Source organism: Thunnus albacares, chromosome 18 (assembly GCF_914725855.1).
Source record: "Thunnus albacares chromosome 18, fThuAlb1.1, whole genome shotgun sequence".
Lineage (NCBI taxonomy): Eukaryota > Metazoa > Chordata > Actinopteri > Scombriformes > Scombridae > Thunnus > Thunnus albacares.
Genome location: NC_058123.1, coordinates 7913069 through 8055185, shown reverse-complemented (window position 1 = coordinate 8055185; position 142117 = coordinate 7913069). Strand labels below are relative to the sequence as shown.

The following is a 142117-nucleotide window of genomic DNA, read 5'->3' as shown; positions in this document are numbered from 1 at the left end:
ATATTGCTCCCTGTGCCTGCACCGCCCAGTACATCTCTCTTGAGTGAATCTGCTCTCTGTCATCTATAAGCGCTACAGCAGTCTCTGCCTGGCAGGCGCACTGAGCAGACACGCAGGGTTTAACATAGGGATGAGAGTGCGCAGCTTTGCTCTATGAGTGGAATTTCTGTCAAACGGATATACAACGCCTGTACGGAGAGAAGATAGGAATACAAGTCAGATACTGTTTCCTGAAAGGTAAGAAAGTATCTAGAGTTATTTGTGAAATTTGAATATTTATAAACTAGATAATCCACTGTACTTCTGTATCAAACTGTCATTTCCCATCTCATCACCTGGGCTAATTTATTAGGAATGTACTGTATTATTTACTTTTGTTGTTACATGAATCAATTGCAAATCAACAGAGATATTAAAGCTGTATGATTGCACATGGATGACAAATCAAGACAGACTTTGACAGATAAAGATGTACTTTTTAATCACTTATATTGAACTGTTATTACTCAGGCAGTGTAAGGGCTGATACCCACCAGGCATGACTTTTGAAAGTGTAGTAGGTACAATAACTTAAGTCCTTGGATCATAAAGTGATAAAACTGTCTGATTCTGTATATCATAGGAATATTGAAGCTCAGTCAGGCTACAGATCTGCAGGAATAATGATTTTCTCTTTAATCCCAGATATACTGCATGTATGACATTTTGGAAATGAGCTCAAACTCAAAAAATCTTCTCAGTCATCCATTTAATTGTTAAAAGAACAATAGGGCAAAGGGTTTCAAGGAAAACAATCCAGATAGATTAAAAACAAATTTTAAATGTTTGAATTGTAGGTGTTTGCTACTCATAGATTATGTTAATTAATTATTTGTTGATGCATGCAGTTGGTAGCAAGATTAATTTTATTTTATAGGCAAGGAACTATAACTAGCTGTGCAGCTATAATCTCTGATCACCCTTTTCAAGAGTTAAACTGTCATAGTGGTGCTGTTCAGTCAGTTTTGGAAATAATTCAAACTGAAAATTTACTCAGGAGGTTGACAGAACAAAAAGTATCTTTTAACAGCTCATTTTTGAGGAAAAATGTATTATCATTTATTAGATACAATTACAGGTTTTCAAAATACTGTTTGTGATTAAGTGTGAAAATGAAATTATTTAGACTGCATGATTTCATATGTAATTACTTATTAACATGCTAATAATTGATTCATCACATACCATCAATTAAATATTCATCACTGAATAAACCTGGCCTACTTTTTTTTGTTTGTCCCACTGAAAACCATTTTCACATGAGAAAGACTGCACTTTATAAACAGTTGTACAGCAGATGTTCAGCTGCAAGAAATTAATACATGAAATAGCCTAACAATTTTCCTGCCTTAACAATGCCTGGACAATAAAGTTTATTCTATCCTATTCTATGAAAATAGGACTTTGATTAATCTTAATATTCTGCAGTATTGCAGGTTCTGCAGAAGGCATGAGCCTAACCTTGCAGAAGATGTAAAGGTCCCAAAATACATTAAGATGTGTCAAATTTAAGTGTCATAAATAATTTGAAGTCAATAGTAACCTAATTCCTTCCCCACAGTGCTGCATTCACATGATTGATGTAACTAATCGGCAAGCTATCAAGCGCACCTCCCCACTGCTCTCAGAATAGATTGGTCACTTTGGTATTGATATTAGAGTGTGTGAGAGAGCATGTACTTGACTGGATCAACCAACCCACAATAATCAAAAGAGGCAAAAATTGGACTATTGATTTCTGGAGAGGTTCTATTGTTTGTAATTACCAATTGATCTATAGGATTGTACTGGGAGGATGTGTGTAATGTTGTTCTGGTTTATAATAAGCTGATTTTGTTAAAGGAGAATAATGGATACACATGCACCAACATGCCAAGCACATAATAAGTTATCCATGTATTACACCTCTGCCTTTCTTTCTCTGTTACTCTCAGATATCACCATGACCCAGAATCTAATTCTCAACACCACCAGGGAGGACATGAACCCTTTCAATTCCTCAAGTTTGCAGGAAAACCCTTTGACTCGCCAGAATATCACCTATGTTGATTTCTACCTCCACAAGCCTTCTGTTGCTGCAATCTTCACCGTATCCTACCTGCTCATTTTCCTGGTGTGCATGTTGGGCAACGGGGTGGTGTGTTTCGTCGTGCTGCGCAGCAAGAATATGCGCACGGTCACTAACCTGTTCATTCTCAACCTCGCCATCAGTGATTTGCTGGTTGGCATCTTTTGCATGCCAACCACGCTGGTGGACAACATCATAACAGGTCAGGATATAACGTATTTTGCTTGTTCTACTTGTTCTAAATTTAAATTTGGAGGTATTTACCGTCCACCTGTTTCAATGATGTACTTGCTGCTGCTTTGGATTTATTAATGATGAAGAAAAACTGTCAGTCTTTTCAAAAGTGAAAATCACTCTCCCACAGCTGATTTTTCAAATGTATTGTATTCATCCTGCTTTTACCCTCTCATATACAAACCAACTAGAGTGACAAATAAAACGGCCACCTTAATTGACAGTATTTTAACAAATTCTTTTGATTGTGTATCCAACTCAGGGATACTGTGCACAGACATTTCAGACCACTTCCCTGTATTAACTTCAGCAACTGATGTTATACATGTGTGTAAATGCATGCTTTTGTAGGTTTAGGGAAGGGAATATAGGATGCTTCAAATCCATGATTGAGGATGTTCCATAGGATAATATTTATACTCAACAGGATGCTGAATTGGCATACCAATCCTTTTCACAAATATTCAACTCTACATATCAATAAATGCTTTCCTTTAGTTGCTAGTAAATCGTGGTTCTGTTTGGGATTATTGAAGTCCTCTATAAAGAAAAATAAACTATATAAAAGATTTCTGCTAAATCCACCTCCCCACAACTTTGATACATACAAATACAATGCCAATATTTTCCCGCATTGTGTAGATTTAAACCCCCTGTCAATCTCAATCACCCTGCAGGAGGTCATGATGAAATCAAGGCAAAGCTTTTAAAAGAAGTAATCTTTTAGCATCTTCAATAAGTGAGCCACTAACTCATGTCCTCTCAGTCTCTTTAAAATTTGGTTGTCCCAAAAGACCTGAGAGTTGCAAAGATCATACGTTGGATCCTAGCCTTTTCACCAATTACCGGCCAATTTCTATTTTAACTTACTTCTCCAAAATTTTGGAAAAGCTAGTCTTTGCAAGAGAGTTAAAACACCTCAATGATAACAATATCCTGTATAAACACCAATATGGATTTCAACAAAATCACTCAACATGCATAGCTCTCTTGCAACTTATAGAAAAATCTCTACAGCTTTAGACAATAATATGTTCACAACTGATATATTCTTGGATTTATTGAAGGCTTTTACAGTTGATCATAAAATTCTCATTTCTGAACTTCACTGCTATAGCTTTCAGGATGTTATCTATTGGCTTAGTGACTACCTTAATCATAGAGATAAATAAGTATCTATAAACGATGGTATTTCTAACGGAATCAAGCTTTATTGTGGAGTGCTCCTAGGATCTATTCTTAGGCCACTTCTATTTCTCATCTATGTAAATGACTTGGTTTGGATGTCTGAATCTGCATTACCCATTCTGTTTGCCGATGATACCAGTATTGTCATATCAGAAGTTAACTTTGGTTCCTTGATCAGAGAGGCCAATGATATTCTATCATATACTGCAAAGTGGTTCCAGATGAACAAACTTTCCCCAAATGTCAAAAAATCCTATTTTATCATTTTCAGAAATAAAAATAAATGTTATACAAAGGAAGATGCTAAATTGTTTGTTAATAATACTGAAATCAACCAAGTCACTGCTGCAAATTTTTTAGGTGTATTAATAGATGAATAGATAGTTTAATGTATCCTGTTTGGGCCAGTACATACCCCTCTTCAATTCAAAAAATTATTTTAATCCAAAAGAAATTTTTAATATTGGCAACTGCGACAAATCGCCATGAACCATCACAGCCCCTGTTTAAGAAATTAAATGTTATCCATTCCCAACATTAATATTTATCAAACATGTATCTTTATGTATAAATGTATGTTTCAAAAGTATAGCTTACCTAAAGTATTTCACAACTTATTTTTAATTAACTCTGATCTCCATTCATATCCAACTAGACAAGCAAAGGATATTCCTCTTCCCTATTATCACACAACTCATGGACAATATGCTATAAAAATACAGGAGCCCATCATTTTGGAATATGAAACCTGTCCATCATTGTCAGTATTTAAGTCTAATATGAAAAAACACCTGTGCCATATTTATTCATATTTATTTTTGAATTTTCTTACCTCTGCTGCACAATCCCTGCTATGTTTGTGTTTATATACTTTTGCTTTTATTACTTCCTTTGTGCTAATAAATTAAAATAAATCAATCTGTGAACAGAGACTGTGTTATAAAATGACAGCATTATCAATTCATCATTTATATACCACAAGCTTCTGTGTTAGCTTTGATTCAGAAATGGTGAAATATTCATTACTAGAAAGCGTCTGATACTTTCTGCCCATTAGGAGTAATCCTAGCATTTAAATTATTCATGTTGTCTCCCTTTCTTTATGTTTTTACACTTGCACATTTAACAGTTTTTCTTTTTTCTGCAGGATGGCCATTCGGTAGCGTAGTGTGTAAGCTAAGTGGTATGGTTCAAGGCATATCTGTGTCAGCATCTGTCTTCACTCTAGTGGCAATAGCTGTTGACAGGTGAGGGTTGTAATTGTACAGTATGACTGGTTATCATCTGCTTGTGTGCGTGTTTTTTTTCTTCATGCATGTCCTTCAATCCCCTTTGTGTTAGGTTCCGGTGCATCGTCTACCCTTTCAAGCAGAAGCTGACCATCAACACCTCAAAGTTAATTATCGTTATCATATGGGTCCTGGCTGTGTCCATCATGTTTCCCTCTGGGGTGATGCTGCAGGTCACCAAGGAGCAGAGGGTGCGAATAGTCCTTGGCCACAACAACAACACCCGCCCCTTCTACTGGTGCCGGGAAAACTGGCCCAATCAGGAGATGCGGAAAATCTACACCACTGTCCTCTTTGCGAACATCTACCTCGCCCCTCTCAGCCTTATCGTCATCATGTACGCTCGTATTGGCCTCACCCTCTTCAAGACCACTGTTCCCCCATTAAGAGGCAGTGGAATTGTGTCTGGAGAGGGCAGTGGCAACAACAAACCGAGCATGGAGGGTCGTCACACAATTTCACGGAAGAAGAAGAGGGTGATAATGATGCTGCTGGTGGTGGCTCTGCTCTTCATCTTATCCTGGTTGCCGCTGTGGACGCTGATGATGCTGAGTGACTATGCCAGCCTGACAGAGCACCAGTATCGTGTCATTAATATCTACGTCTATCCCTTAGCTCACTGGTTGGCCTTCTTCAACAGCAGCGTCAACCCCATCATCTACGGGTTCTTTAACGAGAACTTCCGTAGAGGCTTTCAGGCGGCATTCAAATTCCAGCTGTGCTCCGCTGACATTGAACGCCAGAAGACCTACTCGCATCGGATCCGAGCAAACGCTGTGCTTCCGGTCCAGCCAGCCATCCTAAGTAGATCAGGCTCAGAACTCGGATCAGTGATGGTGAGGAACGGTAAGTGCTCATGTCAGGAAGCAGAGTGCTTGGCAGGTAGAGGTGACATCAAAGAGCAGGATCTGATCATGGAGGACCTCGAAAAGGTGTCCCAGATTTAGACAGACTGTGCAGCGCAAAGACACTTTCAAAGGTTCTGGGGCATCTGGAGAATCATGTATTGCATTTTAAGGGCAAATGAGAAACATGCTTCAGAAATACATGATTAAACTCCATGTATGTTTGTTAAAAGTGAATGTACATGCAAGCTTGCTTGAATAATTTTGAATATCTCTTGTGAATGTTTTTTTCAAAGTATATATAGCAAATAATATAAACAGAGTTTAAAATACGAATCTGAATGTCCATTATCGCAGTGTAAAGAAATGAATCAGATGACATGAGATTACTGTGTTCATTGCTTCAATTGTGTTTTTGTTGCTCACATATTGTAAAATTAGCCAACCGTATTGACTCTGTGTACAAATTTTCTTTGCAGGTGATGTAATACCTGTGAGATTCAATGAATGGCACAGTGGCACAGTTCAATCGGGCTTTTATACAATGTGTAATGCGCTGAACATTACCACTTTACAGCTTACTCCTGGAAGGTTTTATGTTCCAGGAAGATTATAGGCCTATCTAGACATCTTTGGCAATTGAAGATATTGAGATTAGAATAGCACTGCTCTCAAGGGTGAAGCACAAGGCAGTGTGAGCAGAATTGTGTCAGCTTCCTTCAGTCAAAGTGCATGTTTTAGTGCCCTAAGGCAGTTGGTGTTGGGCTGGCGGCCGTGACATGCAGCAGCAGGAGAAGAAGATCGTGGGCTCATTTGGAAAGCCTCCATGTGCCCTCCCGTTCTCTGCTTTCCTTCCTCGGAGGATTTGGATATTTAAAACAATGTAAAAGGGAAGAAAGTTACATTTATTAGCAGTAGTAAGATTCGGGAAAAGAATAAGTGTGCGTAGTGAATAAAGCAGAGCAGATAACACTGAATGCATGAGCACATATGCATAATGTGGTTATTTACATAAAAAGGGTACGCTCAACATAAACGGGTAGTGGAGATTCACTGTCTGTCGAAGCCTGAATCAAATATGGAAACAAAGCTTATAGATATATAATACTTAATAGCCATTTTTGCTCTGATCTTTTTTCAGAACCATTTCAACTGCTTTTTTTTTTTTTTTTTTTTTTTTTTTTTTTTTTAACTGTACATAAGGTTTTTAAATCCCAGGAAAACCACCAGGTCTCACTGTTATGACCTGGCTCAAGTGGCCACAACTAAGAGGAGACACATAAAAGTTTATTAAACAGAGTAACCCAGATTAACCAAATTAAAATTGCAGCTAAATACATACAGTATGGGGTGTGGAGATTGATATGAGATGCGTGATGCATGAATGGAGAGTGTGTGTGTGTGTGTCAGGTGAATGAAAGCAAAGTAAATAACTAAGACAGCATAACTAAACCAAACTAGTAGAGAGCTGCAAGCAGCAGCAACAAGCAGTCAGGAGGGAGAGAGATTACTGCAGATGCACCCCAGACTTCAATAATCTGGCAATCCCATGGGCCCCCAGGTGTCGCCAGTTGTCCTATTGAGCATGTGCAGAGAGAGAGTAGACAGGTTAATCACAATGCCAAACAAAAATGACACCAGGGGTCACCAGGTCTCAATCTTTTTGTGCCTCTTCACAGTCTATGATCAAATGCCCAAATGGCTGGCTAACGGCTGGAATGGGACAAGACAGAGCAGGCTCAACAACCTGACTTGCTTCCCCAGCCAGCGCGATATATGGCATGTCTTGACTTATTTGGATAAATCATGCTTTAACCAAGGCCAAGAGAAACAGCACAGGACAAGTTGATATGTTTTCTTTATCCCCAAATGTCCACAGTTATCTTGCGCTGCTTGTAACCACACCACATCACGGAAGTTACTTGGCGCAACAACCTGAAAACTCACTTCCCACTTCCTCACCAGCAAATCGTCCTGGAAAAAAAGTATCCATGTGCAGCATCTTTCTTTTTCAACTGGCAAAGCCTCTTTCCATAAGTCAGACAGATGAATCAACCCTTTGGCTCTTGCCCCATTGCTCCCTCCAAAACAGCTGGAGGAAGATCAGGCAGCGAAACCACATGTTCTGCACTCACCATACCTTCACTACAGGCGTTCCTGGATCAGACATATTACAGCTCTGTGCGTGCGTCACAGAACTATAATATGGAAAAATCTTTGGATCAGGCAGGTCTTGGGCAAACACATCAGGGCCCTGTGCACACGCCACGGTGCAGGCTGGAAAAACCCCTGGATCACTCCGACCACTCTCATCCGGCTCCCCAGACGCTAGTGGTTTGGAAATAATCACAGGAGACTCCGGCACATTGGCCCACACAGCACCACAAGCCACGTCGCTGCCCGAAATCATAACCACATCGTCAAGTGGCAACACAGGGCTCATGCCAACAGGAACAATGCCCTGTACCAACTTACAATTCAGCACCATAAAATGATGGGGCACAGCAATCAAGCCCATCTCCATACCGTGCATCAGGACGAAATCCCCCATTTCTGTCTCAGGTAAAAAAAGGCAACATCAATTCCACAATAAATGAGTATTGAGCACCTGTGTCACGCAACAGCTTAATCGGAACATGCTTCTCACTATCAACCAAAGATACAAAAGCATTGGCTAATGAATGGCTCAAAACCAGAACCAGTTTTGGAATCAGGCCAGAACCAGAACTTAAAACCACACACACACACACACACAGTGGCCTCTGCCCCTAAACTGTAGAGCATAGCATAGCTGGCGAACAACGCGACGGAGAATGATGCAGAGGCGGTGGTGAATGATGGTCTCTTAGATTCAACAGTGGATCCAAGAGCTAAGCGTCGCCCCGTACATGCAGCCCTGTACATGCAGCCCTATGTGAGGGACGAGGCAAAAGTTTTGCACCACCGCAGGAATTACCTCAATTATCTTTTCCACTTCTCCAATCACTGCGGTGACTCAAGACATACCGATCTGCTAACGCAGCTGCCTCACCAACTGTACCTGTTGCTCTGTTATATATGTGGCAATACAGCTGGGAACTGCATTTCTGAACTGTTCCAAAACAATAAGATCACACAAATCATCAAAAGTTTACACATCAGAAGCTGTGTGCCAACAATTAAAAGTATTCAGCAAATTGTGTGAAAACTCAAGGACTGTTTATCTTCCTTTCTACCGTTCCTAAACTGCTGGCGATAAACATCGGGAACTTTCTCATAGACCTTAAGACTAGTGGCTTTCACTGATACATAACTCAAGCTATCTGTCACAGAAAAAGCTGCATATGCCTCCTACGCCTTCCTGTCAGTACACACTGCAACATGATTGTGCGTCTGGCGTCCGTCACTCTTTCAAACAGAAAAAAAATGTTTCAGGGTCCCTCTCATTGAACCTTGGAACAAGCTCCAAACTACCCACCGGATTAAAAATTGAGGAGAAGCAGTTACCGGATCAGAAACTATCTCCACCTTGCCCTTGACCAGCTTCCAGGCTCAACCTAACCTCTCTGATCAAACTTAATTTTTCATGCTCCAAAGTAATCCCAGCCTGTTCTGTGTCACACTTCATTTTTTCCAAACCCAATTCTCTATCAAGTTGACATTTACTATTTATTTATTTTTCCTCAGTTTCAACCTGATGCTTTAACTTTTCATGTTCCATTTGCAACAACAGTAACTCCCTCTGCTGTTTAAAGGACAAACCAGTACTGTGACCTAATGGCGAAGACAAACCAGTAGCATCCTCAACTACACTTCCCGCTGCACCTTGCAACACATAAAAGTTAGCTTTAAAATAGATTTAATCGTGTCCTTGAGACTTTTGTCACTGATTTCAACCTTATAGTGATCCACAGTGTTCAACTGCTCTTTTGTGCAGCCATTCAAAAATGCTTCCTTTAGCTGCCTAAAAAAACTCTGATAAGGAAGCCAAACACTTGAGGCAATACTTAATCCTCACATAGACTTTCCCCCTAACTATCTAACCAAAACTTACTAACAACTCACCCGGTCTTCATGTGGTTTGCGGCAGGTATTTACAGACTGCAAACCAGCAGACTTGTAAAGCGACCTGTCAGCAGGCAACCCCACAAAATCACGTGGATGTGCCTCTGAGACAGTTGTCCGAAAACAACTGACACTAACCATGTTACTAAACACACACACACATAAACAAATGGGCAACCCAAAGGGGAAACTCCAGTACAGCCCAAAGGGGAAATCTCTGTACACAGCGCATCAGGACAGTAATACTTACCTTCTGAACAGTACTCGACAATCCAAAACTGGGTCGGAAACCAATGTTTCCATAGAGAGAGAAAAAAAACACATGGTGTACCTCCCAAAAACCAGAAACCAGAGCAAAACCAGAGCTAAACCAGAGCTGCTCTGGCAAACAAAGCATGCAGCCAAAACCAGCAAACAGCTGGACCAAATCAACTGATCAGTGTGCGCAATCAACACCATGTGTCCGCTGCTACGCGAGGCACAAACAAACTTTCTTAGCAAAACAACGTAAATGGACGAGCCCCCGATTGTTATGACCTGGCCCCAGTGACCACAACAAAGAGGAGACGCACCCTGTTAAAGAGTTAACAAAAGATAAATTTGTTTATCAAAGTAACCCAGATTAAACCAAATTCGGTCAAATTAAAGGTATTAAATATATACAGTACGGGGTGTACAGGGTGTGGAGATCCGTGATATCAGTGTGAGTTGCGTGATGCATGAATGGAGAGTGTGTATGTGTGGGTGTTGTCAGGTGCCTGAAAGCAAATTAAATAACTGAGGCAGCATAACTCAACCAAACCAGAACATGTGCCTGAAGAGAGAAGCAGAGAGAAGCAGAGAGCTGCAAGTAGCAGCAGCAAGCAGTCAGAGGTAGAAAGACTGCTGCAGATGCAGTCCGGACTTTAATAACCTGGCAACCTGGTGGGCCCCCAGGTGTCGCCAGTTGCCCTAATGAGCACCTGCAGAGACAGAGCAGACAGGTAAATCACAAGGCCAAACAAAGAAGACACCAGGGGTCATCACATCACGAATATACCTACACTGACAGTGTTTTCCCAAGAAAAATGACAGGCAATCTACTGTTTGTGATAAATGACAGAGCCCTCTGGCTGTAATAGTTTTAACAGAGACAAGAAAGGTGATGTTACTGTGTAACTAAGTCCGCATAGGAAAGAGGTCTGTGTGGATGGGAGAGTCAACAAAATGTCTAACTTTAAAGGATATGGTTGAAAGTCTTCTGTATTCTTCTTATTGTTAACAAATCTCACACATGTGCAGAGCCATGTGTGTATCCAAAGCCTGATGTTTCTCTTCTTCCTTATTTCTCCATGCTGAAGACCTCCATTGTTGTTCAGAAACTATTAAAGCACATCAATGAGCCACACCGTTGCACTGGGTAACATGCACTTTCACCACAAAGATTGCAGTCACATTAGTTTGTTTAGCAACAGCAACCACTTGACTTTGTACTGAAGTGCTTTGAGAAATTAAAAATGTATTGGACAAAGTCAAGAGGGTGTGAGATGTATCATAACAAGCTAGCGAAGTTCTGAGTTGTGCATGCACAGTGGCGTCTGCCTTACACAGTACTACTCTGTAGAGATTGAAAACGTGATTTCTGTTATTAATCTTTGGAGCCATTTTAAAACAAACTTACATGACTAATCTTTGTGGTGAAGGAACATGTCATGTAGCGCAATGGTGTTTTTTATATGGCTCAGAGGAATAAGATATATCAGGCTTTGGATACACACACACTACATGTAAGTGATCAATTCATTGTTGGTTTGACTCAACATATGATATTTGTTGACAATAATAAAAATATAAAAAAATTCGCCAGCCTTATCCTTTAAAATGGGAGACTGCAGTTTGTTTCTCATTTCCAACTGCAAATCAACATCATTTTTTTCAAGCTATGACAATGATCGTCTCCTAACCTTAACCAAGTGATTATTATTGTAACCATGACGATCAAAGTCCCCTTAAGGAAGTAGTAATTCCAACCCAAACCATGACCTTTCCCTAAATATCAAACATCTTTTTTTGCTTAATCCTACATCGACTTTAACTATAGTCTTGTTGCATAATAAAATGTTTATTTTTCAAAAGTGATTTGTAGTATTTTTGGAAAGCATTGATAAATGCTGTCGTCCTGCCGATAACTGCTGATAACTGCCAATAGGGGCTTCAGGTTAGAAAACATTTTGATATGTCAGTCTGGAGTGGATGGACCGACAACAAATTCATTTTGGAGGACACGTTGCCCGTATGTCAACTATATGTTCTGATATGGTGAGAGCCTGATCTCATAGCTGAAAGTAGGCCAAGCATTCTCAAATAATGATAGTGTTATTATGCTATTGCCACAAAGGTAATAGCTGTCTGAAGAATGTACAGCATTGATGTAAAATGAGTTATTTTCTGGAAAGTATGGGGTTTGTGCCCTATTTCCAAATGCAATTATATTTTAAATGGTTGCCTCAACATGTGATTGTGTTATTACACAGTGCTGATGCTGACACCAGTGCATAAATGTGTACAGTTAAGAGTGCATACAGTATATTCAATAGATATTTATTATGATTGTAAAAAAAAAAAAATAATTTAATGGAAATCCTTATATTAACTTATTATGGGATTCTTTCATTTTTGTGTATATTTGTAATAACTTTGTACAATTATGTTTAAAATAATTGCCATTTTATTTCATTTTTTGTGATCAATATTTGGCAAGCTACAATACATAATGTGTTTATGCCAAAATCTTAAAGGTACCTAGTGGAGTTTTTAACCACTGGTAGCAGTCTGGAGCAATGTTTTTGAGATGGTTTTTTTTTTAAAAGTTTGTTTATATCAGGAAAATGTGATACACAATCCTGACATTAATGATTCAATTATTAATTAAGGATTAATATATATATAGTATATATTTGATTTTATGAAGAAGGAAATACATTCAACAAGTTTGTTTAACCTCAAAGATGCACACAGTGTGTTTTGGTGAGTATTACTTTTGTTTGTTTACAAGACAACACCACAGGGCACATTTAAGGTCTTTAATAATTTACAAATCATAAAAATGATAATGATATGTATAGTCCTTTCTTTCTGCAGCTACATAATTACTATTATTATTATTACTGTTATTGGTGGTCTGATTTTTGTGTGCTGTGCATCTTAAGTGTACTTGTGCATGCTTTTCCTTTATTACGGTGTGTTAGCAAAGATTCTTCATCATGTGTCTAAAAGCAACTCTTTTTTTTTTTTTTAACAACAGCTCTGTATAAAAAGTTCTACATATGTGATGATTATGAAAGCACTCTCAATGACACTATCTAGAGCAGCCAAACAAAACAGCCTCAGGGATTGAAGGAAAAGAAGAATAGTTAATGGATAGAACCATGAAGTGAATGCAATGTTCAGTTCGTGGTTCCAAGCTAATCTGCACATAGATTGTACTAAACAGGCTTGTTTATCAATCACCAAAAGACCAATGTAATGAAATAAGAAAAAAATGTTCCTCAGAAAGGGGTCTGAAAGGTGTACGAATGTATTCACACGATCTGTTTTCATAAACATATACAGTATATGTTTATAATATGTATTTCAACCACCCTCTTTTGGCTTATTACACATTTTAATATTTATATTTGAAAAAAATATGGATAAACACACTGCCAATGATCTTTGCTGCTTGTTTGCGAAATATAAAAGGCAATTTTCAGACAGTTTGCTAATGAAATTCCAGCTTCTCTGTGGTTCTCAGGCTCAAACACACTGGTTCCTACTGAAGACGTAAATGGGTCATAAATATACACTTTCATTTCGAAATGTTAGACAGCTAGGCACTGGAGTTTTTAGCAAACTTTAGAAACTGTGTATTTGTTGGGGGATATTTTCAATGGTGGGTTAATGCACATTTGGAGCTTACTGATGTATGTGGGATTGTCTCAGAATAAACTACAGTGCCCATGTCCATTGTAATGAAGAAGAATGTGAAGAAGTGCAACGGTGTGGCTCACTGATATGTTTTTTAACGGTTATTGGACAACAATGGAAGTATATGGTTCAGAGAAATAAACTACATCAGACTGGATACACAGACAATACCTGTTGGAGGATCAATTCACTGTTGGTTTTGGTCTTAAATTACCAGATTTATCCTTTAATCACTTATATTAGAGGATGAGAAAGCAGCATTGAACATGCAGCACTGGATTAATTGCCAGTTTTTGGAAATTACGTGTGCTAATTATTCACTATTTCACCATGTAATAATAACATGAAATCAGTCTTTAGTCACTGTGAACATTGCAAACAGAATAACCCTCAGAATAGCCTTTGATTTGGTACACTTAAAGGGGACATATCATGCACATTTACAGGTCTATATTTATATTCTGGTGCTTTACTGGAATATCTTTGCATAATTTACAGTTAAAAAAAACTCCTTATTTATACTGGCCCTTAATTCAGCCTCTGTCTGAAACAGACTGCTTTTAGCTCCTGTCTCTTTAAGGCCCCCACCCAGTGAGCCCACTCTGTTCTGATTGGTTAGTTTCCAGAAGCTGCACCTCGGCCAACTTCTGGCAGTTCATGAGGCTACGTCAATAAACTATGACAGTCTGATATCACTTTATTTTTCTTCCAGGGAGCATTTTTCCAGATGTTCACCCAATGTTTTGGAATTGTGACCATGTTTAACACAGACATCCACCATCATAACAGTATAAAATAACAGAAAATCACAAAAAGCATATGTCCCCTTTAAAGTTCATATGTTTTGCATTATACTGACAGTACAAAGGTAATGCACCATCTGGTACTGTTGTCTGCTGATTTGTGTGGCACTTGCATATACAACTGCAGTTCATTTCAGTCGCACTTCAAGATGATAAGAATGGAGTGATCTACAACACAACCTCCCAACCCCCACCACTAACAGAAAACTGTATAATAGCTTTAATGAGCTGGCTATTATAGATTGAAGGGGTTGGATATCTATTGTATTGCTTCTGCTGGCAACAGGGACGACTATGAGAAATTGATTTTGAAAGAAAATCTTTAACACGTACAGATGACCTCATCTAGAAACCAGTTGCCTGAATCTTATAGTTAAATACTTATAGTCCCATCACCTGATGTACGGACCATAATTAGCTCTGAGGTTGCCAACTGCCAACAGACAGATTGTTAGTTTCCTTGAATTAATTTGAATTAATGCATAATAGTGACTATTATTAATCTTAAGATGCAATTTAATAACAGAATCCTGATTTTAGTGTGTATTCAACCTTAAAGGTATACTGTGCAGGATTTGTCAGGTTGGTGTTTGTATTTAAAGTTGGCTCCTCCTCCCCGGCTCAACCAAAGCAAGCTGAGAGCAGAGAGAGAAAGAGAGCAGCGGTGGTCGTGTGAGCTAGGGTGTGAATGAAGACAGCGAGCAGCACTGGGTGAGAACAAAGCTGTGAATCAGATAAATAAAATGTTATTTTTATTCTGATTGCTTCACAGAGGTTAGTTCTAAAGCACAAATAAACACTCCCACACCTCTACACAAACCTGCGGGAAGGTTCCGCATTGCCAGATTTTGTGTGAATGCAGAACTTCATCCCGCCCGCTGGGGCCCCTCTGCTCTGCATGTGTGTGTAGCTCAGCCCTAACCTTGGTCAAGCAGACACACAGACCTGCAGGTCTTTATACATCCATGACACAAAGACAGAGAGTAGAGCGGAGCAGAGGAGAGAGACGGAGACAGACATGTAGCCTGGTCCCGACCTCACACCAGTGCGTTGTTATTGGCTGGAGGCTACACACTCACAGTCCAAAGGTAAACGCCCAGAAGGGTCCCGAACACAGCTAAATAATAATAAAAAATAAGAAAATACAGGCAGAGGGCAGAGTTTATGTAGATACACACACCCCCCACATGGTTCAAATGGGTCATAAGTGATTATTGAGAGGGATTACTTTTGTATGAGTCTATACATAGGTTTTTTTAGGAAAATCTTACATAGTATACCTTTAAATGTATACAGAAAACTAAGTACTATTTATTCAAGCCAATATTACACCTAGCACAGTTATCAGTCTGTTTTTTTTTTTTTTTTGTGCCAGAAATGCCACATTAAGTCCCAAAAATCGAAATTTAAATAAATTGCAGCTGATATAGATTCACCAAAATAGCTTATAGGATTTTCCTCAATTTGACTAAACTGCAGACATCAGGGAGTTTTTAGAATGACTCTCTAACAATCAATGCAAGATGTCAGATATTTTATAGAAATGCTCCTGAAAACAAGACTCCCTATAAGGACTTCCGAATCAAAAATGACCCCTAACGTCCTGGCAGCTAATTTCATATTGCTTGCACACTTTTTCAGAATTTCCCATATTTCCATATTGCAGATAGCCAGATAGCATGTGTTCAGCCAAATATTCTGTGACAGCCTCTTATTTGTCATCATTACACCGGAAAACTGTTTGAGATATTCAGCTGTTTAATATCAGCAAGGCAGTCCATTTAGTGTATCAGCGGCCTTTGTTTCACTGGGTTTAACCAGCAGAAACAGATGGGAATCATAAACTGGATGATCAAAACACTTGGATTATACATTCAACTGGGATCAAAGGGATAAAGACACAACTTGTTGGGTTTGGAACGTCGTGGCTCTGTCCAATACTGACAAAGTAATCATCACATCTTTTAAACAGATCAACTTTGAAATCGCATCCAGTTCTAAAAAAAAAAGCGGCTGTCAGAATGAGATTTCCGCTTCCACTTGTTTGCTCATCTCAGACAAGACTTTAATAAAGAGTTTAATACATTTAAACTTTTATTAAGCTTTTACTAAATCTGGGATAAGCAGAGATATTTCCTAATGCCGGAAATCTGCTACCGGGTAAGCAACCATGACAGGGTTGGAGAAACACATCTTTGTCTCCCCCCCGGGGATATTACACTTCTCACTCTGCTTTCATTTTCACGCTTTAATATGCACCCACGCTAATACACTATATTAAATCTCTGAAGGAAAAACCTCTCAGCGAACCACAGCATCACTTAAGCCATCTACAAATAATAAATGAAGATGTATATTCCTGTTTGTGTGCATCTTTTTATTGGCTTAGAATTGTAAAAAAAATTAATATCACTGATCCTCAAAATGTGGTGTTAAGAGATCTTTTCTGTGGCTGGTCCATTGCTAAATAGAAGAGTCGTTTATTGGGACCCGGCTCATTGGCCACAACAAAAAGGGAGACACAGCGTGTAGTTTTAACAAAAGATAAGTTTATTTTACAAAGTAAGCCAGATAAAAGGATGGAAGTATTTACAATATGGAAATCAGTGGTATCAGTCGTGTATGTGATGCATGAGTGGAGAGAGTATGTGTGTTGTACGCTGCATGAAGGCAAAAACAAGGAACTAAAGCAATATAACCTAAACAAACAGGTGCCTGTAGGGAGAAGGGAAAGAGAGCTGCAGCAGCAAGGCAGCCAAGTAGCAGAGAGAGACAGCTGTCTGCTGCAGCCAGGCTTAAATAACCTGGAAACATTGCGGGCCCTCAGGTGTTCCAGGTTGCGCTAACAATCACCTGCAGAGACAGAGCAGACAGACAGGTGAATCGCACAGCAAAAGCAAAGATGACAACAGGGGTCATCACAGGGAGATCAATCAGGAAGCACAGCTTGTTCAAAGCAACAATGAGATTGAAAGTAAAAAAGGATTTGTTTAGCAGGCTGTTATCATGCTTTTGCAGCCACAATGCAGCCATGGAAGTTGAAATCTGATACTGACAAGTACAAAGATATACCTGCCCTGCAGCTGGGCTGATTGGACTTGAATGACAGATGAGTTACAAGGGATCAGATAGGGCTCATCCACTGGAAAAGTCTAATGAAGAGTGAAAGTGAATACGCAGAGCTTCCTCTGGTTCCTTCAGGGTGTGTGGTTTTGAAGGTAAGTTACATCATTATGTAATGTTAGTGGATTTGTTAATTCGGATGATACCATTAAAAGCCTGTGAAACAATCCCCGAACTGAGATTCAAGATGGGGACAAACTATATAATTTACATTCCTGACTGAACATAGGTATGAATATATTATCAGAATCTTGTTGGGTTTTAACAAAACAAGCCTTATAGTGGCTTCAGCTGAACTTTGGAATATATTTTTTACCCAAGAAGAAGTCTGTGGATTTTGTCCTCCATCGCTTACACTGAAATCACATTAGGACCAGATCTCTTGTGGCCAGTGTGGTATCCTTTAAGCTTTTGATTGCTTCTAGTTTTTGGTGTTTTCAAGGGGGAATTTGATAAAGCGGCTATAATCAATATTTTCATATTAATAATGGATCACATGATTACTTGTATGTAACAGGTGTCGCCTGTAGTGATGCAGTTGCCCTCAGCTCCATGAGTTTAATCTCATGTCATTTTATGTCATCTAAGTTTTTGTCATCTCATTTTATATCAGCTCATGTCATGTCATGTCATTTCATCTCATAAAGATGCGTACATTTAAATAAAAGTTCAACCAAAAAAAAAAAAAAAAAATCTATCATCACTTTTCTAACTTCAATGTCATACAAAATACCAGGGGAGTTGGTGTGTTCAACAACACAGCATGTTGACAAGCACAGATGCATATAAGCCTTTTTCAAAACACCTAAATTGGCTGGAAATTAATTAACAGATCCCAAAGGGGCAAAAATGACAGTTATCCCAGCATACCTTAAACAATAAGCTGACAGCACCAACCAATATAATTAAACTTGAAAGTTACTACTTCAGACTTCAGAGTATCTTGTCTCCACAAAATGCATCCACTGAAAAACAAACTATACACAGTTTAAGACTTGTACCAAAGCACAATGTGAAGTCAAGTTGTCTTTAAGATCATTTATAGGTACACTGGATGTACTCAGTGAAGTAGAAAACAGTAACGCCAGCAGAGGGAAAAACAACAATTGAATTATTGACTTTTGCGTTCAAGTCATTATTCCTCCAGCTACTGTATCCAGTAATGCTGTAATGTTTCCTTGATCCAGCAGTTCTGTCACACAAATTGTATGTTTACTGCGACAGAAGACGGCTGATGTGTTTTAATGTTATGTGTAGGCTAAATCAATTTGTCAGCACTTTGACAGTCTGGGTCAGTGGCATGGAAACTTGCTGTAGCACTAGTTGGGACTCTTGTGACAAAGTAAAATATGTGACCAACTCAGTCTATGTTTTAAAAAAATATTCTAGCTGTCTTCCACAGGGAGGGGCTACTTGAAAAAAGCAAAATAAATGCAAAAAAAAAAGTCTTTAAATGCTGAGAAATTTAAATTACCCAATTAAATTAAATTACTTATCTGACAAATAAAGCATAAAATCAAAGATAAATGTTGGTGCTGACATTTTCCTACCAATACTGACAGAGCAATTAGATCAAATGTGATCAACTGATATTACAGGCGATTAGTGAAGGCCATAACAAATGTGGACCACACTAACTATATTAAATCTGTGTCCTATGGGTAAAGAGAAATGGATTGTCTTCTCCTTCTGGACCCATTAATCTCCAAAAGCCATTAGAGTGTCTACCTTCAGCAATATCTCTATCCCTCCTCCTCCATTAGGTTTACGTGTCATTTTATGTGAGATTTTCATCAAGACGACATACGTGCCACTTTGTTTCCCAGAGCTATTTACTGTAAGAGCCCACGCCTTTTAGCTGCCCCACACTAAGGACGCTGTTAATCTCAAATGAGGAGCTTTTTACTTCTGACACTTCATCGAACATTAAGGAACATATCTCAATACTGTAAACTGATTTATTTAGTTTTCATTATCTTTTTCTACCTGGGGAACACTGCAGAAAAATGTACTTCGACTGAACAAGATGAGACGTGTTGATGAGTGATATACTAATGAGCTTTCTTGTAATTGATGTGGGATTTGAATGTAGATATACAGAAAACAACTGGGTAGTAATTCAGATAAAAAATAGAATCACAGAGCAAAAACAAAGACTCTGTTCATTGTTTTTTGGGTAGCCTAGTTTTGAGGGTACTATTGTGGCTAAATCTTCCGCACTCAGAATTCAGACATTCATAGCGGATGGTAAATATAGTACGCTATATAGTAAATAGGAAGTGATTTCGGACACAGCCTGAGTCTACAGCCATGCAAGTGGCTCTGTGTAGTTGATACCTTTAGGTACCATAGTGCTTTTAGCTAAATGCTAAAATGCTAATGCAATCAGAATGCTAACTTGCTCACAATGACAAACAAACTCACAATTACAATTCTAACATGCTAATGTTTAGCACATGTAATGTTTACTATAGGTCAGCAGTTTAGCTCATTAGCATGCTAATGTTTGCTCATTAGCACTTAGCACACAGTGCAGCTGAGGCTACGGTTTAACCAAAAATATTGGAAATGTTTACATTTTGACCTGATGATGGTGCTACATGAAATGTTGGGAATCATCAAAGTTATTATAAATCATCCTGAGGGGTACATGAACGTCTGGACCAAATTTCATGGCAATAGTTGTTGAGACATTTCACTGAAAAATACAAATGTCAACCTCATGGTGGCGCTAGAGGAAAAGTCTGGGGATAACCAGGCCTATTAAGGCCATGCACAACTTGGCACCACCATATATCAGTGGATTACTGACCCCATACAGATCCACAAGGTCTCTCAGGTCATCAGAACTAGGGCTTCCAGTTGTGCCCTGCTCAAAGTGCAGGATCCGTGGTGAGTGAGCTTTTGTTGTCCTGACCCCTAAACTATGGAGCAGTCTCTTGAACACATAATGCAAAGAAAGAAAGTTAAAGAATTCTTCTTTTGCTTATTTATTTTGCAGGTCAAGAATAATCTCTTCAGTTGGTTCATAAGTGTATTTAAATACAGGTTTACCTTGAGCTTGCAAAATTCTATTATCACTACATGGTCTCAAGTGTTGTGAGCAGGTACCATTTTGTAAAATCTCATTCTCAAATCTCAAGGATGCTCTGACCTCCAAGGCTTGTGAATCAGTTTTCAGAAAGCATTGCATTAATGAGCCATATTGTCCAAAAATCATTGTGAAAATCTCAGATGTCTAATATATATATATATATATAAACTGGTAACTAAAACACTTCTCTACACTGAATGTGTAAGGTTACATTGCCTGCATCTGTGAAGTTTAGAGAAAAGCACTGTGGAATAGTAAAACAGTGGTTTTATATATCTCTGAAGGGGAGTGAATATTTCCTAACAGAAGGGACTTCAGCACTGAATGAGAACAAAAATCCTATTTTTCTACCACCACTGCTCTATCATCAAGATATTCAGGTAAATATTGTCTTCATGGGAGCTTTGAGCAGCTTCACTTTCAACAAGGAAAGCAAATTAAATATTTATGTTTTTCTTATCACAAAGCTCCTGAGTCAAACGCTTGGATGTACAAGGAGGAACTGACACTTCTGATCAGAATTTCATGTATGCTTTTTGTTTTGTTTTTTGTATTGAACTTCTAGACTGGGGCTCCAATAAGAATAATTGATTATGCTTAACTTGTGCTTACACCAAACTAAACAGATACCTTTCTTTGTTGTTGTAAAACATCCCTTTTGCAGTTCAGACACTTGTGCAATTGTATCCGCAGAAACTAAACTCAAGCTGAGAGCTGTATATCACCACCTGCTTGTGTCTGAAGCCATCATTTAATTACAATACATTTACTCATATCAATTTATGTTCAAGAGATGGCAAGACATTGAATTTTAATGCAAGCACACTATCTAACACTAGTCACCCACCCTCCACTGTTGTCTCTGCATACTGATACTCCAATGTGCTGCATGTTCAGAGAGCCGTTTTTAAAACCAGTCGCGACTGAATCAAAAGCTGTTTTCTTCAGATGTTTAAAGCTCTGGTAGGTGACATTTTCTATATTAACACTGTCTTAAATAACTCCCTGAAATATGAAAGGTTTGCATATACTGAGAATCCCCCAGAGACTCAGCTCAGTCTGCAGCTCTGTGCAGCTTTTTTTTTTATTTCTTTGGGGGGTTTTTTTTGTGTGTGTTCATCAGCCCATATAGTTAAATCGCAGCAACTCTCTCCCTAATATAAAGCTGTGGGAAGCTGCTATGTAATGTACTCACAAAAGCCCACACAGCTTCACAGTGCAAAACAGTGGAGAACCAAAGTAAACAGGTGGCTGCTGAAGTGAGTTGAACATCGGGCAAGCCAACAAGATCAAGTTATATTTTTTTCTCAGGGGCTTGCTGACCAAACCATGTCTGAAACGCTGTGAATAGATTAGATTTGACAGGTGGCCGGACAGAGGACTCCAATGGCCCCACTGGATGAGTAAGTAGACAGTTTTCTGCTGACGAATGAGACACAGACATATGACAAGCTGAAGGACAGTTGCTGCAAGTTTGTTTTGGAACCTTTCTGTCATATTGTGGTAAAAATAATCACATAATGCACCTTTAAAGCTGTCTTGTACTGTAGATATCACTGCCACCAGTAGTTCCTACTTATTACGAACCGATAAAGACTTAATTAAACTGTTACCTCTGTTTCTTAGTGATAACCAGACATTTTGTTGGTATCAATAGTTGTTTCATGTGTTCACTTATCATTAATTACTCTCAGGAGATAAATCTTAAAAATCCTTTTGTTGCTTTCATTTCCTCATCAGAACACCTACAACACACAGTAACTTTAATGCATAACAGGACTTTTGGACTTATATTCACATTTTCTGAGGAACTAGCAAGTTGCAAGCATGTGACTTGGCAAAGGCTCCCATGTTACCCTCATGTCACATTACTTAGGTTTTGATTTGTACCATTTAGCCCTCAAACTGAAGGCCGTCGAGGGGGTGGGCGGCTGGGTGGGCACAGATTGGCTGTGACGCTTCCACAGATGGGCCCCTGTGATACATGACGTATAAACCAATCATGATGGAGGATATGATTGAAGCATATGAGAGAGACGATCATGAAAATTTAAACATCAATCACAGGCTACGCGAGCACAGATGGCAGGGGTGCTAGCAGACTGTGGATACTAGAGCTCATGCCTTTAACGGACCCGCATGTCCACCTCAGGATTTGCTTTAAAGGAAACTATTCCTCAAAAAGTGCAATATCAGTGTGCTATTAACTGGTCGGGAAACACCATTATATTTTATATGCACTATGGATCACTCAGTAGTGGTGTTAAAAATTACCTTTCAGTATCTCCATATTAATTACTGTAGTCACTGTATGTACTTGATGAAGTGAAGTCACATCACTTGCATTTTGTGCATCATTTTGTGGAAATAACAGTCATATTCTAATGAATTACTGCATTAAATAAATAAATAATAAAGAAAAGAAGTGCTGCAAACACCTTGGTAAACACATAAATGAAAGATGACACTTTTTTCTTAAGCATGTGCTTAAAACAACACTCCTGGCAACCTGAATTACAAACAACCAAACAGTTCTCTTGCACCACCTATTGGCATATTGTCAAAAATACATACAGTATTTATTCTTGACAGAGTAATGCTGACTCTGTGCTGTAGACTCTGTGCTGTATGTGATATATATTTGTGCTATATTTCAATTTAAACCTCTGTCGGGGAGCGTTCGATACTACTTCCATCCTGTTCTGGCATGGAGTGGTTTATAAATTAATTAATAACCACTATACGACAACAACAACAACAACAATGAAAACGAATGCTACCAATAATTACAAACCAGTTGGACTTTTTGGTAAAATTTATTTTGCAAGTGTTTAAATGATACATGTTTCCAGGGATTGTCTTAACAATGATGTCTTCCATTTCTCCCCTACAACCAGTTGTAGTTTTTACTTACTGTTGACACAAACTGTACAATATGAGAATATACTGTAGCACAAGGGGCACAAATGTTCAACTTGAGTACCCTTGATTAGACCCAAACATGTTCCATCAAGTATCAGAAACAGACAAAAGGTATACTGTCGGTACTGGTATATGTCAAGTCTCTTTGACTTAATACTTCCACTGTGGTTTTTTTTTATCAAAGATGTATCATCTCTAAAATCAGATTCAGAGATTTTAAACAAACTTACAGTGTTCTTTAATTCTCATTTTTCTTTAAAAAGACCGTCCCATGTGCTTCGACTCATTAGCCCTGAACACATCAACATTGTCATCAGCGGGCGCTGCTCTGGAGGAGCCAGCTTCAGGAGAGATATACTGTACATATCATGCTCCAAGACATATGAAGGCATTTCATACAATCAAATATATTGATTAAAAACAGTCAGTGAAACTGGTTTTTTACATAATATCTGCAGAAGCAATCACAGGGACTAAGGCAGATAAATTGAAAATTATAATTATTGTAAAAAGACCAGCTAAATTAAAAGAACAGCACTATGTGCAGCAAGACGTGTGAGTCGTTTAAAAGAAGAAAGCATTGTTCCATAAGTGCCTTTCTTTAAGTGGTCCTTCCTACTTTATTTTCAAAGACCTTTCTTTTGCTTAGAAAATCAAAAAACCAATGAAAAGGGATGTGGCAGAGAACAGACATGAACAGGAATACAAAAAAAGAAATAAGGACCCTCCAGTTCAACCTTCATCTTTTGTAGTGTTTTCCTCTAGATCCTCATCACTGTCTAAATCACTGTGGAGCCTTTTGGCCATGGTATTTCTGCGTCTCTCGTCCTTGTTCCCCTTCTTTAGCTGAACTGGTAATGGTTTCACTGGTTATACAAAAAGAAAATAGGATGGGTTGAATGGAAAGCTATTGTAGTTGTATATTTCAAATTCTCTAGGAATAAAAAACTCTCACCTGCTGATTGTACAAATTGGTCTTCAGCTCTGCCGCCATTATCACTGTGACTGGCGGTAACCGTCTCTTTCTGTTCCTCGTCTGTGACAATTCTCTGTCTCGCACTCTCGAAAACAGACTTAATCACAATTGAATCCTCATAGATCTGCAGTGGTAAACAGAGATATGTGCACAAGACACACAGACGCAGACACACACACACACACACACACACACACACAAACACACAGATAATCAGAGCATGGGTTGTTCTTCACCACATCAAGATCCAAACCCATTTACGATTACAATAACAGCTCAGGACTATACAAAGCGTGAGCAGAATGGAGACTGTGAAAAATAATATTGCAGCTTTCAAATGAAAGAATTCCTTGGGGTTCACCTGAGATCCTTCCAAGTTATAAGTCTGAGCATTGTGACACAGGAGGAAAATATCCTTTTCCAAATCCCCCACACTTCTGTACTTGTGATTACGAACACGTTCCTGTGAAGCAGAGGGTCAGTATCAAAACCTTAAGGTGACCAGTGGAGTAAATAAGGAACTATTATACAAGAAAATAGAAGATTATACAAGAAAATAACACAAGAAAAAAACAAAAGTACAATCCAAATGTTGCAGACAGCGTGGGCTTTTGTACAAAATGAGGACTGTGAATTTTGTCCCCAATCACTTCCACTGCAAGTGCATCTGGAAAAGATCTTTTAATAGCCAGTATGAACAGGAGGAATGATTAGTAAAATCTCTTTTAATGTTCATAAGGGCACCTGACTGTTGTTTTAAGACAGACTTGAAAAATAGTGAACCTATCCTTTCAATTTGGAACAGAAACTACCTCAATGTTATGTCGACATAAATACTTTACCAGAGTAGATGATTTATGATTTTGTTTTATCTTTCGGAGATCTATTCTTTAAACCTTTTGATGTGTTACTGAATCTCAACCTTACAGCTCAAGTTTTCTGTAGCTATCAAGCTTGTTAAATGAAGCATTACTTGTGTTTGTAGCTGACTGATTAAGCAAGATGTTTTATATATGGCGTCACTTGCTGAGTATTCAAGAGACTCAAAAGTACAGTACAGTACAAAGGAAAGAAACAAAGTAGGAATATTCCACTCTTCTCTGCTTGGTAGCTTAGGTTTCAAGTTGAATGATTTTTGGAGTCAAGCCCGTTGGTGTCATTCAAATGCGTTGGCTAGTGAGCTGTGGTTGATGGCTATTCCTGGTTTGTGTGCATCATACGTTATTTTTATTCATTGCGTCAACAAATGAAGATGCAATCTTCTTTTAGCGATGTCAGTCGGTCGGTCGGTCCACCCCCTTTGGTGCAGACTGAATCATATACCAATGACTTAAATGGATCACCGTTCCGTGATCCTCTGACTTTTCCTCCAGCACTACCATGAAGTTGATGTTTTGTTGCTTTGAGTAAAATGTCTCGACAAATATTGGATGGATTGTCATGAAATTTGGTAAAGACATCCATCTCCCCTTAGGGTGAATTGTATTAAATTTTGGTGATCCTTTATCTCTTCCATCAAAATTTTAACTTGCATGATACGTTGGTTTATGACCAACCATCTGAAAATTGATGTCATTCCCGTCAGCCTCTGCTGTACTTTGCATTTACTTCAAGAAATGCTAACTAGGACTACAACTAACGTTTATTTTCATTATTGATTTGTCGATTGGTCTCCCAAAGCCCAAGCTGCAACCTACAACAAATAGTCCACAACCCAAAGACACTCAGTTTACTTAAAATAATTAATCGATTATCAAAATAATTGCACATTAATTTTCTGTCAATTGACTAATCGATTAATAAACTAATCGTTGCAGCTCTGATGTTAACAAGAAAACACGCTAACATGGTAAACATTATACCTGCTTAACACTGTCATGGTGCTGTAGCATTGTCATTGTAAGCGTGTTAGCATGCTGACGTTAGCACTTAGCTCAAAGCAACTCTCAGTACAGCCTCAAATCGTCACTAGACTTGCTTTGTTTCCTAACTTTACTTTACATCTAAATCTAAAATAAAAGATGTAATATACAATACTAAATAAGAAGATTTCATCCATTGATGTCACCTCCCTCAAGTTTCAAGTATCTTAAATACTTCCCCAGGCAATGAATATCAAGTTAAGTGGAGCCAGTCAAATAAAGATCCAAATCATTAAATTCGGTACTCAAATCTGACTTGGGTCATATCCTGTCACTCCACTCCCTCACCTCTGGTAGCTTATAGGTAGCAAATAATTTCACCAGTAATACTGCACTTGAAGTATTTGAAGAATTCAAAGTGCATAATTCAAAGAAATAATATGCAATAAATGAAAAATACATCAAAGTTTAAGTTGTAATGATAGTTAAAAGTTTAAGCATATTATATAGTTGACAGCACATTAAGTGTTTTGGTAGTCAATACACTGTTGTGTCTTTGATGTATTATGTATCTGTTGGAGTTTCATCTCCCTTTATGCCCTTGATTTTATTTCAGCAGCAAAGCTAACAGTGGTATCTGTATGCAACTTGAAGGTTTTCAATGACACATACCCTGATCCTTCTGAAGTCCACAGGCTTTCGGATCAGCTCGTAGTACTCAGGTACCTCCTTCTTAGAGGGAAGCTGAACAAATCCTTTACTTATCTGTCGACCCAACCTGGAAGCATAATTTGAAAGTTCACATAATCTCACTTTATCAAGAAACTGTTTGATGATCATGTCAGTATAAGGCTGACATTTACAGAAGCCCAGAACAACCATGGTTGCTCATAATGTCTTTAAGGCTTAGGTAATGACTTATCTTGTTATCTTGGGATAACAAATTCTAAATTTGCGGTGCTCATTTTCCCGTTTCAAAGCCGTTCCAAGATAATGACTCAATCACACTGTTATCTGCAGTTATCAGATATTGTTTCCTCTTAGTCACCAGTTAAATGTCTTCACAACACTAGATAACAAAGATGCCACAATCCCAACTTGATTGTGCCAGTGATGTTGAATCCTTGCAGAACTGATACAAACAGCACTCAAATATGTCTTTATAATATAAGAAGCGAAGACTTTCAAGGTAGGTTTGTTTGCAGCACTGAATTATTATGTTGGAATAGAGAAATATTTATTCCAACATAACATATGTATCTATATATTTTCAGCTTGATCCAGCAGCAAGTGATGAAATGAAGCTTGAGCTACAGCAAAGATATTAAGAGTTGTAACCCTGGTTTATGTAACTCACCTACTGCAAAACTTGAATGATACGACAACTAAGAAAACTGGATTCAGATCTCCATCACAGCATTTATGCAATTAATTTTTATTGTATGGATTGTGTTGCTTCTATTGGTTTGAGCAGACTAGCTGACAGACAAGCTAATATAAATGTTATTGTCATATTATATATTTTTTTAATTAGCCACACTAACAATGACAAACTCTGCAAAACTATTTCTCATTAGCCTCGAGTGTAGTTTGTGTTTAGTGCTGCTATAGTACTTGCTAAACATGTTGTGGCTGCATGTTAGCATGCTCGGGTTAGCATTTAGCTCAAAGTACGTCTACGTCTAAGTTTAACTTCACAGAGGTTATCTTACAATATTCCACCACACAGATTGATTTGCTTTAAAAATAGATTAAAAACAAAACAAAACATAAGGATGTCAGTTTAAAAGATGAGAAATAAAATCTGATATTTTAATTATTATATAATTAACGTGTTTTAGTGACATGAAGATTTTGAAAAAGCATGGAAAGACATAATAGTTATAGTATTCTGGAATAATAAAATTATGAATTGATGTTAATTGCCTTTGCATACACTAATAAGATAATTATGTTGTCATTTTGTGTGAATAACTGGCCTCAACAATTTGGGCTCTGGGCTTCCATAAACTTAACTGTTAATATGTGAAAGCAAAACTGTTCCAGTTAGTTCATGCATTTGGACTAATAAATGAATATAGTTGCATCAAAGAGTCAGAGTCACAGTCCACGAATAATTAAGCGTCCTCACCCATCCTTGTAGTTAATAACCATATCAACCAGTGTGTTCAGTTGTCTGGTGAGCTCAGGTGGATTAGGAGGCAGTTTCTCAGCCGGTGGACGTCCTCGCTTCCTTTTGACCTTTTCGCCAGTTTCCTGCCCGGCCTGGAGCTCTTTCTCTCCATGACGATCACCTTTACGCTTCTTCAGACTGATGTCCTCTTCCATCGCCTCCAGGGAACCGTTTTCTCCTGCTTCAGGCTGCAGGAAGAAGGAGCAATGGGTGGGGACATCTAACAAACAAACTCGAAACAAAACTTATAGGTGGTAGAGTACTGTGATATGGATGAAACATTGCAGTATAAAACAAAACATACACTGCAGATATTGTACACACAAAGCCTGCCACCTTCTTCCTTTGTTGTTAAATTCATACCTCAACATAACAAAGACAATAACAACTGGGGGAACGGTAGGAAAGAAAGACTGATTTGCATTCAAAACTCTTCCATTTCCATTTATTTCCAACTCTTCCTCTGACTTTCATGTGACAGTCGTGATGCTAGAAAACAGTAGACGTTTCCAAACATTAATTTGCCACAAAGGCCACAAACCTGAAGCACTTCAGGCAGCACCCTATAGAGTCGAAAAGTCTAAAACCCTCAAATTAAAGCACTTGCAATTTCCAGCTAATTAGCAGCACTGGCTGGAGTTTAAGTATTCAGATTTATAGAGTATGGTTTTGTATTTGAATGACAGAGGGGTTATTAATTTATTTATTTATTACAATAGCATCCGAATTCGTATTAACTGGAGCGACCCCGACTGCTGTGCTGTCTCTGCAAATTTAGGACAGATTATTTTATTTGGAGGCTTTGATGTCAGATGATTATCGAGGGGAAGCAGAATTTAAAAAAAAAAAAAAAGCACAATTGAGTGTGAATACATTTGAAGAATCCACGCTATATCAAATCTAAAATGGCCAATATTACATTGAACATTAACGCATATTTTTCCTGGTTTGCATTTTGCTTTCATGCACACAAATGAGACAGGAACATGATTTTAGTTGTGTGGTGTTGGACAAGTGTGCCTGCTGCATCCTGACTTATTTTCAACCATTTCATTGCTCCTTTTTCTGACTATCTGCTGCAACCACTGTATTTCCCACAAAGGCAATTAGAGGCCAGAAACATGAGTATGCATGCAGCAAGAGCGACTCTAGCAGCAGCAGCAGCAGCAGCAGCGGCGGCGGCGGTGGCGGAAAGAAGCAGCAAACCCGGCTGGAGAGAAGAGGAGGGAGGAAATAGAGAAGGCATGGTGTCCAATCCACACAGAATATTGATGCATCAATCAAACAGGCACATACAGCAGCACTCGCAGCATAGCCTAATACAGCATGCACTTGTGAAAATGTATTTCTCAAGGACAGAGATGATACCATGCTGAAATACTAGGGCTATATTCTGCACACACTGGTCAAAGGAACAGTAACAGCACCATGCAGAATAGTTACTGGAAAAAATGATAACAATTGCCAAGCCTCAAGAAAATATGACTGCTGGTGGCAAACGCTGTGATAGAGAGAGAAAAAACATCAAAACGCATGCCTGCACTCCCCAACCAAAGAGACATGGCAGGGAATTGAGTTAGAAGGAGACAACAACACTAGAGAGGTAACAAAAGAAATCCTGCTCATCATCGCTCGGCTCAAACGTAGGCTTTGAAAGCCCCGCTACTCTCTCTAAGGGGCTGCAATCGTTCCAGCGGAATACTGGAGGGATAGAGGGGTAATCCTCAAAGATGTATCTACAACACAGCTGAGAGCTGCCTGATTGACTGTGCATGTGCGAGTGGAAGGGTGTCAGTGTGTGCATGTGATGCTCCATGCCTGTGCTATCTCCTAACAAGCCTGCCTCTTCCCTGACAAATCTGGCAAAGATTCCTTCTCATCTGTTACAACACACACCTACACTCCCTCTCTTCTGTCCCCCCCCCCCCCCCCCACTCCTGCTTGCTCACACAGACACACACACACACACACACACACACACTTCCACAGAATAAACTCAGAGACACTCACTCTCCTTCCCTGCCTCGCACGCGCACGCGCACATAGACACGCACGCACACACACACTCACACACACACACACACACACATACACATATACACACACACACATTTTATCCATCTCTTCCTCTCTTCCCATGCGATGTAGCCTGGCTGAATCCTGAGCCCGAGAAGAAAGACATGGAGGAGGATATTTACCTGACTGCAATCTGCAGGCTGGCTATCAGGATCGACTGCAGCTGTGGGGGAGAGAATTAGCAAGCCAGCATAGCGGCGAGCTGCTAGTCTCTTCATCAGCTGATCACTCAGAAGCAGAGCCCAGAAGGGGGGAGAATAAAAGCGCTATGTTTTCATTTACAAATCAATGGGCTGGGGGAAAATACAAATGCCATACCCATCTCCTGTCTGCAGCTCTCCGAAGTCTTTTTCCTGACTCTGGAAGGCCCCGAGCTTGTCTCCCTCTGCATGTTTTTAATATCGAGTGTTGCCAGACGTTTTTTTTTTCCTCCCTTCCTACCCTGCTGTTAAAGTTATCGGGTCCATTTTTTTTATTTTTTTTATTATTATTTTTTTTCTCCTTTAATTTTGCATCGCGTTTCAGAGGGAGCGTGGCATTCAATGTTAATGCAGAGATCTTCGAAACACGAGTCCAGCCTGCAGCAGTAAAACGGACACTCATGGTTCATACAATAGTGGACATGCTTGTATGTGTGTGTGTGTGTGTGTGTGTGTGTGGTAGGCTATGAGCAGCCCCAGAATTCCAACAGGGTGATTAATGCATAAATATTGACTCAGATTACAGTTGATTCCTTTGCCAAGACAGCAAGGGAAACATATCTTTGCAATACTGAACTGTAACAACTGCAGTAAAAAACTGGACTTTTTCTAGTTTGGGCTGATATTCACACACATCTGGTTTCTGTGAATCAATTAGTCTTTTTTTCCCTAACATGTGACAAATTACTGCAGGAAAACAGCTAGCACACAATGTTAGAACTCACACCACAGGAAAGGACAGGCTACGAAAGAAAATTGGATGGACGTAAAAAACCCTGTTGCATGTTATCCAAATAATATCAAACTCATGAAGACAGAGCGCTGTCCTTTTGTATAAAGCAGAAACTTGGCAACTGTAGGACCTGAGCTGCTGGGATTGGAATTTTAAAGAAATCATGATGCACATGAGTTGAACAGCTCTGCTTTCATGCCATACAGTTAAGTCGATCTTCCAGAGGCTAGCCAGGGCCATTTGTCATACCTAACTTTTTTACAGTCTAATGCTTTCTCTTGTAGCCTTTCTTTAAGCAGAAAGGTTTTTTTTTCCAAAAATAAAATGCTTTTATGAAATTAAAGGGGACATATCATGCACATTTAGGTCTATTTTTTTTATTCTGGGGCTCTACTAGAATATCTTTGCATGATTTACAACTCATAAAACTTCTTATTTATCTGATACTGGCCCTTTATGCAGCCCCTCAGTTCAGCCTCTGTCTGAAACAGGCTGTTTTAGCTCTTGTCTCTTTAAGCCCCCCCTTTTGATGAGACCAATCTGTTCTGACTGGCCAGCTTCGGGTGATTCTGGAGACAACATCAACAAACATTAGTATTATGATTTCACTTTTTTTTCTCGTTCTGGCGTGCGCAAACAATCTGATGTCATCGTGAGGTGGAAGTAGAGATAACATTACGAATGCAGCGTTCAGAGCAGGCTGAAACCCTGGCTTTTTTTACTTGAAGGGAACATTTTAACATCCTTTAACCTCAAATTTTGGACCTCTGACCATGTTTAACATAGACTTCTGACACCATAATATTATAAAAAATAACAGAAAATCACAAAAAGCATGATATGTCCCCTTTAAATATTCAGGACCTGCAATAATTTCAAGTTTTGAAAATGGTTGCATTTCTAGTCACCAGGTGAATGTCTTAAGAAAGTCTAATAGTCACTTTCCTTTTACCTCTGTTTTTGGTCTCCACTCCAACTTAGCTGCGAAATGCTCCAATATATTTACCTATACTATTTTCTAACTGTCTGTTTGCTGTTTGGTGCTGGGCTGGTTGTATTCAGTACATTGTAAGAGCTTTTCTGCTGAAAACAGCTGCCTGTTGCTGCTGAAAATGATGGTGTTAGTGCGGTAAGAGTGAACCAAAAAAAGTAAGTTGTAAAAGTAAAGTTGCAGGTCGTTCATCAAAAGCGACCCCTTTCACATTACACATCGTTATTGCTTTAAGCCAAACCTAGTTAAAGCTAGATTGGTGCACAGACATATGTGACATCAACTTTTTCAGCTTGAGCCCCTACCACTTCAAACCAGTGAAAGGAGCACTGACATAATTTGAATTTGACTGACATCATTTGAAATAATGAAAACTGTTCCAACTTTGGCAGGAAATAATGTGTAAATGTGGGACCTCATTGCTCATATTAAGAAGCTGTTTGAAAAAAAAAAGTCTGAGTTGGGTGACAAAATCCACAGCTGTGCAAAAATGCATTTAAAGTTTGAAGTTTATTTGAAGCTATATGAGGCTTCAGCCATCCAAATTACTCAAATCAAGTCAATATGTGTCAAAGTTACTGTGCTTTAAGTGCCAAATTCCCTCTTTTTGTGTCTATCCTTCCACTGCAGCTGAACAGAAAAACAGTCCGTCGAGACACAGAGGGAATTTTTTTACTAAAAAAAACTGTAACTATGGGAGATACACACTTTATTTGACTAACTCAGATGGCTGAAGCCTCACATTATCTTCAGATAAACTCACAAACATTTCTGCTCAAAACGAGGACTGTGAATTTTGTCTCCTCATCACTTACATTGTAAACGCATTTGGAGGGAATCTTCTAATGGCCAGTATGAACAGGAGGAATGATTACAGTGAGCAAAACCCTGTATCATTGTTCATTTGGGCTCCTCACTATTGTTTTAAGACAGGCTTTATAAATTGTGTCCCTATATATAAGTTGTAATGGGATGTGATATATATTTAGATCTTTAAGAGGCACATATTATGGTTGATGAAATGACATATTAAACTGCAGAAACCCTGACATAAACAAAAAATACAGGCAGCACCACTTGCAGACTTGCAGTAATATATCATTAGCCAGCAGATGTCAAGAACATGCGAGATACAGTACCATACTGTCTACTAATACTGTGCACAATGGCTCAGCATATTGTGGATTCATCTGCATGGAACTATTACTGCTCCTTTTCCTTGCATGCCTGCTTCATATGACATTTATTGTTTAAAGATGAAGGGAAGAATGTAGCCCTCCTTTTGTTTTCTTTTGAATATGTTTTAGATAAAAATATATTCTAATGAAGTTGTAAAGTGCAGTGACGTTGCTGTAAATAAATTGTAGGCCAGTGTGAAGTGACTGGATTAGCTAACCCCGGTGAAATAGAAATATGATTTCTGTATTATGTTCCCAAGAACCACTTGCTCAAAACCGCTGACTGTTACCATGGCAACAGCAAATTTTGATGGTGGACCCTGTATATCATTGTGTTGTATTGCCGTTGCTGGGAAATGACTCAGAGTGCTCTCAGTCACACATGCACAAGCTCTCAGTAATGGGACACAGTGACACGCTTGGAGGGAGGCCGCCATGTGGAATGACAACATAATTTTATACGTCTACCCTGTCTTTTCATGGAAGGTTTCTATCTTCTACGTCCAAGTACCACCACTGCTTCAAACAAGCAAAATGTAAATCATCAGGGAAATACAGAGCTTTGAATGACAACCCAGCTACTGTGTCCACGCATGTTTCACAAATGCCAATAATGTCGTCATGATTGAAATGTTCGCAAATACTTAAAAAAAAATTTTTTTTTACACTTCTATGATTCCTTATAATTAAAACCCGATCACACATTTATTCACCATCAGTTTTCTTTTTAAAACTAAACTAAATATAGACGCAGTTGCAGGGCTGATGCAGAAATGAATTATTGTCCCATATTTCATGCCAACATTACCCCATTCCTGCTTTTCTCAGACAAACACTCTTCTCTTGCTATTGAAGCTCAAAGAGAATACTCATTATAACAGCCTGAACTCTACAAGGCGTAGGTTATTCTGAATGTTTGATACATTATTTATAGCTTATTTAAAACTGAAATTCTGTTTTCATTTGCAGAGATGCAAACATGGATGGAGCTCAGCATACTTTGATCAGATACCCTGCTGTGATTTAGAGTGTCACAAAGCCAGCTAACAACAAGCCTGTTGTCTATACCTGTCTTCTTAAAAGATGTTTAAAATTTAAAGCAACTTCCTGCCATTTCCTCATGAAATTATAAGTAATTAATAGTCAGTAAATTAATGAATGATTGCCCAGTGACAGACTTTATAAGTGAAAGAAGTGGACACGGGGTGGAGGAAAATAAGACGTGAATGAGGCAAGTGGCTTCTGTCTCGGAGGAGAACACACAGCTGGGTGTCAAGCTCAAGGGTTGAATCAAACTGGTGTCTGCCAGACTGGAAAAATGTGGGAAAGAAGTGCTGATGACCCACAGGGGATGTTTTCATCTGGTTGAGTTATTTAATAAGAGAAATGTGAGAGAGCAGCCATCTAATAAAACTCACTGAAACCTAGTGAAATTGTAACCTGTTGAATGTAGAGAGAGGGGAAAAAGTCTCCACAAAAACTTCCACACATGTATCAGAGTCTTTGTGTACCCTTTTTGGGGGTGTTTTTGCTTCATTTGATAAGTAGCCAACAGTAGAGAGTGACGTAGTGCAGAAAACAACTCAAAACAATGTTGAGGCGCCGTAACCCAGCGTTGCACAACACAAGATCTTGTTTTTGTATTTGCTCTTCCAATTGATATGATAAATGATTTGTGTATATTAACTTTCTAAGTTTAGCATGCTAGCATATTAATAGATGAGAACTAGTGCTTAAAGGCTAGTGAGTGATTTTCTATATTTTTTTTGTCAACAAATCTCAGGTGCAGGGCCAAACCAACAATAAATTGATCCTACTTACAAGTAATGCGTGTATCCAAAGACTTAAATATTATATTCTTCTGTGCTGTAGAGCTCCATAACTATTAAAAACATGTTAATGAAACACTGTTGCACTGTTCCTTAGTCTGTTTAGAAATGGCTCTGAGGACTAACTTTGTACTGGAGCTCTTTGAGAAATTTACAAGGTAGTACAAAGGTCGTGGTCTCTGTAGCACAATAAGCTCTGTAAACGGCACTGTGTTCTCGCAAATGCACTGTGGCATCTGCCTTACACAGAACTACTCTCCTGAGACTGAAAACGTGATGCTGCTGTTTGTCTTTGGAGCCATTTCTAAACAAACTAACATACCCAAACTCATATGGCTCATTGACATGTTTTTAATAGGTTTTGGACAAGTCTCTGGTAACCTGATGTGCCAGATGGTTTGTTACAGAACCATCTTAGAAGTCGTCCTTGGAAACTGTTAAACATACTTCGCAGGTGATTGGTTGAACCATCTGTCTATCATTGACTATAATGGGCTAACTTCAACCAATCAGATCAATGAACCATATGACGTAGTAAGAGCGCAGAGGAAACACGAAACCGCAGTCTGAGAAACTTGTCTGAGCTAGCAAGCAAGTCAGTGTAACTAGCTATGTAGTTAGCATGTTGGTAGATGATTCTTGCCATCTGCAAATAAAAGGCAATCTTATGAATTGCTGTTGTTGTCTTCGAATGAACAGTTGCTTCTTGCTGTCGTCACGCCTAACATTGCCATCTCTAGAGCGCTGCCACTGACGTGGGTAAAGATAAACTGTGAAAGGTGTTCAAATTGTTTCAAAATCAATTAAAAGGAATGTATAAGTCACTGAAGGAGAGTGTTGCAATCAATGACATGTCTCTTTATTCAGTGAGGAGAAAACATTCAGCTATCCAGCCTTCATCAGTGTCAAAACTATGCAATATAGACAAGTAAAACAAGTAAGACATGTTCAAAATGTATACCATGCTTCATGATGCTTCAAAAGTAGTGGTACAGATACAGAAAACCTATAGACAACTTACTCCATACTGTACAGTATGTTTTTACATTACAAAATATAGATGTACAGGTTTTATCCAATTTTAAGTTTAATATTTTTTCATAATGATTAACAAAATCAAACATATGTTTATTTTTATTTGTTGATATGTATTATTTAGTTTCTTTTCATTTACATATCTTATATGCGTTTCCATAATCCTTTTTTTGAATCTTTTTTCTTTGCAATTATATAATACTGAAATTATAAATTTGCATTTACAAATATTTACAAAAAAGACAAATGATTACAGAAAAAGCTAAAGTGACAGTATATAATAGATGATGCCAGGATACAATATTAACTACTCTCGATTATGAATATAATCTGTCATGCGCATGTTACCTGCTGAGTTACAATATGAAAGACACTATGCCATCTTATGCAAACATTAATCTAGAATGAATATCATTACAATTCTTCTTTGTTATGTGAGCTTTATCACCTCATAAATAAAATTCATGAAGCATCCATTCAGGTTTTGGAGAATCACCTCATTCAAAGACATTTCTACCACCAGAGGAGGAGAGAGACTTGCCACAGTGACGAGCTGCTGTCTGTTAAAGACACACACACACACAATAAAAAGTTCTTTTTAAAAAAATACTACCTGAATATCTCCTTTGTTAAAGCGTTACTGTGAAAATGTAGACCCACATACCCCTGTCTGTCCTTTGGAGAAGTTGGCGTGTGCATAAAGGAGGACTGCGATGTCATTATGTCCTGCCTCCAGTGCAATTGACAGGGCTGTGCTTTCATCCTGTATGCACACAAAAAAGCATTTATATTACAAGAGGTTTATTGTACATTTAAAGATGGAAGAAGCATCCTATATTTATTGAATCATGTATAACTTCCACTCCTTTGCTTCCCAGTTAAATTTTTACATTACATTTTTTCACAAAACTCTCTGCTTTTGTAATAAAATATGTGAGAGAAAGATGAAATACTTCACAGCTTGAAGCCACTAGGCTCACAGTAGCTGCAGAGTGGCAGCAATGATTCACATACACTGTCGGAGAGGGTGGCATTACAGTCTGGCTGTGCCAGCAGTAGTTTCACAATGTCAGCATGGCCATGCTCGCTTGCACACATCAGCGCCGTGGATCCCTCATCATCCTGGAGATTGACCTCCGCCCCCTGTGCCAGGAGTGCCTGCACCATGTCCATCCTGCCATGGCTCACAGCCAGCATCAGGGCTGTCTGACCGGCCTGGACAGCACAAAGCAGGGGTCAAACATAAGAAATAGGGTTAATGGTGCAGAGTTGACACATCTCGAACATTTCAAATTTATATTTACAGTTTGTTTGTTGAATCAAACAGTTCACACTTTCTTAACTCTTCACTTCTTGAAGATATGCACATACAGTATAGTGTATTTGATGCACCCACTGAAAAATACAGTTACACTATTTTTTTTTCCTTGCAAGTTTCCAGAAAAAAATAACACATGTTGATACTAATTATAGGTCAAATATAGGCAGTGTCCAATTTGTATACTTACATTAATTAATTCCAATTAATTGGCTGAATAAAGTTTCCAACAATAACTGAACAATTAATGAATATTTACTTGGTCTCAGAACGTAGTCTCATTTTTCTCTATAATTAGTATGAAATTATATCGTCTTCCCAGGAAAACTTCCTGGGAAATGATTAGGAAATTACAGACCTGTAAAATAAAGTGTTACCAAATATACATAGAATACTTAGAAATATCACCTGCATGTGAAAAAAATATTAATTTCAAAGCCAAAGAAAATGAACAGATGAACAACAACAACAAAAAAATTAGAAGGAACATTTTATCTGTTACCATGGCTCCCAGTTGATGTGACAAGCCAACAGCTTTTTAATATCAAATTTTAACCACAGATAAAGTAATCTTACAAAACAAAACATCAACTTCTATGAATGAATAAACAACAAGCTTTTTTTAGTAGTTCCCATGGCAGCATATGGACACAGTTTAGAGAAACAGAATCTACCTGAGAACAGACTGACCTGACTGGCCTTGGCATTGACGTCTCCTTTTGTGAAGAGCTGCTCCACAACTCTCATGTCCTCTGGAGTTTCCACAGCTGCGAGTGCAGCCAGCATGATCGGTGTGTAACCGGCTTTGTTCTGCTGATTCACGTTACACACCTCTGTAGTGATGGTGATCAATGGGCCGGAGTTGATAAAACAAAAGAAGAGAAAATATATGAATGACAGGATGAAAGAGGTATACAGTATATCTTCATTTATTTATTGGTGATTTTTGCTAACACTTTCCATCTAACCAAGTTTCACACTGCAAGAAAATCCCTGTGCAAAATAGACCTTTTCTGGGTAAAAAAATGTCAAATAAAATTGGCCTACACTAAAGGTTACCAATTTGAACCAATGAAGACTCATAGACATGGGGAAAAATGTCAGCATTTACAAAAGCCATGCTTTCATTGCACTGCAGCAAACCATTTAGCCTTGCTCCAACTGTCTTCAAATAGCTGTTGTTTCATTTAAGCTGTGCAATGAAACGGTCTCAAAATGTACTGAATGTATTTTCTGAGTGCCTGAAATTCTATATAGTTTTTATTCTAGCATGGCTCTGCAACAACAAGCACGAGGAGCTTAAAACACTCACTCAGTGTATTCCATTAAGCACCAAACTACCACTCTTCCAAAAATGGGTCCATTTTTGTTTGTTTTATCATTTTCTAATTTTCAGCTAGTACACAGACATTTTGGATGTTTGGATGAGTGAGCTTTTATAGCTGTGTGATGTTTGACCAAAGTTTTGAGTTACATAATAAAAAGCTTCAGTCGTGCTTATTTCAGGAACATTCTGAATAAATTTCTGTGATACAGGATTAAAATTTTCACTGTTTGTGCTGATTATATACTTCTACTCCTCCTTTAGACAATTGAGTGGTAGGCCCAATCTCTCCTGAAAGCTGTAGCAAGGCTTTTGGATAAAACGAAGAGTATTATGTCTCCTCCATTAGGGCACCTATTCAGTGTTTGTCTGTTTTTGTTCAATTTATATTGATTAAAGGCTTTGAATGGCCTGGCCCTGAATTATACTCTTTAACGTTTGATCCTTTACAGACCTGTGCACAGCTAGAAGGAAGCCTGGAACAGTTCATCGTGATGGTAAACGTGGAATTTCTAAAGTGCATCTTTATTTCTAATTTAAAGAAAAGCTGTAGCAGTACAGGACACCTGAGGGTCAATAAAGTATTTTACCAACACTTTAACAAGCCAAAAGATCACCATGTACCTTTAAATTGTGGTCATTACAGCTTTGACAGTAAAAAAAACCCATCTCTTTTGGCTTGTTATGCAGCAATGAACAAAATGTATTCTATTCACCTAGTTGTTGTAACAAGCCAGGGTTTCACTTCAGCAATATTTTTAATTTGCTGTACAGTATATCATCCATTTATACTGTGTAATGATGAGTGCTACTGAACTACTGTTTGTCCACTGTCCTTTGGAGATTAAAATTTAGGCTCTTGGATGGGCAGCAGCATTAAGATATATGACCAAAAAATAGAAACACCTTGTTTTGGAAAAATGAAAAAAAAAAACAATTGCCCCCTAGTGGCTACTGGGGAACCTCGTAGTATCTACAGACAACACACTGAACCAGAGTATTCACTGGTCTTTATGCAGCACTGTTGAACTGCAGGATGTCTGTATGTCCTTGCTTCTTTCTATACAATTTAAGTGTTATGGCATCCTATTTAAAAAGCAACAGAATTTCTGTCAGTTTTTGAATCAGTGAAGGTTAAAAAGCACCAGGAGGATCATTTTTCATCAACATTTTTTGGTTATATTGTACATGCAGGCTGCAGAGAAATAAAATACATTTTCACAGAAAAAAGGGACAAAAAAAGATAGAAAAGTCAGATTGTTGACCTCTAGTTGCCCTCTATGTATTACTGTACCTGCATGAAGCAGTTTCTTGACAATTGCAAAGTTGGAGTGTGACACACTGTAGTGCAGAGCTGTGTTTCCATTGCCGTCAGCCATATTAGCTATGTGTTGCAATACTGAGGGTGAAATGACCCGAAATGTAGACAAGTAATCTTCCACAGTGTCAGGAGCAGCTGACTTGTGGCTGGACACAGAGAACCACTCTTGCTGGAGAGTTTGTAGGCAGTCATGCTGCAAAGGAAAAAAGAATAGGTATATAACAGGTATACGTATTTTTAAAAAAAAACAATGTTTGAATGAATGCTTTTATGCATTCTCATAAATGCCTTTCAAGATGCCTTGATTCAGAGTGTGTAGAGCAATTTTGACTTTGAATAGACAGGAACATCTTGTGATTTCGGGGATGTGACTCAAAGGAAACAGACAAAGAGCATAACAAAGCAACAACTCACTGTAAAACTCTCCAAAACATCATAAAATGAAGCTTGGAAATCTGTCTTCATTTCATCCTCAAAAGCAGCATGTTGAGATTTTGTTACTATTTCAAGTTTCATTATGAAACTCATCTCGATTTTCCTTTGCAATATACTACTTCTTTTGAACTCCCCTTCTCTCTATCGTGAATGTGAGGAGTCTCTTTCACTAAGAAATATAATAGTATTCAAGTTGAAGAAAAATGCCATTTTAGGAAATTACAGTGTCGACACATTCCTGGGCTTTTTGTGTCTGTTGCCAAAGTCATTTCTTCTTAATGGACATACTTGAACACACCCTGCCTCAGCATCTCTCCACACCCATCCAATGACATACCATTAAACATTCACATACACACACACACATGCACACACAGCGAGCTTCATCTGGCTGTCACAGTGAATATATTGAGCAAAACATACCAATTCCCTGCTGGATAAAACCGTGTCATCACTCAGGTGCATCTTTAAGGCTTGACAAGCAGAAAACATCTTTTCACTTAACTTGCTCCTGTAAGGAATAAAATGCTACAGGTTACTACTGTAGGTGCAATTTTAGACTTGAGAGGACCCCAAAAAAGTTGGATTCATGCAGTAAAATATGAAGATAATGGTGTTATTGCTGAGGCTTTTAATGCAGAAATCTGATTCAACTGAGAGATTATTTGGCTTTAAAACCTTCTAGATGTTACCTGTGCTGTGTATGTGATTTTGCAGACCCTTTTGATCCCTTGTTGAAGCCACCTTTGCCCTTTCTTGTTTGCATTACATCTTGAGACACTTCCCTTAATTTTCTGTTTCCTCTCCTTTCCACTTCCTCAGAGTTAATATTCTCGCTGGCAGAGAGCTCATAAGATGGCATTGGGTCCAATCTAAGGACAAAACATAAGAGTTTAATACAGTGGAAATATGTTAATATATCAATTGTTATATATTAGTTTAGACAATCGATACCTACCCTGTGGTAACCTTCATAAACTTCATGCTTTTCCTGTTACTGCTACAGCCTTGGTCACCATTCTGTTTCTTCATTACATTTCGCAACACGCCGGCATTAGTTGACCTGTCTAGAAACAATGATGGGGCCTCTATTTAATCTGCGAGATATTAGCAGTGTATTTTATTTATATAACACATGTATGTAACACATAGAACAGATATAATCACACTAGGCCAATCTGGCAGGATTTAGTAAGGATATATTCAAGATATTCTATATATTCTTACAAATCTGAAGGCCATATTTTAAAAAACAGCTTACTCTGACACCAGTTCCTCCTACGAAACTGTTCATTTTTAGACCCTCAGCCACAAACTGCTATGTGGTGCAAGACGCCTTCCAAAACCAGATATCATTCCAAACATTGCAAGTGTATCCCTCAGAAAGTAAACTTGCCAAACCAAAGGCAGCCACTTCCTCTAAGCCCAATGCAAGTTTAAACTGGACCTTGAGAGTGGTCTGAAGATGGAATATTTTTAAACTAAACTACTTTCGCACAGACAGTCTTATCCACCTAATGTTTACTATATTTCTCTTGAAGAAGAGCTTAGAACATAATTGTTTAGGATTATAACACATTGACACACACACATACATGCTTACCTTGCAGAGCAGAAGATGTCTGTTGTTCTAACATTTGTATCATTCTTTTCACCTCTGAATCATTACTACCTTGTTGGCAGATTCCCTGGTTTGCTTTGTCACACTTAGAAAAAAGTTGAGATGGGGAGTGAAACTCTCTGTTGGCTGTGGCAAAGAAAGAGGACATTAGTTAAGCTTTGACTTTGAAAGGTACTAAAATATATTACAAATACATATACATAATAACAATCCAGCATTAAAGGTACCCTGTAAAATTTTTTCACGAGTGGTTGTGTAGAGCAAAGTGTTGATGATGTACTGTACATGCAAGAGAATACGGATAACACAATTCATATTCCTTCTAACTGCAAAGGGCAGTAATATAATTGCGTAGTGCATGTAAGCTATTTATTTTACGTTATTCCACACATCAACAGTTGGTGGCAGTAACAAGAAAAGTAACAATTGAGCCAGCAAAAGTAGGGAAAGAAGACTGCTAGCTGATGTAAAAATAGATGTAAACAATGAAAGTTTCAACCTGCATTAACTGCTTTTTTGGCCACTTGGGGGCAGTGGAAAGAAGTTGTAAAACAACATGACATGTCATCACCTTTTCAGCTGATATGTTGCACTTACATTATGTTAGCAACATATGTTAGCAACAGTTGAAATGAAAGGTGCTGAATGCATGTTGAAACATATTAGTTAGGCCTCAAGAATACACACAGTGCATTTTGGTGTGATATGATGACAGTAAACTTTGCTGTGTTTGTTTACAAACTCCAAAAAGGTACCTTTAACACTAGCTTAATCCGTACAGTGCTACCTGATGGCTGAGAATCTAAAGGATGAACTTCTGTTCCTCCTTGTGCCGCAGCTTTGTTACTGCATGATAGCATGGAGCTGGCGTTTCCTCGGCTGCTGTGCTGCTGGACAAACCCTTCCCTTTGCTCAGTGTAGTCCTCAGTGAGCAGGTCTCCATGCTCCCCAAGGAGCTTTTGCATCTTCTCTATATAATGGTTAAGCTCAGGGTCCCACTGGGACTGTGTAGATTGCTGGAAACTCTGGCCAGGTGTACTGGATGAAACAGACAAATCCCGTATCCTTCCCTCCCCTACACCGATACTCCTCGTCTTGATGGGGTCGGGTAGATGTGATGGACCAGAGGCCATATTTTTGGTTTTCAGTCCAACCAGGAAATTGTCATTAATGTTTGTGAAGCCAACACCAGTGTCTCGGGTTACGTTAGTAACAGTCCCTGGTGTTTGTTTTAAGGCACTTCCTACCATATTTTCAGTTCCTACACCAATTGTGCGGGTCTCTGGGATACATTTGATGTCTTTGACCCCATTGCCTACTGATACGGTCCTCATAACAGCCTGAGTGGTGTTAGTGTGCTTGTCTTGGGTATTGAGGACAGTATTAGTGCTGGAGTTGGTGTTGAAGGCATGTCTGGTGTTTGTAAAACGAGACACTGAACTGGATACAGTGTTGGTCCGCTGAGAAGCAGTCTGGGGTGATGCCATGATTCCCAGATCAACTACTCTTACTGGATCTGTGGCCACACCTTGAGAAACCACTTCCTTGGCCTCACAGATGATTATGTCAACAGAACAATCTCCACACGCTACTGAACGACACTTTATCTTTTCTACTGCAGGCCCCAGATCCTGCACATCTGTGTTGGTTTCTGCATCACATACCTTAATCTCTGTCCCAACTCCTTGTGAGTTTGTAAAAACTTGGATCCCCACGCCCCTTTCCTTTGTCTCCACTCTCTCCCGGACCTCCCAGTGGCTCATTGGAACACCTGGACCTGTGCTAGCATTCTTCAGCTCAGGTCTACCACAAGATACTCCCACCGTCTTTACCTCTATGGAATCCCCTGTGCTGGCATCTATGAGCTCTGTGTGATTACCCACTCCCTGGCTTGTGGTGTGAGGTCTCACCTCGATGCCTGTGCTTGCAGTGGATGGCGTCGCAAAGCAGGCTTTATCCACCCGATTCCTTGCTCCTGCAGCCTGAAGCTCCAGTTTCAGACGGCTCATCTCTGTCTGCAGAGCTGATTCTTTCAATTCTGCTTCTAAGAGACAAATTCTCTCTTTCAAGGCACCAATTATTAGTTGCTGGGCATCAAGCTCTGCTTCCCAATCTTTGTAAATTCCAAGATTGAATTCAGACACTTGTGTTGCAATGGAACTCGTCTCTACCTGTTCAGTGTATACATATTTGTTTTCTTTTGTGATTTTAGACATTGTGATTTCTATATCTTTGGCCCTGTCATGCAGAGGGCTATGGCTTTTTCCATGCCATGCTTGCAAACGTCCACCTGTGATGGTTCTTTCCAATGCCTGCATCTCTTCAGTCAGTTGCCTAAACTCCTTGAAGTCTGTGCAGTCACTTTTCACTTTGCCCTCAAGTCCTTCTTTAGTATTCACCTTGCTCTCAATGTTACACCTTTCCATGCTACATGCTCTCTTCAAAATTACATCATTTATGTCCTCATTGTCACTCTGGTTCTTGAGTTGAGAGACCAGTTGCCTCTTTTCCTCCCGAAGGACAGAGATTTTTACCTGGAGGATAGGGATGATTTTCACCTGCTCCTCCAGCTCCTTCAGCCTCTGCAGGGCTACCACCATCTGATCACGGACATTCTGCAGGTGCATGGAGCCGAGACTTGTAACTGGGGTGGTTCTTCCAGAGCTCTGAGGGCTCAGCCTAAGGCAGCCTGTGCTGCCTCCTCTACTGCCAAGAGACGAGCTAAGGTGGACATGCATATCACCTCCTGTGCCAGTAGGCTTGTTCCCATTGTTGTTCTGATTATATGCACCTAAACCAGTAAAAGGGGAGAGCGACCCAGGGGAGCTTACCCCTCCAAAGCTAGCCAGTCTTCGACGGGGATGGGGCTGAGGTGGAGGCTGGCTGGTCACCTCCTGCTCCAAGTGTTTGTGGGCCTCCACATTGCTCTTTTCCAACACTGGGCTTTGTCTCTGTAAAGCAAATGATCTTGCAGCAGGCTGAGGCTTTGACTCAGTGGGTATCGGAGAGGCTGCTGTGCCTTCATTCCGGCAGGGTTTGTTATCCAAGGAGGAGCCATGGGGTGGAGGAAGAGGAGGTCGACCTCTGGCTGCAGAAGACATGCCCAGTAGTCTTGTATCATCACTGCTAGATGATGACAGGGATTCTGCAGAATGCCACTGGCTGGATGTAATCCCAGGCTGTGTTTTTTCCACATTATTAACGGCCACTCTGGGCCTTCTCTTAAGGCTTAGCCGCTTAATGGTGGTGCCGTTTTGAAAACTGTCCACACACTTAAAGTAGTCCACATCCAGCTGACAACTGTAGTCACTCTGCAGGTAGTTAGGAACACACTCTTCAGCACTTTGACCTGTTAGACCAATAGTGGGGTAGACATAGTTTATTACCCTTGCAGAGTAAAAAATAGTCCAAACACTTGCTGGAAAGTGGGAAATGTAACAGAGTATGTAGAAATATCTCCAAATATTCTCCTGATTGCATGTCATAAAAAACAATAAAACTAGACAATCAATTTACAACAGCAAATTACTGGTATTTAAAATATTAATATTCATAATCAAAAAATATCATAGGCAAACAACACAATGTGCTATGGAAAATGCAATATCTAGGCTTACTGCATGCTACATACTTTCTACCCTTACAGTTTCCTTTTTCTTTCCTTACCTCAGTATTATAGGCTTCTCTGTGACCATTTCTATTCGAGTTTAGAACCTTTCTTCTCTCACCTCGAAATGCTTTTGACTATAACCTCTCTGAGCCTGTCCCACAAGAAGAGGAGGGACAGAGGAGGATTTACCAGTTGCGTAGACACTGTTTTCAGAAGTCACTTTTCTCCAAATGGTATGTCTCTCTACATAGACTGACCCACTCTATAATTACTCTGCAACTCTCCCTCTAAACACCCAACCATACTCTTGGCAGGCTTTCTCTACCACAGACATCTTCCAAGTATTTCAGTCAGTGAATAAACAAAAGCAACAGAGATCTGAGAGATTTAGCAATGGATACGTGACACAATATTGTAATTCATGAAAAATGTATAACAGCGTTTGAATGGTAAATGCTGAATACTTGAGAGAAATGTGCATTTAAGTTGATGGAGATATTCCCTTCTTTGCAAAGTTTTGGTCTTTCAGTCACCATTAAATACCACTGTAACTCCTAAAACAAAAAGGTGAACACAAACATTGCACATAGGAAAATATACAAACTAGAGAATACACAAAGAGCGTCTAAGTTATTGCATAGTAATAGTAATAGTTACCTGACACATTTCTCAAGATGTAACTGCCTTGAGCCATGAATATGTTTCACAAAGTATCAATAATGGAGCAATCCCTTTAAATCCAGATAGAACTTTGAATAATTCTGGAAATAAAAGAAAAATGCAGCGAGTTAACTATGCTTCACATCTTGATTATTAGCTTTTACATGTATAGTCCTACACTGCATCACTCCTTCAATCACTTTCTCTCTCCCACACCAGGTCCAGCAGTCAATAACAGTTAACCTTGCAAAGCTTACACAAAGGAAATGCAATACCAGGCCATGACATATTATAGTTAATTCTGCACAAGTACACTGAGTGAAATGCTGAGCCTCAGTGCACAACAGTGACTGGATGCTTTGCAATGCTGTATCACTTTCTCCTCACTAAGCACCTTCTGTTTGCAGCACATGGAGGTGTTGAGGAGACTTTTTCTCAAAGGTTGCACATAGGCACCTTCATAGAAAGTCAGTGACGTGAAACTTAATTGATTGGTCAAACACTGCAATATGCATTAATAAAAAAAATCAGATTACATGAGATACATAGGATAAGGAGAAATCCAGCAGCAAAAGCATCAGGATTCAAAGATTATTTAAACATATTTTGCTGACAATGATAATGTATATGTAAGTAAATATTTGGTGTATATGAAAGAAATTCATGCTCCACATTAAACCAGACATCGCCCAGCCTCCAGAGAGAAAATATCTATCTTACTCTATTTTTCATCTGTTCCTGTTTGGACAAGCTGACATCAAGCCTCAAGCAATAAATCCAATAAGTTTAGCAAGTTCTCTTTAGAGTCAGCCACAGTGACCCAAAGTATTATTTGTGCTGCTCTCAAATGAATGTTACAGAGCAGCTTGGAAGAGCTGATTGCAGGAGAGCAGAGTCAATTTAGCAGTTAACAGACAGAGGAAATGCATGAAAAACATTAATTTGGAACCAACGGATAGAGTATGAATGGGTTAGAGAGAAGGAGAGACACAAAAGAGAACATTTTAAACATGAGGCTTAAGTGTATGTAATTGCCTTTTGCCTCTCCCATTCCACACGACACGACAAAAACACTATACTTCTGACAAAAACACCAGTACTTAAATATATTCTAGATACAGAGCACATCAAGTATTTATAAAGCTATGCAAATCACATACCACCATAATTCATTCATTAACTAACTTACAGCTATGCCTACTGTATATGTTTTCATGTTTTCTTTCTTTCTTTCAATTAATTTAAGAAAACTACATGACTAGATTTATTTGATAGGTTATCAATACACAATAAATCCTGCCTCAGTTATGGTTGATTTAAAGTATTGTTGTTGTTTTTGCCAATAATATCTTATTATTTTACTTTGAGTCAACAGTATTATGGTTGATTTAAAGTACCGTTGTTGTTTTTGCTGTAGATGAATGTTGTTTTTATTATCATGCCATTTCTGCAGTACTTCCATGTATGAGACTGTTTTTTATTCATTTGTAATTTATCGGGATTTACATGACTCTTGTATTTATATTGTTATCTACAGCAGTAAAAATTTCAGTGTAGACTCTGAAAGGGAAAACTTCTGCTTCTGTCATGGGACCAAATTATTGTCTCGGAGGGCTGAATTTGGCCTACGGGCAGTAATTTGTCTACCACTGGCCTACAGTATGTCATACTGGCTGCCTTTTAGTACACTTGGCCATAAACATTCTGTAAAATACCATGTTAGGAAGCTAAATACAAACAAAAGAAGCATACATGATAAACACAAACCATTGCATACACGGATGTCATCAAATATAATCTCTTACTGATGTAAATGGTTCTCAACTTGGGAGTCATAGGACAAGTCTAAGGGGCCAGAAAATGATTAACAGTATAGGTGAGCTACACCAAATAATGTTTTATTTTTTCAGACTTTCCTCTAATGTTTGCTTTCTCGTGTGGATCGATAGATAATTTTAATTTGTATATATACAACATTGCTTTGTTTTAAGGGGTCACATGTCAGAATGGTTGGGTCTAAGCCAGCTATTTTGGCTTGTTTTGTCGAATACGCCCAAAGCGTTCCCCCCTTTCACTAGTTTGCAGGGCTTTTTTTTTTTTTTTTTTTTAAAGCGCTTATAATTTAGCTGGAAAGATAATTCACCAAAGAATTACTCCCAGTTGGTACCAGAACCTATAGGCACTCTTGGAAAATATGTGTTTTTAAATATGACATGACGACACAATTGTAAAACATCTCCAAAGTAGGGGTAAAAACATACATCGTTTACATTAAACATCATTTGCTTAAGCCTGACGCCTTGTGGTCACGCAAAGAGAATACAAGATAAACTTCAACCATGTTGATATGATGCTGCTGCCACAATTATTAGGATTATTTCTCATGGAAAATTGTTTTTACTACTTTAAAACTACGATAAAAGTCAGTGCGCATTCACCTGTCAGCTTACGTTAGCTAACGTGATGAGAAGTCACTCACCTGTGCAGGAGACCTACAACAGGTTCGGGTGATGTAGAAGTTAAAATAATTACACAGACGCCATTTCTGTTGGGAGGGGTCGAACAGCGTTTAGTGGACATGAAAGCGATGGTAATTTTCATCTTTTTCTTCTTTACTCCTTTGTTTTTGATTGTGAAGACGCCGTGCCGGTAAAGAGAGAAGTTTTCACTGTGCAGGAGCAGGAACAACACTGCGCATGTGTAAGAGCTGTCAGCGGGCACGGCAGGTGCTCCAGGTGGTGAATAGACCTCATTAAAATATTGATGTTGTCTTTTCTTCTGTTGAATCGATTACATAGCATTAAGACTACATGATTTCTGTATCTATTGTCTCTGAACTTACATCTTTCTGTAGGCGAAAGGGCTGTTTAGGTTTTGACTATATATCTCCTCACATGAAGCATATTTACTGTAAAAAGCTAATCAAAGATCTTTATATATATACAATGATTTCCAATACCCTAAATTCACTTTTCTTTCCATAATTGGGACATATGAGTGCGACTTTTTTCTGAAGCCAAGCAAAACTTTACAGTATTCTTTGTTTAAATTTTATTTGTGGTTTATATCTTTTATTAATTAAATATCAATAATTGCAAGTTGATGAATCTAACATCCTACAGGGACTGTACCTGGTCAGATCTGTGTTGATGTTGTTTAAAGTTTAAGGGATGAAGAAAATGACATAAAAAAACAAACAAAACAAACAAACAAACAAACCAAAAACCCAACACTACACAACTCTAACTGATTCAAGGCACAGCAGGATTGCCAGCAGTTATATGTTCCTCTGAATTCCTCTAAATTGTAAATTGTGAATTGAATCATTGCTTGGACTTTGTTTATATTCAAGCTGCACAGTGACATCATGTGGTTACAGTGGAGGAATACATTTTGCACCCAATACTAGACCAGCAATATTAAAGTTGTTTTTATACTATATTTGCCTGGGACTCCAAGAAAAAAAAAAGAAGTATACATTTTAGTGTAACTTATGTTGTTTACAAACAAAAAATAATTACAGAAATAATCAACTGTAGCTCTCACATGCTGGTCTGCAAAAATCACATTTGCAAGTTCATTTTTTACCATTAAAAGAAACATTAAATGTTCAACTCTGTCCTAAAACTACAGTCAGGTGCCCAAATGAACACTGACACATGTTTTTCTTGCTGTAATCACTCTCCTGGTCATACTGGCCATTAACAGATCCCTTCATAGTGCACTTTTCATGTAAGTGATGGGTGACAAAATCTACAGTCCTCCTTCTGTGCAAAAATGTATTGAAAAGTTTATTTGAAGATAATATGAGACCTCAGTCTTCCAAATTATTCAAATCAATGCAATATCTTTCAAAGTCTTTTTGTTTTGTTCCTTCCACTGCAGCTGAGCAGAAAAACACTGTCCATCAAGACACAAAGAGGGATTTTTTTGTTTTTTTAAAATAAAATGACTGTAACTGTTGAAGATATACACTTGATTTGACTAACTCAGACTGCTGAAGCCTCATATCAACTACAGGTAAACATTTAAATACATTTTTGCACGAAACCAGGATGGTGGATTTTGTCCCCATCACTTACATTGTGAGCACATTTAAAGGGGATCTTCTAATGGTCAGTATGAACAGGAGGAATGATTAGAGCGAGCAAAACCTGTTTCAGTGTTCATATGGACACCTGACTATTGTTTGAAGACAAACCTAAAAAAATGTGAACCTATCCTTTAACCAGGAAACGCTATGAATGGTGTGTGATTAACCATTATGCAATACCTCGTAGTAATGGCTATTATCATGCAGTGGTGGAATGTAACTGAGTATATTTTCTCAAGTACTGTACATAAGTATAATTTTGAAGTAACTGTACTTTACTTTAGTATTTCCATTTGATGCTACTTTATACTTCCACTCTACTACATTTCAAAGGGAAATATTGTACTTTCTACTCCACTAAATTTATCTGACAGCTTTAGTTACTTTTCAGATGGAGATTTGACACAATGGATAATATAACAAGCTTATACAACACATTGTTAAAGATGAAACCAGTGGTTTCCAACCTATTTGGCTTTTGCAATCTTACAAAAAGCAGTGTGTAGTCAGGGTCACATTTCAGATGTCTATGAGTTGTTAACAGCTCCACCAAATAGTGATTTTTCCCTCTAAACTTCTCACATTGTTTCATTTCAATAAATGTTAAAATGACCCAATATTTCACCAGAAATCAAAGATTAGAGAAAACCAAAGACTGAAAAACAGATTTGTGTATCAACTTTGTTTTTCTTCTTTCCTCTCCAATTAATCATCTCACGACCCCTCAGATTTGCTTGGTGACCCCTTGGAGGGACCAGAACCATAGGTTGGGAACCACTGGACTAAACTAGCTAACTGTATATAAAGTAGTTGAAACTAGCTCCACCTCCAGCAGCTACAACAGTAACATGCTGCTCTAACACTGATGTTTCACTATTAATAATCTAACCATGTCATATATAATAATATATCAGTCAGAGAGACCAAACCACTACTTTTACTGCAATACTTGAAGTACATTTTGCTGCTAATACTTATGTACTTTTACTTAAATGTGTTTTTTCATGCAGGATTTTTACTTGTAATGGAGTATTTTTACATTGTTATTGGTACTTTGACTTAAGTAAAGGATCTGAGTCCCACCACTGTTATCATGCCTGATACCTTGTTAAAAGTTCAAAGTTCAACTTTAGTTTTCCATTGTGAAACAGAACATTGACACATTCCGTGTACGCTTACGTTGTAAGTCGAGTAACTCAGTAAACCATGTGAGGTCATTTTGCCTTTTCATGTTTTTGTGTTTTTGTCCCATACAGAGACAGCCATAGTAATTATGTCCATTCAGAGACACACCCACACAGCAACAAACAACAAACACCACTGCACCCTTTGAATCTGACTATTTATTACCTTGCAAATACTGTTTAATCAGCATATGTGAAATTAAGGGTGTTATATAAAAGAGATAGGGTAGACCAGGACAATGAGTCCAGCGTTTTGAACTTTACACTTCTCTTGGATCATGCAGGAGAAGCATGTTTAAGCAGTGCTTAATATATTGTTCCAAAAATATTTTCTGTAATTCTTATAATATTTTGGCCGATAGTGGCACAGTGAATTTCATAAATTGTTTGGCATTTGTAAAACTAAACACATTTGTTTGAAACTAAAGCTAATCAGTTCAATAATAAGAAGAATACAGAAACAATTTGAATAGCACAGACCATTTGTATTAATGTAAGAAAATGAGAATTAGATGATACAACAGTTTGTTTAAAAGCTTTTAGAATAATTGTGAACTTTGGCATAAACACAGTGCAACAAGTTGTTCCAGATGTAAGATCATACCATTTTAACTTAATAAAGGGAATTTTATTCATTCAAAGTATTGCCCAGAACTTATAATGAACAGAACTTTAAAGTGCAGACAAAGAAACTCCTGAATCAAAAATCAAAGTGTGCAGAGATTGAATCAGGCTTGAGCCTTTGTTACTTTAAGACGAAAAATGTTAACTATCTTTGAACTTTGCTCTTTCAAACCCACTGTTCCTAACAGAAGTGATCAAACCAACCGCTGACTGTGGGAAACAACACTTGTGATTGGTTGAAAGAGTTGCACACCCCCATCCCTACCCCTATCTCTAGTTCTAGAGTCCGCTTTTTAACTTTGGGGGCCATGCTCACCTATTTCACAGGCATTAGGTTTCTACTCCCAGTCCCAGTCTCACACCTGACAGCAAAATGTCTGACAAAGGAACCTTCGATACCAACGTGCTGACCCTCACCAGGTTTGTTCTGGAGGAGGGCAGGAAGGCCCATGGAACAGGAGAGCTGACGAACCTGCTGAACTCCATCTGCACAGCTGTCAAAGCCATCTCAACTGCTGTCAGGAAGGCTGGGATTGCTAACCTGTGAGTAGTATTTTCTTTCTTCTTTTTAAGTAACCGTGGAGATAATAGAAGGAAACATGAATGCATCTGCATGTAAATATGAGGCTGTCATATAAGTATCATATGGATAAACGAGGAGGGGTAACTACAGTATGCACCCCATTAAATATTTATAAATCAATCAAGGTCACTATTATTTGATGACCTTCATTTGCTCCTCTTAAGATATCAAGTTTCAATATTCTATTCCTTCTCTTCCATTTAAATGTGTGTGAAACTGAGGTTCATATCTGGATTTAGTGTTACTTCTAGCTGCATGCAGTATGATGTAAGACTCAACTGTTTTAAATTAGGCCCCGACCCCCAACCAAAGGTAAACTGCAAATGTTGTGCAAAATCCTCCAGGACAGGGGTCAAGCAGACACAAGAAGACTTTTGAGACCTTTCTCATTCTTACTGGTGCAATATTTTAATATAATGTGGAAAAAAAACATCATAATAAAGGCAATAAATGCACTTTTAAGGACAATCTATGTGGATTGTTATGACATTTCCTTCATGTTTTAAAATTGCATAGAAATAGATAGCTGTTATTCATCCTTTGATCACTTCAGCCTGTCCTTGTCCTTTCTCTGGAAAGATATGGCATCGCTGGAAGCACCAATGTGACAGGGGACCAGGTGAAGAAGCTGGACGTCCTGTCCAATGACCTGGTCATCAACATGATCAAGTCCTCATTCACCTCCTGTGTGCTGGTGTCAGAGGAAGACGAGAAGGCCATCATTGTGGAACCAGACAAGAGAGTATGTGCATCTCTACAGTATACTGTATACATGCATGTCTATGTGAGTTTTCACATGTTTTTTTGGTTTTGTAAAGTTGATTTTAACTGATATTCTTTAACTGACAGGGAAAATACATTGTGTGCTTTGATCCACTGGATGGTTCCTCAAACATCGACTGTCTTGTCTCGATTGGAACAATCTTCGCTATCTACAAAAAGGTTAGTGCATGCTGATTCAAAACACAGAGAAGTTCTTACCTCAGCGAATTGTTCAGCATGGCTTTCAATTATATTTTATATGGATTTTCCCTGAACTGATATTTTTTCCGAAAACCCTCTATGGAGTTGCAAATCAGCATCTGAGGGAAAAAGGAGCAGGGTCTAGTGGTGGGATGTCATTAAGTACATTTACTCAAGTCCTGTACTCAAATACAATTTTGGGATACATACTTAGACATTTGATCAGTTCATAAAATATGATGCATTGTCACAGATTAAACTAGCAAACAATATATAACGTAATTAGATTATCTTCACCTCTATCAGCTACAACATTAAAATTCTTTCAAAACAATAATGCAACATTAATAATCATCTAAAATAATGTAATATATAATAATATAACAAACAGAGGGGCCATTTTACTGCGTGATGAGTACTTTTACCAAGAACATTTTGCTGATAATACTTAATAGCACTTTTACTTAGGTAAAATTTCCAATGTAGGACCAGATACTTTGTCCACCACTGGGAGGCTCACATACTAAGAGACTTTATTCTAATGTGTTTTCAAGAACTCCAGATACAGTCTGGGTAGATAAAAGGGCTGCACAAGGATCTGATGTAAGGTATAGAGTTAATGTGTAAACTAATAGCTTTATATGAGTCCAAGGGTAACCACATACTTTAACATACCTGAAAAAGCTGTACATGTTTAATCTAGGTGACAAATCCATAAAGAGGGGTTTAGTTGTTTAGTTTAGTTGAAACTGTATCCCAAAACTGCATCGTCCTGCCCTGTATCCCTATCAAAGAAAATAACTAACTGTATGGCAGCTTCAACACATCTTATTTGTGCACAAAATGTCTTTGTCTGTTTTGAGAATTTTCCACATGTTGTTCCATAGACCACAGATGATGAGCCAAATGAGAAGGATGCTCTGCAGCCTGGAAGAAAGCTCGTGGCAGCTGGTTATGCTCTGTACGGCAGTGCCACCATGATGGTCCTCTCCACTGGTCAAGGAGTCAACTGCTTTATGCTCGACCCTGTAAGATGACCCTGTAGTAGATGACATCAAAACTGTTACTTTTTGCTAATTATATACGTTTATTTGTCTTCATCTGATACTCAGATCATCAGTTCCTTGAATTCCTTTTTCAGTCGATCGGTGAGTTCATCTTGGTGGATCGGGATGTGAAGATAAAGAAAAAGGGAAAAATCTACAGTTTGAATGAGGGATATGCACAGCATTTTTACCCAGATGTAACAGAGTATCTACAAAAGAAGAAATACCCAGAGGTAAAGGAAACTTGTGCAATTTGCCATCTTAGTAGCCAGTGACCCTCATTACTGTTATTTCATGTATATTAATACACATATGTGGATTCTGAATATTATTAAATTGACTTATAAATTCCACATAACACTTTCGTGTTTCTAGGATGGTTCTGCTCCATATGGCAGTCGATATGTTGGCTCCATGGTAGCTGATGTTCATCGTACTTTGGTGTATGGAGGGATCTTTTTATATCCTGCTAATGTCAAGAGTCCTAAGGGCAAGGTGAGCAGGTGGAACTTTATAACTGAACAAAAATGTTTTTAATAATTTCAAATAATGTCTGTCAAGTTGCAGTGAAATGCACAATCATTTATCTCGATGTAAAGTCACTCCTCTCTGCGCTTCTTGACTCTCAGCTAAGGCTGCTGTATGAATGCAACCCCATGGCCTTCATCATGGAGCAGGCAGGAGGCATGGCCACTACAGGAGCCATGAATGTTCTGGACGTCCAGCCCACCAACATTCACCAGAGAGTCCCCGTGATCATGGGATCCCCTGATGATGTGCAGGAGTATATTTCCATCTTTAAGAAGCATAACAAATGAGGTACTCAGCTCTGCTATGTAGCAACATTACAAAATATCATATAAAATAGTCATCAACAAGCAAACAGTCTGGGATAATAAATAATGTTATGTTTTTTCTTTTCAGTTTCTTTGGATTTAACAGGTCGAGTTTGGTGGTGAGCAACGTAAAGCAGGACGATCAAGAGGCTCAATCAGGACATTCATTGTTAAGTGCTTTCTACTCATTCCTTCAACCGCACTGATAAAGGAACCAGGAACCTTATGAACTCTGCCTCACACTATGCTGTGTGTGTTATTTGTAGAGACCTACCCTCTATTTTTTAAATAAAGACAAATAAAAAGTTGCCCTTGTTCTTCACTGAGTTGTAAAAATCCAGTACATATGGGTTTAGCTCTATGTCTGTTTTTCTTAAGGAGAAATAAAGTCATACTGGATTTTGGATGGAAAAGGAACTAAAGAATCCAACAAACTACCTGTCAGTCACCTGTTCTCACTTTATTAATGATATTAATAACTTTACCACTTCATTAACAATGTTAAACAAGACTAAAAAAAAATCTGTAGCTCTATGAGGCTGTATTTTAGCACAGCAATCCCTTGAGTCATGTTAGCATGCTAACAATAACAATGCATGGTGATGATAAGCAAGTATAATATTACCACAGTCACTCTGTTGTGTGTTAGCATGCTAACATTTGCAGCCGATGAGAAAGTGATAAACCAAAGTAGTGGACAAATTAAAATTTTGACCTGATGATGGTGCTAGAAGAGAGGAGATCACCAAAGTCTTTCAGGTTTAGGTTCACTGACAACACTCTAATACATAATAAAATAGAACATATAATAAGGAAAAAGTCCTGGACTTACTGCCATTTATCAAGATGGAGAAAGGTGTTCAAGTCATTAAAATTTGTCTCTGGTGACCATGAATGTCTGTATATTGTAATCTATGCAATAGTTGTTGAGATATTTCATTCTGGATTGAAGTAGTGGACCAACTGACAGCCCAGTATTACCATCCCTACAGCCTTGCCACTAGCATGGCTAAAAAGTGAGAGCAAGAACCTGACAATGTGCAGGATCCTCTGATACCATCTCATTATAAAGAGATTTTGGTCCTAAACGTTGCCACTAAGATCATATGGTGTGCAAAAACTTTGTTGCAGATTGTAAGATTGGACTGAAGTAAAACTCTATTTGAATGAAACTTTGGATGGCATTAAAGATGTGTTTATAATTCTATTCCCACCCATCCTCCATTTTGGTATTTTTGTGACAACCACACATCTACCATATAAAACTACAGCCTCTTTCAAAAAATGGAAAAATACTTATACTACTATCATTGACCATCAGCTGAAATTGCTTTTGAAAGCAGCAAGCCCAGTAGAGCACTTTGGACTGAGGTATAACAGGATATTTACATGCATTACATACTTTCACACCTGGAAACTGCACATTACAGCTCTATTAGAGCAGCTGGGAGTTAAGGGTCTCGCTTAAAGGCACCCTAGTGATGGTACCATGGGCAAGCGCTGCTCTTTCACTTTTCTCACCCAGATTTTGATCTTCCAGTCCAGGAAACCAACCAGCCTGCTTCTCTAACATATGAGCCCCAATTTGCTCTGAACTTGAGCAGTCAGTTTGAAAAACATTGTCCCAACAATGAACAATGCTTTCCTTTCATATTCCTCTTAGGAAAGCTGAGACCAACTTCCTTTACTACATTTTATTTGGACATTATGGGATTTTGGGATGCAAGCCCAGATATCTAAGAGCAAGTTAAAGGACGTCATTGTTTCTACTTCATGGTCATCTAAAAAGAGGATAGGATAAGAGGATAGTGTCCTCAAATGCACATGTGCAGAGTGACAGAGTTCTAAATAACCATAAATCATTAACAATCAGAGCAAAGAATTGTTCTGTTGTTAACACAAGCCAATGCGTGGGCTGTATAGAAGAATGGAGCAGTCTTCTCTTTAAGGTGGTCATCTTTCAGTGGGTTTCTGGAAATGTTTAGCATCTTTTTGATTTGGTTGGTAATTTAAATTACTTGCTGTAAAGGAATAGCTCAACATGGGAATATCAATACCACTCTCATTTGTGTAGGGTAGTTATGAAGCTAGAGCCAGCAGCTGGTTAGCTTAGCTTAGCATAAAGACTGGAACCAGGGGGAAAAAGCTAGCCTGGCCCTGTTGGAAGGTAATAAAATCCAGATCAGTTCACTAACTGACATGTTAAGTCTCATTTGTTAAATTTGTTCAAAATTCACATCATCTGAATTGTAGTCTGTGCACTTGGCCTAGAAATAGGCCCGGTAAAACCCCAAATTGTTATTTTTACACCTTGGTTTTTGTATGGATTAAACTAACAAGATATTAAAATATCAAGAGCTTTATTGATGCTGGTAGGCAGATTTTGTTAGCTTTGACCAGAGCCAGGCTAGCTCTCTCCCATGTTACCAGTCTTTATGCTAAGCTAAGCTAACCAGTTCCAGCTTCATATGGAATAAACATATATAAAAGTGGTATTAATCTTCTTATCTAACTCTCAGCAAGAAAACTAATAAGCATATTTCCCAAAACGTTCCATTAACCTGAGAGGACATGAAGTTAGACGTCAGTGGAGCATCATTTTTTTTTTTTTTTTTTTAAACCTTTGCATCAATGTCCATTAACAACTATTACTGATTTTTAGGCAGCCTTGTTTCTTCTGGCAACAGCAACACACCCTGACAGATCATCAAAGAGCCAGAAATGTTTTAGTTTTTCCACGGAACTAATGAGCCATAAAGACTCACTGAGAAAAACAAAAAGATCCAACAGTGTAGTAACACAAGAGCCTCATTCAATCAATCAAGTTATAGGAAAGCAGTCATTATGGTCTGTAGAAAAACAATGCCTTCGAATTTAGACCTGCTATATTGAACTGTAGCTTCCAGTAAAGGAAAAAAAAACATAGATTGAAAGTCTGATATAAGCCTAATGAGCTTTTAATAACATTACAACACAATAAAAACACAATTGTGTGTATCATTGGATCACATGGAAACTTGGCATTGAAGTGCAAATGCTCCTCTGAGAGCATAATGGAATTTTTATTGCGTTTCTTTTTCAACTTACGTCTTGGATCGAAAGCCCCTGGGTGTGAGAATATTGTATGTGAGTCATATAAGTAAAATTATTTGATTGATGGCAGATGTTTGATCAAAGACGGATGGCTCGGCACTTACGAAAGAACTCCTTTGTATATATAATACAAAATAATTTATGTATCTCCAGTGTGCTGAATGGAATCCATATTGTCTGGCATCCACTAAAAAAACTCTAACCACTTCCTCTTTTGAGTTAGTCAGTGCCAGCACTGAAGTGCTGCAGTGCCCATGAGACACACAAACACTTACACATTACAGACACCCTTGTTTATTTCAATTTTGTTCAGACTGTGTATGATTATAGGCTACTGAGTCAATATTTAGATTTTGCAGGAAAAGCAAAACCCAGCCTGTTTATTTTTTCTCTTGCTACTGTGTGTGGTAAGTGTGTATGTACTGTATGTATATGTGTGCAGCCACATGCATGTGTGTATGTGTGCACATGTTTGAAAGACAGGATGAGATGACATATCTTGGTTTCGAATAATAGTCAATCTATTGAAATAAGTATATGAATAGAAACTTGTTGTTGAAGTGTTTTGCTGCATTGTTGTCCCTATCATGCTTTTAAAGAGAGGCATTTCCTTTTTCTCTCCTCAAAGGAGCTATTTATATTACAGCTCGCTGAATCACTGTCTGACTATTAATTTTTCTCTGGCAATGATGTCATATTGAAATTATATAACAAGGCCTTAAAAAAGAGAAGTGGGTAGCATATCAGAATACTCTTGCCAAACGGTGTTGTAATGGCTACTTCTGCCAACTGATTGATTGTTTATTAGAATTAATAAATGGTCATTTATAATATAATATAATATGTCACATATTTGTCTTTTTACTGTTTAATTTGGTCGATGCAACAATGTTTTGCCCCTTTGTTCCTTCTAACTATAACAGGTCAGTACCTGCTGTTTTCTGTTGTTGCCCTTGACTGTCTGACTGATATCCAGCCCAGACAGGCAGGCTCTGTTTACTTTACACTCTGATGAAGACTGTTATAGTGGTGCATCTGTGGTGCGTCTTTGCGGCTGACAGCTTACTCAATCAGCAACCTTCCCCCTTTTCTGTTCACCCTCACCCATCTCAGTTCTTCCAGGGCTGGACGGAAAGGAAGCTCACCGAAGACAACAGAAATTAAAGAAAAAAATCCGCAACTACAAATGTAAACGATAACCAAGCATGTCTATCGGTTGGTCAAACACTTTGGTCCAGACTGAAACATCAAAGAAAAAAGTCAGTTCCCACACACACTTTACATTGATTTATTAAAAAGAGTCGATGTTTCGGCCTCAAGGACTTTTCTCAAGACATATCAATCATAAAGTGACACGGTGTCCATAATTACATTATAGTCTACAGCTGTGTTGGCGGTGTGTCCACGATCACATACAACAGCCCACCCACTCAAGACTCCCTCACCTGTCAAAATATACAATATTTATAGTCGTACTCATTCAAAATCTTTTTGATGTTACTAAAAAGCAAAACATTTTTTTCAGGGCTCAAACTCGTATTTCAATTTCGAAGTTCAAATCTCCAGACGAGGAAGCCCTCCTGAAACGTGAAGCATATTAAATTACTGAATTAGAGACTCTCACACCATTGGGGATGAACGAGGACCTGGATCTCAGGGTCTTCCTGTGAAATGTCTTGTGAAACAAACCCAACCTACTGCTAAAGCTCTAAATAGATTTTTTTTTTATATTATTGACCTGCATGTTTTATATAAAAAGTTTTTTATACCATGGTATAAATTATATTACATAGAGAGATGGACTTCTTTCACTTCCTGTTGTTTTGTGGGATTGTTAAGTGTTGGTCTATGCCCTGCCCCCTTTCTCTATTGAATAATTTTGATTGATTTGAGCCCTTTGAAACCCCCCACCCCCACACCACCACCACCACCACCACCAGATATAACATGTACTTGCTTTTTTTTGTTTTCTCTTTTTTGGGAGGGCCTGTCCTCCCGAAAATGTGTTTTGGTTTACATATATTTTGTATACATGGATGAATCTAAAGGTATAGGACCCCATGGGGCATTTGTATAATATTTATACCACTAACCTGAAAAAAATTTCTTTTTAGTAATACCAAGAGGGTTTTGAATGTGTATGACTATAGATATTGTACGTTTTGACACTTGAGGGAGTCTTGAGTGGATGGGCTGTTGTGTGTGATTGTGGACACACCTCCAACACAGCTGTAGACTATCATGCAATTATGGGCTGTATTTAAGCACTGTGCCACTTTATGATTGATATTTTCTGAGAAAGGTCCTTGTGGCCAAAACGTCAACTCTTTTTTAATAAATCAATGTAGAGATACACCACAAAAGAGACAAAGCAAGTGATGTGCGTGTTCCTTTTTACTCATCTGGACTGAAATATCTTCAAAATGTATTGGATGCATTGTCATGAAATTTTATACATTCATTGTCCCCAGAGAATGAATCCCTTTGACTTTGGTGAGCTCACAACAAGGTTGACATTTGTGGGTTTTAGTGAAATATCTCAACAATTGTGGGATGAACTGTTTTTAAATTTGGTGCAGACATTCATTTCTCAACAGAAACTTTTCCTTTAGCACCACCATCATGTCAAAATGTCCAATACTTTGTTTTATGAGTAAACACCTGCGAAACTAATTAGCCCTAAATAACAAATACTAGCATGCTAATGTGTTAAACTAAGTTGGTGAACATGGTTGTACTAAATCAGCATGTTAGCAATGTCATTGTGAACATGTTAGCATGCTGATTTAGCCCAAAGCACTGCTAGCCTGGCTGTAGACCACTACTCTTGTTTTATTATTTTTAGATGCACTTTTTTATTCTTTTATAGTAGACAGTAGAGAGTTGACATGAAATGAGGAAACACAGAGATGGAGAATGACATGACTAGACACTGCAGACAAACATGGTCTTCTCAGGTGGTCCAATTTCCTGTACCAAGTGCAAGAAATGTATTCCAGCCTGGAAGAGCTGGTGCATTTCTTATAAAACTACAATGATCTTTTCTCTCTTCAAGACAAATATATGTTTTAGTTGGGGTGTTTGTGTCATGAAGTTATCGGAAGACCAGACTGAGCTGATTATGAGCCTGCAAAAGGTGAAAACTATATCTATATACATTATATCTGTTCAGCCACCAACTTCCATTATAAACAAGATTAAATCTGCCAAGTTGCGTACATTAAAAGGCTTCAGTCATCATATTAAACATATCATCTCACCCTCTTGTTTAACTGATCAGCATGGCTTTTCTCAGCACAGTGACAGTATGCAGACCCAGACAGCCTATGTTTAAATTAAACATAAACTCTGTATCCCAGACCACCCTGACTGGAGCTAACTGCTATTCCAAATACTGCCTCAACTTGAGTCCAGAAAGGACCCATATTTGTACCTTCATGCCTCCCCAACCCCATCCACCCCCACCCCGTCAAACACTCTTATTTAGGAGGTAGCAGTCAAAACAAAAGTTGGCTTGGTACGTCCACATCGCAAGACCGCATTTCATTTTTCCACACATAAAATCTCAAATTCACGCCGACATATGAGTGACTCCAGTACAATATGAGACCCGTCTGTTAACTGTCTGGTTAACCAGTCCAAGCTTTTCTGTCACTTCAGAGAAAACTGTTGTCAAAGACTGGAACCAAAACTGATGTTAAGTCAAGTTGGAGGGGGCGGGGGGGACCGTTATTACAGTGTAGAGGGCAAAGAAGTGAAATGTTGTGTTAAAGTTATGTTACCAGGCAACATTAATGCTTGCAGTGCGCTGATGTAGTCAAATTATTTTTCTCTAGTGTACCTTTAATAGCAGTTTTTATTAAATGTCCAGCTGTTCATGAACGTGAGACCTAACTCCATAAAATCTGGTCTATGGATTCTCTCCAAAAACAGTGGCTGGTAATAGCGTAAATGAATCTCAGTGCATCAGACAAAATAATATTCTTCTACAAGCATGTGACCTTAAGAATTACATCTCTTCTTGTTCATATAGGGTGGCTCAAATGCAGCAGTAACCTGGTATTTTGTGGTATTTGTGTATGGAAGTGGAGAAAGAGTTCTCTCAGATTATCTTGATTTATTCTATGGTGTCAGGGATGGGGACAGTTGGACCAGACCACCACCGGTGCTGTGCCTCACAAAGGGTTCTGTGTTTGGATTAAAAGCATGCATGTGGTTACTGTCACTGCAGACAGCCTCATCTGAGCTCTGACCACCAGACTCTTCGTAAGCTTACAGTTGGTATTAAAGTTAAGGAACAATATATATGGACAGAATCTACCCACCAAACCTTTGGGCCTCTCCATTGACATGAATAAGAATATAGGATACTCTGAGATATGTTTGCATGAGGCATTTATATATATTTAGGTATTTTTGTAGGAGGGATGTCTCACTCGTCCTATGAAAACTACTGTAGTTGTTGAGTATCTTTAGGCTTCTTTTAAACTGAGCTGGAATGATATATGGTTGTCAATTGGGGTTGTGCATCGGCAACAACTAACACTGGCCATATACGTATTACCTGTGTCTACACTCCTGAGATTGCCAGTAAGATAATCTTGGAAGAATGGCTAATGCTTAATGCTATTCTGACAGTGTTGTTCCAACATTGTGATAACTCTGTCAAGGGTCACATCTCATTATCCGTTTCCTGAAACAGCAGCTACACCTTAAAGATTGAGCTCAAGATGTGCTCCACACTGGTGGGATGCCAAAAGAGATTGAGTTACAGTGACTTTTGGCCTATTCTGTGGAAAAACATGTACTCTTGTATTTCCAACTGTATTCTGTGTGAATTTGAATGTTGAGTAATCATTCCACAATGATCCCTTCAGTGTCTGTATCTCAGGTATCATTTAAAGGAGTATGACATTTTGGAAAATAACCTTATTTGCTTTCTTGAGGAGAGTTAGCTTGGAATATTGATGCCAACCTCCTGTCTATGCATTAAATATGAAGCTACAGCTTAGCTTAGCAAAAAGACTGGAAACAGGGGGGACAGCTAGCCTGACTCTGTCCAAATGTAACGAAATCTGCCTACCAGCACCTCTAAAGCTCAAAAATTAACATGTTATATCTTGTTTGTTCCTGGAGACTCAAGGAATCACTGCTTCCAGCGAATAAATAGTTTGACACACAACCCCACGTAAAACCACAAATTGTTGTTTTTACGATTCAGTTTTTATACACATCAAACAAACATGATATAACTTGTTAATTAGTGGGATTTATATATGCTGGTAGGAGCCAGGGTAGCTGTTTCCCCTTGTTTCCAGTCTTTATGCTAAGATAAGCTACCAGCTGCTGATGCCAGCATCATATTTATGGTACAAATGTGAGAGTGGTATTAATCGTCTCATTTAACTCTCACCAAGAAAAGTGAACACGCATACCTTCCAAAATTTCGGGTTTTTACATTAATCACATGACAGATTCTATGAATTACAATCAAGTTTTGGTGTCTCAAATTGCTAAACTATTGAGAGAACTGTGTGTATTTGACAACCAAATCGAATTCCCTTGGCAGCATCCCCAGCAATCCCTAAGACTCAACATTGTGGCTGGGATAAGTAGTCATTACACCGTCACGTGAAAATTCATTGGGCCACAGCAAAAAATATTATGCCTGATCAAACTGTCTGTATCCATGCTCATCAGAAATAATCTAAGGCTGATTAAAGCTTCAAACTTCTACAAAATGACTCCCAAGTGTCTCCATGATAAAGGTGCTTAGACCAAAAGCATTGGATTTCTTCCTAAGTGACCAAGAGTCATCATTCACACAAGGTGTGCTTCATTTTCTCTGCTCAGCTCTTGTAATGTAAATGCTGCATAGTCATTTTCCTCCTTTCAGGTTTCTTGTTTAGGTCTTATCCTAATGAACAATGACTTCTCTGTGTTGAGGTTGTGGTGGCTTATCTGTCCCTGAGCAGCTATTTCCTCTCAAAGAGATACATGATCAGAGAAGGGAGGGGAAATTACATGCCAAACAAAAACTAAAACCCCTGTCTGCACTAGAGTCTCTTTTTCTTTTGTAATAGCTCCACACCTTCCTTTTTAGATAGCCTAAGTAGATGCGTGTGGCTTTATTATCTTGCTCTCTTTGTACTGAAGAGAAATGGCTCTGTTATCTTATCATGACCTTACCAGTGTCACTGCCTCTATGCTGCAGGCCTAAGCGACCCTGGAATTGTTCCTTATAAAGCAGATTTTACAGCAGGTGTACAGCACCCACTATCAATCGCCCTCCTTTGTGATGGCAAGACCAATGTCAGTATCTCTGTCTGGAGTTTAACTCTCTGTTCCAATCTATTAAACAGCCCCATCTGCTCTTCTGCAAAACCCTTGCGTGAAACAATAACTACCAGAACATGAATCTTGCTGTAACATTATCCAGCTTTATCCGTGTTGTGGTGTTAATCTGTTCCATAAAGCAAGCCAAGAGAATCTAAAAGTCTGGGAAAACCAAAATAAGAAAACAATTGTCTGTCTGCTCATCTTCACATCATATGTTCCAAACTTTTTACTTCCCCAATTATAACTTTCTGAGTGCTCTTGGTTACTTTACAACCAGAATGACCCAAGTTTCAACTTGTGGCTTTGTTCTTGTTCTTGTGAATTCAAAGTTAAACGCTTTTCCTGGTGCTTGACTTCCCCCAGAGGGATACACTTCATCTCAGGACATGTGGTAGCATCCTAAAACATCTCTGGTGTGATGAAAGCATAGGGCGCGCTGGAGTCTGGAAAATGATGCTGGTTAGAACCAGTCAACATGCCTGTTAAACAAAACTAATAGTCTATAGTTATACTAGCAGCTCCATGAGGCTTTATTTGGGCACAGATAAATGCTAGCATCAGCATACCAACATGCTGACACTTACCATGCTGACATGCCAATGTTTATCAGGTATAATATTTACCATGTTTACCATCTTTGATTAGTTTGTTAGCATGCTAATATTCGCTAACCAGCACCAAACAGAAAGTATGGCTGAGGCTGATGGGAATGTTATTAATTTTGCAGAACATCTCATCCTCAGTTGAAAGAGATCAGTGCCAACATCCCATACAAGATGGCTTAGAGAGATTATGTTTTACTTGAAGCTTGAAAAAAACAAATTTACATCGAAGGGGAATGCAAATATAAAGATAAAGATGAGTGTTAACTTTTTAACTTCCTTTTTTTAAACTTTTTATTTCTTTCTTTTCTCATTTGTGTCCGTCTAAACGAGGTCAATGTTGTATTCTTTGTGCTTGATGTCACTGATTTGGTCATCTTGGGAGTATGCTAGGGAGATGGGGAATATGTTGAGGAGCAGGGGAGAGATGGGGACTATACTGGAACTATTTCACATGTTGATTTTATGATTTATAAACTGTAAAATTCCAATAAACAGACTAAAAAAATTGGCCTGTTGGTTGATGGTTGATTGATGAAAATTTAAGGGATCACCAAAGTTATTATGGTTCATCCTGATGGAGACATGAATATGTGCACCAAATTCCGTGGAAATCCATCGAATAGTGGTTGAGACGTTTCACTCTAAGCCACAAATGTCAACCTCATGGTGGTGCTAGAGGGAAGGTCATGGGATCAATAAAACCACTAGGATGCATTGTCTGCAAACCAAGAATGTTTTTATATGATGAGTGGGATTGAGGGAAGGTTAAAAAGAAGCAAAAAGGGTTTTTTTTGTCATTCCATCTAGCTGATGTGATATTTTACTGCGTAAGTGAAAAGTTTGTTATATAAAAAGTCAGGGGATCACCAAGGTCATTAGGAATCGTGCTCTACATGGATATCTCTACCAAATTTCATGGTAGTCCATAGTAGTTTTTTGTGCTAAAAAACAAAAATGTCAATCTCATAGACAATCCATCCAATAGTTGTTGAGATATTACATATAACACCACAGTGGTGGATCCACAGACCAACTAGCATGACTAAAAATCCCTTTGATCCAGGTGATTTGATCCCTGCTGTGTAACCTTCTAGGGCGCATGACAGAAAACAAAATTATTGTAGTGCTCTGTTGTTGACTTGATTCATGATGGCACTTATGCTGCATACGCATGACATGACTAAGCACAGACCAACAATAACTTCAAGTTACATTTTTGTTTTCACCAAAGGCATATGTCTCCCTCTCTTTCATGTGAAAAGAATTAAGAAAAAAATATCAACCTATCTGAGACAGGCATCAGAGAAGTTTCCATGAGCCACAGAAAAATGAAAAAATGCAGGCAGAAAAACACTTGGCAGCTTTTTAATGTTGACTCCATCCCCTCCAACCCCCCCACACAACGCCCCCGTCTCTCTCTCTCTCTCTCTCTCTCTCTCTCTCTCTCTCTCTCTCTCTCTCTCTCTCGTCCTCTCTCTGGGCTTGGAAGCACTTGAATACAAGGTTCAGTGAATTGTTCTGGCATAGCAGCTTGTGTGTAATGACTTCTGACAGCAGTGGAGACAAACTGAAGAGCATGTCTGTCTCTGCATGAGTATTTACAAATCTACTCCCGGGAACCGCATTCCAATTCTGGAAACACTATTATATGCAAGTCGCCATGAACAACCGCATGTACAGGATTCAGTCGTTTGAAATAAATGGTGGACACTGAACTAAGACTGCAAATGAAACTGGCCGTAGATTTCCCCTTAGAACAATCGGAGAAGTTCGGTATAAAAGTAAAGAATGTAAGAGATGTATTAGAGTAATTTAAGAGGTACAGTTTCGGGGGAGAGCAGCTGCCTGTTCCATCATACAGAACCGCTGGCTTGACTGAATCTGGCCCTTGTTCTTATCTGGCTGTCATCCAACACTGATGGGATTTTGGTTCTGCTATGCATTATAGACTCCTTTTTAAAAGTGAAATGCAAAGATGTGTTCTTTAGATTGTTCTTAGTTGAAAAGAAAGCTTTCTACAGGCCTTGTGCATCAAAGTGTGTGGCTTTGTAAGGGGTAAAAATTAGAGGTATACCCAAACTTTGCACAAAAGTAAACATGTTTAATGGTAGTGTCCTCAGCAGTGACACAGCACCCATATCTGTCTCTGTTTAAGTGCCATCTTTGGCCTCAGTGGTCTGGGCTGATGTCAGGTTCTTTGTAGTTAATGGAGACCCTTGAAAAGTTCACCATTTGGGCTTTCTCTAACCTCCACTTTGATGTTGCTCTAAATTGAGTCTGCAGTCAGCCTGTTGCTCTGGTATGCCAGCTGGATGAGGTGAAGGGGGGTGTTTGGGTTGTTTGGCTGAGAACTCTTCTGCACTTGTCTTGACTCCTCTCTAATCTCTCTAATTGGAATCGGGGGTCCGAGGGTCCCCTGAGAGCTGCCAGATCTTTGTGGTCACAGTGCGGTGATGTGGCGGGGTCAGGAGAACAGAGTTACCCGAAATGACTGAGTGGTTTTCTTCTCTACACTTTGTTCTGTTGCCCTTGAGGCCCCTAAACTGGACAGCAGGCAAGGTGAGGATGGAGTAAACAGATCCACTCTGTTTCCTCGTGCTTGCTGTTTGTTTACATGGTGTGTGGTTGCAGTTGTTATTCATCTTCACACTCTTTTTCCTTGCTAAGTGTTATTGTTAGGAAATAGGAAATACCCCTTACCAAAAGGTAAAGTACTGGGTTGTCAGGGTTTCACACCACTGCTTGCTTACACTCATGTTGAATGAGTAGTAAAAAACAGCCAAATGTTTTTTTCACGTTTCTTGTGTGAAAGCCTCTGGTACTTTCCCAGCTCCATATCTGGAAATCATATTTCTTAAACCTGTAAGCTGTCCTATCTTTATTGGTGTGTGCAAATGTGTCTGCTCAGTGTTCATGAGTGTGCTGTATCATAGCTACGCACTCAAGGCTTGTTATGTTTCATGGTGGAAAGCGTAAGACAGGAGCTCTGCATGTGTTATAACAGCTGTCGTTTTTCCCTGCGGGGAGGCAACACAGTTCCAGAGTTTTCCAAAGAAACCTTACTTCATTGCATGTGGGTCTCATTGCAGTGATGAGCAATTATTCAACAATCAGACCACAGTAGTTGAACTACATACTGTATTATTTTAAATGCAGATTTGTAGTGGTATAATACAAAGCAAGAGGCTTGTGGTTAGGCTACAGAGAATATAACACTAACACAAAAAGACTGGGGCTAAAATATAATAAAAACAAACAGACAGATGCTATTTGACATCAAAAAGTCATTTTTTTTTTTTTACATTATCCCTAATCCTAGCCATCCTGATTGTGTATTTTCATATTTGTTCATATTTTATATCTTTAAATAAGTGTACTACACATATCAGTTTGCTGCTATTCCACAAATTCACCCCAATTAATAGAAATGCAATGTTGTTGTTTTTTTTTAGATTTTTAAATTAGTTATGACCCTTTGTTTTATCATGCATCAAGCATATTCCTCTAAAATCATACTTTGGTTGACTTTCTCTCACTTTAAACAACTTTTGGATACTTTCATGTAGTAATTATGTACTTTATACACGATTTGTGCTGTTTTTTTTTCCCAAATCCGGTACCCATTAATCTACTAATGGCCACTGTGAAAAACTGTTATAGCCTTAATTAATAACAGAATAGATATAGAAAAGGCAATAATAAGTGTTTCTTGAAACTGAGTCGTTTTATGATAAGGTAATAAAAAAGTACGGTTGCTGAAAGTTTCATTTTCAGTAAGTTTAAAAACAGTAGCTTGCGTCACTGCCCTCGTGTGACGAAAGAATCACAACCGTTTATCCGACCAATCGGACGTGGTTGTTGCAGTAACCTCATCAGCCCACCGCTACACAACTCTCATTACTAAGCTGCTGCAGTTGGAATGGATGCGGGCTGGAAGCAGATGAGAGACTTTAGGGAGAACTTGGAAAGCGTTAGGGTAATAAGTCTTTACATCTTCTTTCGAACATGTTAAAGTTTACGATAACTTTTACTCGTCTGAGTTGTTGCTGAACGACAGACGCAAACGCATCTCAAGCTCACTGACTCTGGACTGCGTCTGGCGAAAACTTGATACTTTGAAGCAACATTGAAACTTTTCAGGATTGGCTCGTTATGGCCATCCTTGATCAGCTGTTGCTTTTTAATGGCACCTTAGTGACTTCAAGTCACAAACTATGACATGATATGAAACCATCAAGGAGTAGCCCAGTTTTGACGCAGCGTGATGGGATCGCAAAAGCCCATATGAAGTCTGACATTTTTAAGATTCATTCTTCGTGGAAATGGCAAGTCGTGCCATATTGATGGGGCGCGTATCAGTTTTGATATGCGGTGTATTCCTCCTAATCGTCGGTCTGTGTGTCGGATCCCCTAACCACAGTCGTCGGCTGGTCTGCTGGAAAGCCATCCTGAAGTGCCATGGAGAGCCAGAGTGCCATTACGCTTACGATCAGTACCTTTATGCCTGCGCGTCTGTCATCAGCGGGGCACGCAAGAAGTGTCCCAGTCACTGCATATCCTCTCTCATTCAGCTTAATCAAACCCAGAGCGGCCCGGCTCTGGAGGACTGCGACTGCGCCCTGGACCCGGTCTGCAGTGGCACCAAACAAGCCATCGAGCCGTGCCTTCCGCGGACCAGCATCATGGGCTGCACCGAGGCCCGACTGCAGTGCGAATCGGACCTGTCGTGTAGCTCTGCCATGAGGGATTATTTATTTCACTGTCGAAAACTTTTCGGAGGGGAAAGGTGCTCGGATGGTTGCCGCAGAGTGATAGCCAACATGCGCACCATACCAAAAGCGCAACAGCTAGACACTTGTGTGTGTGATGGCACGGAGAGGAACATATGCGAGTACATAAAAGTCAGCATGAAAACTTTCTGCTCTGATTCCAGCGACAGGTTCGCAGGAAGCGGCTTTTCAGACTCTGAGGAGGATTCTGACGATGATTATATCGAGGATTATTATCCATCCTATGTGGAAAGCTCAAGCGACTCCCCACCTTTTCAGACTGTGCTAAAAGTCCTGACCACCATCTTGGTTTTAACCAAATTTATCTGAAAAGCTGCTGCCATTGTGGCAAAAGCAGCCAGGGAGTCAGTGGTCCTGTTTAGTGAAATCAACTCACCTCACTAGAATCTGTCTGCTTTCTTGTAATCAGCCATGTTTTAGTCTTTAAAATAATACATTAAGTTCTACCTAAACTTTCTGCTACAGATCTGCACAAACTGAAAGGGTTATAACACATGTAGCCTATTAGTTATATTTCAGTTACACGTTCAAAAATGTTCTGATCATGTTGAAGGAGCTTATTTTTGTATGTCAGCTATATAAAGGTAAATTGTACAGTATATTGTATGAAATTATTTTTGTCTAAATATTTGTTTATCATTGATAAGAGATTTGCACTGTATGAATAGATGAGTCTCACTCTTTTACTGCATTATGGCCACAGAGGAAGGAAAAACATGTTGTGTCTTAAAAGTCTTTATACTGTTTTTATTCACCATTATGTGACTATATCAGAGGCAGGCTGCCTTTACCAGCATGTACAGAGAGTTTATCCACAACCCTTTCATTAAAAACCAAAGTTGATGTAAGTAAATGTGTCTAAATCCGAGGCCAGATGATGCATCTGAGGAAAAAAAAAGAAAGAAAGCTCTTAGAGTGATACACTTGACCTTGTAAACATGGATGTTTGTTTTAGGTATATGGTGTTAATTCTGGAAAACTGTTCAAACACACAGAGAGAAAGGTAAACCCCTCCTCTTGGGGATTTGCAGCACAAATGGAGCAAAGAAGCGTTGGGTCAGTTTGTTTATCCTCGCCCCTTGTGTTTGTTAGACGTCCTCACAAAGACAGACTGAGAAGAAGAAAAAAAAAAGAGGTCTGTGTCCGGGTGAGTGGAGATATTAACGTGCCCATTGTGAACACACTCTTCTGAATGTACATGCACATTAAATAAATAAGAGTTTTTAATAGGATCCTTCTAGAGGTGGTGTGGTTCTTATTTTCTAAAAGATGCAGGCTTCATATATGGATTAAAGGAGTGCAAGGCAATCGTGGTTCAATTACAGAGATCTATATTCTTATTTTGTTTAGGTTTATCTGAGTAAAAAGAATGTTTGATCTTGACTTTCCTGTGAAAATGTGCTTAAAGCAATCACCAGATGGATCTGGGAGGAGGAATTTAACATAATTTTTCACCACATGTCACTGAGAGCACAGTAATTTCACAACCTAGACTGTGAATGCAACACTTTTGCATAGTTATTTGTGTCCTGTGTGTGTGCCACAAGGTGATAGAATCATGCATATAAAACATCTGTCAAGATCCCTTTAGCCAAGAGTCACAAGAGTCTTCTGTTAGGAAAAAAAACCAAAACAAACCTTGCTTGGAATTTTCCCAGACTAGCATGCTTTATTCAAGTAATGAGCCGTAAGTTGAAACAGTTCAAAAATAAATGTATAGCTGCTTCAAAGTCATCATCAAGTGACATATTGCTTTCACCATAACTGTTTTAAATCAATACAGCGATTCCAACAAGCAACACATTTCCTGAGCAGTGGTGACAGAAAGTGGTTGCTAAGAAACATTAACTGTCTCACAGTTTATTGGATTTTTTTTAAACATGTCACAGAAACTGAGATTTCAGATACATGTGTCTGTTTACACGCTCATGTTATGAGTTAGTCCGCTCTCTGCACTCAGAAAAAAAAGCCAGTGTCCCCTCCTTCACTTGTGATAATGGGTCTTGAAACCATTGATGGCAGCCATGTTGCTTTTCAAGGAAAAGAGATGGGCCCTCCAGCCCATTGATTGGAAGAGAAGTCGAGTGGCACCTCTATTATGGAGATGCAAAATACACAATGGTGCTGCAGCACAATGGCGGGGCACTTCATTCACTCTGTTCCTCTGTCACCCTTTCAGGGAGTGGGGGAGCATGAGGAGACAGCTATCCTAGAGGGAAGACAGAGGAGTTATGTGAGAAAGTTCAGCTTTATTGCACCATCCGAACTCCTGCTGATACTCTGTCCGCAGTTTAACTCTTATTCATGCAACAGATAGTTTTCCGGGAATCGCCCAGAGGGGGATACAGCAGGATCATCTCTCTCGTCTCTCCGAAGCTGTGAGGATAACTTTCCTCCGAATAGTTTGGCAATACACTTTGTTGTACAATATGACTCAACTCTGAAACACATACGCCATCATTAGAGGTTGAGCTGTTTTGAATAGAATAGGCCACATAATAAATGCAACAATGGCAGTGATTGTTAAAAATACCAACAAAGTGATGAGGTGAAGGCATTTCTGGGCCTTTGTTATGAGAAGCAAAAGCCTGCCACTGTGACTTTAAGAGAGCAGACCTCTGCTACAACCATTAATAATTGTAATGCCTTTTATTATTGTTGAGGATAATGAAGGGATGAGAGTCATATGGGGGCCCCAGACCATACTTTGCCCTGAAATGTTTTCAATTAACTTTTGGCACAAGAGGAAAATAGGAATGTTGTGTTTTTTTCCCATGGTGAAACAGAAAAGAGTCAACTGGGGCTTTTGGTGCAGGGACCAGAACCTCATTAAAATTGCCTCATCATAACTCAAACTGCTGCTCGGCCAACCGCCCCTCTAGCCCGCCCCAAATCCTTCGTCCTCTAGGTTACACTACGGAAAAGCAAACAAGGAGCCTGAGTTTAGTTTGATTTTTAGACAATGTTCACTCAGACCAGAATGAATATTTTACACATTTTTTCTCACACTGTTCCCTTTATGAGTACCTGGCTACTGTTGTAATGTGTTTTTCTCATTATATTATAATGTTGGATGAGAGTCTAAATCACAGTTTTTGGAAGGGTAAATTATTTGGGCTTATTTGCAATTCAATTTAATTTATTCCTTGGTTTGGTTAGCACAATGGAAATCAAACGATTCTCTTAAAGTCTCAGTGGAACATTGCAAAACATTTTTGAAACTGTTCAGCTGCCAGAGTGACTTTTTTCTGTTGAGCCTATTTTGAAACTCTCAGTCCTGGAATAAAGCGAACTGCTTCTAATTGAGTTATATTCATGTCTGCCTCATGTGAACCCAAAGAGAGAGATGGAGTTTAAAAAAAAAAAAGAGGGTGCAACAGAAAAAGAGGGTAAAGTAAGCATTGAAAGCTACAGTTGGTTCTCTAGATATGTAAGAAGTAATCATGAGTTGGAACCTTATATCTATTGAAGTCAACGCTGCAATAGATACATTTGAATGTAGACAGGAAACTGATCTCTCTCCTCTCTTCTGAACCAGTAGAAACTGGCACACAGCTGAGTGAGGCAACTTATGTGGTCGGATATAGCCACGAAATTTACTCTCTAGTAATGTAATACTGCAAACGTTATGACACTTTATCTTAGCTTTGGATTAATCAGTAAAGCTATTAAGCAAAATTGTCAAACATTTGCTGATCTCAGCCCCTCAAATGTGAGGATCTTTCTGTTTTTCTCAATTTTTTGTGTTTCATAGACTGTTATTCATTAAAAAAATGATAATGACAATGATCATCTGCTCTGCTCTACTGCTCTATAAGATCTTAACGTACAAAATGCAAAAAAAAACCCAAAAAACAATTGGGTTATTGTAATAGTTGCTCATGTTGTGACATGATCTCCTGTCACATGATAAAACATTGTAGCAGTTGTAGAGAATAGTCATAAAAGTCAGCAAACAGATGTAGTACACAACAAATCCACCGATGATACCAAAACAAGGTTGCAGCAGCAGCAGAACCTCCGAATGTATTAAATTCAGACAGAGTGCATTTTTTATTTCTTATGAATTCAAAGAGGAGAACTGTGTTTTTTTTCCACTTTTAAAAGTGACACATTGATCAAACACATTGGTATATTTGGGTTATACAGCTCAAATATGACCAAAAATAAACAAACTTAGAAAAAGCAAAGTGAAGTGAATAAACCTCAGTGACCCACAATAATTGGAGTTGGGGGGTGGCCTTGAGGAAGGCAGTACCCTGGGCTTTTAGAGAGGTGGGAAAGGTGGAGGAGGGGTTGATTTAGATCGAGGGTTAATGGGGGAAGGGTCTGGTTTTTTCGGAGAGAGGGGCTGTGCTGGGTTGAATGTCAGGGATTTCAAGCTTCTCTGAATAATGATGCAAAGAGGGAATATTTAATCAACCAATCAGGTTTTTCTAGGCTTTCTGTGTCCTGTTTCCCTCCTGCAGCCCAGCTAAAGAGCAATGGTGCAAGGTTTTCAAGGAGTGAGAGAAGAACAGGGGGAGGTGGGGAGGAAACACAAAACATAGCTGACAAGAGGCATAACTTCATTTCCACGGTGCTGGGGACAGCTGTGTGGAGTAATCTGCCGTAGCAGCCCTCTAAAACTTCAATGCCTTTAGTGACCCAGGGAAGTGGGGAGGGAGCAACTCCAACTGTGTCCAGGCGTTTAGGAGTGTAAGAGGGCTCCTTTCACACCCTTTGAAGGGCTTTTGTTAAAAAAATATCCCTTACCTCTCCTTCTTCACTGAAAGCAAGGACTATGTGTTTATGAGACGAGACGGCAATGGTTTGCATTCTGAAAGCACGCGATTCATTTTTTTCTATAGGTTGTGAGAAACAAGTTCCAAAGTTTCAGTTTTTATGAAGTAAAATTTACTGCAAGTTCTCTGAATGCCGTCATATTTTCTTGGAACCTGCTTGATAAGCTTTGAAAAGTATCTTACACAAGAGGTTTTGCATTTGGCTATGATGATATTTTCTACTCAGCACACTGAATACAAAATGTTCTTTGTTTGAGATCGCAGATTTTCCCGTTTAATATCTCTGACATTTACACTGAATATGTCTAAAATAGCAAACGTGACTCTCCCACGCAACGGGAGTTTATTTGAAATGCCAGCGAGGTGGTTCAACAGGTTTGAAAATCCTCATTTAAGCTTTTTAAATGTTCCCTTGTTGCTCAGTTTATATGAGTAAATATGAGTAAAAAGAGAACTGTGCAGTCTATCGATGAGGAGGGGTTCATTATTTTGTGCTAACTGTTCTGTTGAAGACTGAAGAAATAACAAAACATTTTAGACTAAGATAATGGCTCGAGGCTGGGTTGCTGTCTGGACTGAATGGGGTCTCCCTGGAGCTCAATAAGGTCCCAAAGTTTTACTCCATTATGCTGACATCCCAAAGGCCAGGGGCCACCACCCCCAGTGGTTACCTCTCAAGTATGCATTCATCACCCCCACTACACACACACACATACACACACACACACACACACACACACACACACACACACACACACACACACACACACACAAACTTTTGGACTTTAACTCCTCTCTATTTAAGTGATGACAGGAAATGATATTCCCAGAAAGCTTACTAGGAGAAGAAGAAGAAGTAATAAATAATGTGAGATCAGAAGGACCAAAGCTGTAAAGATTAATTCAGACAAATTAACAAAGTCATGATGAGATATGTGTTATTATTTGGTTTGTCTCCTTTTAGGAGTCTCGTAATAAATTCTGTAAAGGGTTTTGGGCTCAGTATTAATTGTTTGACATGTTTAATTATGACATATAGGATTGAGAATAAGTTTCCCAAAGAATTTACTTCAGAACAGGCAGAAAGGAAATACTTATTGTATCCAAGAAAATTTCATCTCCACAGGTCTGTGCACATTCCTAAATGTTGTGCAAGGCTGTAACAGTATACTCGCTGCTGTCTCACTCACTGTTTGCTTAACACGGCTGTCTCTGACACGAGCCTCTCCAGTCTGCTGTGTTGGTGCTAAATGACTTACTTTAAATGTATTTATTTATTTAAATTTTCACTTTATACATCCATGACTTAAATCCAAGAGCAAACATGGTAATCAAAGGCTGGTAAGCTAAGCAAATATGACAGTCATCCTTTTTTAACCCATTGTGAGGGCGAATCCATGAAAGCAATAACCCATTGATAATGAGAAAAGACTAAACAATGCCAGTACTTCACAAAAGAAGAGAAAAGAACAAGAAAGAAGAAGGTACTGTGGATTGCAGCACTGGACTCGTGCAGTTTACACAGGACTTTAGGACTCTCATACACAAGTTAATTTTGTCACGGTAGGAAAAGCACAGGTGCCAATAACTTTAATGATGGCTCTGTTATGTTCACGTTTCCCAGTAAGACGTAACAATGTGGCAGTGAGCCAGCATGCACAGTACCATGAATTCAGTCATCAATAATTTTATTATTTACACCTGTGCTTTTCTTGTGACGTGTCATAACACTCTTTGCCTTTAAAACAGCGCCAATTCTTCTCGGTACACATGTGCACAATTTTTCAATTTACTTGGCAGGTTGGTTGTTCCTGCATCTTGGAGAAGTTGCCACAGTTCCTCTGTGGATTTAGGCGTCTCAGTTGCTTCTGTCTCTTCATGTAATCCCAGACTGACTCGATGATGTTGAGATCAGGGCCCTGTGGGGGCTGTACCATCTGTTACAGGACTCATTATTCTTCTTGTCGCTGAAAATAGTTCTTTATGACTCTGGCTGTATGTTTGGGGTCATTGTCATGCTGCAGAATACAGATCAGACGCCCCCCTGATGTTGTTGCATAATGGATATGAATCTAAACATCTAAAGTGTCTTTTCCACAGTACTGTACATGACCATGAAAACGACTGTATTGACATTTTATATTCATTTGTACAGCAGCTTGAGGATAGTTGAACAGAGACGGACACAGTTTTGGCTGTTGTTGGGCTTAGATATGTTACCTCACAAGCATGTATAATATAAGATTCATATAAGCTAAGACAATGAGTTTTGCAACTCTGTTCCCATGTTACATGACCTATTTACTAGGGGTAGCAGCAACAAGCTGCACAAATAGCAGCAAGCTGTAACACAAGTTCACCACAGAAGAAGAGCATTATGACTCATTTTGCAGTTCAATAACTTGAATGATTTGTCCCCTCACAGGTTAACCATCACAGAAATACAATTCATTGATTTGATCTGAAATTTTGGATAATAATGGACAGCTTTGTCTTCAGTGTGAGAAAGGACGGTATAATGTTACTACTTTTGTCCCCAATACGGTTCAAAAGTTATAAATTTCCTTACACCAAAAATAGACTCCAGCTTCTGTTCCCAAATTACATTATAATATAGAAATTTGCCATAACATGTGTGAATTTATGTTCATGTGTGACAGAGGTTTCATGAACCGTAAAAGACAACTGAGAAAAACAGAATGCACATGTAATGTCTTCCTTTATGTCGTGTTTATGTCCAACACCTTAATCTCTGATCTCTGCCCACCGGCTGTCTCTGGTTGTCCTCTGTGTCAGTTCTCTCTCCGTCCAGGAGGCTTCTACTCATCTGGTTCTCATTTGCACATGCAGCACAACCAGCTGGAATGTCTCCATGCCTTTAAAGATGAGTTATTAGCTCATTAATATACACTTCAGCTCACACTATTTAAAGTGAACTGAAGTCGAAAGACACACGGTGTTGTTTGAAGTAAAAAAGCCAAAGTTCTTTTAGACCTAAGTGTAAGTCTCATTAATGATTGAACAGGACACACTCTTGTTTTTTTCTGTCCAGGGGGATGCAGGCTGTAAAAAAAGCAGCGCAGATATTTCAATGAAGTCTTTTTACTACACATACCGCTTGGTTTATTGTATTGTAGTGGAGCAACATTACATAGCTACAAAGACTGAAATAAAAATAAGCTGTAGGACTCAAGCAATTAATATTATATGGCAAATATCAAGGTATACACCACACCTTTACTAGGATTAAAGATATGTTATGTTTGATATGTGTTTAGTAGTTGTTCATGTTCATTAAAGTTAGTTCATAGTAGAAGAAAATACCAGAAGACTTGTGTGCTGGGGTACAGTGGATCGTTTAATTTTCACATACTATTTTTTACTAAATCCATATGTGTACATATTTTCAGTGGATATTGTATTCTCACTTTATGATCTGTATTATCCATTACCAACCTCAAGATGGCTCTGTTCTCCTTATTAAGTATTCTAAGAGAATTTTATTCAGGTGTTTGAATCCTTTTACTTTTATCTTTTTTGAAAAAGTTGCATTGTCAGAGACAGAGAGAGAGAGAGAGAAAATGAGAGATTATGTTCACTGAGTGGTCACATTTCTACTCTGCATGGTTCTTCACTAACGGTGTCTCCTCTGCACACAGCTCCAGAGAGCCCGTCTTGGTTGCAGCTACGAGTCCTGGTGCGTTTCTCTCCACTACATTCGGACCAGCCAGACCAGCATGTCCAGTTGCCTTCATGAGTCAAAGGTGTTGTTTCTGCAAAACATCATCCAAATCAACACATACTGTATACTATATATAATGGGATATCATAGGTTTTGATTTATCTGATACCCTGCTGTTCAATGTTACCTTTTAAGTTTTTAGATTTCTCCTGCTTGACGTTCTGGCAGGCCGCGCCTTCAAACAGGACAGGACACAGGCAGATACACTTTCCATCCAGAAGAGTAACAGTGCCTCCGTTATGACAAGGCTTGCACTTGCACACATTATACTCTGCCACATAGTCTTCAGTGGCCTGCTTTAAGTTGGATATCCTGGTGTTAGCATCAGGCATATCCAATGGAATCAGCATATAGATGGGTTCTGGCTGTCAGAAACAACAGAAAATGTGCATTATTACACTGGCTGGAATATAATAACAGAAACTTTATATCACAAGAAATGCTAGCAGCTCTGTGAGGCTGTACTTAGGCACAGCTTAAATGTTAACATCAGCATGCTAACATGATCACAATGACAATGTTTATCATGTTTTTTTAGCATGTTTGCATGCTACATGCTGAATTTAATAATTAGCTTTAAACACAAACTACAACTAGGAATGTGAATGGCTTTACAGGTATTTGGTCATAAACAAAAGCATTGGACAAAAAAATTAAAATTTAGAGTTGGGGGTGATGATCCCCAAAGTTATTACAAATCATTCTGAGGGGGCTATGAATGTCTGTACCAAATTTCAGAGCGATCCATCCAAACGTTGAGATATTTCACTATGTAGCCTATAAACTAAATGTCAACCTCATGGTTGTGCTAGAGGAAAAGTCAGAGGATTACCAAAGTCAATGGGACTCACCCTCTGGGCACCTTGAATGTCTGTACAAAATACCGTGGCAATCCATCAAAGTTGATAAGATGAATTGGACCAAAATGGTGGTGAGGCAGAAGGAAAGACTGACATTGCCATGCTTTGAGTCATGTGGCTGGCATGGCTAAAAACATTGTCATTGTATCATGACATCTATAATAATGTCATTAAAGCTTCACTTCGCCAATCTATCATTCTTACCTCACTGGAAATCAGCGCAGGGATATCAGGGATTGTCCGGGCCCATGCCCTATAGGTATCGATGTCCATCACCCCGTCTTGATCTAATTTTTTCCTCAGAGCAGCAGCACTTTCTAAGTCACCTCCTTTTACTGCTGTTATCACCTTATCCACCAATGCTTTTCCTCCCGTCCTCTCTGTGAAGCAACAGGATGGGATCTATTTCTAATGTATTTCCATAAATTGATACATTTGTGTGAAACCTTCTCATACTCATCACAGTATCGGTACACAATATGTTCATAAGAAAAGTGTTAAGAGGTTAGGTTCGGATTTTTACAAGTAAGTCTATCTTAATACAATCTTCCAAAGTTACAGGTATTTTCAACGGTACTGTTTCTTTTTGGTCTTTTGCCACATTCCCTCCTTGTATTTCCTTAGACAGCTCTTCCTTGCTGAGCCGCTAAGGGTTACATCCTGGTAGTAACATTGCCAGGATAAACAACAAGCCCTCCTAATCAAATGACAAAATACGTTATTGGTCCATGGCCTACAGTGCGACACACAGAAGCGTTTTCTAATCTAACACTACCATCAACAGGATGATATTGCCGTTTTGATTAAAACAACAACTTGGTTAAAGTTAGGGAAACATGGCTGTTTGGATATAAAGTCACTACTTTGTGACAGTTAGGGGACTTTTGTCATCACGGTTATAAGAATAACCATGTAGTTACAGTTAGGGAACGACCATGGTCATAATTAAAAGAAACCAATGTTGACTCTTGGTAGGATATGGGAAATGCACTGTGGTCTCCCTTGTTAAAGTTTGACATTAGGGTTAGACCTCCTCCTTCTATGGACTTTGTCACTATATAATACAGTCACACTGTTTCCTACTTTTCTCCCAGCACACAAGAGTCATAATTCCTACAGCTGCTAGAGGGCTTTGTCACTTGAACATAACCATATGTAATTTTTGGGCATTTGCTGAAATGTTTTTCTCCAACTGAGACTGCTGTAGCCTCATATTAGATTTGTCTGAACTTTAGAATGCACTTTTGTCCACAATTTCTCACTGTGTACTCACACTGCAAAAGAATCATTTCACAGCCTGTATAGACAGGAGACATGATTACTGTGACCAATAACTCTTTCAATGTATATATGGCATATGCGTATTGTATTAAGATAGACATGAAAAAATCTGAACTTATCCTTTAAATATTGACTTATACAGAAGGGTCTAATGTGATCAGGTAAAACAGGAAAAGCATACCTGTTTCATTTGGTTTTACATCCTTGCAGCCATTAATATCTACGTTTGCCTTTCCTTCGACAACCGTACCAGTAAGGTCTGCTTTGACACCTAATGTGAAGCATTTTTGAAAGTCTCTCGCTGTCACACCTGCAAGAATCATGAAGTATACAGGATGAGTGCTTCTCAGTTTAGTCAACATTTTCAGTCGGATACTGGAAAATTAAACTTTTGAAAATCAAAATGATTAGTTTGAAAAGGAGAAACTTGCTGGGATACACGTACGCCTCTCTACCATGGTGTCCTGATTGAGAACATAGACCAATTCATATTCGCCGCCAGACTTCCCGTTTTTGGTGTAGTGAGTTCCATAGTCCTCCAGGAAGGCAAAATAAATACCCTTTTCATACTGCAAAGGCAAAGATCTGACATGTGCCAGGAATTCGTCGGCCACTTGGAGATCACGGGAGCGCATTCTGTAGGTGCTCAACTGTAGTCTGCCCTTCACCCGGATAAAAGACTTGTTCTGAGTGTGCAGGAGAGAAGTATTAGTAAATACAGTCGCAGATGGTATATACTGTTTCTGAGATACTCTTAAGATACTGAGTAACTTGAGCAGTTGACATTTACCTTAACGCTTTTGATCTCTGTGATCTTCTTAATCATTTCTGACTGCTTGTATTCACCTTCTAAACCGACATTTAAAGTAGCTTCGGACACGGAGTCCGAAGCTACTTTAGATGCCGTGGACATGGAGTCCTCACTTGGGCTGAATTTGAATGAACCAGTAACTCCACCACTAATTTTAAAAGATTCATCAGTCAGTATTTCCCTCAGAAGGCTGTATGTGTCCTCATAGATTTCTTTGGAAGTGGTTTCTTCCACTTGAGTCTGGAAACAAAAGGGAGCAAAAGTCTTAAAAGGACATATTATGCACATTTCCAGGTCTCTATTTTATTATGGGGCTATACTGGAATATCTTACACTGAATATTTATATTATAAATAATACTATTTTGGGGGGAAATATTTGTGCTGCGTGGGTCGGTATCTGTCATTTTCTATCCTTGGAGCAGCAGGTCATGACCTGTCTGTTTCAGAGTGGTTCATCTCTCTGTCTACTGAGGTTGGCTAGGATATGCAGCTGTCTTGATAAGGCTGGCTGTCTCCTATGGTAACCAAGGTTAGGTGGAGATATGCTGTGCTTTGTGCAGGCGGTCAGACTTGTCTCCTTTTGGAATGGATAGCAAGTAACCTGTGTACAGACTATGTGACTTCAGTTAACTTTATTTGGAGGTAGTAAGGGAGGGATTTGGCGAAGAGTTTAAATACTATTGTCCAGAAGTAGGCAACAGGATTGAGTGGCATTGCACAATGTCTCACTTGTACTGTAACTCTGTTCTCCTCTATTGAGCTTCAATAAATGTTCCTGCGTAATGTTCCACTCTATTCTGATTGGTTAGCTTCTGGAGGCTGCCTCTTAAACCAACAGTAGTAGTAGGATTTCACTTCTTTTTCTTGTCCTTTACTCAAAATGGAAACTTCTCAAATACACCTGTACATGTTTGAGCTGAAATCCGTGCTGGAGTATGGAAGTGGACAATGCTAACAACCCATGGAACAACCTTAACAACAGCTTTAGCAAGAAAGACTGTGGAACAGACAGCTGTTAGTGGGCATGTGTGAATGAACCGATGTCAGTTTGATGGAGAAGTAGAGGTGATATTGAAAACTAAGCATTCAGAGCAGACTGAAGCCCTGGCTTTTGACTTGCAGGGAGCATTTTTACATACATTCATGTCGACTTTTGGACCTTTGATTATGTTTAACAGACATCCAACACTATATCAGTATATAAATGACAGAAAATCACAAAAAAACATGTTAGGTTATCTTTAGGGAAAGACAGAATTTCCAGAATCCTCGCTGACATATATTCATCATCATTTTACACATACACAAATGCACATACACATGGTGTGTGCATCCTCTGGATAAAACAGTAGAAATGATGCTGGCTAACCTGATAGTTGAGGACACCAACATTCCAGGGAAGCCTGTCGTACTGCCTAGTCGTTGGATTCCTCACTCGGTCACACCGCCCATTGAAGTAATCATTGAAGAAGGGGTTCATTCGAGGCTCTAAACCCAAGACATTGATTCTGGTGCATGGACACAGGAGCCACTTTAAGACTATATACAGAATGATGCCTACTTAGCTGAAATTGAAGGTTGAGAACTTGTGTAGGCCGACACTACTCGTGTAGAGGTTCTATTACTTGTACATAAAAGAATAGTTTGACATTTTGGGAAATACCCTTATTTGCTTTCTTGCAGAAAGTTAGATGAGAACATTCCACTCATTAAAAAAAAAAAAAAAAATCTTAGAGTGGAGAGGAATGATTGAAACGTCTTTTTACCATAAGTGTTGCAATATAGGGGCATTTGCCAGGATACAGTGATTCGCAACTTAAAAAGAATGTGGAAGGAGGGTAAGGTTGGGCTGCTGGTGGATCTCCTACCTCCGACGCTCTTGGTCTTAATGCTAAGCAAAGCTAATTGTCTTCCAGCTCTAGCTTCATATTTAGCAAACAGACATGAACGTGGTATCAATGTCCTCTTTAAATGTTCTTTTAACTTTGCAAGAAAGTGAATTTCCCAAAATTTCAGACAATTCTTTTAAATATTCAAGTACAAAATGTGTAATTTCCTTGTTAAAAACAATTCAGATAAGACAGTTATGTCCTCTGAATACTGCTTTGATTAGCAGTGATGTAATATGTTGACGTAATATGCTGAATTCGCTCTTAAATTATCTTACTCTTACCCATATCCTGCTGTCCTGGCTTGCTCATTGTTCTGCAGGGTTTCTTCACCACAAGGTTTACGCCCAGGATCACACTCCTCATCTGATCCATCTTCACAGTCAAGGTCCCCATTGCAGGATAATCTCTTCTTGATGCAATAACCTGTGTAAAAATGTTTAAACTGATTTTCTTTTTGGGTCTTAAAATAATTAAGAAAGACGTATTGTATGTGACTTAGCTGTACCTGTCTCGCACTGAAACTCTGAGTCTGAGCACTCAGGCCATGTAGTCTGGTTACATACAGCTGCTGGTATACAGGACTCTCTTTCCCCTATTGATCCCAGGCAGAGACTGCCACCAAACTGGGCAAACACTTGCACACTTCGAGAATGCCTCTGAGGATCACAAATGAGGTCACACTTTTTTAAGCATCTACATTTCCATATAAAGGCAGACAGCAAGACACTATAGAAAGAGTAAAGCTGAGAAAAAAGGCTTTGAAGTTTGAAGGGTCTTCGCAGATACATAAGTTATGAAAACTTAATTTTATGCCTTTTAGGGTGGTTATGTGTGCAACGTTCATGTTATGCCGTATGGATGGGAAGGATTGGAAAGATTCCCAGGACTTGCGAGTAACTGCCTTGGTCGTATGAGGGTTTAAAATACTGTGCATTGATGAAATTACATTATATACATTAAATTTGCATTTAATCACATTGAGCGACAGACTTTGGCTGACTTTGGCTGTTTGTTTGGTTTTCAGGTACTTTCATATCATTAAGCATCAAGTCAGGTTTATCAGAGCTTTCAGAAAAATCCCAGTCTCTCTGTCATAATTACGACTTGGAGGTTGACATGAACGCCGTGTACAAGTTGGAAACTCATAATTACAGTAACTCTGATATGACATGAATGCGGCATAATAATTTGTCCTCACATATTTTGTACAATAAGGGGAAAATGTAGTATCTACAAAACAAAATGTGTTGTGTTGTTTCTTCAGCTTTTTTGTTCATTTGAACTCATGGGCTAGTTAAATTAAAAAAAAAATAAAATTTAAAAACATTTATATATGCAGTTTAAATGTATTTTAACAACATCAAATTACGTGAATTCCACTGGAATCAGAGGCTGCAGTCGGCAGCTACTGCTACTCTGCTGAGCAAGGCTACTTAGGGGAGCACCTCAGTAGCCAAATGGTTGGTTACTGTCCAATAAAGGCAAAAAATGAAAAAAAAAAAAAATCATCTTTACAAAAAACTAGGCTTGTTAGCTTTAAGCAAGACAATTATATGGTTAATTCTCCATTTTGATCTACCAACTGTGTTGTTTATGTGGCATAACAAATTCTATTACTAAGACGTTGGAGCATCAAAATTGATTTTTCAGGAACATTTTTCGAGAACATTAGCTGTAGCTAAGGCTATCTAACCAGCTAACATAACTAACCATGAAAGCAGTCACTACACTTTGTTTTTTTTACCTTTGTTTTCTAGTTCAAACATATTTACATGCTGTCCCCACCAAAAATTACAAATATGTATGGAATAATCATTATTATACAGTAAAACAGATGTCAGAAAGTCTGAATCTGGTCTGAATTCAATTATGACCATGCATTTTGGCTTTGTAGGGCAGAACAGTTTGTCAAATGAAAGCTATTGTGATTAGACTAAGTTGAAAATTGAGTTTTGTAGTTGACAGCAGTTTTAATGGACTTACTCTGGCTTTTGTGCAGGGATCACAATCACTCCAGGCTGACCAGGGGCTCCATTGACAGTTCACTGGTGGTGGATCAGGAATTACCTCTCCCCTGAGATATAAGTGATGCAATTAAGTTTGTCTAGTAAACCCAAATCCTTAGTAAGTAAATGAAAACAATTCATTGCTGTTGTTTAAATGAAACAGGAAATATACATACATTCCTTCTCCAAGAAGCACCAGAGTCAGACACAGGCCAAAGAAGCCCAGTGGGAGAGCGACCTCAAGCCTCATGATGAAACCGTGAAGAGACAAACGTGTGTGTGTTTGTCCCTTTTTAGTCTTTTAAGCTACCACTCCGTCAATGATTATCCAACTGCAAAAGGACCATGTTTTGTTGTCAAAGTAAATAGTTTGGATTTCAGGTGCAGTGATATTGATTTGGGGACTGGAAATTCCCAAAATTACTCATCTAGTCAGTATATTTTGTTTTTCATAGTGGGAGCAAAGTCTCTCCAAAAAACAAATAAAGAACAACTATAAATGTGGTGAACCATTTCTTCTCATCATCTCTGTAAAACCGTTGTATAGCTGTTATGTACTCATTTAATAACTAATAAAAGAAATAGATTCACACTATAAGGAGCAAATGACAAATGATTTAATCAAGGAAAATACATGTTCAATGCTGTATTCTGAGTTGACTGTGATAACTGGTATTGTAAACTGTTTACTTTTAATACTGTATTGACTTGACACTTATGTCCCTCACAATTACCGGCATTATTGCAAAAAATATGACAGAAACTTCTCAAACTAACCAAGTGTCAAATTTGAGACCCTGTTGAAGTCATGGTACAAATGAATAAAAATCACTGCAGTTTGGATCTTTAATCTTTTTTAGTCAGTATTACATCTCGTTTATATGCAATTTGGAAGGTATGAATGAAGAAATTACTAAAATGTGCAGTTAAAATTATTAGAACTTGTTCTTCAGGGGCAAAGAACCAAATGACATGAAGCTTAAGCCAATAGTGAACCATGGACGGCACATGAAAGCTGACAATCACAAGTTTGGCCTTTATTTAAGTTCATACACACTGTTTATACATAAGGCCATTCATTTGGTTATATTTTTTATTGTAAGAATACTTCCATTAATTGGAGATAATTTGATAATATCTGTGTTTCCAGGAATATGCAGTGATTCAGGCAGGTTTATGAGAAAACCAGAGCAAATATTTAAAAAGACTTTTTTTTTTGATTGTTGTAATACATTGATAAGATTATGTCCAAAGTTCATAGAGGTCATTATGTGAAATTGGGAAATTCAGTGGCGAGACTATCAAAATTCAGCCACGTACACACTGACTGCAACTGCCAGCATTACAGATGTTTGGAAAACTGTCGTGTCTGGTGACTGCTGCATATGCTCAACAAATCTGTGCAGCAAGAACCGTGTACAGCGTGCTGAAATGCAACCTTTTCTCCACAAGATGGCAACATTGATATACTGTGTGTCCATGTCTTACATTCCCATGCTGTTTATGTATGTAAGTTGAATATACGGGCTATGATAACAGTATATACTGCATACACTCATTTCTGTCTCTGATATGTCACACACTTTTCTTTTATAAAAATATTAAAATAAGCCTTGCATAATGCAGAGGAAGTTTTAAAACTGTTGCACCTAATGATCTGTCATGTGATCTGTGAGGCTTGTGCTGAGTCTGCAGTACTTTGTTCTTCAAAAGGAGGCGAGTGGAGTGTGTATAAATGACAAAAAAAAAAAGGAGGGGGAGCAGAACACTTGGCAGAGTAAACAGATAAAAGCAATTCTAAATTTTAAAGTAGACATGATTCATAAGGACTATGATCAAATTAGCTAATCATTCACGGACACAGATGTTTGGCAGTGTTGAGAGGCTGCAAAACGTCTGCATTTATCCATCTGAGAAAGTAAAACTGATGTTAGAATTCCAGAATAATCAGCACACTGACAAGTATTTTCTGCTGACTTAAATAAACACAGTCAGACTATTCCCTGATGTCTCCAAAGTCAATGTGGGGGCTGCCCTGTCCTGGTTCTTCCCCTCTATCTGCAAGCAGAGCTGGGGTAGACTAGGGGCTATGTGGTCATGGCCCGCTGGAGAGGCACAAATATGTGCTGAAGTCACCACTTTTACGAGGTTCGGCAGTTTCCTCCCAGTTTTCTCAGGAAACCAGAGGGTAGGTAAGGTGCTTGGCCAATATTTCTTCTGACTAGAAAGACTTCCTGTTTTTTGGGGGGGAGGTTGGAACTGTGTGGAAATAGTTCTGAAACAGCCTGTTGCTCACTTTTACTGTAATTTACACTCTACATGCCGTTGAATCTTGTCATCATTTACAAGAGAATATGATGACGTTGCTTCCTGCATTGCCACTTGTCCTACTTCTTTATGTGTCATTTTTAGACTGAAATGGTCAAGAACTGTTATGGCAGTTGAGAGTTAAAAGACCAGAGAGGATAAAATCTAAGACATACCTCAATTATGGACTGGAGATAAGTGGCTATCTTAGGTTCTGGCTGCGGTGGCAGCCGGTTCCAAGATTCACGCCCTAAATGCTTGATGTTTGGATTGTGGCCTTCCTGTCATAAACCAAGGAAAGGACACTTCCCATTAGTCTTTGTCAGCATTATATCATAAAAATAAATCCTCTAATGTGTTACGATCTGTGCTGACTTGTGCCATCTGTAGTCTGTCTCATCTTACATGCTTTTCCTTTTCCTACAAGAATCCCTACTGCTCCCATGAGCCTATAGTTTTACATGAGTAGCATCCTATATGTCCTCCTATGCAAGTCTGCAGTTGCATTGAGGGTGGCATTGATCAAATCAGACAATGAGTCACTTTCAGAAGAACTGGGAACCATGATTGATGTCATTAAACAGTGATGCTGGTCCAGAGAAATGCATCATTGCAGGAAAAAGGTTGACAATCTCTGAATCTTACTTATTAGAAAACATATACTGCTATCCCTGAATTTATTATTTAAAGTATTTGAATACTGTGTACAATTTGGCTTCAGTTCTGCCTATACTGTATGTTCTAATGCTGTGCAGATAAATACATTTCTTTCTGGGGTTCTGCAAGTATAAACTAAATTCTGAAATGTATAACAAATGTTTCTGTTAAAGATCATCTGTACATTTCAGCAGTTGGTCATTGAGAGGGAAAACAGGCCCTCAGCTAGTCAATAATCTGGCTTCTGAGAGGCTCATCTCCTAAAAACCAGCTTCTGTCAGCAGAACACACGACACAAAGCCAGGAAGGACGTCCTTCCTCTGTCTTTTCTCTATCTTCATTTCTCAGCTCTAAACCTACTGTACATCTCTTTAATGTTAGACAAAATTATATTTTTCAGAACTATATATAACTATATATATATATATATATATATATATATATACATGTGACTATATAGGATTAGGATATTGTTATATCCGTCCCCTGGCTGCTCTCATGTGGTGGTTGTTTGACTCTGTGATGTTCCAGTGTTTACAGCACCAACAGGTCTAGGCTTAAGGTGGTAGATTTACTATGTATGAATTCAAAAACTCAAGGTTCGAGATTGAATTTATTGTCATTCTCTCCGTATACAATCATCAATCCGCAGGGGAGAGAAATGCTCATGTGACCCTGTACGAATATATCTGGGAGCAATTATCTTTTTCCTTGAATAGTGAAATCTCCAACAGTCTGTGGACTCCCTCCTCCCTTCTGAGCTGCAGGAGTCTGATAATTTCATGTTATGATCCATTTAACAGATGTAAAGCTAAGCAGCAAGACAACTCTTTTTCTCTATTTGAGAAGTGAGAAGATCAGGTCTTCCTACTTTTGTTTTCAGGCGGCTACAATCAATCAAATTCTATTTGTATAGCACTTTTTGTACAGGTTAGTGCAATTCGAAGTGCTTTACAGATGATAATAACAGGACAGAACAAATGTAGACAAAGACTAACACACTTGTGTGAGAAAAAAAAGAACATTGGCACAATGAAGCACTTTTGTCGAGCAAGCCGAGTTTTATTTGTCTCCTAAAATGTCTCACTCACAGGCTCCAAGGCAATTTTGGAGAATCAAATTAGTGTCTTAGCAGCAACTCTATTGTCTTGCCTTTTTGTATTATGAAGGACTCTGTGATGTATATGATAAAAATGTATAATAAACAGTTTAATTGCTCGACCAAGATAGTTTTGGTTATATGTGCAGAAATATTGAGATTTCATGCAAATGTAAAAATGAAACCAGATACTAAAAGGCTGCTGCAACACACTTCTCAAACACATTCATGGACGAGCTTTTAGCAGAAATAGCAAACAGCAGAGCAAACATTTGTTCATGACAAAAGCTGTGGTTTGTTTATCTGGCAGCATCAATCATTTAAAAGCTGTCTGCCGTGTATATTATAATTCACTGTTAGGTGACGGCTCACTATTGTACTAAAAACACACACATTTACAGAAGTGAAACCTTCTTGTCAACGGGGGGAAAATAAAGAAGCACATTTACATCACTACTCATGTCAGTCAGTCAGATCTCTGTGTTGATGTTTACTCTAGTTCTGTAGCTACTTCAGGTGGTTGATTTCTTTCCCTGATCATTTCTCTCTTCATGCATTTTCTGTTGAAGAAGTTTGAGTTCTTTGTCTCTTAAACTGTGGCTACCCCCCCCCCCTCCTCTCCTCCCTCGCTTATAATAACCAACCCAGTTATTCTCTCAGTTATCCCAAACAGACATCTATTGATCCCTCTGCAAACATTAAACAAAACACTTCCTGTGTGACAGAGGATTTTCTTCCCTGGGAATGTCATAACTGGCAGTCAGTGCTTAGAAAAGCAAATATGAAAACTGTCATTACATGGCTGAATCACTATATGGTATCAAAAGCAAAATAGGCATTTATTCTTAGGAAGTTTACTGTAATTGCAATGAGACCAGTGCATAGCAAAGGAAGTGTCGCTCTTTCAAAAAAAAAAAAAAATTGTGCTGTGTTAGCAGCAACGGAGTTTTCCTCTCTGGGTCAGACTCATCTTTCCCCTCACTCTCACTCTCTCTCTCTTTCTCACTACATTTCATGATATGATGCAAAGTGTACATAAAGTATCTATTTCTCCTTAATAAAGCTGATTAGCTTTTCAATCTGAAAGTCATCCAATGCTGTAGACCCACAGTGTTGGCAGAGACAGGTTGGAGGTCTTCCAGTTGCTTGTGGTCGAGGCAGTGTCTGACTCAAATGATGAACGATCCATCCTTAATTGCTTCATCTCATGTCATCTGCGGGAGCCAGTCATTGTCACACAATAGAACAATAGAAAAACAATATGTTTCAAATCACATGTTTCATGTTTGTTTTAAAAACAAAAAAGATATACTGTTTTGAATTAATGAATAAGCTGGTAACTGTGTTTGCTTGTTTTTTTTTTTAGGTGGTAGTTGAAGGTTTGAAGGCAGGTCCTTACTTTAGGGGACAATGATGAGGGCAGAAATGAATGATAGGGAACATTTTAAACCTTTTGTGTTACTCTCTAAGTATAGCCTATATTGTCTAAATGCAGCGGTGGAAGAAGTATTCAGATCCTTGAGTAAAAGTAGAAATATCGTCATCTAAAAATACTCTATAATAAGTCCTGAATTCAAAATGTTACTTAAGTAAAAGCAAAATGTACCTTAAGTATAAAAAGTAAAAGTATGCAGACTGGTTATCTTATTATAGGATATTATATAGTTTGTTTTTAGCACACACAAATACATGTAAGAGCATTTTAGTGTTATCGATGTGGAGCCAATTTTAGTTTTGGGGTATTTTTGGGTAGATTAATAGTAATAGTACTGCATAATATTATATTATATATCAGTGTATAATATTTGTTTTATTATAATAATACACTTTCTTTATATAGCACCTTTCACATGAGGAAAGAGCAGACAATTTAAACAACAATCAGAATATTAAAATGTATTATTTTGTGGTAAATAAATGTAGTGGAGAAACATGAAATGGAAAAATACTCAAGTAAAGTACAAGTACCTCAAATGTGTACTTAAGGACATTACTTGAGTACATGTAGGTTACTTGGTTACCACTAATCTCCAAATGAACATAAAAAAGAGCAAATATCCAAACTGAAGGCTACTTGTAGCTGAACTGAGAACATAAAAAGGCCTTTGTGTTTTAATTATGTGCAGTATAAACACATTATATCACATCTACTTTCCTCTAACACCGACAAATGTTCAATTTTATCATCATGACCCACTTACATCCTCATGTGTTATTTTCTTCCACGTGAAGAGCCCGCCCCTCTCCCAGCTGAAATCTGCAGCCAGTTAGGTCTGTGCGTCAGTCAGCGAAGGGTTAAACTGGGAGTTTGCAGCAGTCTCTCCTTTCTGTCCACGGCATTTAGCGGAAAACATCTGACTGCTGCTCGTTTTCCCGAAGCTGTGTTTGATTTTTTTACTCATTTTGCGCCAGAGCCGCAGAGGCATCACGGGAACAAAAAAATCACTGTTTGTACAGCAGGATTTCAACATCTCTCTGCGCGCTTTCTCACAGGTACGTAATGTTTCCATCCATGCATTAATGTAGGGTGTCCATGTAGTCGTACAAAAACGGTGTTATTTGAGTAAATCTATAGCAACCATAATATAAAAGTGGTAGAAAGTTGTTCTTCAATCTAAAACAATCTTCAGATTTTCCGTAAGCTGTTGCGGTACATCATTTGGGACGTTCATTATATGTTTTTTCTTTATTTGTGACTCATTGTTTGGTCATTTTCTGCCTCAACTGTTGTGTTAACACCATATAAATTACTTTTCCTATGTAAGTTTTCTATCTAGATTACTGCCTCCTATAGCTGCAAGCCAATTAACATGACATCTTTTCAAATCTTGAGACAATCTATGACTTTTCATAAGTTTTTTGAACATCATACATCTTCTATCCACACAGATATCCTAGTTTTAGTGCAAAACCTTTTTGCATGAAAGTGTTTGCATGCCCTCAGTGTTCACAGTGGGCCTGTGGTATTTCACCATCTCATTCACTTGCAGACTGAGTCATTCCCTGATTTCCTCCAGATGTGCAGTAGTTTACGTTTCCTGACGGCCCAGGATTGTGACATTTCTGCCCTCGCACTGCAGTTATTCTGCTGACAAATATGAATTTGCACTTGTGCTCTGCGGCTATGTGTTATATGTGTTGTGACACTGGTAGATACATGTATAAACTTATACGTTTTCTTCTCTTCTGGATCATCTGGACTGTTAGTTTGTGTCTGCCTTTTTGAGTCAGTTGTTAAAATGTAATCCTTTAACTCAAATTTACAATGAACAGCTGACATTTCAACCTTTTTATTAGCCTCTCCGAGCTAGTGGGACTCTGACACCATTACAGTTACTGGACAAGTGCAATCATGTGTCCTGCTCATGTAAATGGCACATCATCAACAAGTGTTTAGGGTTATGTCTTGTTTTTCTACGCTCCCTCGCACAGAAACAAAAACAGCATGTGTGTCTATGCCTTGGGAGGAATTTAAATGTCACCACGGGGAAACCAAACATACTAGGCCCTGCTTGTCTCCTTGACTTCAAAACTGATACTGGTGGATAAAATTAAGGTTTTATTGTTTTACCGCTGTACAGTAGCTCTTGTGAAAACTCATCCTAACAGCATTATGCAATTGAAAACATTTCAGGAATAAGGAAACTTGTTTGATTTAAATCCAATGTAGCAGCTTCTACTTTGTATACATCTCCTACTTATGTCAGTCTGTTATGGTCAGGTGTGATTCATGGACAGTTATCTGATGGCTAAAGCTGGCATGCACTTGCTGACCTGACAGCTTGCATCTGTTATCTCATCCTGTATAACTCTCATTTCCTCTCGTAATCAAACAAATAACCTGCCTGATTGTTAACTCCAGATATTGTTTTTTTTTTAATATTCTTACTGTCTTTAGACGAAAAAAATTCTGAATTTGCATTATCACTCAGGTGCATTCAGGTTTTTTCCACATTGTCACTTTATTTAGTGTTTTATTGACAGCTGTAGATTGAGAGCATTATGAGTAAATAATCATTGCTGGGCATCACGAGATATTTTTCTCTGCTAGCGTAAGATTAACTCCGGGTAATTGCTCAACCTTTGCCCACTTTCAACCTTTGGTCTGTTCTATGGTGCTCACAACCTCATCACAGTGATATTTCAGCCAGTGAAGCCTCTGGAACTGGTCCCTAAAGGTATGTATGTCCCACACAGAGCCATGTTTGTGTTGGTTTATGTTAGATTACTCTGGTTGTTATAGAGCAGGAGTGCTTTTAATGGCTTTTTCTTGTTTGTTTGGGTGATTGTGATTGTTGCCACTTTATTCTGATTGTTTGATTCATTTAGAGAATGAAATGATGATGATACATCCAAACATAGATGAGGAGATGTACTGTAAGTGAATCTCAGCTGTGGTGTTGTTTGGTTTTTTTTGGCTCATATTTCATCACTGTGTGTCTCCTGCACATTAAACGCAGAGGTATTCATGAATTCTGTCCACTATGTCGGCAGAGAAGTTGTTGATGATGATGATGATGATGCTATTGTTCGTATGTAGACGAATATATAGAATATGACGAGTATGTTGCTTTTGAGCCACCATTAGCACGGCTCTCTGATTTTTTTGGATGGGATGATTATCGGTCTGACAAATCACATGATGTGACAGTATGATTATAAAGTTTTCCTTGTCCATCTACTCAGTTCTTCAGTACCTCCTTTAGAAAACATCCTTGAAATATATATATAGTTGAAAGGCAGGAGAACAGTAGATTTGAAAAGTGGTGACTGTGAGCAGAATCTTCTTTATCTTTAGGATAATTTACTCCAACTCCTTTTAAAGGCCTGACACAGCATGTGTAAAGCAGGGTTAAAGTGTCTTTTCTGCCTTCTTGTCCGTATGAGGATATGACGTTTTATGAGTCATATGTCTTGATATGCTTCTTCTCTCTCTGAACGGTATTTCTGTGGTTGTAAATGTTTACGGTGGCTCGTTAAAAGAATATGATTGTTTATGATTCACAAAAAAAATCCTTTCAGCAGTTACTTACAAAAACCTTTCTGGATGTTTAAAAAGTATTTTAATCGTGGACCTTTTACAGTCCAATATCTTGTTTTTTTAGTTTCAACAGGAAAGAGTGAATGTTAACCTTTCATCTCCTTCTCTTTTTTCCCCTCTCTTCCCCCGACACACACTGTCCTACTTCACTTTTTCTGCCCCAGACAAATAAGAAAAGCATGTGTGGGTGTTAAGAGTCATCTGCTCGGTTGCCCTCGCTGCCCCTGAACACGGAGCCGCCGTCTGCTTTACCCCTGACTGTCCGCTTGTCCAGTGAGGCTCACTGCACACCATGTCTGCAGAAGTGGAGAACAGTGTGGCTGTCTCTGCCGACCCCAGCATCGCGTCCCCGTCCGCAGCCTCGACCCCCACCACTCCTCCCACCTCCCCTGTAGCATCCAAGGTCCCGTTCAAGAAAGAGAAGAAGAAAGGTGAGTGATGGAAGATGTAATGATCTCAATCATGCCTTGGTCAGGGCATTGGATTGGCTATCCATTTTTCCATTTTTAAAGATTTTAAAGATTTTTTTTTTTTTTACACAGTACCAGAGAAAACAGACGAGTACCTGCTGGCCAGGTTTCAAGGGGATGGCGTGAGGTACAAGGCCAAGCTAATTGGCATCGATGATGTTCCGGAGGCTAGAGGAGACAAGATGAGTCAGGACTCCATGATGAAACTTAAGGTGCAGCATCAGACCTGGGACTGTGGAATTCTATTCATAAATAAGATATTTTTAAGGGAATGACATTTTTTAAAGCCCGTATCTGTATTGTAATGTTTTGCAATCAGTAAATTCATATATATACATGTATGTGGTGGGTATCAAGAAAACACAAACAAGCACATTTGCTCCTGTTAGAGGTCATCTACAGTTGAAAATCGTGTGTCATGGCTTGTCAGATATTAGCTTTAAATCACTAGTCGTGTTTTGTGTACATACAAAAAGAGAGCAAAAATATAACGGTATGTATTATTTATTTCACTCTAGGGTATGGCAGTAGCTGCTCGGTCCCAAGGCAAACATAAACAGAGGATTTGGGTCAACATTTCCATGTCGGGCATCAAGATCATCGATGAGAAATCAGGGGTGAGTTTTGCTGTTTCCTTGTATTGCTGTAATATCACACTCTGGAGTGCATTCGATTTGTATTTGTGTCTCCTAATAAAAACGCTGTCCTTGTCACTCAGGTGATTGAACATGAGCATGTGGTGAATAAGATCTCCTTCATCGCCAGAGATGTAACAGATAACAGGGCCTTTGGATATGTGTGCGGAGCAGAAGGGCAGCATCAGTTCTTCGCCATAAAGACTGCACAACAGGTAACACAAATTCATACATTCACACTCTGCCACAAACATACATGCTGGAAATACCATAAAAATGCATGAACAACAAAGACTAATGTACTTTCTTTCTGTCACCATACAGGCGGAGCCCCTGGTTATCGATCTGAAAGATCTCTTCCAAGTCATCTTCAACATGAGGAAGAAAGAGGCAGAAGCCTCTCAGAAGGTAACTGGCTCAGAAGTAGAACTGCAGCAATTAATTGTTTGGAGCAAAATTTCCAAATTCTTTGGTTCCAGCTTCTAAACTGTGAATATTTTCAATATTTTTAGTCCTATCTGATGGTAAACTAAATATCTTTTGGTTGTGGACTGTTGGATGGGACAAAAGGAGACATTTGAGGATGTCACAATGGGCTTTTGAAAACAGTGATTGACATTTTCACCATTTTCTGACATTTTACAGACCAAACAAGTTAATTGAGAAAATAATCAACACATTCACTGAAAATGAAAATAAGTGACTTAAAACTGGGAAAGGGGTTTGTTTTTTTTTTTGTTGTTTTTTTTCAAAAGTTGGACACTGAGAACATAAAGTAAATGAAAAGCATTTGGTGTGGTTATTTGGCAGGACTGACTGGGTGTATGTACTCTCCTGAATGTCAACACTGCCTCTCTGTGTTCTTTCAATGAATCACATCCTCAGACATTCCGTTGAAATGATGTGGAATGACACATGTCTTTCTAAATTAAGAAAGTAATTCAGCCTACCTCTGTTTACAGGGTGAAAATGGCAGCGCAGTAGTTGAGGTAAGCACTTGGAAGCACTTGTTTTTCTTCAAATAGTTTCTACGCTGTAACTCTTTCTTTAGCCATCTGTTTTTTTTTTTTTTGTTTTCAGAATGGAAGCGATGCCTTGTTAAGTGTGGAAGGTGAAGTAAAAGCTTCCCAAGTAAGAATTTCTGCTCAGTTGTGTTTGCAATTTAACATGAAGTAAACTACCACTGATTTACAGTAGCTAGATGAATACAGTATGTTTCTGTTTCTTTCTGACATCCAGCCAGTGGAGCAGCTTGACCTTTTTGGAGACATGTCGACCCCTCCAGACATCCAGGCTCCAAATGTAAGTGTGTTGCCACAGTGTAAAATGTACCCTTTATCTGGGTCACATAGTTGAATTATACTTAGTCAATGAAGTATAGCAGGGTATTTACAGTATTATACTTAACAGTGTATAATTTTGTCCATCACATGCAGGAAACATCATATCTTAATAACCACAGTAGGGTGTAGAAAACTTTTATCTGATTTTTTTAAGTTTGAGTATACAACACGTGGAAAACCATGTGCACTGTCAAAAATGTGGCTCTCAGATCTGAGTCAAATGGTTGTAAAAAAGAAAAATGGCACCACTGAATAATGTCAGCACTTCTCAAATCATTCTGTGTGTGTCTGTGTGTGAACTCAATTCTAAAAAGACTACCATTTTTGTGTTTTAATTATAAGTTTTTATCACATTCTATACAGTAAATTGTAGATTTTAGACTTGAATTCGATGTATCTTTTAAGAATTGAGTTTATGCTTCATGTTTACCAATCTCATCGTCATCAAACCTTTTTAAAGCTGCTACAAGTAGAATCTTTTTAAAGACATTTATGTTGACTTGGTGACACCTGGAGTCTTACACTAGTAATGTTCACTACTATCATTGTAGCTGAGTCAACTCACTGAGCTCCATGTCCAGATTGTTTGGCTTATTTAAACTTCCTTACTGTTGTTCAAGGCAAGCAACAAATTCATTTTCCAAGTTGTAAGACGGACTCTGGACTGTGATTTTACCATCAAATTTAATATGACAGTGATATTTGAGGTAAATATTTTACAGGTAGCAGCTTTGAATTGTCATGTCCTTTCTCATCATGTGATTCATTTTTTTCATTTTGTTAACACATGTGTTTATCTCCTTCTGCAGAAATGATTTATAAATCTCTTTTTCTCTCCCACTGTCCCTCTCATGTTAACCAGGACTCTAATGATATTCTCTTGCTGGACTTTTCTGCTGAAGTTGACAGCAATCAAAATTGCATAAAGGGAAACTCCTTTGTAACTTCCTGTGCCCCTGACCACGGGGCATCTCCCCAGACAGAGAATCCCTTTTCCTCAACATTTGGCTACTTTCCAACCCCAGACAGTGACCCTTTCAGAGATGACCCCCTTTCTAAATCACCCGCTCAGTCAGCACCCGATAATTCACAGATTCCCCTCAGCACCACCAATCACCTAATCAGTACCGCTGGTAACACTAGTAAGACAATTATTAACGGTGCTTTGAATGGAGACTCTGAACACCTCAGTCAGCAGATAAATGGGTTATCCAGTAAGACAATGATCCTCGCTCTCAGTAACGGCCAGTGGCCACTAGGAGGCAAAATAACTCAGGGCAACACAATAACCATGATGGATGGGAATGACTCTGGACCAGTTCTCTCGACCAAAAATCCATTTTTTGACACCCCTTTGAAAACCTCCTCTGTCTCTAATGGCCTAACTCATCACCCACAACCCCCAGTGACTCATAGCAAGGATTCAGTTGTCATAAACCCACCTCCGCAGAGCTCTAAGGCTGGACGAGGTCGAAGGAGCGCAAAGGTGAAATTCAATAGCTAGATAACTCATAGTAGTGTTGCATGTGTGATGCCTAAAAATAGGTTTTATGCACATTTTCCGGAGCTTATTTGGTTCTAACATCTCCCTTTCAGAGCATTTGGGGTATGCATTGGTGTCTTGACTGGATATTCTAGAAGAGGTTGCATTTGGTTTAGATAAGGTAGACCACCTGTAATTTAGACTTGCAGTTAAGGCCTGTTGTTTGGATTGGTTCTGTCTTTATGCATGCACTGGTGGTCACATGCTTCTCTAACTGCCTTGTACTGTATAAATGTCACTTTGTCTGTGCTGCTGTGCCCTTTGTCATCTCTGCTCATAATCTATTTTCTAATGTTCATGCTTCCGTGAATAAAGAACTGGTAAGTTGCAAAGCATGCATATTGTTCAGGTAAATAGTATTTATTTATCTGTAATTATAGTAAATAATTTATTGCTATTGGTAGGCCATGTTGGCTTAATCCTAATTTCTTAGTAGTAAATTGTGTAGTTTATCATGTATAAAATTGTCATTGTGGTTGCAACTTTACTTCATTTTTTTATTTTTTATTTTCTGAAAATAGTCTACAGCAAGTGACCTGTTTGGAGCAGAGCTGTTTGCTGCTCCTGGTCAACCTGAAGGGTCATCTATTCCAGGTGACCTTTTCAACAGTACACCTGCCAACTCTGCTCCCTCCTCCATAGCTGCTCTGGGTAATATGCTATAGGGGAATATTGTCTCTTATGCAAAAGATGTTTTTTAATAAATTTCCTTAAAATTTTATATTAAACATTTTTCATATTCAGGGAACCTTCAGTTAGGTCCTCCAGCTACCACCAGTATCCCTGCAGCAGGCATGTGGGGACCCTCCGCTGTTGTACCCTCCATGTACCCTGTGCCAGGAATGACAGCTCCAGGCCCTGGGCCCGCCTACCCACAGCCATCTGCCTTTGGTGGTCTACCCATACCACCCACAGCCTGGGGCCAGCAGATGCCATCTCAGTTTTCTGCCCCGCCTTTGTCCCCACCCCACCTCGCCTGGGGCCAGCCTCCACCAGCTGGGCCACTTGGTGCTCCAGGCTGGGGTCAGCCCGCCTCAACCAATCCTTTCCAGTCTGGCGCGTTCCCCGCAATGGGCGACCAGCAAGGTCCATCACGCCCACCTCCTCGGCCACCTGCGAAGGAGGCCCCTCCAAAGGTAGAGAACAGTGCCTTCACAGCTTTGGACCCCCTTGGAGATAAAGAGAAGAAGACTGGAAAGGACATGTTCAAGGACTTCCAGCTCGCCAAACCCCCTGCCATCCCAGCGAGGAAAGGGGAGCAAGGGTCCAACTCTGCTCTGGCCCCCAGCAGCAAAGAACCGGGGTCATTTGATCAATACTTCTCCAGTAAAGTGGGCCTGCCTCAGGATGCTGCCGATCATGATGACTTTGATATCAATCAAATTTCAGCAGCTGCTAATGGTAAATAAACTGCAGAAAGACACCACAGTACATGACTGAGATTTTCACAAATTAAATTAAATTAAATACTCTTTTGTAATGCATTCAATGTAATGCGTGTTTGGATGTTCCTAAACCAGCTCCTGCTCCAAGCTTTAACCCTGGCCTTCTCGATGCCGCCTTCTCTTCTGCTCCCATCACAAACAATTCAGCACCAGCCCAAGGACAAGACCTCCATCAGGACATGTTCGATGAAGCATTCGGGGCCCCAAATTCCGGTCCATTTGGAGCGCCGCCTGTAGCTATGGTAAAGATATTCACACATAGACACATATTGGGAGTCTATCATGAATCACAATAATAATAATTTGTAATTTTGCCTTTTTTCTCTCAAATTAATAGCAGAGTGCTTCCGTTGGTCAGAGCTCTGGTTCGACAGCCGCTTTTGGGGATCCTTTTGGAAATCCCTTTGCTTGACCATAACTTGTCCACAAGTAAGTGTTTTGTTCATGTTTGTTTATTCCTTAACTGACTTCATCTATTCAGGATAAAGACTATTTTCAATGGTTTTCTCTTGTGCCCTCACAGTTGAAATGAAGTAAATGGAGAAAATGGAGATCAAATACCATCTTTGGGACAAGCTGCTACAACGTGTGCAAGACAATCCAAATGATGAACTCTTCTAACTCTTATCCTTGACCCACCCTTCTTTTACACCTCCAACTTTGATGTTTTTTTTTTTTCTGTCCAATTGGTAGTTCCCTTATTTCTGAAGACCACTGATCTAAGAAGTAAATGTTATGTCATGATCTGCTGAGGAAAGAAAACATGCTGTGTGAGAGAAGACACGTCCAAAGAGGGTTACTGCTGATGCTGTCTGTATTAAAGAAATAAAATAATTAAATGAACACTGCACAGTGTTGATCAGCTCATCGCTTTCTATTTGGTATTGCTTCAGACTGTGTTTGTGAGTGAACAGTTTGCAATTCAGTGGGGGTTCAACCATCAGAGAGATGCAAATTTCAGAATTTGGGGCAGCTGCTTCCCTAAAGACTGATGGTGTCAATCCTTTTGTGAGTCAAACAAGTTGGTTACATGTTCTATTACTACTCTCAAAAATGTTTCTATACTGATCAATAAGCCCTAGACTGTTTATTGTATGCCGTATGGTATCAAATTCATTTTAAACAGTATGGTATTATTGAGCAAAAGAAAAATATTCTTAATAGGCACAGAATGGAGAGTATAAACAGAAAGCAGAAGCGTAATGATAATTTTTTACAAGAAGAATCAGCAGTGGAAGAAGTATTCAGGCCCTTAAGTCAAAGTGGCATCATCAAGTGTAAGAGTTCTCCATTACAAGTAAAAGTTCTACAGTCTAAATTAAACTAAAGTAAAAGTATTAAGTATAATCGGCAAGAACTCATCAAATGAAAACTTCCCCTTTCAGTATATAATTATATATTCACTTTTGTAGTTTAACGTGGTGGAATGAATTTTAAATACTTCACAGTTGGATTGTTTAATTATTAACAATGCATCAGAATAATAAGTATTTTAAGTTATTTTAAGTTTTGTGTAGCAAAAACTACAGTATTTGACTCCTAAGTGTAAGTATAAATCACCACAAAATGCAAAAGTACAAGTACTTCAAAATTGTAGTACTTTAAAAGGAGCCTACTTGAGTACAATTACATATGGTGTCAGGTCTTTATATTCAATCCTATGCAAAAACATGGAAGTGAGTAATTTAAAAAAGGGAAATGAAAGGTCAACAACAGTTTGAATGTATGCATTAATGGGTGAAAGGGGAAAAAACACGGGATTTAATCATTTTTTAAATAAAAAGGTTACATTTATGTCTGTTACCAGTGGTTAAAAGTAACTAATCACAAAAGTACGTTTACTCAAGCGATGTACTTAGATATACTTCTGAGGAATGTTTACTTTGCTTCTCATTTTCTACGTATTTCTACTCCACATATCAGACAGAACTTCCACCTTGCTTCACCTAGCTCTTTGCAGATCACACTACATTTCCCACAAGCCCTTTCACCCACGCAAATATCGCGTCATGAAAAACATGGCGGATTAGTATGTGCATGGGTCCGCTACTCGCTTACCGCCGTCGATTAATGAAAGCTTATTTCTCCCTGCAAACGACACATTTTTGAACAGGTATGTGTTTCAGAACAACAATACTGTCTGTTGCATTAGTAAAATTATAAATATAAAGGTCTCAGCTTCTCAAAATTAACAACAGGACGGTCCAATTCAGACTCATAACGTTACTGTAAGACAAGTGTTTTCGTGCGAGTTTGAACCCAGCTTTGTGTACTTTTCGACTTGTTTTGTCCATTATTGACACATTTTCCTGTGTCTTGTTTAAATAAGGTTTGTTATCCTATTAAACTTTGGTGGTATCTCCTTGTAGTTTTCTTTACGCCCAGGTTCAACCACTGATCCACTGCTCGGCTGTCAACGTCACTAGTCCTGTAGGTTACACGAGTATCAGTTACGTTACATTGCAAGCTACATAAAGACATGTATTATTGTTAATTTTACAGCAATAAGAGATGGTTTGCCACATTTTAGCTGTAAACACTTCTCTATGGTTGTACCTAACGTTGACATATAGGGGGAAAACAGACTTTAAAATGTATTATGGTGCACAAACCCCCTGATCTGTGTAGGTTTTCGTTACTTATCCTATTAAGTATAGAGCTGTAACGATTAGTCGATCAACAGAAAATTAATTGCCAGATAATTAGATAATCGATTATTCATTTTGAGCCATTTTTCTTTAAGAATAAATGCTAAAATTCTCTGGTTAGAGCTTCTTAAATAAGTTAATATATTGTGGTTTCTTAAGTCTTTCTTAAGATAGTAGGCAGAATATATTTGGGTTGTGAACTGTTGGTTGGGACAAAACAAGATATTGCAGGTTACATCTTGGGATCTGGGAAACATTAATTGACATTTTTCACCATTTCTGCTAACGACTACTCGATTAATAGAGAATATAAACAACAGGTTAATCAATATGAAAATATCTGCTAGTTGTAGCCCTAATCCAGTATTTAACATTCTGCAAGGATGTGCATTGAAGAAAAAATAAGAATAAGAAAATTAACGATGATGTAAAGATTATCTAAATATGACTGTTTAGATTGTTCTATGCAAAACATCCAGGTTATACCCTTCCTGGTTTCCACTACACCTCCTGTATCTCTATAGTGAATGAATGAATGAATGAATGAATGGTGTTTTTATCTTCATGTCTGGTCATTTACATGATCCATCCCACATGGGATTATTACCCACCATCATCTAACAGCACAATACAGACATATCAGCCAAACAAGAACATATAGTAATGTTTTACGTTCAACTGGTTGTCAGGTTTTACTGGTTTTACTGAAGCAGCTTTGACTCACTGCCTGTTTTTAGGTCACAATGTTTCGTCGGTCAAGATTTAGTATTCGGCCCAATGTCAGTACAGCAGGGAGAACAGCTGCAACATCTCAGGAAGCCCCTTCAGCAAATCATGAAGCCAGTGAGACCCCCAAAGATGCCGGTGAGACCAGCGCTGCTGCTGCTGTGACTGACAGCAAGTCTGTTGTGACTCCGTCAGAAAAACCTACAGCCGCAGGGTGAGTGACACGCATGGAATGGCTTCTAAAATGTGTTTTTTGTTTTCAAGGGGTAAACAAAATAATGACTATGTTTATTCTTGTTAACAAAAGTAACCATTCTTCCTACTGTTTAGGGATGGTAACGATCAAAATGGGGAAGGTACCAGCTCCTCAGCTGCAGTCCAGAGAAGGAAGCGTTTTTCTGTCAAGCCCAAAGTGGCTCCAGGCCGCCCATCCGCTCTTGCTCGGACGCCAAAGTCCCCTGCCAAGGCAGTCTCAGAAACCACCACTACTGAAACTACTACTGCTGAGATCCCTGGTTCAGACGTTGACAAGCCAACAACATCCGGCCAAATTGGAAATAGAGCAGCCCCTCAGGGACTTCAATCTCCAAGGCGACGGAGGCCTTCGGAAGACAGCAAGCAGCCTAAAGTGCAACCTAAACCCACTCTCATCTCTTCTGACAGTCCAGGACCTTCTGCTGTCCCTCCAGCTGAGGACTCGCCAGAACAAACCCAGATGTCGGTAGACGGCAGCAAACAATCTGAGAGCACATCAGACAGTCAAGTTAAAGAAGTTCCCCCCAGACCACCAGATAAAGTCCCCCCCTCTTTACCAGACAAAGAAGCTACTGAATTATCAGAGAAAGCCAAGACTCTCGTGTCGTCTAAGAGCGGGCTGTCACTGACACCACCAAAGTTCTCCTTGAGTAGACTCCTGAATGACCCATCAGACTTACAGAGGCTGGAAAAGGCCCGTAAGCTCAGAGAGCTGCTCAAACAAGAGATGCACAAAGAAAAGGTGAGCTCAGATTAGTCAGCGAGCATTTTTATCCTCATTTTCTTCACTTTCTAAGTTTTAAAAACATCATCTGTTGGACAAATACTAAGACATTAGATATATCTTGATTCATTAAAGTAAAGGAACTTCATTATTTGATGTTGCAGAAACTCAAGAAAACTAAGGCACGTGTTAAGGAATATACTTTAGATCCCGCCAAAATGACCATGAGGGACCTTATCCGTTATCTGCCGATGTCTAACCCCATGACGTAAGTACCTATTAGTTTGTGTAACACGTAATCCTTATCTCTACAGATAAGATGTTATGATATTGATTATTCTGGATCTGAAAGATTGTTTTGTGCTTCCTTGTCTTATGTGGCTGCAATTTGTTTTTTTTTCCAGATCTAATTTAGAAGACTCGGCTCAGGAGAATGAGACTATTGTCCCACCTTCTCCAGAAAGAGAGGAGTAAGTTTATCCCATCAATCTGTTTGAATCCTTTATAGTTTTATTGATGTCTTTCATAATTTAGGAACAAAATGATACATACAGTATTTGCTTCTTACTGACTTTCCTTATTTGCATCTATACTGATGTATGTTTTTATATTTGTTTTGATGTTTTTATGCCAAGTTTTCTTATTTTTTTTAGCAAATTTGTTTCATGGAAATCAGTTTAATACAGCTTGAAAGTTGAAGCCATTTGAATGCAAACTTAAACCATAATTTTTAACAGCTGCAAAAGCCCAGCAATGAAACACACTTTAAAGGCATAAAAGAAAAAGACGTCATGAAATCTACGCAGGTAACGAATATGCATAATTAAGGCCAATAAAGGCAAGATAGCCACAAATATTTAGGAAATAATAACATGGAATATTGGAGAAAAGTTGTGTGGTGTGTTAAATTTTGATGGAAAATGAAATGATTTTAAAACTTGCTTTCTTCAACTCAAAACCATAAACCATACCATGAGAAGAGAACTTTTAAAAAGAGTACTCTTAATAAATAAATAAATAAACAATAACGCATTTGTTCAATAGATAGCAAAAGTAACACTGGATTGTCAAAAACCTTATGTCAAGGTGTATTTATTTCACTGCATACAGGTAGAGAGCACTGGGTTAGCTTCACCTCCTCTTGACAAAATGAATCGGGCTGATTGATGGAATTCAGCCCATTAATCAATATCTGTATTAACAGCATGCGGACATCATAATTCAGTAGTTAGCATATTGAGACATACAGTTTGCTTGTAATCGTCACAGGTCACCGGAGAGAGCACAGGAACCTGAAGTCCTCCCCAAAATTGCAAGCCCGAGGGAGGAGGTGGAAGGAGAAGAGGCGGCGGCGGCGGCGGCAGCAGCAGCAGCAGTGGAGGATGAGGAGGAGGAGGAAGATCCGGATGAAGCGCCCATGGTTCCGCAGGTCAAAGTAGCAGAGGATGGCTCACTGATCATTGATGAGGAGAGGTCAGTGGACTTCTATAGGTTATGAAATACATTGCTCCGTATTTATTTGCTTCCTCTCACTTTATTATTGTTGACAAAATGTTGAACACTCTTGATAGAAACTGACTAACAACGTCTACACATGCATCTATAACATGTTCCAGAGACATGCTTATATGTTAATAATGGAAATGGAATCACTATACACACTAAAGCATTTAAAAACATTTAGTAAATTCACCATTTTAAGTCTGTTATAGTCAACTAGAGATACATAGTGAGGGCCAAATACTGACATGCAGACACACACACACTCATAAAATGTGTTTTGCTTACTCATTGCTACTTCACTTGGATGTTTGATCTTCACTGTGCAGAATGATGTCTGCAGAGTTGGCACTAGTTATTTTGGAAGCCTGTCATGGCCCAATATGGAGCTTACACAAATATGATTTGGAAATTTGAAACTTCCAGCAAAACATACAGTGACAAAGGACTTTCCAGTGATGTCGGACACATCTTGCGTCCAGCTGAAATTTTTCAAATGAAACATATTTGCATATTGATAGATTTTTTTCAGTGAGGGAGGGAGGAGGAGTACATGTGCTTTTAATAATTTGGAGGTAGTTTGTTGAAAAAAGACCAATCAGCTCTGTGACCACTGAGTCTAAACTTCATCTATGGTCTTCTTATTAGCGCAGGTAGTCTTGCTTTTAATTTGACAAGTTTACATTATTAATTTATAATTGACATTGTGGGTGTATGATGTGATCTGTGTGTTTTTTGCTTTGTACTGTACTGATTATGGGGGACTGTGGATGTAAATTAACTTTGAGCTAACTCCGGTGCAGTGCATCTTCTATGGTAAAAACTGTACACTGTCCCAATAAATAAATAAATGTACTTTTTCTGGGGTAAAAATGTAATTCGAAGGGGAGTATTTCAGTTTGTCTTTAATCACACACATCCTCTCAACCTGTGTCTCAGTTTGACAGTGGAAGTCATGCGAGCAAAAGGGCCAAACCCAGCACAGGGTCGAGATCCCATCTTCGAGCGTGGGTCCACTACGACGTACTCAAGCTTCAGAAAAGGGACCTATTCTAAGCCCTGGTCCAATGAAGGTTGAACCGATATGGATAATTGATATAGATACCTGAATTATAATATTTATAAATAACTCATTTTGCAGTAATGCTTTGTTCATATTGGATTTTCATGTCATGATTGTTTGCTGTTTTTTCCATCAGAGACAGATATGTTCTTCCTGGCGATCAGCATGGTGGGCACAGACTTTTCCATGATTTGTCAACTGTTTCCTCACAGACCACGATCGGAGATAAAGGTCAGTGATTAACACAAGATATACGTGATCATTAAGAAGCATTGTGGTACTTTACCAAATACGCAATAAAATGTTTGTTTGTGTTAATTGAATTGATTTAAACTTTCAGAACAAATTCAAAAAAGAAGAGCGAGAGAATACCTGGAGGATTGACAAAGCTTTCAGTAAGTGTTCGGTCCTTGTCAGTTTGGTTACTAGGAGGTTTAAAAGGTTTGGTTTAGCTTCTTGAATATGTACATTAAATGATTTCCTAATACAATCTCAATGCAACTCATTGTTTCGCAGGAGAGAGGCGTAAACTGGACATAGAGTATTTTTCTAAGCTGCTAGAGAAGATTCTGGAAGTTCAGAAAAACAGGAAGAAACTCAAGTCACTTTCTGTGAAGAACTCCCCCAAGAAGCGCAAGAGAAAGGGTAATCCGTACACACGTTTAAACATGTTTATTATTGCTTTGTAACTTAAATATTAATCTGATTTAACAACTGTTAAACTGTCTAAATTTGTCTTAGTTCATTAATCCTTGCGTGTTCTCATTTCCTCAACAGGCAAAAAAGCTGCAAGGAAGCTGAGTGATGTAGAGGAGGAAGATGAGGAAGAGGAGAGTGAACTTCCTGTCTTTGAGGAGGAGGAGGAGGAGGAAGAGGGAGAGAAAGAGAATGAGGACCTCTGTAATGAGGGAGGAACCCCTGTTTCTAAGCCTAAAAGGAAACGGAAAAGAAAGAACGAAAAGGATGCCTCAACCGAGGAGCCAAAAGGCAAGAAAAAACAAACGGGTGAAAAGAGCAATGAACAAGGTACAAATAAATTTAGTACAGAGCATTCAGTTTATGCATGAAAATCTTCTTTATGTTACAAAACTGAGTAGAATTTCAATAATACAAGTATGAGTGCACAACCATTGCAATGTAGATCCATAGTACATAAGCATCACCTTGTGTGGCTTCACTGCTTTAATCAAATTGCTACAAAATTGACACGTATGATCATAATCCCACGTTCTGCATGTGTGTTTAGCTTCATTGATTGCTTGCTGCAACTTCAAGTTTTGCTTTTGTATGATCAGGTGAGGCCTGCATACCTGAAGATGCTGAGGCAGCACTTCCTGAGGACCGTACAAATGCAGACATGTAAGGAAACTCTTAAGAATTTTGTTTTAAATTTAACATTTTTGTGCATTTTCAGTTGGCAATAAAATCCCCAATTTTTCCTTCTAAAAAGGTCTGACAAGACTGAGAATGCAAATGGAGCCAAGGACACCGCAATCAAGCCAGCTAAACTCTCACGAGGCAGAGCACCAAAACCCCTTCTGCCACTGGGCAGGAAGTGGGGTAAAAAGCATCCACCAGCCTCCGCAAAGGCCAAAGATAGTGCGTCAGATAAAGGAGAGGAGAGCGTGAGCGATGGAGCCTCTAAAGAGCAGGTTATTATTCTACTTTCAGTTGAGACTCATCAGATCTTTCTACACGTCGCTACTTTGCTTTGCTGAAAGTTATGCTAATCTTGTAGGTAAACAAAGACGAGTCACCTTCAAGACAAGCCAGTGAGAGGAAATCAGCCAGTGATAACGTTTCCTCTGAAGATGAAGATTACACAGTTCAACCTCCGAGACCTACCAGGTACAATATATTTTATGTAGTTATGGCTCCCATTCTAACATTACATCCAGAAACATTAGCAATTCCCAAAGAAACCACTTCGGATGATGATTCATCTGTGTGTGTGATTGTGTTTTGTAGGTATGGGAGAGTGCCCAAACCCACCAAGCACTTAAATTACCTTGCCAAGGAAGATGCACATTCATCTGCATCTGAAAGCACTCCTGCATCACCAGGGAAATCTGCAGCTTGTGATGCCAAGCCTAAAGTCAAATGCACAACCAAGAGAGGAAGACCATCAAAGCCAAAATCAGCCCAAGAGTCCAAAAAGCCCAAACTAGTAACCCTCAGGGCTTCTCAGTCAGATTACAGCGATGAAGAGGATGAAAATGAGAGAAAGGAAAATGAGGTGGAGGAGCAGTGGGCTGCGTGTAGCTCCAGTAAGGACAGCAGTGCCCCTGCGTTTGTGCCTGCCATCCTGCGCTCCCCACATCCTGGAATTTCAGAGGTGGAAGAAACTATGGAGGAGGTATGATAATCAGTTTCACCATCATGTCTTACACAGATACACACCAACCATAAATTTTATTTTTTTTTTACATATTTCTTACAACAAACATTTTTGTATAATTTACATTTTTCTTTGTGCATGGTTTTACATTCCATAATTCATACCCTCCACTCCCCCCATTTCACACTTAGCTTGATATCTTGGCCAATATGCCCGATGTGTTGGGCATCTCCCAAGATGCACTGTGTCCCGATGCCTCATGCGAGCGGGCACAAAATGAGACAGGCACAGCTGAACCCTGTGAGCATCAGTTGGACCTGCTGGTTGTAAGTGTCCCGTGCCTGAAATGTAGTCCCAATAAAAATCAATCATTAACCCCAGTTACACTTATCATTTTAATATCATTTCTGAAATCTAGTCTAAAATATCTAATCTATCAACAAAGTCATATTTTGACAGCCATCTTGTGGTAATTTGTTATCAACTGACACAGAAGTGGAAAGAAAATGACACAAATGTAACTGGGGCTACTGTAATTCATTTTTTCCACATACATAACATCCTTTCACAATTTAAATCTTTGGTCTAATTTACATAGGTAGCTTTTGTTGTAACTTACAGTATATGTGTTTGCCTTGCAGGATGTTATAGACTTCCTTTCTTCAGAACACACAGAAGGTATGTTGAGGATGTATTCCAAGCAGATCCCAGTGAACAATGTATATATTTTTAAATGGTATGAAAGTATTAATTTTTTTGGGGGGGGGGGCTTTGTGGGTTTAGTATCTGAGGACGAAAGCTACAACGAGGCTGCTCAAACCCTGTTGACCATCGGCAACCTGGCTCATCTCTCTCAGTCAGCACAGAATCAAACAACCACACAAGATCACGTAACAGGTCAGAGACACAGAAGATTTATTATATTGGGATTGGCTTTAATATGTTTTAGATGGAATTAAAGTAAGTTTAAAATGTCCCTTTTGTGTTTTAATTGCAGAGATAACATCAGTCAGTGTAAATGAAACCAGTGAACAACTAGAAGTAGAGATTGCAGCAACTGGTGTTGCACAAGAGGAAACAAGCGTCACAGAAACATCAGAGACTGTTGCCACTGTGGAACCGCAAAACAGCGCAACAGACAAGGAGCCTTTATCTCAGACTGGTGATCTAAACATTATTAAAATCAGTGATGAGACGTGTAGTGAGCAGAAAACCACTTCTGATATGGACTCAATCCCTCAATTACAGTCAAGTGAAGAGATTTCAAAGAAAGATTCTCCACAGACCAGGAGAGGACGCTTATCCAAGGTGAAACCAAAACCTAACCTTGGCAGAGCCTCAAGGACTGCACTGTCAAAATCCCAATCAGGTACATCAACAGCAGGGACAGCTGAAGAGAGCCAAACAGTTGCTCCTGACCTTTCTCAAGCCACTGAGATACAAGCAGCTGCTGAAAAAACAACCCTTAAGTTAGCAGAGTGTAGTCCAGCATTGATAAAAGATGACATTTCCTCAGAAAACCAGAATCAGAGCTTTTCTGGGGCCCAGTTTGAACCCAGTTCGGAACCAGCCACCAGAGACACAGATGAAAAACTGAAATCTCATGCTGGTATAATTGAAACAGGCTCTAATAATCCAGGGACATCTGACACAGCAGTCACAGAATCACAAGTTGAACAAAGGTCAAACACTGATTCAGTCACAGTCCAAGAAAGCAGCGATGGTGCTGATGCTTCTGTCACACCTGTAGATCATTTACCCGTCTGTCAGAAAGAAGAGAGTGAAGTCGCATCTACTAATCAGACCAGGGTGAGTCGATTCCAGAAAGCCAAGCCCAAACCCAAACTACCACAGGCGTCAAGAACTGTACGGTCTAAACCTCAAACAACAAAAGACTCTCTAGAGAAAGATAGCAGCTCATCTTCAAACCTTGAATCCACTGACAAAACAATAGCAGAGACAGAATCACAACCAACTTGCACCACCTGTCCTGAAAAACCAAGCACTCCAGTTTTGATACCATCCTTGGATTTAGATTCTACTCTTATACCTACAGAGGAACTGTCTTCAATTGCAGAGGAGAAGACGGATGTTGGACTTGTTGATCAGGTAGACTCAGGTGCAGCACCATTGGATCAGAGTTATCCAGAAGCCCGGTCTGAATCCACAGAAGAACAACTGATGTCTCATGTTGAAACAAAAGTGAGTAGTTGTAATAATCCAGCGACATCTGACCCAGAAATTACAGAATCACAAGTTAGACGAGGAGAAGAAGGCAGTAACAGTCCTGCTGCATGCGTTACACCTGTGGAAGAGTTACCTGTCAGTCAGAAAGAAGAAAGTGAAGTTGCATCTTCTTGTCAGACTAGGAGGAGTCGATTACAAAAGGTCAAACCAAACCTGCCACAAACATCAAGAACTGTACGGTCTAAACCTCAAACCACAAACGAACCTGGTGTGCACATGCAGCCTTTGAAGAAAACCCCTAGCCCAACTTTAATGCCTGAATCCTCAGACAATCCTGACAATACAGTATTAGTGGTGGAACCACAACCAACCTGCAGTACCACCTCTCCTGAAAAACTTGAAAGTACTGGCGCTGCTTCAGTTTTGATACCATCATTGGAATTAGGCTCCGCTCATGAACCCACAGAGGAATTATCCTCAACTGTGGAGAAAAACACAAATGTTGGCCCTCAGCTGGACTCAAGCTTAGAGGGCTCAGAACAAAATGTACCTCAAAGAAGGCGACGTTTCGCCAGGGCCAAACCCAATTTAGGATCATCCACCAGAACAACACAGTCACAATTGCAGCCAGAGGATATCACTAAATGCCCAACACAGCACTCCTCAAATATAACCTCAGAACAACAGCCTGTGGACAATAAGAGTGGACAAACTGAACTGGAATCCACAGAGAAAGATGGCAAGCACTTGACATCCCTGCACTCAGAAAATTCATCAAGTAGTAGAAATGATAAGGGTAGCTCCTCTGGTAGTATCGTCATAGCAACACCTTTGGTTGCTGAGAATCAGCCTATATTGACAGACTCGACTGCTGAAGATAAAAGCAGTGAAAAACCCACAGTTGAAGGGGAATCCACAGGGAACAGTACTTCAAGTCACGACAAGATGGAGGCCTCAGAAGATGGTTTGGCAGAGTCAAAAATGAAATCTATACTCCCAGATAATGTACAGTCAACACCAGATCCAAAAGAAAGCACTCAGCAGCAAGATTCAGAGAATGAATCACAGATAAAAAGTCAAGATTCTGTCCAACGAGGTTCTGAGACCACTGAAGCTAATCGAACAACCAACGTCAAATCTCCATCCCCCAAATGGTAAGGGACGAGTCATATTTTTGTTTTTGTAAAGCCTTGTTTTTTAAAGAAATTATCAGTAGCAGTTTCTCTTTTAACAGTTTTTTTCCCCCACACTTAAAGCACTGATGATACTCAATCATCAAGAAATTCCCCTCAAGCTCGTAGAGGCAGGCTTATTAAACCTAAACCCAACCTGGGGCGCAGCAGTCGACCTCCACAGCCCCAACAAGTCCAAAACACACCACCAGCAGCAGAAACAGGTTTGACACCGTTGTAAAATGAAAGTTTCCTTACCTCCAAAGAATGCTTCAGGACATGTATGGCCCTGCAGTACCTTTGCTTATTACTGATGCATCCTCTTTTTCACAGATTCTGGCACTTGCTCAGAAGACGTTAATGCTTCTGGTTCACACAGACCTGTCACTGAACTCCAACCTGACATCCAGGAACCAGTAGAGGGAGCTATTGAACCACTAAGTAACAATGAGTCCTCTCTAAATGATGCTGGGATGCCCTCAGGCTGTGTGACACAAGCACCTGAGAATTCTTCCCAGGTAATAAAAAATAATCAGTATGTGCAGAAGTAGGAGGCATTGCATGTATGATTGTTGTATTTTTGTGCCCTTTTAGGCAGATATAGCAGAAATATATACTATATGGTATCAACAAAACACTAAACTAAGTTATTGCAGAGATCACCATAACTTTGACCAAGGGTGGGGTGTATTCTTGGGCCTCTGTGTCATCACAATCAAGAACCTTTTCCCATATCTTACCACATTTAAGGATTAATCTTCATATGTTTGTGTGTGACTCTCTTAACAATCCCAGGATGCATCAACATCAAGTGCAGCAGGGACTGAAAGTTGTCAGAGTATCCCTATATTTCCAGACAGTAAGTCAGTCACAGATATCTTCCACTCAGCACTTTTGCACCGTGTATCTACAATAGACAGTATGTGCACCACGAGTTTGGCTAAAACTCTCTTGCTCTCACTCACAGTGCTGTCGATGCCTTCAGATCCAGATGAACCCTTTTTCATTCTCTCTCTGACTGAGATCCCAGTCAGCTCCTCAGGGGAGGTGGTGGACAGCACGTCTGAGCCCCCTCCTTATCTTCCCGTAACAGATGCATCAATACAGCAACAGAGGTTAGTGCCTGCCTTTATCAGCTAGTCATCCAGGCAGGCATGTAGCTGATTTTGCTCGGTGTCTGATTCTGCAACTTTCTTCACCCCTCAGCAGTGTTCCTGGAGAGAGTGCAGCAGCGGTGGAACGTGTGGCTCTCTCTAATGTCCTTGAGCCTGTGCCCTCGCAGGAGACTGGTGAGACAGGCCTCATCAGTGTAAAAGATACCGGGCCGGAGCCGTTTGCATATATAGTAAGTGAAATTACAAGGAAATCACATACATTTTACAAGTCACCTTGTTTTAATTGTGGTATTTTACTTGTATCTCGGTGTGCATTAGTCTCCCAAGCCATATTTACCAACCTGTGTGTTTATCAATCCCTTGTGAAGGACTTAAAACTGCATTCAACTTGTATGAAAGCTGCTATATAAATAAAGTTTGACACAATGCAATAAAATGTTTCTTTTTGTCCCCCAGCAGAGCTCAATCAAGGAGAATCCAGTGGATCCACATGGTAGTGTAACTGCATTTGTGTCTATTATTGCTTATCCACCGGTGGTTAATGTTGTATTGTTAATGTTTATTGTGTGTGTCAATGGAACAGAGAGTACTGGAGTCCAGCCACCCAAGTTACCAGATACTGCAGAGAGCAGCGAGGAGGCCAACATTCCCCCTACAAAGCAGAGAGGCAATGGAAGAAGAGGTATGCAAAAAATAAATACACACGCATCACACTGCACTCTCAGCAAATTGGATTCATTTTCATCTTGTGCCCATCTCTCTTCGAACCAGCCAAACTGCAGGTTAAGCCGAGCACTACAAGGAAGAAACAAGATAGCAAGACCCTCGCTGCCAAAGAAGCAGAGCTGATCCCCATCCAAGCAAACACCCCCGAGGACTCAGAGCTTTCTGGTCCTTCTGTGCAGCCAGAAGCCTTTGATGCAACAGCAAGAGAGGAGGTTGTCACCGAACCACAGAAAGGAAGCAGTGATCATGTAGACACTGAAAAGGAGACAGGTGGAAAGAACCCCGAGGATAGCAGCTCAGGAGCACAGGCTAGAGGGACTAGTAGTCGGAATAGGTGAGGAAAAACAATAGGGCTGCAAATAATTATTTTCATTACCCATTAATCTGTTGGTTACTTTTTGGATTAATCAATTAGTTGTTTGGTCCTCCATAAAATGTCAAAAAATGGTGAGAAATGTCAATCAATGTTTCCCAGAGCACAAGAAGTCAAGGCAAGCACAAATGTTTTGTTTTGTCAGTCAGTCCACAACCTAAAAATGTTCAGTTTACTGTCATAGAAAACTAAAGAAACCGGATAATAATAACTAATAATAACTACTAATTTAATAAAAAAAACAATAAAAAATCCTTTGTTGAAAGATTAATTTCCTTGATTTTCTTTAATCATGTCGATATCTATCCATTATAATAGTGGTAATTCATTTTAATTTTCCAGAAAACCAAAAGGCTTCCTTTCCTTCCTCTCTGAGACGGACAACACCGCCCCTTCAAACAGTCCTCCGCGAGGCAAAGCGACTTCCAAGGGGCCTAAGGCTAAAACTCAACCTGCAGCAAGAAAACAGTCTATTGCAACACCTGTGGCCTCGACATCACGCAATGTCGCTCCCGCAGCCACTCTGACACAAATGCCGGAGGAACCCCGCTCAGCGTCCTCGACCACATCACCTACACTAACAGAAGTGGATATCAAACAGACTGCTGAGCACGGCCAACTACACTCTGACTCACCTCCTAGCACTTCTCAGTCTACAGCTGAGGTAAGGAAGGGTACAGGTGCTACAGAGAGGGACTGCGCAGGGTCGTCTTATTTCAGTGTAATGCTTTCATTGAGTAAATTACCTCTGATCCTTTCTTCTTCTGTTTTTATAGGTTTCCCAGCAAAGTGACTGTGTGGAGAGCAGCTCAATAGAAGAGGAGCCCACAAGTGTGTCTCAGTACTTCTTAAGTGACATTTTTACAGAAGTGGACGAGGGATAAAAGCCATCGAGAGGAGGTGTGAGAAGAGGAACCTGTGACTGGCTTGCCTTGTTATTAAATTTTGTTGTGTTAAATTATCTCTGTTAAGGTTAATTTATAAAAAAAAAACTGGTTTGCAGTGAAGCTAAATTTACTAGACTGACAAACGTGTTTTCATTTTCACATGCACTTTGAATATGTACATGTATAGTTTCAATTTACTGAAATGCCTTTTTAAACAGCCATTAGTTCAAATAATAAATATTGTATTGTATACATGAACAAGCTCTGGAGAATCACTAATTTGACTGAAAGAGTTGACAGCTTTTTCATAATTCATTGTGTTTCAAGCCTCAAGTTCCTTGTTTTTTTTTTTATTATTAATTACCTGTGAAAATGTGAATATTGTACAATAGCTACATGGTTGATTTTTTTTTGCATATTTATCCTGTTTTAACATGTATTACTTGACATGTACAGTTCTACATTTAAATGTATTGCATTTTTTTTTGTCTCTCGTGTGTTTTTGTGTTATTTTTTTTAAACCATCTGCTCCAATCTGGGAACTAATTTTGTTTAAATTTGACAAGAAAGGATGTCTACAAATTGGCTTTTCATTTAGAGAACTAATATGGCACTAAAATATACAGCTGGCCTTGGTGAAAAGGACGTTATGGCAAATTGCTTTGAATGTTTACAGCACCACTGATGCATCCAAATTCTGTATTTATGGCCTGCATGTGCACCTCAGTAGGAAGTTACGTTCTCAGTAAGGAGACTAATTATTAAACCATATAATAATGCAATTCAGCTATTCATAGTACCACAAATCATGACCTCAGAAATGAGCTTGTCGTCACCCCTGTGACTGAGTCACAAGAGGGGAGCATTACTGTATAAGCTTCTCAGTGACAGTAAGCCTTTTTGTTGCAAGGTGACTGGATTAAATTGCTTTTGAACTGTGCTGTGTTTATCATATTGCGTCAACCTCACTTACTCAGTAATACACTGAGGGAATTTTGAAGTAATTCATGTGCTTTTTATTTAATTTAAGATTTATATAAGTTCTAGAAAGTAACAAGTGTTGCCATTTCTGTTTTTTTTTTTTTTTTTTTTGAGTAAAATAAATGAATCTCATTATAATTAATGGGAATATTTCAGGGTAACTGCCTCATCTTTATTGTTCTTCTAAGCCAAAATAAACATCTGCGTTTATTTTTTCAGGAGCTGTTATATAGTATCCCTGTGAATTACTGTATATTGAGGCATTCATTGTTGTGTGTGACAGAGCTGTCAGGAATAAAAGTCTATCAGGTTTGCGGCGCCTGTAATCCTTCATGCTGTAGCCTCTTGTAGTGAGGCTTAAGACTGTTTTGATCTCTCTGTTAAGTAACAAACTGCTCCGTCCGCAGGTTCACTCCCAACAGTCTTTCAGTCAGCTGTGAGATTAGTCAGTTCACTCACTGTACTGCCTGATGACAGCGCAGAGACGGGAGCAGACTACTGAGACACTGCACAGAAGGAACATGAACATCCAGGTCAGTGAAAGAAGATGATTTTTGTATTTTTTTTTTTAACTTTCTGAGGAATTTATTACAGGTGTTCATAGCGTGGTCTGGTACTGAAATGCATTTATGATTGTTTTGTTTTTTTAAAATTAAAGGTAAGTGAAATATTGCCTTTAACAATTGTCTTATTTTAAAGATAATTCAACATGTTAGAATAAGTATTTTCTGATCAAAAAAGTAGTAATTATTTTAACATTACAAGTCATTACTTTTCCTTGAAAAACTAATAGTAAAAACAAACACCATAATTAATAATAAATTATCTGTAACCAACCCACTAATTAATTTGACCATCACTTTCCAGTGTGCTCTTGGGACTATAATAAATATAAATTATTCTAATATAGCACAAATGAATCATTAAAGGTTTTCGCTGCGTCATTTGCGTGAACTTTAAGTTATGTAATTATTTGGGATCTATTCTGAACAAAACACAACATACCATCAAGGCTTAGGCTCAGTGAACGTGACTGAATTATGCAACAACCTCCTGATCCCTAAAGCTGAACTTCAAAACTTCATCTAACATGTATGGATTGTTAAAGCATGGGAAACCTCAAAAGACACGTGTCCAAAAAGGTGTGGTATTAACCACCAGAGAACACTATGTAGAATGATGTCTGTTGTGAAACAAGTCTAAAAGTCTTGTATAACATTGATGTTGAGGCTTTGTTCATTAATTAAGTAAATTATGAGACTATTTCATGCTGATATTCACAGTAGATTCACTTAAAGTGTATCAACTGACTGATGGTGCATTCAGAGGACCACAGTATATTTCTAATGATAAAAATCTAGCTAAATCAGGCTCTTAACAATTAAAGCATAATCACTATTACAATACATTATAATGTCCACATAATTAAATAATAAATAAAACAGCACTAATTAAAGACTTACCTATCAGAAGCTCATTAGGAAACATACCACTAAGTGGATTATCAATAAATTCCATCATCAGCACATGGACTTTGGCATTAGTTTTTGATTGCTCCACACAGTGTTGTTCTTTTTACTTATTAAATAATAACCAAATATGTTGTTACAAAGAAAAATGTAACATTTCTCATTGCTCTGTGATCTATTTACCTCAGCCGAGATCAGTTTAGTCATGGAGCTCTGCCAGCTGGACCATATCCAGGGATTAATGTGATGTACCAATTTAACTCACGGCACTCCATGGGTTCTAGGCCATTACAGTATGTAACAGGTGTGGGCGTTTGACACCTGCTGCCACAAGGACCAGTAAGGTCTTTTAAAAGTGCAAGGCTGATACTTATTACTATGTATAATCGAAAGCAATTGGAATTTTGGATTTCTAATCATATTCCCTCAAACTGTGACAAATGACTAATGAGTTTGCAGCCTTGCGAGCAGCTCTGTGGGGCTGTACTGCCATGTTTTGAACTAAATTCTAACTTAAGCTCACAGTGACAATCCTAACATAGTGATGTTTAACAAGTATGATGCTTATAATTTTCAATTTGGTTTAGTGTGTTAATTTACTAACATTAGCTAGGAATAGCTTTAGTTTTGCAGGTATTTAGTCATATACCAATTATTTTAATTCATTAGGATTAATTGTCTGTTACACCTGTGCAATATTTTGTGCTAGTCAATCAAGTATAAATGTTGAGATATTTCACCAATAAGTGAAAATTTGACCTGATGACACCGTCCACCGTCTGCTGTCCAGACCAACACTGAAAAACAAAAAGGTTGTGCTAAAGGAAGATTCATGGGATTATCAAAGTCAGTAGGTGTCATTCTTCAGGGACTGTGACTCTCTGAACAAATTATTATGTCATCCAATAATTGATGAAATATTTAAGTCTGGACCAACCCAAATGTCAGACCAACATTACCGTCCCTAGAGACTCGCCTCTAGCATGGATAAAATTGCAGTCTAATTGTGTTTTCACTGTCTATCTGACTCTTTGGTTCCTGGAAGTCAGACAATTCTCAGTACCAGCCTCCAAGCCATCTGAGCTGTTCAACTCTCTTTCTTTTTAGTCAAAAGAATATGTTGATTATTTTTAATGTTCTTTTTCTCCACTAATCTCTGACAGGATGAGGAGGTGCTGAAGGAGATTGAGAGGGAGGTGCGAATGCGGGAGGGGGCCAGTAAACTACTTGCAGCTTGTTCCCAAAGAGACCAGGCCCTGGAGGCCTCCAAGAGCCTGTTAACATGCAATACCCGTATCCTGGCCTTGCTTAGTCAACTCCAGAGGATGAGGAAAGCTCAAATCCTACAGAGAGCGGGACGCAGGTTAGATGGAGTGCAAGGACTTGTTGTATGTATGGGTAGATAGTAGATAGTATAAAATAGATCAGTAAAGAGAGATATAAAGGGATATCATACAGTTCAGCTGTATTGCAGAGGGGAAGTAAGTGCATTAGTTGTTTGTGGATATTGCAATGCCTCCTAACAGCCACTAGAGGTCAGACAAGCTAATTGTCTTGATCCATTTGTGAGTACCCCCCTTTCAAAACTAGCCAATGTTTGTGTGTTTAACTTATTGATATGATTTTAATTCACATGCATGTAACATTACACACATGCACACAGCATTTACATGTATTTTTAATGTATGAATGTAGAACACGATGGACACTTTGTACTGAAGTCCAATACAACAACCTTGAGTGATCATGTGTAAGAGATGTGTTGATTCAACTCTAAGGTATTCTTTTTGAGGCTGTAGATAGTGGTGTTGTTGTTGTACTGGATTGCATTGGTGTTCCTGTTATTTTGTCCATCCCCTATAGAGTCAATATGAGTGAACTGTTGGATAGATGATCAATGTCTTTTACTACAGGCCATCTGATGATCTAGTACAGTGTATGGGAAAAGTAGCCCTTTCAGGTGAGTGTTGACACACCTCGGTACTAATTTATGAACAAATCTGAACTTGGCTATTATATTTCTAACTTTATAAATTGCATTTATAGACCTGCGAATTCCACTCATGTGGAAAGACTCAGAGTACTTCAAAAACAAAGGAGGTAAGTACTACTCTGAAATGTGCGATCAAGGGAGCTGATTGCACTAATGTCTATTGGAATTATGTGGATCTGCAGGCACTGAAAAGACTGAAATTATTGCCTACCCCCTCTGGTACCTGACTCGCCTGAGTGGATGTCATTACAGGAAAAAGACAAATTCATGGTACTTTAAGAACTTCAGAATTAATTGCAATTTGGACTCTACACATTCTCTCTTTGCTTGCAGAGCTACATCGCTGTGCTGTGTTCTGCCTGCTTCAGTGCGGCACAGAGATCCATGACACTGATCTGGTGATGGTAGACAGGACTTTAACTGACATCTGCTTTGAAGACACTATTATATTGTAAGTCACAACTTTTCAAAGGGGACATATCATGCTTTTTGTGATCATCTGTCATTTATATACTGTTATAATGTCAGATGTCTATGTTAACCTTGGTCAAAACTCCAAAACCAGCAAGTCAAAAGCCAGAACTTCAGTGTGCTCTGAATGCTCCATTTGCAAAGTTACCTCTATTTCCCCATCGAACTGACATCAGGTCATTCATGCATGCCCACAAACATCCAATCTGTAGCCTTTGTTGCTAAAGTTGTTGCTACAGTTTTTCCTGGCTTGTTTATGGTGTTCACCGGCATATTTCGGATCGGATTTGGGCTCGAACATGTCCAGATGTATTTGAGAAGTTTATATTTTGAGGGGAAAAGAAGCAAAATCCAACTACTATAGTTTGTTTAAGTAGTCTCTGGAGCTGGCGGAAGTCTGCCTTAAAGAGACAGGAGCTAAAACAGCCTGTTTCAAACTGGTCAAAGGTCCAAAAGTTGAGGTGAACTTGTGCCTCCTTGTGATGACATCAGATTGTTATTTCATAGCCTATGTTGCTAAGGTTATTCCGTAGGTTGTTCACATTGTCCATTCTCATATTTTGGATCATATATGGGCTTGAACATGTACAGATGTTTCCATTTCAATTAAAGAACAAGAAAAAGAAGTGAAATCCTACTACTACTGTTTGTTTACTTCCCAAGCCACTAAAAGTCTTCCAGGAGCTAACCAATCAGAACGGAGTGGGGCAGGAGCTAAAGCAGCCTGTTTCAGACAGAGGCTGAACTGAGGGGCTGCATAAAGAGCCAGTATAAGATAAATAACAAGTTTTTTTGGACTGTAAATCATGAAAAGATATTCCTGAAGAGACCCAGAATAAAAAATATAGACCTGTAAATGTCCTCTAAAGGTTCAGATTTTGTCCATTTTTCAATTTAAAGACATTTTGTATGCTCTTGTGTAAATGTGTCTGTATGTGTGTTTGAGCAGCAGTGATGTAGGACCAGAGTTTCAACTTCGTGTGGAGCTGTACAGCAGTTGTGTGGTTGAGGATTTCTCCCTGGGGGCTCTAGGACCCAGGAGAATGAGCCTGCTGGGGGGTTCTCTGGGATGCTCCTCAGGTAAAAAGATCCGTGCTGCATTTGAGTCTGCAGCTATTTGTGGATCCATTTCCAGCGGAGGAGAAGCAGGACCTGGAAGTGTGTCCCCTCCTTTATCCGCTGACCTCTCTGCACTGTGAGGATGACAATAGAATTCTCCCTGAAACAAACACAAAGGGAAATATTTTATGACTGAGTATCACATAGAAAAAAAGTTTGATTTTGCCCAATGCTTTCTGTCTGAAGGGGGCCTAAGTATAACCTGTTGGCTCACACAATACTGAGAATCGAACATGTCCAGGATGGTTTCAAGACGCACGATTTGTCACTAGCAGCAACAGGTGAGTTTCCTCTCATCTCCTCTTCTTGTCTCCTCACCTCTCCTGAAAATGAACCCTTCTTCTCTTTTGTTTTGCAGAGGATAGTCCCTTCTGGTTGCCTCTGTATGGCAATATGTGCTGTCGTTTTGTTGCTCAGCCTCTCTGCATGATTCAGCCAGTCACAAGTGGGCAACTCAAGGTCAAGGTGACTGGATTATCATATATTATCCTGCTTTGTGATTTTTTTTTTTTTTAATATCACATTATCATTCACAGTATCACTTTACTCCCTGCTCTTATTCAGCTTAAAGAGGACCTTAATTGCTGGGAAAATGTCTACGCCGTCCTCAGGGGGCAAAGTCTTCTCTGCTATCAGAGTCAAGAAGACCTGGAGTCTGAGGACAAGCCGTTACTTCTAATCCCCATCAAAAAGGTTGGTTCTGAGTGAGCAAAGTCTCATGAATAAAGAGATGGATTCATTTATGTTTGTTTTTTTTATCATGTTGATTACAATAACATGCTGAGGCCACCAGAGAGCACTGGTGAATTAATGAAAAATGTCCTAAGAGAGGAAAGCCATTGTGGTGGTGAGCATCTGAAGATTGAAATTATTTATGCACTTTAAACCTGATTCATTCTTGTCACACCTTGTTGAACATATTAATTTAAAGAGGTAATTCCGTCCTAATTTAATTGTACCCTGTTGCATTATGGAAGTTCTTTTACCATCATACCACAGATATGACAATAAGAAAATTACCTTTTAAGACTTACACCTTGTAACACACAACAAAACAATACAAATCCAGTTACTCAAGCACTACGCAATTCTGAGGTACTTGTACTTTATTTGAGTGCTTCCATTTTATGCTACTTTATACTTCTACTCTGCTACATGTCAGGGGGAAATATTGTACTTTTAACCCTACTACAGTTCTTTGACAGCTATAGTTACTACGTAATAGAGTAAGATTTTACATCAAAACAATGGATAACCTTATAAAATAATACACACTCGTATGGATTAAATCAGTGGTTCCCAACATTTTTGGCTCGGTTCAGGTTTCAGATGTATATGAGTTGTTAGCAGTTCCACTAATGAATAATTTCCCCTCTAAACTTCCCAGATTGTGTCATTTGAATAATTCTTCAAGGCTCAAAGAGGTACAGTGATCAAATATTTCACAAAAAAAGCAAAAATAAGAGAAAAAACCAAAATATGAATACAGACTTTTGTAGCAGAACTTTTTTTTCCCCTTCATCCCTCTCCCATTAATCATCTAATGCCACGTTAGATTTATCTTGTGACCCTTTGGAGTTGACCCCTAGGTTGGGAACCTTATGGTATATAAAGTTGTTAAAATGTAAAAAAACGTAAAAAAGTAAAATAAACTGTAGAGTATTCAAATGTACTCCTACAGCTGATATGTTTGTATATGTTTTTCTGTCAGCTGTGAGATTCTATAGAATTGCAGTTCAAGCTGTTGGATTATTTTGTTATTTTAGTAAAAGACATTTAAGCCTATATGGATCTTACTAAGAAAAACACTCCTTTGGTACTTTGTCACGTGTGTTCAAGCAGCCTTGTTTATCTGAATAATTCGATGTGAAAATGTGTGTGTTTATTTTCTGTCAGGATACCATTGTCTGTGTGTCAGAGAGACATTCTGCCCAATGCCAGACTATATACATCAGTAAACAGCAAGGAGAGGAAGAAACCTACATGCTGACCACGCACACACCTGAAGACACGCAGCGCTGGACCGAGGCTCTCTGGCAGCACATCTATAATATGAGTGAGGCCTGAATGAACAAATTTTGTATTATTTTAACCCCAAGAGCCCTTATACACTCCTGTCTCTACCACTAACTACTAGAAAAGCTGCTTGATGAGTGGATTATTATAAGGAAGTTACCGTTGCTCTATATGTCTGTTTGTTAGTTGGCAGAGCATCTCAAAACTTGTGAGCATACTACAATAATATTTGTGAGTGAATTTAGGCTATGGTCCAAGGAGGCTGGTGGAGTGGCTGCTTTAGTGTCATGATTAATTAGAAAATGCTTTGGCAAACCCAGATCTGAGTGACAAGTACAGCACAAGCGGACAGCTCCAAGTCTGAAAAGTGAAGCCAATGCGGAGGTGCCTTAAACCTGCATTCTCTCTAATGGCCAGCAGGTGGTGACTCCATTGTTTCCAAAAAGAAGTCTGTTTGTATAGAAGTCTATGGGAAAATGACCCTGAATTACTCAATTACTTGATTTATTACCTCAGTAAACAGTTTCCTAATGAATTTATGGTCTCAATCGCTAGTTTCAAATCTTCCTCCATACAGCATGATGTTCATTTAGAGTAAAATAGACGATAAAGCAGGGTATGCTTTAGGGCGTGGCTACTTTGTGAGTGACAAGTCGCTACCAAAGCAGTGCGTAAGGTGCTGTAGTTGGATGCTGGGGAGCTCCTCCCCAGCTCCACGCTGTTGTGTAAATATGGTCACTTCTCATCACTTCTGGCTCCAAATAAAAACAAGATGGCGACGGTCAAAATGCCAAACTCGAGGCTTCAAAACAGGAGTCCACAAACCAATGGGTGACGTCACGGTGGCTACGTTCATTATTTTTATACGGTCTATGGCACAGCATAGGGTGCACACACAACAGAAGAGACACCGTCTTAATGCTAGAAAGCAGTCAGAGAGATCATGCTTCTGCCAAGATCTCATAATCTTCTATATGTGTTATTGCAGTTATACAAAATGTTGGGAACATTTTTATTTGATATTGTTCTGTGTCTGCATTAAAGTAGAATTATTTGATTATGCAAGTAGATACGGTAGTTTATGAGTTCATGGATATCCACCTTGAGGCACATCTGCACCCAGAACTAATGACTTATAACGTTAGATTTTTAAAGACATCTTGGCATTTAACAAATAGACAAAAAATAAACAGGACTGAAAACAAAATCTACCTGACAGAGGTTTCTTGCAGAGAGTTAGATGAGAATAGATACCACTCTCACGTTTGTCCATTAAATAAGAAGCTGCAGCTGGTTAGCTTAGCTTAGCATAAAGACTGGAAACAGGGGAAACAGCTAGCCTGGCTCTGTCCAAAGGTAATGAGAACCTGTACAGCTAACTAAATAACACGCTATTCATCTCGCTAGTTTAATCTGTACAAAATTCAAAGTGTAAAACTGTCTAGTTGAGGTTTTTCAGATTATTATGTGCTGGACTATTTCTTGGCCAGGAGCGGTGACTTCTACACACTTGTCGTCACCATGAGGTTGTCAGGCAACCAGCTTAAACCTCAGGACATCACTGGTCTGGCCAGGAAAAATTATTGGCATATAATGTGTTAACTACTGAGCTTTAGAGGTGCTGGTAGCCACATTTTTCTTTACCTTTGGCGAGAGCCAAGCTAGCTGTTTCCTTCTGTTTCCAGTCTTCATGCTTAGCTAAGCTAATCTGCTACTGGCAGCAGCATCATATTTATCCTACAGACATGAGAGTCATATTAATCTTTTAATCTAACTCTTGGCAAGACAGTGAAAACAAGAACAACAAAACAACGAAATCACACAACAGCAACATGAACAGGACAACAACAACAACATGAATGACATACATAAACTGAAATGAAAGAAAAAGTTGGCAGGAGGGAGAACTAGTGTTTCCAACCAGATGCTATAGCCCTTTTAACACATATGTGACACATGCCCCTGAGCACCTTAAAGCTCTCTGTAACGGTTTTCCACGCTCATTTGATTTTTTTTACCAGTAACGTAAACCATGCGTAATTGCCAATTCTGAATTCTGAAGAAATGTATTAACAATCTTGTTCCATGCGTGTTTCTCAATCGCCTGTTTGTCTAATGTCACCATTGTGTAACAGACTGCAGTTGGCTCCCTGCCCAGGGTATCACAATTGTGCCAAATTATTTCAAGCTTTTAATGTTCCATGACAGGAGAAGTTGCATATATCTCAACTGAATTTGTTTTATTTTGTTTTGAGTTGTCTGTATTTTCACATGAAATAGTTTGGCAAGGTCCAATTTGCAAGTAACATGAAAGTCGCCATTTTTTTTCTCCATTTTTCTTTATATGATTAACTGTTTATATGACAACAAAACACAGTCGAGTGGTGTTATAATTACAACTTTATTAAAAATTTGGCTGCAGCCTTGGCTCATACTCAACTGAAACTTGGAAATAGTTAGAGGGGATGTTTATCAGGCTTTGTGAATGCATTTTAAAAGAGTAAAAATATACTGGCTTATACCTGCCAGACGACATTCTTTGATGACATGTTCGTTGCATCAGTTAAACCTGCATGCTCTTGTGCAAAGTGAGTGTCACAATCAAAATATTTGTTTTATGTCTGACTGATCTGATAATTCTGAAGTTAACGTATTAATTAACCTAACCCGTATAACATACTCTCTGAGGTCAGCTTCTATTGTGTTATATGAATATAATCATCAATCTGGCACCAGTGAGACACTTGCGATATGTGACGTCTTTTGAGGTATTACAGTAAGCAATAACAGTATTGTAGTTCAACATATTGTAAGCTGGAAAGGAGACAATGGCTAGGGGGAGTGGTGCTCTCAACTTGTTTTGCTTACGGTGATGCCCAAACATAATCATGACATTTCAGCCAGCACCAGTTTTCTACAGTCTTGTCTTATGACACTGACGCATTGCTAGTTTTTACTTAGAAGTCTACAAAGTCACACTGTAAAGCAGATAACTCTGGTTTTCTCAGCTTTACATGCTGGCAAATAATTCCTGGCATGTTGTTTTGCTGTTCTGCATTTAACTGATACGATCCCTCGTTGGCTTCCCACCCGTGGAAACTTCCCGTTGTATTTGTTGGAATTCTGGCACTACAGGTATCAAACATGTGACTGAATTGAAAGTTCTTGTTATTCAAGGGACTTTTTTTTAAACCTTTAAACCTGTTGGAATGACCCTTGGTTGAGTCGGTAGTGGCAGGCATAGTCAAGAGTAGTTTTAAACCTGCAATAACAGATTTTTTTGCCATTTGGGGACTGTGGAAACAAGCATATAATCACCTTTTAAATGGGTATGATAAACTTGTTAGCATACAGCTGCCCACACCCTGCAGCTGTTCAGTCCACCATCAACAATATTAATAAAAAACAATATAGATATTGATACTTATTGTTACCCCATTATCACTATAATCATTATATCACATATATCAGAATAAACAAATTAGAAAATAAATAAATAATAAAACTAAATCAGATACTTGACGTCACTTTAAAGTTTAGGGAAGTAAGTTGCTGAATTAGAGAACTTCCTTGGAACGCAGGATCTCCATTAAAATATGTGAATATTAGAGGGACATTCCTCACAGTGCATATTTATGAAAACCAGTGGAAGACATATATATTCTTGATTGTCTGCTACAATGTGACAATAATTGTGTGGTATTATGTATATATATATATATATATATATTATGTGTCACAGTTTAACACAGACAGCAAAGACTTGAGAAACTGTCACCCTGTGTCATTAAATCATACAGTCACAGCAATTTGCCAGCAACTCTGATACTATTATCTACATGCAAATTCCCTGTGTGCTCCCTTGCGTGTTATAGAAGCAAAGTTCTCTCGTTGTGCCTTGCCTACCCTCCCTTTAGAAACTTTGCCCATTTAAAGGTCACGCAGACAGCATCATGATCAGAGAAAAATACATGTTCGACACTGGCTTCAGATGTGTCAGTGTTGTTAAACAAGCAAATATTATTGAAGGAGCGTGTCCAAAAGACCTTAGGGTAATTAATTTTTATTGCACACACATACCTGAAACTATAATAATCCATGGGTATGTAACTTCTACCGGATCCTTGTCTCAAGTTTAGTAAGAGGTGGTAGGTGTAATAATGAAGATTCTCAGTTGAGCAGTTGATTTATATTGAATAAACTGTATTTACTTTAAGTCTCATAGGAGTCCCTGTGACTTTGACTGAGTGAGTGGGGGAAGAAAGAGAAGTCAGGTTCACAAGGTGCTTTGCATCTAAACATTTGTGGAAAATTTTGCATATCTTTGCAAGTCTCTTAGGTATCTGTACCATGGAGATAACTAAGGGTAAGTCATCTATAGCATGAATTAGATACTGTGCACCTCCGGGCTATTTCTGCATTCTCTTCATGCCTTAATGCATTTCTTAGATTTAAGATATGGAATAAATCTTGTGTTTGCAGAGAGCAATATCCATTTTTGAAATGGATATAAAATGTGTTTCTTAAACAATTGCTTTTGTTTTGCGAATGTCTCTTTTGAACCTGTTACCACAGCAATATTGTGTGAATAGATGAATGTGGTAAATGTGCCACTCCTCGGTGTTAACAAGGGTGTGTTTGTCAGCAATCTTTTGTTTACTGTTTAACTGTCTTTGCACTTATCATTTTACTCTGGAAAGAAATTATCTGTATGTTATCAGTGCAAACTGCAAAGTACAGAAAAATGTCACAGCACACTAACGCTAAATTTAATCAATCGGTGCGTTTTGCTACATAGACCCTCATCAGGGATTTACAAGTGCACAACGCCTAACAACAGTGTGTGGGAGTTAATTCTTTGTCATTTTGCTCATGGCTTAGTCTCCCACACACCTATCTGTATACAGGTGTGTAAAGATCACTTGTATGACAGTGAGTACATTTCCCATTCACTGCTATTATTCATTTTTCATTAGTATCAAATGACTTGTATCTGGGGGATATGTTAGCCTTGCTTTGGTTTGCCAAGATCCGTGAGTTGACTTGTAGATGTATCTGCATGGAGCTGTCATTCAGGCTCACTGTTTTACCTGTGAAGCCATGGAAATGATCCAATTCTCAGTTATGATAAAGGCTGCAAAGACACAAAATTCAGCAGAACACAAATAACTATTCTGATAATTAGGTCAACAAGATACATTCATGTTTAAATGCTGTGAACACATGGAGAGGCATCATAGTAACATCTATAGGATAATGCGTCTTTTGCACTTTGCACCACTTTCACACAATTGTATTTGCATATAGAGATACTATCTAGTTCATAGCACAGCGGTCGCTTGTGAAACATTAAGAGCTCTGTTGTGGCTCTTGCTTCTCTCTTCTTAGTGGTACATTGAAAGCGGTGGGATAAAAGTCTGCTCATTTTTCTTTTACATACAGTACTTTGGAGATTAGACTAAGTAGAGGGAAGATGAAGATGAATGACATATATATTTATACTGCAGAGAGGCATATATTTGCAGTCCTATCTCTAGTAGCCTCTAGCCAGTACAGCAGGGATTTTAATCCAAGTAGGTTAACTAACTTCTGTTATAAATGCAGCATTTCACACAGCCTTACATTAGGAAACAGCCTACCCACTGAGATACAGAACAAGTAATACAGCTGTTTGTTATCTACAACATTCAGCTAGTTTGACTACCAACCAAATAGTGTAGCACAGCGGCGGATCTGCACGACTTGGTAAAAAACACTGTGTGTTTACTATCTCAGGAATCTCAGAAATCCTCTTCTTCTTCTTCTACTTCTTCTTCTTCTTCTTCTTCTTCTTCTTCTTCTTCTTCTTCTTCGTCATTTTACTTAGTTTAATCTCCCAACATGTGTAAAAGAAAAACAAGCCAAAGGTCATTGAAGTGGAAAATGAGCCTCCTTATCTGGTAATACTTTGTTATACATGTCAAGTGGACAATTTCAACTTGAAAGATGATTGCGCACTCTCATATCTGTGGATGTACTCAAATGTGCTTAGGATAAGAGGATGTCAGACGGAACCTAATCTTGTTTTTTGACGTTTGCTGACAGTGCAGCCGGAGAGTGTGGAACTGACAGATCACAGATTGTTCCAGAGCATCCTGTGACAGGCGTGGCTGCAAGTAGGCTATAAGAATGACTGTTTGGCAGTGTGTATGTATACATATGTGATTTGAGAAGAAACTCTGAAAGACAGTCTGTCTTTGTGAAATCCGCTTTTATTACAGGGACTTCCATGATAGTCAATGTACGACTTAGCATAAAGCAGCAAGAGCCACGATACACGATGCACATATAGTTTCTGTTTCTGCACAACCGACCATTGATGCTATGACCTACAGTGGGTAGTATCTTAATGCGTTTACAACTGTGTGAATCTGAAAGTGGTACAAGGAAAAAACCCCTAAAGAGAGCAAAAGACACATTATCCAATATACAAGATGAACTATCACTGATGACTTACACTTGGTACACCTGTGTGTTATGACAAGTAGTACAGTATGATCATTTCTATAGGTTGACAGCAAGCATTGAGGTACTGACAGCTTGCCAACTACAACATAAACTGACAGCTTAATTGCAGAGTGACAGTAGATGATAGTAGAATAAAAGCTTTGCCAATAATCTCTTTTTAAGATGTACTGCATATTTTCTGCAGACCAGTGGAAGCAGTGTTGTGAAGACTTCATGAAGATTGAAATGCCGAGCTCCAGGAAATCCATCACGTTGAAGCAGGGATCGCTATACCATGAAATAGGTAGTCCGACACAAATGGAGTGACACCTGCATCATGTACTGTGGTCACACTGCTTCTCTCAAAGCCTTAAAGGAATACGAAAAATGATTATCATGAAATCCACAACTTCACATCCCAACTCACCGTTTTGTACAACGCGGTGCTAGTTTGAATGTATTTTCTGATCCATTCCAGGCCTCCATTGGTTTCCGTTAATTTCTGCACATATTAAAAGCGATTTCCAGACTCTTGAATATGATTGAGTAGCCTCCGCCACGGACAGCAAAGTCTGCTTTTACTTGTGTCACAGTTACATTATGAATGCAGTGAAGGCTTTTCAAATCCATCTGCATTTAAACTGCATAAATGATAAATTAAACCTGCAATAAGTGATTTTTTTCTACCATTTTGGGAGGCAGAAACAAGCTGTAGACACAACCTATTATTACCTTTTAAGATGACATGGCAGACTTGGCAAAAAGTTGCCTATATACACATCCAGCAAAAAATGGAGCTACATTAGCATTTATTTATAGTTGTTTCTGACCATCTGATGAAAGACCAGTATTCACTCTCCTATTTAGCTCTGTTTTGTTTTCCACCAACTCCTGAAGCAAATGTCTGCCTCATTAGCAGCTAAATGCTCCACTGTGTTTGCTAGCTAGTCGCTAACTTGGTACTGGGCTGTTAGCTTACAGTGGGTTTATCTGTTTTTGCTGTTGAAGACAGCTGTCTGCTGCAACCGAAAACTGTTGATGAAGGTGGTGAGGCGTGGGTTCGTTACTATGAGCGACCCCTTTCACATACAAGTAGACATGTGCACTATTTTTAACATAAAATTATTGATCATATTAGATTCATGGCAGCCTTTACTGTGACTGACTACACAACTCAAGAAAGTTTCATATGTCTGCTATAATTTTCATATCATGTGGAAATGAAAGGAAGGTAATGGCTGCCTGGAATAGGAGGGGAAAATATCACAAAATCTAAAACTGTATTGCATGCATTCAAAAATGGTAAGCAAAAATACGACATGATTTTTAGTTAAGAAGCTAAAACTTGCATAAATGTGTCATGTGTATCGATGGTTGTATCAGAATGACCTACTTAGGCTCAAACATCTGTCTCTCCATACCAGACATTCTGGCAAAATAATGAGAGATGAAATGTTATGCCTCATTTGTACGTGCTTTGTTCTTATCTGCAGAAAGCTAGAGTGACGCCTGGCCTCGAAGTAGACAAACCGGTTTCAGTAAATAGCAGGATCTAACAGAGATAAATAATGCTGCCCAACAATGACCTGGGCAAACAAGTCAAACATTCATTGTGAATAAGTGCATTATCTCCAACACTTGCTAAACAAATAACCAGTCATGCTGATCAGAATATATATACAGCTACACTCTATAGCAGCAACCCAGAACCCACTAAAATGTGGGCATGTTTTTTGAATAACAATATGTTCTTTTCTAAGAGCATTCCAATCATTAAGATAAGATGTGGGACAAAATGTCTTGGAAGGAAGAGAAAACGAAATAATTCAGTAAAGGAAATAGAAAGGTTTCTCTGAATTCCCCGTAATCAACCGCTATCAGTCCGTTCAAAACATTACCAGACACAAAGGGAGATGTTTAAACTATTCGATCTTGAGTCTGATATGTGTAATGGGGTAAATTGACAGTGCTGTCTTTGTGACTCCTCTTCCTGTTTGCCTTTTTTGTTCTTCTTCTTGTTCAGTTACACCCTCTTCTCCCAGGGAAGGCGTTGTGGTCCCGGATTTGTCTGTTGAGATCCGCACTTTGCTCTCTTCCTACTACAAGGAAAGGTAGGCTTTCTGCCACAACAGACATTCACTTTTTTTTTTTTTTTTTTTTTACGACTGCATGAGGATGCCAATATAGTTTATTTTCCCCTGGTTTATTAGATTAAAAAAAAACCTCCCCTTATGCACACTGTGACACACATAATCACTTCATTGTTATGACAATGCCTTGTAACTAAGAGCATTCCAACACTAAACAGGACATGCTACTGACTCTGAGGCATGAAAGTAATCCCTGAATTTAGTTCAGCGTCGTTCAGACAAACAGAATGTCCATCAAAATTTGACCCTCCCTGGCTGTCAAAAAGTGTTGAGTGAAAAAGCAAAATCCTCATACATTAGATAACCACGTGTATTTTGCAATGCATATTCTTTTGTGAACATTACAATGGACTAAAGTATGTCTATGAAGGCGATGGATATGTGCTTTTTGTTATGTCTGGCAGTTTCTTGAGAATTTCTTAGTAGCTTAAAGCATTGCAGATTGCGTGCTATTTCAGTCTGTTTAATATCAAGAGACGTGTTTGTGAAATTGCATTACAATTACTATGGGTGATGTTTGTCATACTGTAGAGCTCCGGAGTGATTTATTAGCCAATTACATATTACGGTTGAATTACTTGTTTGGTCTGTTTGGTAATTATATTCACAATCATGGAAAAAGCAGTAACGAACAATGACAAAGGTCACAAACTGCTCCTCTGTTCACCTGCTTAGGTCAGCGGTGGCAGGACTTTACAAGGTGACATCACAGCTAAGCAAGACAAATACCTCATTGACTCAAAGATATAATGGTCCTCTTATACAATGTCATCAAACACTGACTGTTTTCCAGATAATTTGACATCTTAGAACGGCAAACAGTCAATGTTACAAGTTTAAGTCGGCGCATAATGGATGCCAGGGTGTCAAATACCACAGATATTGTTCAGAAGGGTGATGACTTGTGTACAGAGAAAGGCCAAAGATTGGTCAAAAGATGTCCTGGAGAACAGGTCGTACTGGAGACTTTGATAGTTGATATATGTGAAGAAACAAGTTACGAAGATGACAGTTTTTACAATGCAGGCTTTGTGTAACTTTGAATACTTCGTGTGTGCGTGTGTGTGTCTTTTCAGCAGTCTGGTATGTTTTTGTCTGTATTCAAGTTACGAGTCAGACTACTCTCTGTATCTGTATGCAAAATAGTGGCAGTAGTTATAGACACCAATTAGATGCTCTCATTGAAATATACTCTTAAATTGCCTTGCTGGGATTTTCCATGTCTGTAAGAATAGGTAGATGAGTGAATCACTGCTGATTCTCTAACTGTCAGTGATCTGCATAGAGAGTATGGCATAACATCCAATCTCAACTCTTTGAAATCTAAATTATCTGCTACTAGTTGTGAATTTATATTTGAGGTTTAAATGTACTTAACAGAGTTAATACAAGTAGTGAAGGCATTTTTAATATTAATTTGTTTCATAGAAGTAGAAGCAGACTAATCATGCCGCATGACTGTTGCATAGACAGTAAAGCTAAAATATGATTGTGTAAACCACACACCTGTACTTTATTGTCGTATATGGGTTTCATAACTACAAGTGTAAAATGTAAAATACATTTCTTCCTACCCGGAGGTGAATGTGGTCTACCAGTTAAGTCGTTTATTCATACCTATGTCACAGTGACCTGTAAAAAAATTGTTTCGTGCATGTTCCTGTAAGTACTGGGACCATATCCTCATACCAGCCAATGCCCAGATATGAAATTGGCATCCTTACAGCGAAGGCTGAGGTTTATGGGATTTTTGTATGAATGGTTTCAACTGTCTGGAAGGTGTGATGTGTGCTGTTTTTCCAGACTGGAATGCTAATTGGGCTATGTGTGTCACATAGAAACTATTTTCATTTTGATATACAGCACCAGTCTGGACACACCTTCCCATTCCCTTGAATGAGAAAGTGTGTCCAGACTTTTTACTGGTACTGCACCTGCCTTGCAGTTAATAATGTACAATATTAGACACCAAAACAGAAATAGATAAAAACTGCTAAAATTTTGATGCTATATAAGAACACCAGCATATATTTTTTAACCTTGTACTGCAGCATTCTCTCTTTTTTGTTATGGTTTTCAGTTATTGATGGCCCTGCCACACCTCAACTGGAGGAGTGAGAAACAGTTCTTGTTCTATGTAGTTGCCACACCTGGTCAAGGAAATGGACTTGGACATGATAAATGATGCTGTTTCAAAAATCTGCAAGAGGACACCTCCAAACTAATTGCAACACCAGTTGTTTTTCATTCTTCTACCTCTACTCCATGAATCTTAACTGTTAACCCAAAGAGCAATACTTAAAAAAAAAAAATAAAACAACTAATGAACAGTGAGGAGTGTGAGCTTGCAGTGTCTACCAGTGGGTTTTTACTGCCGTGATGGACGTTGACCACAATCCTGAAAGCGACTCCTGTGACAGAGCTCGAACAGGGTCCACACACACTGCTCAGCTTCAGATTCAGTTCAATAGCAACACACTACATGGGGTCAGTTATCATGGTGTACTGATTGTAGACTGATGGCAAAAAGCAAATAAATGAAATCGACTTCAATATGTTGTCATTTGATTTTTTTTTATCACTAGAAATTTGGAAAGGTTGAAAAGGTTTGAACACATTTAAACTGCACTGTTGTATAATCATTTTTATTCTGACTTATTTATTTAAAATAATGATTGTGATAATTATTCTCAGTTTGAATAATATTACTTGTATTGAGCCAACTATTCAGGACTAGCTGTGTAAAAAAACATTCTCACAATCACTGCTATAATTGTTTCCAGCTTTTTGGAGCCTCAGTGATACATTTCGTGTGATAAAAAGCAGATGAACAGGTGAACAAAACAAATCATGGGAAAAGTGGAATCTGCCTGTCAGCTGATGTATTATTCACAGTGGTTCCCTTTCTTAATGGTTTAAAGCTCCTTTCAGATGAAATACATCTTGCAGACAATGATACGGAATAGCTATTACACAACTTTTGTGATGTTAATGAGCAATTTGCTCACAACAATCCATGTTTAAAGTTACAGCGATGGGAGTGTCTGTTGTGTTTCTATGTCGTTGCTGTTGTCACACCTGTAAATTCCACGCATGAATGAAATAAAAGCAATAGCAATGATATAATAAGCTTCAAGCATGCAGGTATATGCTGACAAACAAAGCTTTACTGTCTTTGTGCTAAGCATTTGTGTTATTGTCTTCTGACATAGCTGATTTTCTGGTGTTTTCTTACTCTTAAGTCCCTGCAATATTGAAATTGGCCAGATGTAGAAAAAAATTTGAATATAAAAGTTCAGAAGCAAAGCATCTACACACTTATTAAACAAAGAGAAAAAAAAATTCTCCCTTTATTGGACATTTAACAAGTGAGAAAATACATGCCTGTACCTCTTTAATGGCACAGCCTATAAAAAAAAAAACTGACAGATTCTGATGGCAATAAAATCGTCTAGATGTTCTAGCAACAATTACCCCACCCTCTCCTGAATATAGCCTGAGGCCACCACCTCCTCGCAAAGTTTTCTTTTTTAAGAAGGCGTGAAAATACAGCAGTGGCTGTTATGCTATAGCTGGCTGTTATGATTTCACAGTTTTACATAACTCTCAAAAGAGAATAAGATTGAATTGAAAGATTGAAGCTGAATATAATTGTTTATTTGAATAGATTCTTTTAAAAACACCTATTAGTGTGAGAGAAAGACAACAGGATCACTATGATGATCTAAGAATGAGGTGGTTTTAATCAACAAATGAGCATGCAATGTTTAATCTTATTGACATGATTTTATTTAGATTATAATTAGGTCAAAAGTAATACATGTATTATACAAGTAATGTTTCTGTACAGAAAAACAGTGAAAAGGTCAACAGTGTACATTCTCCTTAAAGGGGACATACTATGCAAATTTCCAGGTCTATATTTTTTATTCTGGTGCTCTACTGGAATATCTTTGCATGATCTACAGTTCAAAAAATTCCTTTTTACCTTAAATTATACTGGCTCTTTATGCAGCCCCTCAATTCAACCTCTGTCTGAAACAGGCTGCTTTAGCTCCTGCCCCACTCCGTTCTGATTGGTTAGCTCCTGGAAGACTTTTAGTGGCTTGGGAAGTAAACAAACAGTAGTAGTAGGATTTCACTTCTTTTTCTTGTTCTTTAATTGAAATGGAAACATCTGTACATGTTCAAGCCCATATATGATCCAAAATATGAGAATAGACAACGTGAACAACCTACGGAATAACCTTAGCAACATAGGCTATGAAATAACAATCTGATGTCATCACAAGGAGGCACAAGTTCACCTCAACTTTTGGACCTTTGACCATGTTTAACATAGACATCTGACATCATAACAGTATATAAATAACAGAAAATCACAAAAAGGATAATATGTCCATTTAAATCAAGCTCTGCTAACAATGAATTCTTATTCACTAAATTGTTATTTTTATCGATTCGACAAAACTTCATTGACAACTAAATGTAATTACAATATATAACACATATAAAACTTAAAGTAGTAGATACAGTATATGAAGCTTGAATGTGGTGTTGGAGTGTCAGTGTGATTATCTGTATTGTTCACGATGAGTTTGAGATTATTTTCTTCAGTTTCATCACTTCCTCAGTGGTGAGGTGCAACAGAGAGCTGGAATTCACCATTAGCACAGCTGAGGACCCTGTCTCTGACTTCTCCTTCCCTACCTGGTTTGTGCCTTCATTATAGGATTTAGTGACTCTGAGGTCTTGCAGAACTGTGAGAGGACTAGAGTCAGTTTTTGCTTGGGTGGTGGGAGCCTGGCTCTCTTTGTCATAGGCATTCCAGCAATTTGGGGGTTTGGAGCCGTATGATTTATGAATATCCTGCTGATCAAACGGATAAACATCCTGGCTGGCTGCATTTTTCAGAATGTTGCTAAAAGGCAAAGGCTTGTAGCTGGTGAAACGATGTTGGCTTGTATTGTGGTGATTGCCACTTGTCTGGGTGGTTAATGTGGGGCTTGGTACATTCCTCGACCTCAGCCTTAGATCCTCAATGGCTGAGCTCAGCTCACGGTTTGGGGTATTCATGTGAAATGTCAGGTTGCTGGGGAAGATGTCTGTGTTAGAACAATGCCTTTGTCCAGAGTGTTCCTCCTGGAAGGGAGGATGTAGCTGCTTAGCCACGTGCATCATGGCCGTGGGCCCACACAGCCTGAGCCAGTTATGAAACACAGACAGGGGAATCTCAATTTCCATCTTGCCTCCGTTCTCTCGAGGAGGACTGGGCAGTGTATGGCTGACATTGAGCCTCCTCACTTCTGGACTCCCCTCTGGTTCTTCCATTGGCTGGATTGTAAAGTCTGTTTTTGGTGAGCTGGGTTTTGGTGCCATTGCAGAGGTGCCCTCGTCTGTCTTCAGTGTCGGAGCAGAGTCGTAGATGGGGCTGCTTGAGGCCGATTTGGATTCGAGATCGATAACATATCCCTCCACAGCTTTCACAGGATATGGTGTGACTTCTAAATCTGCCTCACCGTCTTGTGTCTCACACGCTTCATTTCTCACCACCTGCGGGTGACGGGCAGTGTATAGAGGGGAGGGTTTATTCAGAAACTTTGGGTTCTTGCTGGATGAAGGTGGGGTGAATGATGATGTGGGGTTGCTGTTAGTCGCCCGGCTTGGTGCTTTAATGCTGAGATTTAGAGGCTCAGACAGTCCAGATGAGGTCTTGTATTGCTCCGCCAGGTAGCGTAAGTGCTCCAGAGGCTCCTTAATCCTTTCTGTTGGGTTCGGATGAGATGGATGGAAGGGAAACCGGAGCTGCGGGGAAGGGGGGTTGTGCGATGTCAGAACTGAGGAGGAGATCGGGACGAAAGGGGGCAGAACTGTGTGGCTCGGGCGAAAGAAGTGAGGGTGGTGGAGCGGCAGAGGGAACACACTCCCATGTGGGTCTAACGGGAAGTTATGAGGGTTCTGTTGGACAGATAAGTGGTTCATTGAAGGAACAGTTTGATATCTCATTCACTTTTTTGACAAGAATTAGATGAAAAGATTGATGCCAGTCTCACATCTGTACAGTAAATAAGAGTATAAATAGTATAAATAACATAAAGACTGAAAACAGGGGGAAGCCGTTAACCTGGCTCTGTTCTGTAGATAGCAAAATCATATATTATAATAGTAATGTATCATATCATGCCAGGTAATGTGCATTTATCACCCAAGTAGCCATTCAGGATGAATAAAGTAATAATTGTAGTTGTAAGCAATATTGATTTAATCATTAAAAACATTTGAGCTTCCTTTCTATATATATATATATCCTTGCTTATCTTGTTTGGGTGTAAATTTGTACCAACCTGGTGCAGCGGCATTGATAACAGTTTGCGTTTGGCTGGTCTCTGGCCGTCATCGTCTTCTTTGCTGTAGCTGGGATAGTGGTAATGCTTTGGTTGATGTTGAGGCAAAGCATTTAACAATACGCCTTTCATGTGGCATTCGTATGGCAGCAGCAGCCTGCGCAAATAACACATGGATCAGATAAAACTGTTAAGAAAATATAACACCCACTCCACATCCTGACAAACTCACACGCACGGTTTAACTCACTTCTCGTAGTGTCTGCGGGTGCAGGTGGCTGCGCTCGTGCTTCTAGGATTTCCTCCGAGTGTGTTGTAAACTTGCTTCCACAGTTGCTGAGCAGTCACCTGAAAGAAGGCAGAATATAATGGAGAATAGCCATTATCAATATATCACCTTCTACCTTATTACAGTGGCTTATATGACCTTATAATTAACAAGAATGTTATACATAGTGTTAGTATTATATATTAAATCAATATTTTCTTACTATTGATAATATTAAAATTACTTCTACTACTACTATCATTAATAATAATGATAACAATAATAATAATAATTATACTTAAAGTAAATTGGAAATATTTGATTACCTGGTGGTAGCCGCCCAAGTCTTTGACAGTCTTGAACATCACAAATAAATCAACTGAAAAAAAGGGGGAGAAATATACATAATCAAATACACTTCATTATTAGAGCTATTATAATTTTCATTATTGAATATTTGATTCATCATTTGTTTTATAAAATATCAGAAAATAGTGAAAAATGCAACACACACAACCTGAATTTTCAATAAAATTTCAGGAACAAATACATGCATAATATAATGTGTATTTATAATCTATAACATATGATTTTTGAGGGGGAACGTTAAATAATTGCAAAGCATTACTCAGAAACTGTGCCTAAAAAAAAGTGATAAAAACGAATAGTACTTTGTTTGAAGCCCAGATGCGGGATTCTCTCTATGGGTGTATCTCTCTTCTTCATGAAAAGGTAGAGATCTTTAAGGAATTCCTCCTCTTGGATCTCCTCCACCAGCTCTTTGGTTCTCTCCTCTTGGATCTCTGCGTGTGCCATCTGTAAGTGCGCCTGAGAATACAGAAAAGAAGAGTTTTCCAACAGATCATCATGAAACAAATGTTTTATATTTACAATACTTCTATGGTGGTCTATTTTAAAATCATCATAACACAGTACTGTTTCGACACCTCTAAACTGTGCCGCTGCTACTTGAGCAAACACACCTCTAGACCTGAGTTTCCCTGATGACAATGCCTCGCTGTTTCGAGGTCACATCATCTTGACTGATGATTGTCAAACACATCCAGGGTTTTGGCCATATATCAAAGTTTAATCACATGTTTGTACTTGCCTCAGTGGCGTCATACCTGTCTCTTGAGACAATGTGCCATTGATATGAGTCTCAGAAATGGCATCAGTGCTCTCTTTCATTACCTAGACCCCATTGTTTAGTATACATTATTGTAAATCTAACATGTAAGTATATGAATGCTCACGCTTGGAATATCTATGTTATTAAAAATCTGTTTTTGCTAATTATCCCAAGTTTTGAGTTTTACTACTATCATGTTTCTTTCACTTAGTTATCATTTACTATTGTTCATTTACTCTTATCATGTTACTGTCATCATATTGATGCTCCTTAATTGCATAAATATGATTACATGAATGTAATAATGTTTTCCAAGAGTAACAAGAGTTAGACGTTACCCAGAACTGACCGGTGACAGAATCACATTTACTCCCAACAAAAAAAATGAATGGAAAATATTTTTCACTCTATTAAATTCAATGTCACAATTAAATAAAATCATATTCTATCTGATGTATTGTTCCTCACCTGTGTTTCCATTGAGAGAATAAGGATGAATCATATTATCTCATGGCCCTGATGGTAAAGGAACAAGCTGTCGCAGTGTACGTGTTTCCTCCAATGTGGTAAAAAAAAGAAGACTAGAGATCATTGCAGACAGTTATTAAAGTCGTGTCACGTCAGTCACACACCTGTCCCTAGTGTCTGTGTGACAATGTGGGCAACTAACTGAGGGGGTGTTTACTTTAAACGTCTTCCTGCTGAGATTCCTATCGTCAGACCAGTTCAACCTGCTCTTGAACATGTGTGTGTAAACGGTGCATCCGCACAAATTGGCAGTATAACGAGGAAATCAGTGGGAATTTTAAGTCCATCATATCTGAGTTCAAGTTAGATTCTTCTCTGATTTATTTGGAGTATTGTTAAACAAGTCACATTCGCTTGTTTTCAGGTTTACAAGTATCACAAGAAGATAATTAAGAAACCCATAAAGGTCACCAGCTATGCATCATTAGGATGATTA

At 38.9% G+C, this 142117-nt stretch overlaps 10 protein-coding genes and 1 long non-coding RNA gene across 20 annotated transcripts; 6 read left to right on the top strand and 5 right to left on the bottom strand.

Annotated features, from left to right (window-relative positions):
- Positions 1-1981: 1981 nt before the first annotated feature.
- LOC122968600 (neuropeptide FF receptor 2-like) lies at positions 1982-6801 on the top strand. Its single transcript, XM_044333958.1, has 3 exons — positions 1982-2309; positions 4677-4776; positions 4871-6801. Exons 1-3 carry the CDS (start codon positions 1982-1984, stop codon positions 5763-5765), a joined length of 1323 nt encoding a protein of 440 aa, XP_044189893.1. The 3' UTR covers positions 5766-6801.
- Positions 6802-23472: 16671 nt separating this feature from the next.
- On the bottom strand, positions 23473-31348 carry LOC122968589 (probable global transcription activator SNF2L2). Of its 2 annotated transcripts, none has more exons than XM_044333943.1 (6): positions 31000-31348; positions 28564-28793; positions 27105-27210; positions 24932-25033; positions 24550-24694; positions 23473-24460 (listed from the first exon to the last, which is right to left on the bottom strand). In XM_044333943.1, the coding sequence occupies exons 1-6, from the start codon at positions 31282-31284 to the stop codon at positions 24327-24329; spliced, it is 1002 nt and encodes a 333-aa protein (XP_044189878.1). In that variant the 5' UTR covers positions 31285-31348; the 3' UTR covers positions 23473-24326. The 2 variants fall into 2 exon arrangements, with proteins under 2 accessions (XP_044189878.1, XP_044189879.1); XM_044333944.1 differs by having other exon boundaries at positions 30804-31086.
- A 5101-nt stretch (positions 31349-36449) lies between these two features.
- LOC122968587 (KN motif and ankyrin repeat domain-containing protein 1-like) lies at positions 36450-49525 on the bottom strand. Its single transcript, XM_044333941.1, has 12 exons — positions 49416-49525; positions 46934-47037; positions 43454-46015; positions 42649-42792; positions 42004-42112; positions 41738-41917; positions 41469-41556; positions 40584-40803; positions 38656-38798; positions 37662-37862; positions 37312-37410; positions 36450-37207 (listed from the first exon to the last, which is right to left on the bottom strand). The coding sequence occupies exons 2-12, from the start codon at positions 46968-46970 to the stop codon at positions 37145-37147; spliced, it is 3846 nt and encodes a 1281-aa protein (XP_044189876.1). The 5' UTR covers positions 46971-47037; positions 49416-49525; the 3' UTR covers positions 36450-37144.
- Positions 49526-53118: 3593 nt separating this feature from the next.
- Positions 53119-56573, top strand: fbp1b (fructose-1,6-bisphosphatase 1b). The gene is made up of 8 exons (XM_044333942.1): positions 53119-53380; positions 54000-54162; positions 54270-54362; positions 55271-55411; positions 55525-55662; positions 55805-55924; positions 56059-56248; positions 56354-56573. The coding sequence occupies exons 1-7, from the start codon at positions 53211-53213 to the stop codon at positions 56245-56247; spliced, it is 1014 nt and encodes a 337-aa protein (XP_044189877.1). The 5' UTR covers positions 53119-53210; the 3' UTR covers position 56248; positions 56354-56573.
- Positions 56574-70164: 13591 nt separating this feature from the next.
- gas1b (growth arrest-specific 1b) lies at positions 70165-72324 on the top strand. The gene has a single exon (XM_044334604.1). The coding sequence runs from the start codon at positions 70625-70627 to the stop codon at positions 71399-71401; it is 777 nt and encodes a 258-aa protein (XP_044190539.1). The 5' UTR covers positions 70165-70624; the 3' UTR covers positions 71402-72324.
- Positions 72325-79215: 6891 nt separating this feature from the next.
- Positions 79216-86834, bottom strand: c9 (complement component 9). Its single transcript, XM_044333874.1, has 11 exons — positions 86647-86834; positions 86448-86538; positions 84970-85120; positions 84746-84887; positions 83942-84080; positions 82550-82810; positions 82205-82445; positions 81941-82069; positions 80683-80858; positions 79746-79983; positions 79216-79649 (listed from the first exon to the last, which is right to left on the bottom strand). Exons 1-11 carry the CDS (start codon positions 86718-86720, stop codon positions 79483-79485), a joined length of 1809 nt encoding a protein of 602 aa, XP_044189809.1. The 5' UTR covers positions 86721-86834; the 3' UTR covers positions 79216-79482.
- Positions 86835-91120: 4286 nt separating this feature from the next.
- LOC122968677 lies at positions 91121-92837 on the bottom strand. Its single transcript, XR_006398865.1, has 2 exons — positions 92735-92837; positions 91121-91747 (listed from the first exon to the last, which is right to left on the bottom strand). It is a non-coding gene; the product is annotated as an uncharacterized LOC122968677 (long non-coding RNA).
- A 5-nt stretch (positions 92838-92842) lies between these two features.
- On the top strand, positions 92843-101858 carry dab2 (DAB adaptor protein 2). Of its 6 annotated transcripts, none has more exons than XM_044334071.1 (15): positions 92843-93026; positions 95739-96005; positions 96117-96256; positions 96563-96661; positions 96763-96894; positions 97004-97087; positions 97642-97668; positions 97760-97810; positions 97919-97981; positions 98885-99508; positions 100087-100159; positions 100310-100966; positions 101086-101252; positions 101348-101439; positions 101534-101858. In XM_044334071.1, the coding sequence occupies exons 2-14, from the start codon at positions 95867-95869 to the stop codon at positions 101420-101422; spliced, it is 2331 nt and encodes a 776-aa protein (XP_044190006.1). In that variant the 5' UTR covers positions 92843-93026; positions 95739-95866; the 3' UTR covers positions 101423-101439; positions 101534-101858. The 6 variants fall into 6 exon arrangements, with proteins under 6 accessions (XP_044190006.1, XP_044190007.1, XP_044190005.1 ...); XM_044334072.1 differs by having other exon boundaries at positions 100087-100216; positions 101158-101252; XM_044334070.1 differs by having other exon boundaries at positions 100087-100216; positions 101351-101439.
- A 1141-nt stretch (positions 101859-102999) lies between these two features.
- zgc:162472 (uncharacterized protein LOC553495 homolog) lies at positions 103000-117207 on the top strand. 4 transcript variants are annotated; one of them, XM_044333574.1, is made up of 29 exons: positions 103000-103123; positions 104396-104598; positions 104715-105381; positions 105528-105631; positions 105768-105833; positions 106633-106836; positions 107803-107936; positions 108063-108157; positions 108267-108321; positions 108443-108571; positions 108704-108952; positions 109222-109285; positions 109377-109578; positions 109665-109774; positions 109895-110282; positions 110456-110590; positions 110906-110942; positions 111048-111161; positions 111262-113605; positions 113708-113847; positions 113957-114141; positions 114419-114482; positions 114591-114738; positions 114833-114968; positions 115195-115231; positions 115322-115420; positions 115510-115798; positions 116180-116501; positions 116614-117207. In XM_044333574.1, exons 2-29 carry the CDS (start codon positions 104402-104404, stop codon positions 116719-116721), a joined length of 6822 nt encoding a protein of 2273 aa, XP_044189509.1. In that variant the 5' UTR covers positions 103000-103123; positions 104396-104401; the 3' UTR covers positions 116722-117207. The 4 variants fall into 4 exon arrangements, with proteins under 4 accessions (XP_044189509.1, XP_044189508.1, XP_044189507.1 ...); XM_044333573.1 differs by having other exon boundaries at positions 114830-114968; positions 115198-115231; XM_044333572.1 differs by having other exon boundaries at positions 114830-114968.
- An 887-nt stretch (positions 117208-118094) lies between these two features.
- LOC122968385 (rhotekin-like) lies at positions 118095-135962 on the top strand. The gene is made up of 13 exons (XM_044333576.1): positions 118095-118238; positions 120338-120537; positions 121088-121134; positions 121221-121274; positions 121501-121618; positions 122588-122833; positions 122944-123038; positions 123116-123222; positions 123322-123450; positions 124654-124813; positions 131465-131563; positions 133283-133370; positions 135490-135962. The coding sequence occupies exons 1-13, from the start codon at positions 118176-118178 to the stop codon at positions 135494-135496; spliced, it is 1413 nt and encodes a 470-aa protein (XP_044189511.1). The 5' UTR covers positions 118095-118175; the 3' UTR covers positions 135497-135962.
- A 1589-nt stretch (positions 135963-137551) lies between these two features.
- On the bottom strand, positions 137552-141818 carry arid6 (AT-rich interaction domain 6). Its single transcript, XM_044334247.1, has 6 exons — positions 141622-141818; positions 140693-140849; positions 140348-140400; positions 140004-140101; positions 139754-139910; positions 137552-139367 (listed from the first exon to the last, which is right to left on the bottom strand). The coding sequence occupies exons 1-6, from the start codon at positions 141631-141633 to the stop codon at positions 137997-137999; spliced, it is 1848 nt and encodes a 615-aa protein (XP_044190182.1). The 5' UTR covers positions 141634-141818; the 3' UTR covers positions 137552-137996.
- Positions 141819-142117: the final 299 nt, after the last annotated feature.

What these genes read in the sequence shown, in the direction of transcription:
- gas1b (XM_044334604.1), top strand. Translation starts at nt 70,625, where the DNA reads ATGGCAAGTCGTGCCATATTGATGGGGCGCGTATCAGTTTTGATATGC.
- LOC122968587 (XM_044333941.1), bottom strand. Translation starts at nt 46,970, where the DNA reads ATGGCTCAAGGCAGTTACATCTTGAGAAATGTGTCAG. An exon ending in TTTAGATTCTCAGCCATCAG is followed by an intron (nt 42,793 to 43,453) that starts GTAGCACTGTAC and finishes TCTTTGCCACAG; the next exon opens with CCAACAGAGAGTTTCACTCC. An exon ending in TTTATGAAGGTTACCACAGG is followed by an intron (nt 41,918 to 42,003) that starts GTAGGTATCGAT and finishes TTTTGTCCTTAG; the next exon opens with ATTGGACCCAATGCCATCTT.
- fbp1b (XM_044333942.1), top strand. Translation starts at nt 53,211, where the DNA reads ATGTCTGACAAAGGAACCTTCGATACCAACGTGCTGACCCTCACCAGG. An exon ending in AAAAGAAGAAATACCCAGAG is followed by an intron (nt 55,663 to 55,804) that starts GTAAAGGAAACT and finishes TCGTGTTTCTAG; the next exon opens with GATGGTTCTGCTCCATATGG. An exon ending in TCAAGAGTCCTAAGGGCAAG is followed by an intron (nt 55,925 to 56,058) that starts GTGAGCAGGTGG and finishes CTTGACTCTCAG; the next exon opens with CTAAGGCTGCTGTATGAATG.
- zgc:162472 (XM_044333572.1), top strand. Translation starts at nt 104,402, where the DNA reads ATGTTTCGTCGGTCAAGATTTAGTATTCGGCCCAATGTCAGTACAGCA. An exon ending in GAAAAACCTACAGCCGCAGG is followed by an intron (nt 104,599 to 104,714) that starts GTGAGTGACACG and finishes CCTACTGTTTAG; the next exon opens with GGATGGTAACGATCAAAATG. An exon ending in TTCTTCAGAACACACAGAAG is followed by an intron (nt 110,943 to 111,047) that starts GTATGTTGAGGA and finishes TTGTGGGTTTAG; the next exon opens with TATCTGAGGACGAAAGCTAC.
- LOC122968385 (XM_044333576.1), top strand. Translation starts at nt 118,176, where the DNA reads ATGACAGCGCAGAGACGGGAGCAGACTACTGAGACACTGCACAGAAGG. An exon ending in TTTGAAGACACTATTATATT is followed by an intron (nt 121,619 to 122,587) that starts GTAAGTCACAAC and finishes GTGTTTGAGCAG; the next exon opens with CAGTGATGTAGGACCAGAGT. An exon ending in ATCGCTATACCATGAAATAG is followed by an intron (nt 131,564 to 133,282) that starts GTAGTCCGACAC and finishes CTTCTTGTTCAG; the next exon opens with TTACACCCTCTTCTCCCAGG.
- LOC122968589 (XM_044333943.1), bottom strand. Translation starts at nt 31,284, where the DNA reads ATGAGTGTCCGTTTTACTGCTGCAGGCTGGACTCGTGTTTCGAAGATC. An exon ending in GAGCTGCAGACAGGAGATGG is followed by an intron (nt 28,794 to 30,999) that starts GTATGGCATTTG and finishes TTCTTCCTGCAG; the next exon opens with CCTGAAGCAGGAGAAAACGG. An exon ending in TGGACTTCAGAAGGATCAGG is followed by an intron (nt 25,034 to 27,104) that starts GTATGTGTCATT and finishes TCTGCTTCACAG; the next exon opens with GAACGTGTTCGTAATCACAA.
- arid6 (XM_044334247.1), bottom strand. An exon ending in ACTTGGGCGGCTACCACCAG is followed by an intron (nt 140,102 to 140,347) that starts GTAATCAAATAT and finishes GCCTTCTTTCAG; the next exon opens with GTGACTGCTCAGCAACTGTG. An exon ending in ACCCGCAGACACTACGAGAA is followed by an intron (nt 139,911 to 140,003) that starts GTGAGTTAAACC and finishes TTATTTGCGCAG; the next exon opens with GCTGCTGCTGCCATACGAAT.
- LOC122968600 (XM_044333958.1), top strand. Translation starts at nt 1,982, where the DNA reads ATGACCCAGAATCTAATTCTCAACACCACCAGGGAGGACATGAACCCT. An exon ending in GGTGGACAACATCATAACAG is followed by an intron (nt 2,310 to 4,676) that starts GTCAGGATATAA and finishes TTTTTTCTGCAG; the next exon opens with GATGGCCATTCGGTAGCGTA. An exon ending in GTGGCAATAGCTGTTGACAG is followed by an intron (nt 4,777 to 4,870) that starts GTGAGGGTTGTA and finishes CCTTTGTGTTAG; the next exon opens with GTTCCGGTGCATCGTCTACC.
- dab2 (XM_044334069.1), top strand. Translation starts at nt 95,867, where the DNA reads ATGTCTGCAGAAGTGGAGAACAGTGTGGCTGTCTCTGCCGACCCCAGC. An exon ending in ATGGCAGCGCAGTAGTTGAG is followed by an intron (nt 97,669 to 97,759) that starts GTAAGCACTTGG and finishes TTTTGTTTTCAG; the next exon opens with AATGGAAGCGATGCCTTGTT. An exon ending in AATTTCAGCAGCTGCTAATG is followed by an intron (nt 100,967 to 101,085) that starts GTAAATAAACTG and finishes TTCCTAAACCAG; the next exon opens with CTCCTGCTCCAAGCTTTAAC.
- c9 (XM_044333874.1), bottom strand. Translation starts at nt 86,720, where the DNA reads ATGAGGCTTGAGGTCGCTCTCCCACTGGGCTTCTTTGGCCTGTGTCTG. An exon ending in ATCCCTGCACAAAAGCCAGA is followed by an intron (nt 85,121 to 86,447) that starts GTAAGTCCATTA and finishes TGTGATCCTCAG; the next exon opens with AGGCATTCTCGAAGTGTGCA. An exon ending in AGAGTTTCAGTGCGAGACAG is followed by an intron (nt 84,888 to 84,969) that starts GTACAGCTAAGT and finishes ATTTTTACACAG; the next exon opens with GTTATTGCATCAAGAAGAGA.